This window comes from Aphelocoma coerulescens (assembly GCF_041296385.1).
Source record: "Aphelocoma coerulescens isolate FSJ_1873_10779 chromosome Z unlocalized genomic scaffold, UR_Acoe_1.0 ChrZ, whole genome shotgun sequence".
Lineage (NCBI taxonomy): Eukaryota > Metazoa > Chordata > Aves > Passeriformes > Corvidae > Aphelocoma > Aphelocoma coerulescens.
Window position 1 is genome coordinate 53371961 of NW_027184085.1, and position 144179 is coordinate 53516139.

The window sequence follows — 144179 nt, forward strand, 5'->3', positions numbered from 1 at the left end:
GGCCCCACAGAGATTTAGAAAATACCTCCTTCTAGTCTACAGGGAAGGTGCTGGGTTTGGCTGGGGTAGAGCAAATTTTCTTCACACTATGGGGCTGTGATTTGAATTTGTGCTGAAAACAGGGTTGATAATGTAGGGAATTTTTTTTCTGCTGAATCAAGGCCTTTATTGCTCCTCACCCACGCCACCAGTGAGAACACTGCAGGTGTACGAGGAATTGTGAAGGTACACAGTAGGGACAGCTAACCCCAAATGACCCAAGGGATATCCCATACCATACAGTGCCATGCTTAGCTTATAAATCTGTAGGAAGAGGAAGGACGGGCAGGAAGTTCAGAGTCATGGCATTTGTCTTCCCAAGTCATCCTTACACGTGATGGGGCCCCACTCTCCTGGAGATGGGTGAACACCTGCCTCCCTGTGGGAAGCAATGAATTAATTCCTTGTTCTTCTTTGCTTGTGTATGTGACTTTTACTTTCCCTATTAAACTGTCTTTATCTCGACCCATTAATTTTTTCACTTTTACTCTTCCACTTCTCTTCCCCATCCCACCATGGGGGAGTGAGTGAGTAGTTACAGGGTGCTTGGTTGCTGGCTGCGGTTAAACCACAACAGTCCTTCTTTGGACCCAATGTGGGCTCAATAAGACCAGATGATGACAGTCTAGATTGGAATGTACTAGATGAAATTGTCAGCTGTTATGGCTGTTTAATTATTAATCAGCAGGCTCCAGTGCTCACTTGCCTGACTGTGTATTATAATCCAATGCTCGTTGGTAGCTGTTTGCTGTAGTGCTGTGCTTCTTATCACCTCACACTACTGTGCCTGGGAGCATTTTGATAACAGCCACGATGCGCCTGGGCTGGCAGGTGGCCAGGGCATTGCTGCTGTCTGCTGCTGTGCTGGACAGGCTGGAATTCCAGTATGAATTTGAGCCAAAGGCACTGTGACCTGTGGATGAGGTGCACAGTGGATGATGGTTCCACAGTCCAGGGGAAGAGTGTGAGGAGTCCTTCCCCTGAAGAAGAAGGAGGGGCAGGAGGTGGTCCAGGTGCCAAAGCAGAGATTCCCCTGCAGCCCATGGTGGAGCCACAGTCAGGCAGGCTGTCCCTCTGCATCCCATGGAGGTCTGTGGTGGACCCTGTAATTGCTATAGCAGGAACCACTTGTTTCTAGCCGGCCTAGAAGCAAGGGAAGGAGTTCATTACACTATTAAACCCTTCAATCTGGCAGAAAATGCCCAGAGCTCGAGATTGTAATGGATGTGCCTTTAAATTGTTTGTAACCCATTATTTGAGTTTCGCTTACAAGAATTACTGTAATAGAAACCATATGAACCAATGGAAGACGTCTTATAATAAGCAATGCAAATGCAGCAGTGACTTGACCTGAGCTGGCTCTAGGCCACAGTACCACACCACCCCACCCCTCCTGTCCTGAGTGACCAGCAGAACAGACAAAGCCCCAGCTCATGGGCCCTGAAATTAATTCAGTTGACATTCTATGGAGATACGTTGACATTTGATGGGCTTTTGCAGGGGGTGTCTGTAGACTAAGGGAATGATGTCTGTGTGTTATATCAAAGGATGGAGAGGGGATGGGGAGTGTCAATGAGATTCTATTAAATCATGTAGGACTACAGCATGGCATAAATTGTATGAAGTAAGGAGTAGAGAATGTACTGAGTTTGGTTGGGGTAACTTTCTTCACAGTGGCTAGTATGGGGCCGTGTTTTGGATTTGCATTGAAAGCAGTGATGATAAGCACTTCCTGTCACTGCTGAGCAGGGCTTCCACAGAGCCAAGGCCTTTGTTGCTCCTCACCCACACCAGCAGGGAGGAGGCTGGGGGTACACAAGGAGTTGGGAGAAGATGAGACACTGCCAGGACAGCTGGCCTCAGTGGACTCAAGGGCTATCCCCACCCTGTGGCATCATATCAATATATAAAGCTCGGTGAAGAAGCAGGAAGCAAGGGGGATGGTATCTATCTTTGAAGTCAGTGTTATACATGATGGAGCTCTGCTTTCTTGGAGATGGCTGAACACCTGCCTGCCCATGGGAAGTGGTGAAGGAATTTTTTGTTTCGTTTTGCTTGTGTACGTGTCTTTTGCTTTACCTATTAAGCTGTTACTATATCAGCCCATAAGGTTTTTCACTTCTACTCTTCTGATTTTCTCCCTGATCCTGCTGGAGGGGGGAGTGAGCAAGCAGCTGCATAGTACTTAGTTGCCTGCTAGGCTTAAACCATACCTGTGAAGTTTTAAAGCCAGTTGTCTCATTTTTTAATACACTTATCCACCCCTCTCTGAGGAAGCTGTCTATGAAGCTGCTCACTGACAGTGTTATATATTCCATTTCCCCTTCTTTTTCAAACTCTCTGGTCAGCTTCTGCTTATGTACTTGTTCATAGAAGTCAAGAAGCACATAGAAACCCCCTCAACCTGCTTTTGGGATTTAATGAGAAGGGCTTTGACTCAGTGTTCAGCTGTCCACTGTCTTCTCCTCACCCATGAAGATGCAGTTCAGAGCAGAAAGCCTGTGTTTCCTGTCACATTCAAAGTGATACAGCAAATAACTGTTTAGACAGCATTAACCATTCAGATTATATCACCAGAGATGGCAAAAGGAATATATGTATAATGCTGATGAAATCTCCCTCAGATCTTTTTATTTCTTTTTAATCCTTTTTAATAAAGCATAGCTTATATATCAGAGCAAGACTGGTTTATTAGTCTTGAAGAGGTTTGTTTGTTTAGGTTTCAGGGGGTTTGTTTGGAAAAACTGTGATCAGCATGCTTTTGATTAGCATAGCTAAGAGGACTTTTGTTTAATGAAATGATTAGTTGATTCATCCAGGTATGCAGCCCCACTAACAGCTGCTTCAATGGACACAAAAGACTCTCCTTCAAATACAACCTTGTCTCATTAACATGAAGCAGTAGCCATGGATACATTTTAATTACAAGGTTGATAAGAATATGTAAGGATAGCTAGCCCTGGTGCCAGTGAAAGTTATGGAACAGATTATCTTGAGTGTGCTCCCATGGCATGTACAGGACAAGCAGGGGATCAGGCCCAGCCAGCATGGGTTTAGGAAAGGTAGGTCTTGCTCGATCAGCCTAATCTCCTTCTATGACAAGGTGAACCACCTGGAGGATGAGGGGAAAGGCTGTGGATGTTGTCTACCTGGACTTCAGCAAAGCCTTTGACACTGTCTCCCATAGCATCCTCCTGGAAAATCTGGCAGCCCACATCTTGGACAGGGGCATCTTTGCTGGAACTGGCTGGAGGGCCAGGCCCAGAGAGCAGAGGTGAATGGTGCTGCACCCAGGTGGTGGCTGCTCACCAGCGGTGTTCCCCAGGGATCAGTGCTGGGCCCAGCCCTGTTTAACATCTTTATCAATGATCTGGATGAGGGGATCAAGTGCATCCTCAGTCAGTTTGCAAATGACACCAAGTTGATCTGCTGGAGGGCAGGAAGGCTCTGCAGAGGGATCTGGACAGCCTGGATCCAGGGGCCAAGGCCACTTGTGTGAGGTTAAACAAGGCCAAGTGCCAGGTCCTGCACTTGGGTCACAACAACCCCGTGCAGAGCTGCAGACTGGGGAAGGAATTGCTGGAAATCAGCCCAGAGTTAATGGGGAGTGCTAGGTATGCTGGTTGATAGTGCCTGAACATGAGCCAGTGATGTGTCCAAGGTGGCCAAGAAGACCAATGGCATCCTGGCCTGTACCAGCAATAGCGTGGCCAGCAGGACCAGGACAGTGACCATCCCCCTGTACTTGGTGAGTCCACACCTCAAGTCCTGTGTCCAGTTCTGGGCCCCTCACTACAAGAAATACACCGAGGTGCTGGAGTGTGTCCAGAGAAGGGCAAGAGAGCTGGTGGAGGGTGTATAGAGTAAGTTCTATAGGACAGGCTGAGGGAGCTGGGATTTTTAGTTTGGAGAAAAGGAGGCTCAGGGGTGACCTTATTACTCTTTACAACTACCTGAAAGTGGGGGTTAGCCTGTTTTCCTAGTCAGCTACTGACAGGAGGAGAGGACATAGCCTCAAGTTGTGCCAGGGAGGTCCATGCTGGACATCGGGGTGGATTTCTTCACTGAAAGGATGGTCAGGCATTGGAACAGGCAGCCCAGGGAAGTGGTGGAGTCACTACCCCTGGAAGTGTTTAAGAAATTCCTGGATGTGGCAATTACAGTAATGGTCTAAATGCCAGGGTGGTGATTGACCAAAGATTGCACTTGATGATCTTGAAGGTCTTTTCCAACCTTAATGATTCTATGGTTAACATTGTAGCTGAATTATTTAACGAAGGCTATTGAAAACAAGCAAAAACAAGAAACAAAATCATTAGCCAGGCCACTCTGGGCTAAATACAGCTTTAAATCACTTTAATATATGATGATAATCAATTTCTCACAAGTTACACCACCAAAAAAGCTCGAACATAATTGCTTCATTCCTGCATTAAATTCTGTTTGAAAATGGAGGAATTGTACAATTTCAAACTAGAGTCCTAACAGAGGCTTCTGTCTCCTTAAAAATAATTATATGCTTTCATTATCCTTTCTATTATTTATGCAATACCAGCTGTAACCTAAAGGCTGTATAAATACAGATTTTGGTAAACAAATGCAAGTTCATAGTAAATGGAAACCATACAATCTTTTAAAATCCCAAGATGACCAGACATAAAATGCATATAAAACCTAAACACAGTACTTCAGACTGGAAGAAGCTCCCAGGTCACCACAGACCAAGAAGCAAAAGCTTTAACTTCTGTGGTGAAAGATTAAAAAACATGCATTCGTGGTATGAGACAGAGAAGGATAAGGGAGAGAGAGAGACAGGAAAGCAGGATTCAACTCTGAGCCCAAAGGACATATTGGGGGTGATATGTCAGGAGGCCCTGTTCAATGACATTGCAAATGCTTTGTCATTAGAAACACCGAACAGACTTGGAATTGGTTCTTCTGCCTTGCTCTGCTGCAAGATATCTTTTAAGAGTTTGGACAGATGAGTTTTATTTCCCTACCTGCAAACACAGACAGTGAGTTTTCTTGATGCATTGCCATTTCAGATCTCCCCTACTGCAGTTTGCTGCTGCCGTCTTCGATCCCTCGTCTAGTGCTGTGACCACTTCAAACGATTCTGTGTTTCCGAACAGAAGTCAATACTACAGGACCTTGACTTGCCGACAGAGGCTCGACAAAGCTGTGTTAACACATGAACGCAAGCAACCAAGAAGGAAAAGTGCACAAAGCCTTTGCAGAAGCTAGACGGCAGTGTTGGCACATGGTCTAAGGCACAGGCAAGCTGCTGCTCAGGTTTTGCACAGTGGGCTTGAACTGTGGAAACTCCATTTACAAGGAAGCAGGTTTCCTCCTCCCTTTTTTGTCATCTGAAGAAAAAATGGTTTAGCATCTCTGAAACTTCCGCCGCAGAAACAACAACCACAAAAGGGGCGCTCAGGGCATAGGTCAAAGCAACAGCCAAAAAAACTCAAGTGAAGTTCCCAAAGCAGAAAGAACGCACCATTTTCGTTAATAGTAAAAGGTGCTTTTTCTCTTTAATTCAAATTTCTGCATGTCAGTAGATGGTCCAGTGACACACCACTAAATGAGCTTGTCACTAAGAGGAAGTTACAGTTTTTGAAATGGCTCTTTACATTCAAATATAAAGAGGTGGAGGGTTCTGCCACAGACGACACTGGAAGAGACAAATGGTTAAAAAGATAGAGACCTTCAAAGACCGTATGTTGCCCCAAGCAGCCGTTAATCAATTTTACTGTGGTTCAGTGAGTTTTAATGGTTCATTTGGCAAGTTGTTGCTGCAGCAATTTCTAATAATAATAATGTCATAATAATCTTTTAACTGGGTACAGCTGTGTGGCTATTCAGGATTGCTCTAAAAGTGATTTCTGGACTTGGTGAGATGGAAAAACATAGCCAGTAAGTTCCTTTAGTTTCTTCCTCTGTGGCACACATCACACTTAAGAGCAGAAGGACAACAGTCACTCTAAGGCAAAAGAGAAGGCATTTTCTTCCACGCATCTTGAAATAATTGCAGCAGCTAAGAACATAACATGGCCAACAAATAAAGACAGCATTTACTTCATTCATATTTTGTGTGGTACTGATTATAGTCAATAAGACAACGTATTTTTACTCAACAAACCATTTTTTGGTAGAGTTGTCTTCATAGTCTTCCACTGCAAATTATACAAATGATTTTGTGATTCTATCCTTGTGCTGATTGAAGTAGCAAAGTAATCAAAATTACTAAAATTATGAACTCTAATTAATTGCTTTTAATTGTGAACCAAAAGCTCAGTGCCAGCATAAGAGCACAAAAGAAAAAAAAATTTAAACCCTAACAAGTTAAATAATTTGCTGGTTATGCAGCTTGATAATCATATATTATCTTTTTTCATCAGCTGCAGTCATCCTGCTGTCACTCCACATAGCTACAAAGGCTCTCAAACACAGGAAAACATACTCTGTGTTCTCTGTTGTCATTTTTCAGATGTAACTGTGGGTGGACAATACATTTTGCAGCAGGTAGAAGTGCCTATCACAAGAAGGAGAAATTCATAGCACAGACTCCTTTTCAATTCCTCCCCCTTTTCCTTTCTTTAGAAGTTTAAATCCCGAATCCATACAAATTACTCGCCTGACTTGGGGCAATTAAAAACATGCAATTTTAAAAATCATGCTCTGTGTAAACATCTGCGGTAGGCTTCAAATCCGTGGCAGACGTGAAGCTTTCTATGACTGTCATAGTTGTTCCCAGTAATTTCAAGATGACTATTCACATACAAATGCATGTGCTGAACTTCCTTCCATGTTCAGGATGTAAAGCAAATTAATTCAGTTTGAGCTACAAACAAGCACCAAATTAAAATCCTTTTAGTGTTGCTATTCATTCATCAGTATTTATGTACCACTACATGGTACCTTCTAAATCATAAATTCACGTACCTGAGAGGGACCAATCTAATTTTTTACTTATGCCTCAACGTATGTTACAGATGAGGTGAAGGCTTCCTATAGGGGCTGTACAGGTGATGAATGGGAAGCCCTGTCCCTGGGGAGGCTTCGCCTGACAGCCGATCAGGGCAGAGAAAGCTTCCACAATCGGCCTGCAAGCCACTGCCCACTTGCTGGTGGAGCAGATGGCCGGATGCCCAGGAGAAAATTCCCGGGAAATCGGGCTGTGAGAGGAGCCTTAACACAGAGAGGCAGTTAACTGCGACACAACCAGTGCCATTTTGCTTTGGGTTCCTTGGAGGGATCAGGGGCTTACGTGGAGGGTCAGCTTGGCCCTCCTCTCCCCCTCGCCTTTCCTTCCTTGTAGTCCTGCTTCCCTGTCTGCGCCTGTCCTGCCGTGCTCTGCCGCTTCCCCGAGGCAGCTCGTCACCGCGACAACCTGGTGCTCCGCTCTTTTCCTGACGGAGCAGACATTGCTCGCACTCAGCGTGGAGCAGCCGCCGTGTTTCCCGCATTGCCCGCAGCAGCCCCAGCCCCGGCCCGCCGCAGCCCCGGCCGCAGCCGTCGTTCGCCGTCGCCGGAGACACGCTGCCGCTGCCGCTCGGAAATCGCGCCCGGCCGCTCGCAAGCGCCGCGCAGGTTCGCCGCAGCTCGCAGCTGCCGAGCTCTCTCTGCCGAGTTGATGCTAACCGGGCGCCCGGGGTGCAGCGGTAACAATCTTATCCCTGTCTTCTTTTTCTTTCTCCGTCTCTCTTTCTCCGTCTCTGTTCCCTTTTCCATCCCCCGTCGGTAGGAACACTTACCCTTCTTTATCTATAAACAGTTCTCAGATGGAATATTGCTGTGTCTGTGCTTTATTTTCCTCTGAGAAATCTATCAAAAAGAATCCTCCCCGTCTTTCCTTTTTACAGCAGGATGGGACATCACCATACTCTCTTTGCAGGATCAGACTACAGGGATGATATTTACCCAAGTACTGTAACTCTCCAAGAAGAACTTACATTCTAATGTACAATATGGCACACAAAAGTGGATGCCAAGCTCTTGACAGCATGCAGGGTTCAGCTGATCTCTCTGTGGAGCTAACCTGTTTCCAACTGGATTTTTATACTATTTGCATTCCAAAGGCTTGTGGACTACATTTTATGTGAATTTTGCAGCTGAATGTATTTGCTTATTTACCAGCTCATCACCTATTAGAAGAAGAAAGTCCATGACTTCAACAACCCCTGCCTTTGTAAAGCTAGGCTCTCTTCTCCACAGAGATGAGCTGTTCAGGTATTTCACCTCAAGAGAACTAGACAAAGCAATGTTAACATTTCAGTCCTTGTTTCCATTCCTGGGCTGATACATGGCACCTATTAGGAGTTACCTATTCAAAATACACCAATTCAAAAGGTAGTCAATTAAGCTAATGTGCCTTGCTTAAGGCAATGCAACATCGGGCCACAGCCTACAGATTTTATTTACTGCAACCAGAAGGGTTTTGCCTCAGAAAAAATGGAGTGATTTAGCCTAGTGACAAAGGTGTCAGCAATAGACCCCTCCTCAAATAACTGCAGTTCATTAGGCTTGATCTCAAGCTTCAAGGAGGTCTGTCAGAACTGTTGTTAGAGCCGTGTGATTGCCAAATTTTTGTGAAGGTGCAAAAGAGACCATACACCCCATGGAGTTTTCAGTCTTATGTAGAACTGCTGCAAAAAGAACAAGTGAAGGGAAATACAGTCGTGCCTGAGCAGAAGCTGAGGAGATGAGCTAGTAAGAAAGCTGTCTGTGCTCACAGGCAAGGTGAGCGCCAGTGATTGACCACAGTCCTCCCGTGATGACACAGCATCTCCCAAGCCAGACAAGGTTTTAAAGAGCCTTTGAAAAAAACACAGCTAACATATAATTTTTATTAAAGACTTTTGAAACTGTACTGAAACACAGCCACAGCTGTGATGGGAAGTGTGGGCTACAAATGGATGACAGTGGAGGACTGTAGAGATTAACAGAAAACAAAACCTGTGGTGTTACAGTGCACTGTCCCAGACTGAAAGACAATGAGTCTGATATTTAAAAATCTGAGCAAGATGGAATGGACAGTTGACAAACATGGTCTGAGGGGTAGGATAGGAAGGGAAACAGCTCCACTGGGCAGGCAATGGCAAACTGCCCTCCTCAAGATGAAGCAAGTCAGCAGAGAGGGGTATTTTTCCATCCCCCTTAGCCTATCCAGTACAAATGACTACATGGGGACATCAGCCACTCATAGATGATTGACTTGTATTTTTCCTGACAGATTGTTTCTTTCTGAATGGTCCATTAATTTTGACTTCCAGCAAAAAAAAATCCAGTGCAAAACCAAACAACAACAAACCAAACTTGCATAGGGAATTTTGATTTTGGGTAAAAAGAAATGTTTTACAATAAGTAGTAGGACAGACCCACAAATTCAGAAACAACTTTTATTACTATTCCAGGTATAATGAAATATATTTATATGTATTAGGAAAAAGTACAAATATGTAATTTAATATGCTTTATAAAGTGGTTGTATCTCAAATCACTAACTTTACATTTGAATGGATAATAAAGATAATTTGCAATTTCTTGAAATAGTAAAAGTTTAGAAAACCACTGTTTCTTACAACAGATCTTGATAGACTAGAATAAACTGTCTGTGTTTTCTGTGCAAGATTCACCCACAGATAGTCTATGAGTAAGTAAATACCACTGTCAGTTTTTCTTAATTAGGAGCCTTTTACTCATGAGGAAGAAAGAAGCATAACTACATCTCAAAACTACCTTGCTCATGCTTCAGCCTGTTGTTGGCCAATTTATCTTTTTCAGCCACAGTTCCAAATGGCTTCTGGGAAAAGAGCTCATTTGAAGAGTACATACTTCTAGTTTTGAAAGCAGTTGTAAAAATAGCTCAGTAAGATTATTATTAATAAGCATATGTTCTTTTATTGCTTCGTTAGGGTCAAGCATAACTCACCTTTGTTTTTTGCTATTTAAGTCAAGTAATGAAACTGTAAGTGGTGCTTTAGAAACCTGTATAAAACTTCTGTGCTGAATTAAATGGGCAATGTCAGTTGCTATATAGAACTGAGTTACTATTAGTTTTAGAAGACAGCAAGCTGTGCCTGCAGCCCACTGATAATTTACGTTTTCACAGTTATTTTTTTCACTAAAATAAATGTTTCTTTCCCTGCTATGTTCTGTGAAAAACCCAAATGAAAAAAAAAAAAAGATTGATGGTATGCATGTGAATGTAGAGAACTGTCAAAATTAAATCAGGCACACACCCCCATCCCTCCCAGGGGACAAAATGCGAAATAGAGACTTCTGAAACCACTTGCCCTTTAGAAAATGAGGCCATATCCACCAAACTAAAGTTTGACTCGCCTTCCTGACACAATCAGCTCAGCAGACACAAAGTCATGCCTTTGAAAAAAAAAGTAGAAAAAAGCCTGTGTCTTCCTTTGCTACATTTATAATAAGTTTAAGCACAACTTGCCACAAGTTTAAAATTAAAAACTGAAATTGAAGTTAGGTTTTTGCTAAGTTCACACAATTTCCTTTGAAAATAGTAAAGTAAAAGTTTTGAAATGCAAGTAAGAAAAACAGAGGCAACAGACTCTTATTCTACAGTCTAAAATTGTACTTTAATGCTATTAAAAGCCTTGAATGAGGCTTGCAAGCAGCATAAAGAACTAACACACAATTAAAAGCCAGGAGATAACGCCTATTTCATATTCCATATTTACAAATCTATAATTAAGGACTTCATTGTCCTCTCATCTCTGCATGGATAAGTTGAATTACTCTAGTATGAAACTGATTAGGCCAACATGGGAGAACCTAGACAGACATTGTGTCTTAACAGCCATCCAAGAACTAGAGATCTAGCTTAAACTGGCCAGCAAGGTTTTCTAGGCCATCTAGTTTTTGCTGAAAGATCGGTGTCTTGGTTTTCATCCATGGGCCAGCTGAGTCTGGCCCAATGAATTATTACTCAATGCTTTGTTCTCAAATTTCTTTTGAGTGCCTTAAAATGTGAATCAGGCATAAGTCACCAGTGCACTTATTGCCTGCATGAGAGTACAAACATCTAAGGGTAAGAGATGCAAGGGGTTTTGCTACACCAGAGCACCACTAACTCCAAAATACATCAGTGACTTCAGCTTAACCAGTTTAAGGTGGGAAAATACATGTACCACTGCCTGAATTTGCGACATTATCTGTACTTTTTCTCCCTGAAACTGCCCAGCCTTGGACATACAAAAGTTGTTTGTGACAGACAAAGATCACAGACTTCTCCCTGCATAGACTCAGTGTGGATGTTTTGTCTTCTGAAGCAAAAGCTTTAACAAAAGTTACCTGAGTTAATGGATTTTTCATAAGGGACATATGGCAGAGAGATGCCACAGGGATGATGCATCCTCAAAGCCAGTGAGGTTCTCCTGAGCACCTCATCCATTTGCTGTTCTTCATCTTTCCATGGCTTCCAAAATGTGCAAAACTAACCTAATTAACCTTAAACCATGGCTTTTGTTGAACAGAATGAAGAGGAAGAGAACAACGTGGAATTAACCTGTGCATGGAGTGAGAGTAGAGACATTTTTCCATTCGTGTATAATGCCTTTTGATTTACAGAAAACCATGTGGCATATGAAGTATAACCAGGAAGTTATCTCTACAGCTGGCGTTCTTGACTTGTTCCTGGTGCCTCACCCTAAGAATTATGCATCAGTCACATACTTTATGGCCTCCTACTGTCCTTGAAAGTAGCAAATTGCAGCAAAGCTGTCTAAATGCTTCAAAAATATCAGGTGAGCTTCAGTGAAAAATTTCCCAATTACTTACAGTGAGAACAAGGTAACAAAGAATCAAGAAGGTACTTTTTACCACTAACAAAGCCCAACGTAATCCAACACACTTCAACTACCTACACAGGTACATACTATAAAATATGTTCCATTTCCTGGACAGAGTCTCAACAGACAGTGCAAAAATCAACACCCTTGCTTTTTTTCCCCCTTTCATCAGGGTCTGCTGATGCTAGTAGGACTGTAAGCTGAACAGAAAAGCATATTGTTAGCTTTCTCTTTCCCAGCACTGACCCTGGATCCCTCTGCTCCCAAATCCTCCAGTGCACACAGGAGCTGCCATGTTGGTTTTTCCTGTGTCAAAACAAAGCTAGCATAAGAAGGAAATGTCAGGAATACTTATCTGGGGATGAACTGCATCTGTCACTAACCATTCATAAGGAAAGCTGACATGTGAAGTATGTATCTAAATAAAATGTATGAGGACACAGGAGTGAGGAAATGGGCAAACTTTGTGTGAGGTAGGGTTTTCGGCTCTGTTTTTTCACCCAGAGAAGATCAATAACTATAGCGAAGTTTGATTTTGTTTGTCCTGAATACTAGGCAGCATCCCCTAACATCCTCATGAACTAAAGAATAAAATAATATTTTATTTAGCAAGCAGCAGGTAGAACCACACCTCTGCCTTTAGAAAAGATGCTTTCCAGTGGCTTAGCCTTGCTTGCTGAGCTGATGTTCCAGGCTGTACTGTCTGCCAGACTAGGCAATTTGATTTCAAACAATGAGGTCCAGTCAGGGAGTGAGAAGATTAACTCACATCCGTTATAACACCTTTTGAGGCAACTCATTAAATCAGTCTGGCTGTGAAGTCCAGCACACCTGATGGCATTAATCTAATGTCTCATCCTGGTCCTGAGGTTATCAGTGGACAGCTGTAATTACAATTGATTGAAAAGACATTTTCACAGAGGAGTTTCTGTTTCCTGGAATTCAGGCATTTCTGAATATTTTTCCTGTGCTGCCCAGTCCAGTAATTTCAATCTTATTATCTCCTAGCAGGTATATGCACCTTTTTAGTAACTTGAAATCAAGGCATGAAATTGGCAATATTCTGATGTCAGGCAAGCTCTAAAGTTAAGCTTTAAAGACAAGCTCATATGGTCTTTTAATGGCACTGTATCTATCTTATACAACCTCCTACATCCTCCCTATATGTTGGGGAATGTGGTGAGAAGCTCCTGCTTGGTTCACTGTCACTCCAGCTGTGACACTGGACTGGTCGCTGTTTCTTCACATCTTCCCTTTTCTCTTCCCTGATGGACTCTTCAGAGTCAGAGGACAGCTCAACCACTTCTGGTGTCCTCTCAGCTAACGGCTTAACATACCCAACAATGACACAATTGTCTGAGGAAGAGCCACTGTCGTTTGAGTCAACATTAGCCTGTAACTCAGTCTGCAATTTGGTTCTTCGACTCCCTGTAGCAGAGTCCTCATCAGAACTTTCTGATGACTCCAGAGGAGAAGCTATGGTTGCACGAACCTCTTCTGAAATGGAATAGGAAGGGCCTGGAGTTTCATCATCCCAGGGGGCCTGGCCAAGACCAGGTACAGACAAACTATTATCTGGCCCTTGTGAGTATGCCACATCTGGAGATATTGTAATAATTGATGAGTCCGAGTGGCTTCCTTCCTCATATGATGGTGCAGGACAGTCATAACTGGCATGTTGATCATATGCTTCTAAGTTAAAAGGACAACAAGGGTTGCAGCAGAAGAACTCTGCCGAAATGTCTCGGTATCGGCCACCATCCTGAATGCTGCGGATGCGCACACCAGTGCGGTACAGAGCCCTGCGGAAGTTGATCATGTCCTCCTCCTGAATCTGCCTCAGAGATCTGCCCTCTGTGCTAGCCTTTCTCCTTGAGGCCAGCCTCCTGATCATCTGCTGAATCTCTCTGTGCCTGTGTTGCACTGGTTCACTTGACAAGCCTTCAAACAACATCCCATTATCTGGAGGGGACAGCATCCTTCGGGAAGGGGAACTGCACGTGTGTGGAGGCCGGTGGGCCTACGGACCAAAGAACAAAGGGAGTCCATTGGTGGAACTGTCCCTAAGTCCAGAGATCCTCCCCAGGTCAGGGTGACCAAAGAGGCTTCCGCCAGGATGCTTTCTTCTATTATGTTGATGTACTCCAGTTCTGCTTCCCTGGTTGGCCCGTTGGCCTCCCTGCCCCTTTCTACCTTATATGCCTCTAATCTAGAAAGTTCTCCCTTCCCCGCTCTCCCATTGGCCCTTGTCCCTTCGCCACTCCCCCAGACTTTCCCCATTGGTTCCCATGCCCTAGCCCCACCTTTGTACTGTCCCTGCACCCTCAGATCATTGGTCCCTGATGCTCTCCCCACCCTGCATATAAACCTGGACTCTCCATTATTCTTGGTCTTCGTCCCTGGACCCCTTTGTGTGGCTGGAATAAACTTCCCCTGTGGAACCCCATATGGAGACCCTTCCTGCTTCTTATATCATCAGTATGTTTGGAGCTATCCAGTGTGGTGTGCGCGTGTGTTTGCCTTGCCGAGCGGCTTCCCTTGGAGACGCTTTCAGAATGTTGCAGCACTCACCATTAGCACCCCACTGTGACAAGTGTTGCCTGAACAGGGACCTCTTCCAAGTATCCCTGAAAGCATCTCCAGTAGCCCGCACTGCAGGAAGTTAACATTCGGTGCTGCCACTTCCCCAAAGAGTGCTCTGCATTATAACAGAGTGGTCCAAGGGGCGGCCGGCAACCCTCTGGGAGATTGGAGGATTGGTTGAAGCCAGCAAGCCACCCCAAGACTTTTTTGTTGACCCCAGAGAGTTGGTGAGTGTGCTTCGGGTCACTTTTCTATCTCTTTTTCATTACTTCTTGTATCTGAGGTGTTGGGAAGAGCGGAGATAGGAGTTAAACATACACATCCCCAGCAGGAAGTTTATATCCAAGTTACGGGAGCCCTTGTTAGGGGAAATTTTCATTTTTTGAGGGGGGAATTAAAACGTTTTGTTCATTGGTTATTTGAGTATTTTCCCAGTGTTTCTCGGGAATTAGTTCTTACAAAAGATTTTTGTAAGGCGAGGTTAGGATCAAGTTGGGTGTTTTACAATGCAGAGGGGATTTTTCAGTGGGGAAGTTTTATCCTTTATTTGCAACAATTATTAAATGTGTTAAGGGTATTGGGGAAAGTTAGGGGAATGTTAACCCCAGTTTAAAAACCCCTTCACCGTGTTCTTCTCCCTGCGTCCCTGGACCCTCTTCCCCATTTCAGGAGAGATCGGGAGATGGATCCCACCCAAGGGCGCAGGATTGCTACCATCTTCCTGACATCTCCCAAGTCTCCTCTGTCCCCTTCCCAGGACAGCACTGGCCATGCTGTCCTGGGCTCTTCCCTAACCCTCTTGCCAATGCCCACATACCCAGTTGCTTCACCCTCATTTATCCCCCAAGATGGTGCTGGCAACGTGGCCAGCCCTGCCATCTTGTCCTCTCCTTCTCCATGTTTTCCCGCCCTTACCCCAGCCACACGAAATGGCACCGATCACACAGCAGCGGCCATTTCCAAGATTCACGACCCGCCTCTGCCCTTTCTCGCACATGTCATCGTGCCCAGCCCCTCCTCTGTTGTTAGCTCCTCCTGAGCATCGATGGGTGTGTCTGCGTTGGGCCCCTCTCCTTCCATTGGGAATCCTCTTCTGGCTGCAGAGCCTGCCTCTCCCTCCTATGTTCCCACCCCTTCCACGGGTGGAACCCGCTTTCAGTTCCCATGCTACTAGGATTGGAAGTGGGTGTGGTGGCAAGCGGAAGGATGCCATCTTGGTGTCCACTGCTGCTCAACACCAGGCAGCTCTGCTATGCCAAAAGTCCCGCACCCCTGCCAGGCACTCTCCCCCCTCTTCGGAGGAAGAGAGCAGTGATTCCTCTGATTCCGATGCTGGGTCAGAGGATCACTGGGCCTTGGTGAGAAGGCAGGTGGTCAGGGACGGTAACTGGGAGCTGGCAGATAAAATATTGCTGTACACAGCCCCAGTTATTTATAACGGGGGGGGGGCATGGGGAGGAATTCCCATTGGTAACCCATCCCCTATCAGCAGTTGAAGGAGCTATGCAAGGCCAGAAAAGACTATGGGCAGGGGTCACCTTATTTTAAAAATTTATTTCGAGTCACTTGCTCCACTCACACCCTGGTACCCCATGACATCAAGAATGTTATGTTGTGTCTCCTCTCTTCTGCGGAGTATATGCTGTGGGAGAGAACCTGGAAGAAACATCTAAGGGGGCTCCTACAGACGTACCAGGGGGATGGTACCAGGGCTCATTTAGCATCTGAGCAGTTGAGTGGAGAAGGTGATTTTGAAAGATCCCAAGACCAGGCAAAGGACCTCCCCAAAGCTGTTCTCAAGGACATCAAAAGGGTCTCCAGACACCTGATGATGCCACCCCCACCCTGAACTTTGCCGACATTCTTTGTCAGGGTATAGAGGAGTCATTTATTAAGTTTGTAGACCACCTAAAAAATGCTATTGAGAGGCAGATCGAGAATGCAGAACTTGGCAAAGGCGAATTATAATGCAGACTGCAAGAAGATACTGAGGGCTCTGCCTCTCGACCCAGAGGCTACCATCGACCAGATGAAAGAAGCCTGTGCCAAACTAACAACTACAGAGCACATGATAGCCATGGCGGTCTCTAAGGGGGTGGCGGAATTCCTCATGGCCTCGTCTGGGGACAAGCAACATTGCTTCCATTGTGGTGAGCCTGCTCACTTTATCAAGGACTGCCCAGAACACCGGGCTTTAAAGGACTTACAATTACCTGGGGAATGCCCTTGGCCTCACCAGTACCGCCCAGACCATCGGTGGCGGCAGGGAAACTACTTGGGATGGCCCCGCACAATGACATCAAATGCGCTGCAGTTCCGTCCTACCCTGCCCATCATCACAGAGACTCAGGTACCAGAAGGTATGTTCAGGAGTACACCAACCAGGAGCTCCAAGTCTCCAAGGCTTACCCGCACCTAACGGTATGTTCCTGGCACCAACTGGTGAGTGCCCTATCAATCCAGCTTGATGATGAGAGCATATACGGAATCCCCACAGGACAGTTTGGGCTCCCAGATGGCCTATGTGACATTCTGATCACAGGCAATGGACTTTATGGGCCTGACGAACTTTACATTACTCCAGAAGTTCAGACTGGCAGCCCCAATGATGAAATTTACGTGACTGTCTCATGCAATGTTCCCCCTTGTTATGTGTATCAAGGGATGGCCATTGCACAGTTTTTTCTTCTGCCACAACACAGAGACTGGGTCCTGGAGAACCTGACAGTGTGCTGGGCTGAGGCTGTGGGCTGTGACAGACCTTTGATAGAGTGTGGCCTGTCCAATAAAGGTGTTAAATATTATCTTCCAGGGAGATAATGTCACCATTCCAGGGATGGCGGACACTGGAGTGGATGTTACCATCATTGCCCATTCCGAGTGGCCGCGGGACTGGGAGCTGAGACCGGCAGCTGGGACCATCTCAGGCATTGGAGGTGCTGTCGTCTCCATGTGCAGCAAGAATAACATCACCATGGAGGGACCCGAGGGTTGGATTGCTACCATCTGACCCTACGTGATAAGAGCAGGTACCATATTATGGGGCAGGGACCTCTTGTTCCAATGGGGGACTTGGCTAGAAATCCCAACACTACCCTGGGATTTCTATTTGGGGCCACTGTGGAGTGTGACACCCCACTGTTGACCTGGAAAACCGATGATCCGGTGTGGGTGGACGGACCAGTGGCTTCTCTCTACTGAGAAATTATGTGCTCTAGAGTCCCTCATGGAGGAGAAGCTTTCCAAGGGCCACATAGTCCCCACCAACAGCCCCTGGAACTCCCCTGTCTTTGTCCTTAAAAAACCTGGCAAGAACAGGTGGAGGCCCTTCCACAACCTCAGAAAAATCAATGAGGTCATTGAGGACATGGGTCCTTTGCAGCCTGGTCTGCCCTCCCCCTCCATGCTACCGCAATAATGGAGACTGGCAGCCATAGACATCAAAGACTGCTTTTTTAATATCCCCCTCCATCCTTGAGATGCACCCCGGTTTGCCTTCTCAGTCCCATCCCTGAACAGGCAGGCCCCTCTTAAACGGTACCACTGGTGAGTTCTCCCCCAGGGGATTAAGAACTCATCGCCCATCTGCCAATGGTATGTGGCCCACATCCTCTCACCCATAAGAAAGACCTTCCCAGATGCCATCATTCTCCATTGTATCTTAATCTGGGAAATCTTAATTTGTTCCAAGCAGTCCTGCTTGGACATTGTGTGAAATAAGACAATAAAAACCATTGAGGAAGCCAGATTTGAGATCCGTGAAGACAAAATCCAATGGGCCTGCCCCTGGACTTACCTGGGTCTCCAGATTGGTGAGCAGACCATCGTACCCCAGCAGTTCTCCATCAGGGACAACTTGAGAACCCTCCACAACCTACACCAGTTCTGTGGGACCATCAACTGGGCGCGTCCCCTGCTGGGGATTAAAACGGAGGACCTCGCGCCACTCTTCAATCTCCTCCGAGGCAGCAAGGACCTCGACTTGCCCCATACCATCACCCCAGAGGCCCAGGAATCCATCTGCAATGTCCAGGAGGCACTAACTTCATGGCAGGCGCACTGGACTGACCCGACCTTCCCATTCCACCTAGTGATCCTGGGTAAGTCACCCCAGCTCCACTCCTTAATATTCCAATGGGACTCAACACTGAAGGACCCACTCCTTATCATCAAGTGGGTCTTTTTCCACAATCAGCCAGTTAAAACCATCACCATCCCACAAGATCTTATGGCTCAGCTGATCAAGGCCGGGGCATGCCTCCACATCCTTGCAGGGTGTGACTTCTCATGCATTTATTTACCGTTAACCACATGGGTTCTGGAGCATTTGCTCCAAACCAACGAGCATCTCCTGTTCACTCTAGAAGCTACACGGGCCAAATTTCCGTACATAAACCTAGTCACAAACTTTTTAATTCGGTCTTCCATTTGGCCCCAAAATCGCTACAAAGTCGGACACCCCTAAGAGCCCTGACAGTTTTCACCGATGGCTCAGGGGGATCCCACAAGTCCATCATGACTTGGAGGGATCCAAGGACGCAGAAGTGCGAGTCTGACATCCAGATTGTTGAAGGATCCCCACAAACTGCCAAATTGGCGGCTGTCGTCAGGACCTTTGAGAGGTTCAAGGAACCCATCAATTTGGTAACCAATTCGGCATATGTAGCCAGTGTAGCTACCAGGGCTGAACTCCTTTGTTAAAGGAGGTGACCAACCCAAATTTACAAAACTTGCTCTCAAAATTGATCTACCTCCTCTTCTACCGAGAACAACCCTACCACATAATGCATGTGAGGTCACACACCAATCTTTCAGGGCCAATTGTGGAAGGCAATAGGAGAGCAGATGCCTTGTCAATGCCCGTCCAGAGTGCCAACATCCTGGACATCTTTTCCCAGGCCAAGCTGAGCCATGGCTTTTTTCATCAAAATGTGCCCGCCTTGGTCTGCATGTTCCATCTGCCACAGGACCAAGCAAGGGCAATAGTAGCCACCTGCCCTAACTGCCAGCACCACCAGCTACTGTTGCTGGGCTCTGGGATCAATCCCCAGGGTCTGAATAGCTGTCAGTTGTGGCAGACCAACATTACTCATTACCCTGCTTTTGGTGGGCAAAAATATATACATGTGTCAATAGACACATTTTCTGGAGCAGTGTTTGCATCGGCCCATGCGGGAGAGAAGGCCAAAGATGTCACCGGGCACTTCCTCCTCGCATTTGCCACCTTGGGTGTCCCACAAGAAACAAAAATGAACAATGGCCCTGCTTACACCTCCCACAAACTCCATGACTTCTTCAACCAGTAGGGGGTGAAGCACGGCACTGGCATACCCCATTCTCCCACCGGACAGTCAGTTGTGGAGAGGGCCCATGGCACCATCAAGTGGGTCCTCAATCAGCAGTGGGGAGGGACAGAGACTAGTCCTCCCATTGAGAGGCTCTGTAAGGCCCTTTTTACTATCTATTTCCTAAACAGTTTGTTTATGGAGTCAACCTCCCCCCCCATATTCCGGCACTTCTCAAATTCGGCCAGAGCTATGATCAATGAGAAGCCGCTGGTGCTGATTAAGGATCCGGAGACCCAGCAAATATCGGGCCCTTTCCCACTGATAACCTAGGGGAGGGAGTATGCCTGTGTTTCTACACCACTGGGCCCCAAGTAGCTGCCAGGCAAGAACACCAAGCCCTACACTAGGCTAGCAAACACTGCTCCCGAGCACACCACTGTGCTGGAAACCAACACTGAACAGCCAAAGGATTAAACGACCGCAGCATGGAGCGGAGGTGGCGCTGATCACCACCTCAGACACTGACCTGCCATCCAGCAACCAGTCTCTACCAGTCAAGCCACAAGCGGATAAGTCATAAGCCCCTTCTGCTGTTTCCCCACCAGTTACCCTTCCCTACCTCCACCCCTCCGCTTTACCCTCTCCCCAACCACAACTCACAATCTCCCTGCTGCTGAGAGGTGCTGCCCTCCTCAGCTCAACCCTTCCGCTGTCGCCAAGGGGCACTTCCTGCCTTGCCCTTGGCTTACCTACCTCAACCCATCCATTCTACTCTTCCCAAGTCCACACTCCCCAATACCCCTGAGCAATTTGTTATGGTGCACCCCCTCACCTCAGTGGATTTTTTTTATTTAATAAAGAAAGGGGAGTACAGGAATGTAGAGAGGGAAGGAAAGAAATATTCCCCCCTCCCCGAAATCACAAATTTTCTAATAGTTTCATTTGAAACCCTAGCAGAAGCGACCACCAGAGCCCCTGCCCATGACATCATGAGGCCCAGCACTTACCTCATCGTCTTCTGGATGCTCCTGATGTCATCAAGCGTGGATGCCTGGATTGTGCTGCAGCCTAAGGAGAACCTGTGGGTGACCCTGGCCAAGACCCTCTAACAAGATAACATCTGCTTGTCTGTGGGTGGCGTGGATAACCCTTTGGCCACATGCCTGGTTGCGATTCCCCTGAAGCCTAATGAATACCTTCATGGAGAAGAGGCCCAACCGGGTGGACATCTGGGATGAGTGGACAAGGATGCTCCCACATACACCAGAGGATCCCCAGGAATTGGACCTTCTGGCATCCTCCAGGGCCATATATTGTATTTGATTTGGGTACAAACTAAACCTCAAAGACCAACTAGGATCAGGCTGTCACAAGTCCATCTTTGTAAAAGATGTGACGCCCACCAAAAAAGCTTACAATTTGGCCAGTTGGTACAATTACACCAGTCCCACACTGTCCATGTGATGCTGTCGGCCCGTCGTGGCTAAAGGCCGCTGCGTCCTCCCGGAAAGTGTCCCAGATGAGGCTGCTTTGGCTGGCACCACACCACTCGGCACTCAGCCTCCACACAACAGAGCTGGGCTCCACCAACAGAAGCCACAGGCACGTACGCCACTGGATAGCTGTTGAGTGCGTCACCAAGAGTAGAGAGGCGGGAGGGGTCCTTCGCATAGACTTCCATGGCAGTTTATTGCTGAACGCGTGAAGGGTTCCAGGGGTGAAGGACCAAGAATACAAGAGTTTTGGGGCCGAGTGCTGGAGAGCTGGCCAGAGTAACGACATGTTCACCAATACGATTTGAGCATCGTTCTCCCTTTATTGTTTAACTATGCAAGCTTATCTCTACTTTTGCAAAGATTCACACCCAGTCCCTCTAGACAGCCTCTAAGCAGCAGGGGAGCTGACCAGTGTATAACTTTGCCAAGGACTTTCAGGGCTGCCTGCAGCCACATGCTTTCCAGGCTTGCCTGCAGCCAGGGGCCAGTTCAGGGGCTTTTCTCAGCAACCCTGGGTTGTCCAATCTTTCCAGGGGTATCATATGCCCCTGTTCCACCAGGAATCCCTCTACATATCCCCCATTTTCTTTTTGGGCAACCCAGGCCTGGTCGATAATCCTTCACAGCCCCGCTTTAATGCAAGAAAAAATGCATCCAAATACTATTAAGGCTTATATAACTACAAATAGCAATCGGCAGCCTTCTACTACCAAGGTACACGGCTATCTGGTGATACCTATACTCTTAAGCTAATCTCTAATAGGGTCGTCTGTCTCCCGAAGGTTATGCAGGCCTCTCTTCACTGCACCAGAAACAGGCTACTCTGCCCATCCGGGGACCAGGAGGTGGGCCAGCGGCCCTCATCCCCCTTTTACTCTGTGCCCCTCCTGTCAGTGCTGCGGCGATGACTTGTCCCTGCTTTTGCATGACATTCTGCAGCGTTGCAGTAAATGCAGCTGTTTGAGACGACTACTCCGCATGGCTAGCATGCATGAGCATCTTGTCTACTCCTGCTCCCTGGGGCAGCGTGGCAAGAATTGTCTTAGTTTGCCTATTAGCATTTTCAAAGGCAAGGGTCCGGAACATTTGCTCCTGGAGCTCTTCAGAGAGCTTAGTTGCGTCCTTCAAGGCTGCTGACAGATGGTCAATGAACTGACCGTATGGCTCCGACAGCCCCTGTCAGGCTGCTGCATCTGGAGGAGACTTCTTCTTTTTGGGTACTGACAAACAAGGCTTTGTGGGCAAGAGTCTGTGATTACTGATGAATGATTGTGGGCATGGTCAGCTGCGTCACCATTGCTCCAAAAGCCCCGCTCCCAGTTAGCATGTCGGCTTGGAGTGCATACAGTGGGTCTTGCGTATCACCTTGGTGTTTGTTAGCTTCTTCTTGTGCTAGCCACTTCCATGTTTGCTCCCAGAGCAGGAACTGTGAAGGGGTCAACAACAGCTGTGCAATGCTGATGCAATCATTAGGACACAGGACATCTGCTGTAAAGATAAACTGCAGGATGCTCCGTGTAGCTTTGGACATAAGCTGTGCATGGTGACCATTTGTTTTGCTTGCTGCAAGATCTTCCCAGTCATGGGGTTCCCACCTTGCGGTGTCCCCCTGTATCAGTACAGGGCAGGCCAGGGCATCTATGGCTTGCCAATCTCCTTCAATGATTGCATTTCGGACAACTCCATTCCATCTCCTTCGCAATGGGTCAGTCCTCACTGTCGGGGCTGATGGAGGCGATGGCTGCACCTCCTCTCGCGGGAAGGGAGAGGCCATAGGCCCTGTGCCCAGTTCTCCCAATGGGAACAGAGGAGTTCTGGTGGCTGTCTTGACTGGTGGGTCCACGGGATGCCACGGTGCTGATGGTGTGGTTTCGCAAGCCTTAGACTCCAGTGCATCCTGACACGTAGACAATTCAGCAAGCTTCTTGATTACTTCATGCACCATCTCTTGGTGCTTCTCCTCCTCTTAGGGCTGACCCCCAGCAGTCCTGGCTGGCTCTGGCTCTGCAGGCGACAAAGTCGTGGAGGCTGCTTCACAGTCAGACAATGATCTGCTGTCCAGCAGAGGGGAGTGACGCACTGCCGTTTTCGGTCGGCAGCTAGGCCCACTTGCTTCTCCTCTGCTCGCCTGCGCCCCTCCCCCAGAGTCGGGAGGCTGTACTTCTGCCTTTGCTACCAGTTCTGCCTCAGGTGTCTGTGAGGTAACTTCCTTCCCCGTCGCGTCCAGCAGCTCCCGCAGCGAACATACGGGTGCTGTTGCTCCCTTCATTGGTCAACCCACAGTCAGCCTGAAGAATCGTGCAACCCTGGACTCCGCCCTGGCCTCCAGCTACCACTCTGTGAGACCCCCCTCTCTTTCTTTTCCGGGGCCACCACCCCCCAGCGCCTCCATGGCTGCTGCAGCCACCTTCCTCTCTGCTTTCATTTCTGTGAGGGTATTAGTCACAGCTCTCCATGATAATCCCAGAGCTTTTGCTTCTTTATCTTCCTTTCCACCCTCAATTGTGGACTGCCACAGTTTGTTTCCAATTTCCTACCACTCTTCGGTTGAGAACAAAAGTGAAGTGCATTTCAAAAACCCTGTTCCCAGGCCCACGTAATTAGAGCATAGAGAACTCAATCTTTTACAGTCCTGCCTCTCTTAGAGAGAATACTGGCTAGGAGACGAGTGGCAGCCTCGTATTCCATAGCTTCTTACCTGAGAGGGGCCCACTCAGCCATGCGAGCTCCAGTCTCCGGCTCCACTCAACGTTTTTGCCGGGACACTCCCGCTCCAGCTCTCCAGGCTCCTCACCATCTGTGCGATGATTTGGAGTCTTGTCGCATCTAAGCAAACTGCATTTAAGCGAAAACAAACTGCATCTAAATGAAAATCACTAGAGTCCCTGCTCAGGCGCCAGGTTTTGGGGCCGAGTGCTGGAGAGCTGGCCAGAGTAACGACACGTTCACCAATACGATTTGAGCTTCGTTCTCTGCTTTATTGCTTACCTATACAAGCTTATATCTACTTTTGCAAAGATTCACACCCAGTCCCTCTAGACAGCCTCTAAGCAGCAGGGGAGCTGACCAGTGTATAACTTTGCCAAGGACTTTCAGGGCTGCCTCAAGCCAGGTGCTTTCCAGGCTTGCCTGCAGCCAGGGGCCAGTTCAGGGGCTTTTCCTCAGCAACCCTGGGTTGTCCAATCTTTCCAGGGGTATCATATGCCCCTGTTCCACAAGGAATCCCTCTACACAGGAGGGTCCAGGGTGTAAGTATGAGTGTGACAAGGGGCAGGGAGAGCATCAGAGACCAATGGTTTGAGGGTACCACGGCAGGTGGTGGGCCTTAGGGGGGGCCAGGGAACAGGAGCCAATGGGGAAATGTGGAGGGAGGAGCCAAGGACCAAGGGCTAATGGGGAAGCAGGGAAGGGAGAATATTCTAGGACATGAACTTATCAGGAGTACAGGGGGTGGAGATTTAGCAAACCAATCGGGGTAACAGAACTGGGGTACATTAACATGAAGTGGCAGAGAACCTTGGGAGAAGCCCTTTCAGACACCCTGCCTTAAGGCTTACCCAAGGGGGTTGATTCAAACTTCGGGGCTGTCTCACCACCCCTGGGCCCCCCAGCCCACAGGCTGCCCCTGCCACGGGGGCAGCCACCTCAACATCCGCATCCACTTGGAACTCCAGACTGCTCCCCCGGGGTGTGTTTCTAATCTGTGAGGACAGGGTATGGGCCAGGATACCATCCCTTCTCTGAGGAGGCCCATGCACCCTTGGCCAGCTTACCATCCTCACGCCAAACCTAACTTTAATTCAGGATTGGTGTAAAACTGAATTGGCCTGCCAAAAAAGAGAGTTCACAGAATTGGATGAAAATTGTGACAGTGAAATTATTGATTAGCCTAGGACAAAGAGGGCTGCAGTATCCCTTTTCCTACCTTGGGTTGCCAATGCTAAGGCCCTTGGTGAGCTTTCTCACCTGGCGTGCTGACTTGGTAAGCAGGCCAACTTAACATCTTCAGCACTGAGCAACCTCCTCACGGACAAGGAAACCACCAGGCATGTCAACCTCCAAAATCAGGCCACCATTGAATATCTATTGCTTGCCCATGGACATGGCTGCCAGGATTTTGAGGGGCTGTGTTGTTTCAACCTCACCACCCACAGTGAGAGCATCCATGCGAGCATCCAGAAGATGAAGAACCTTATAAAAGAGCTAAGGACTGAGAAGACACCGGAATGGTTTGAGGACTTGCTGGGACATTGGGGGCCCGCAAAATGGTTGGCAACCAACCTGAGAATTGGACTATGGGTGCTTCTGATTATTTTTATTGTTTTGTGTGCATTTAGTTGTTTTAAACATTTAATTTTCAAATTGCGAGGGGAAGCCTTTTTACTTAATAAAGAAGGGGGAGTTGTGGAGGCCAGTGGGCCTACAGACCAAAGAACAAAGGGAGTCCATTGGTGGAACTGTCCCTAAGTCCAGAGATCCCCAGGTCAGGGTGACCAAAGAGGCTTCCCCTAGGATGCTTTGTTCTATTATGTTGATGTACCCCAGTTCCGCTCCCCTGGTTGGCCCGTTGGCCTCCCTGCCCCTTTCTCCCTTATATGCCCTTAATCTAGAAAGTTCTCCCTTCCCCGCTGTCCTATTGGCTGTTGCTCCTTCGCCACTCCCCCAGACTTTCCCCATTGGTTCCCATGCCCTAGCCCCACCTTTGTACCGCCCCTGCACCCTCAGATCATTGGTCCCTGATGCTCTCCCCACCCCGTATATAAACCTGGACTCTCCATTATTCTTGGTCTTCGTCCCTGGACCCCTTTGTGTGGCTGGAATAAACTTCCCCTGTGGAACCCCATATGGAGACCCTTCCTGCTTCTTACATCGTTGGTATGTTTGGAGCTATCCAGTGTGATGTGTGCACGTGTGGCAGCCTTGCCAAGCGGCTTCCCCTGGAGACGCTTTCAGAATGTTGCAGCACTTCCATCAGCACCCTGCTGCGACACACGTGCGGCGTTCCCTTGTTAAGGTAGTACGGTAACGAAACCTCCGGCCATCAGGGCTGGCAAAAGAGCTGGTCTCTAAGGGGCTGAGTATGTACTCCTTAAAGTCATCTTCAGCACGAATTGTATGGAAAATGGAAAAAAAGGGTTGCTTGCAGAGGGGACATTCTGCTTTGTTTTTTGACCATTCTTGGACACAGCGGAAGCAGAACCTATGCAAGCAGCGATCTAGATATGCGACATTGTCAAATCTATCCAGGCAGATGGGGCATTTGGAGTCGGGAGATGCATCTGTCGGCAGCTTACTGGTGCTGGCTTTTGGCGAAAAATTGCTGTCTTCTGCAAACTCTCAGCTAACAGAAAGCACCAAGTATCTCCTACATTTTAAGATTACCATTTGGCTAGTCAGGTCATCCCTGCTGCAGAGCACCTTGGAGCATGAGTCACATCCTGACCTGTGAAGGATGGGCTGAGTTTACTCACTGAGATAAGGAGTTTTTCCAAGCAGATGCTGTGCGTGCATCTCCCATCTCTGTTCTTGGCTCTTAGCCAAAGAGTGCCCACAGGGTCCCAACTTGCAGTAGATTAGAGGCTCTTTTTTTTCTTTCCTTTAGTTCCTTGTCGGTCTCAAGGACTGGTCCTAAGTAACTATCTCATCTTGATGTGAGCTTCAGGCAGCTGTTGGATGGCAGCATTGCTCGCTAATATGTGTAAGGGAATTGAGTCAGAAACTTGGAAAACAAAGGTTTAGCTTCCACAAATACACCCAGTTGTGAGCTATTTTACTTTTTAAAATAATCATGTTCTAAGGGAAAAAAAAAAAAAAAATGTTTCAAAAGAAACTTAATTATTATTGTCTAAGCAAAAACACAGATTCAGTCTCGCAGACATGAAAGGACATATACAATCTAAACCAGCATCATAATCAAAAGGACAAAGTATGTACACCATGCAGTCACTTACCAAAGGGTCTGAATATTTGCAAAATTGCATGCTGCTCTTGAGGAGTTCTCTGAGTAACAATTCCAAGGGAAGATACAAAGGATTTCAGCATGCTCTGCAGACTTTTATTTCTGGACATGGAACAGTATTTAATATTCCCTGGCACAGGCTCTCCTATGCAAAGCCTTCAAGCTCTGAAATGCACTGTCTTCTACCAGCAAGCTGTACATCCTCCTGTCATTCCTCACACTCCTGCAGGCATGCACATCCACTGGCCAAACAGTGCCCACATTAGCAACCTGACGCCTTAAACATATTCAGCGCCTGCCCTTTCGTTGGCTGATGGCAAAGAAGCAAGTTAAACTGGAAAGGTCAAGTGGAAATCACTGAACAGAGTGAGCCATATTGCAGACACCAAGTAAAGCAGGCAATGAGTTCTCAAGCTATGTGAAAACTGGGTCAAAAGGGCCTGAAACAGAAGCTGTTTAGCAAAGTGAGAAACCAAGATTTTATTTCAGCAATGGTCCATGCAGCAGTATTGCTCTGTGGCCAGGATGTGCTTTGCTTTTTGCTCTGCTCAAGACCAAAGGCAGTTTTGAACTGTAAGAGAGCAGAGGTTGTACAAAGCAGATGCAAGCTGCATTGGGAGCAGCAGCCATGTACAAAAGCAGGAAGGTGAGCAGGAAAAAGCAAAACCAGCAATCCTGAAAAAGGGAAGAAATTATGTCACATGCTTTCACCGATAGGCAAGACAGCATTGAAAATCTTCCATACTCACTAATAGGTAAAACCACACATACAGAACTTTTAACCTTCCAAGGACTTCATGCATACTGTCCTCTTAGGTCATAACATCTTAGCTTCCAGCCTGTTCACACAAAGACTAAACCTAATGCCTCAAAAGAAGAGCAGTAAAACCAGCAGTGACTCCATCCTCCTCAGAGAAGGATGCTAGCAGGACAGTACTTACAAGGATCCCTGTAATACCCTTTGGTAGGCATTTCAGAACTTAAAAAGGTGTTGCTTTGTGGTCCTGGGCAGCTGGTCCTTCATTGCAATGTATTCAGAGCACACAGCACTGAGTGTAGAAACAGGGAACGTTGGAAAAAGAGATGCATAGCAGGTGTGAACACTACTAAGACATCCCATACTTTTCCTGGTGGGATGAAGTCAGAAAAAGCATTCCAACCCAAGACTGCAGGAATTGGAGTAAGACAATACCAGAATCCTGCAGTGAAAAATTTACCTGGACATTTGTACAGAAATACAAAGGGCACAGTGGTTTTACTAGAAGCCTTATCCAGTTACCCCAAAATTATCTGTCCTTATGTCTTGGGAAAAACCAACCAACACTTGTGAACAGGGACTGAAGTGACATCCTACTGCAATAGCAGCTTCTTAAAAAGAGGATGAGCCAGGTCAAGCAGAGACCGTAAGGGAGAGGATAACAGAGGTAATTCACATCCTGTCTTGCTTCCATGACAGCTGAGCCCTACACACAGAAAGGCTTCTGGGGTTTCCTCCTCTGCTCCTTGTATGCAGTAGAAATGCTTCTTTTGTTGTATGCCACATCATTATGTTGCAGCTGGAGAAAGAAAAAAACAATAAGCCCTTTTTGTACTTGCCTATAAATGGTCAGGTCATGAAAGAAATGAATTGCAATAAATTATGAGGTCCCACTCAAACTGCAGCTCTCAGTAAGAACAGAGTATTCCCAGGTAAGCAGCCACTTGCCCATTTAATTAATTTCAGGGTTTTTTTAACTAGATATACTTTGGACATCTAAACAACCAATATGGAACAGCCTGGTTTTGGGAGCCAGCATGTTCTGTAACCGTGGCAAGTTCTCAGAGTCAGGCTGATGCTGCAAGGCATGAACTGCACGTTTAAGTTACATAAGCAACTTTCACTGGAGAATATATAAAATGTCCAAATCTGGTACTATGCCTTATGTTCCTCTGCTTCAGTGTTTGAAAGTTAAAAACTGCTGCAAAACCCCCAAAGGTTTTCAGTCACAAAGGTACAATCTACATGCTTTGAGCTTTGGATATTTGAGAAACCGTTTAAGATGAAACTTGGTGATTTGAAAAGGTTAAAAGATTTGATTTTTTATTTAATTTATTTGATTTTAGCATTCCTGGAGTTTCAAAAGTTAGGTGTCCAGCTGGATTCCACAGTTTTAAGACTTTTTTTTTTTTTAATTCTGAGGTAAAATAACTTATCTTGACATTCACAAAAAGGCAGTTTACAAATACAATCACATGTGCTTTCCTTTACCATCGACATGTGATTAAACTGGCTGCCAGCAAAACAGCTGCTAAATGCTGAGAAGGTTTGCAATCAGCCTGCACTGTAAAAATCTATACCCCCTCCATCCAAATTTACATGGCATAGTACTACATAAAGAGATAACATAATCATTGAGCACAAGGCAACCACATGAAATAAATGCAGCAAAGATTTGCTTATCCAGCCACTAAATAAGGAAAATACAATGTAGATTGAGTGAGACAAAAATGGAGAGTCCTTATTTTTCATATGATACAACTATTATCATACTCATGCTAAAAGAGTATGTTTAATGTTCACATGATAATGTGAACAAGTTGAAGTGACAGTGTGATGGAAGGAGAGCACAAGAACACTCGTGCTGTGCCACATCATAGTCGTTGTGTTGTAAAGGCAAGTTAGCTCATTTCTTGCAGCACTTGTGAAAGCAGGAGAAAAAATAGATGAGGGTGGGGCAAGAAGGGAATTTCAAATATAGCAAAACCCCATTCTCTTCTTCAAGTTTCAAAGGCATCCTCATTTGCATGAAAATGCAAGTGTACTTCTACTCTTTTAGATGTGATACTGTACAAATTCATAATGGGCCCATGGTCTGAAGAGACACAACCTGGAGTCCAAACCATCTCTGAAGCACCAGCAGAATAAAACTTCTGCAGGGATATGGAAGCCAAAATCAGTACACAGCAGCAGGTCAGCCCCTCAGCTTGGTCTGAGGTGCCTGTACTTCAACAGACTGTAAAAACAGAAAGTGGCAGGTTTTTAAGAAAGCTCTAGTATTCTGTAGTGCTGCAGGTTAATGATATTCTGTTAAAGCCATAAGGATCAGTGGTATGCATACACTAAGCAGGAAGAAGGGGACAGGGTGACGAAGAAAATGGAGAGAAGAGAGTGGGAAAGCTGAGGAAGAGAAGGAGGGTAGCTGTGTCTCCACTGGTCTCTGTGACTACCTCATAGTGGCAGGAGGTCATCCTGAAAATGGCAATTTAATATGCCCACACCCTAGGCCCAGGTGGAAACACTGGTTGCAGTGTCTGTTCCCCACAGGAATTCCCTGTCTGGCACAAGGTAAAGAGCAAATTAAGCTCTGGCTGGGCAGCCCATAATCCAAAACTAATCCCTCAGGTATTCCTCTGGGCACCAGCCACCTTTTGTGCCTGATGCCAGACCCTGGGTAATGCAGCATCAGCTCCTTATGGCCCTTCTCCTTGGCAGAGAAAGGTCCCGGCTGCTGCCTGTGGGGTGGGTGCTGTGCGGGGAGGAGGCTGGCAGGCATAGCTTTGCAGCCTGCCTTGAACCAGAGGCATATCCATACAAAGGCACCAGAGCGGGACAGCACCTCAGATCAGGTGAGGCCCCCCTCTAAAAAGGTTTCAGGTATGTGCAAAACTTTGTCATCATTTATGCAGGCATCTAAGAATGAGGAGAAGAGGCTGGTCTGCATGCTGCTTTTGTCTGGGGAAGAGTTCACTTTCTTCACAGTGCCATGCTTAGCATATAAATCTAGGGGAAGAAGAAGGAAGGGGAGGAAGTTCAAAATCATGTCATTTGTCTTCCCAAGTCATCCTTACTCATGATGGGGCCCTGCTCTCCTGGAGATTAGTGAACACCTGCCTGCCTATGGGAAGCAATGAATTAATTCCTTATTTTGTTTCTCGGACAAAAATAAAGTGCAAAACCAGCAATATTCTATCTGAGAACTGTTTATTGATAAAGAAAAGTAAGTGTTCCTGCGGACGGGGGATGGAAAAGGGAACAGAGAGAGAAAAAGAGACATGGAGAAAGAAACAGAAGACAGGGACAGATTGTTACCACTATGCCCCACTGTGTCGCAGTTAACTGCTTCTCTGTGTTAATTCTCCTCCCACAGCCCGATTTCCCAGGCATTTTCTCCTGGGCATTCAGCCATCTGCCCCACCAGTAAGTGGGGGTCATTTGCAGCCTGATTGTGGAAGCTTTCTCTGCCCTGATCAGCTGTCAGGTGAAGCCTCCCTGGGGAAAGGGCTTCCCATTCATCACGTGTGCAGCCCCTGGACTAATTTTTCACCTCATGTATAACACATGTTGAGGCATAAATAGAAATCAAACTGGTCCCTCTCACCATGGGTTTTTTCACTCTAACCCTCCCAATTCTCTTCCCCATCCCATTCTGGAGAATGTCAATTTGCCCAATTACATATGTGAAATGAAACCTGTTTTCCTAATGCTTTAACTTGCTCTCTACACTCCTTGCCACGTCTTGGAAGCCAATGGGCTTGGAGGAAGAAATGTTTCAGGGATGGCAGCCTTTCCCCAGGAAGGACGTGTACTGAATGTGTCCACCTCCAGACTGAGCTCCCATGAAATGTGAGCTGGCTGACTCTGGTAGTACATGCAGGAAAGGCAGGCACATGCCACCTCCCTGTTGCAGCCTTTATCCACTGCTTCATGTCATGGTCAGAGGATGCCAATGTCACAAGTGGAAGAGGGGTCTGGTATGATGACAGCTACCCCTGACAGCCATGCAGGAAGGAAGCTGTAAATTGGTACTGAGTGAAACCTTGATGGACATCAGAGACAGACCGATGTAGGACAGCCGTCACTGAACAGCCTCCTTCCCAGAGCTACTCCACCTGCCAAGGCCAGCTGGACCCAGAAGCTGCCAGCTGAAATTCTATCCCTCAAGCAATGCAAGCTGAACTGAGCCCCCTGTGGGCTGAAGGGCAAATGCATCCACAGGTGCAGATAAGACAGAAGCGAGGATTATCCCGTCTCACAACAGCACCACAAAAAATTTGTCCCCATTTTATCTTGCAGACCTGGATGCAGATGCTGGGAGTTAACACAACTGGAAATCCTACAGCATGTCCAAAAGGAGCCCTAAAGGTCAAACAGAAAAGCACATGGTAGAGAAATTGCCCCCTTCTGATCCTTGTCATATTCAGCTTTCTTTTTGTGAGACCCTCTCTCATTGTAGCTCTGCTACTGTTAGCTGCTGCTCCAGCAGTGCAGAGGTCCCTCCAAGAAGATGGTGTAGCAGGAGTTACCTTCGGGCCTCACACTGCTTTTGAGCTGAACGACAGAAGCAAGAGGCCATTAATTTCAACCCTGGTGTTGAAACATCCTCACTAACACAATGATTATGACAGGGGCAAGATTTCTGAAGCTGGATGATGTCTGGAAAACCCCCTATTCAGAAGCTCTGAGACTCTGATGTGACAGCTGGCTCCTGTTTGACAACAAAGGTCAGACATGAGCACTGCAGCTGATTTTACAAACCACAGGAGTCACACCAGATCATTAGAGTGAACAATACTAGGAAGTAGTGGGCATCAAAGCAACATGCTCTTGATGCAATGATTGGACTGAGACCTAGTCAAAAAACCAGATGTAAAAACATGTTCAAAAGAAAAAGCAGAAGAGGCACCACTGCAGCTATGGACTTTCCATCTCCATTTGCTCACTGAGATTTTAAACTTTACTTTCTCTACAGACAGGCATCAGGCAGCACAGGTGTCACAGGCCTGTTAAGCAATCAGGAAGTAACTAATTACCTCAGTGGGGGTGCCCTCTCAGGTATTCAAAACAACATGTGCCATGTGAGTACAGCCTGCCAGTGCACCTGGCACATCCCCTGCTCTGAGACCCTACCCACCTCTGGTAGTTCAAGATCCAGGAGTGAATTTAACCAGCAGGACAAAGAAGGATGATCAAGATTAGCAGGTCTAAGAAGACCATGATAAAAGTATCTGTAACCAGTGTGCTTTTTCCTGGAGGACTGTGAGCACTGGAATTGTTCAGGCACACCACATCAGAGTGTTGTGAGGGAATCAGCTCACACAGCACTGAGATGTATTTGTCATTGGGGGGAAGTACAACAGCTGTTTAGCCATGTACAGTAGCAGTGTGTAACAGTTTTATGCTAAGAATGCCTGAATTAATTGGACCTTTAGGGGAATTGAGGAAGGCAAAGTGTAATTACTTGAGCTGGAATTTATCCAACCTGAAAAAAACCCCAGGTTATTCCTGGAAAAAATTACTCTGTGAACTTCCATAGCAAAATCCATTGTTCCAAAGGACCCAAAATGCTGGGTTGATATGTCCTATTAAAAGCTATTCAGTGCCGTAAACACACTTTTCAAATAGAAGATAATTGCAAGGAGTTAATCTCATGCAGGCAGGTCTGATCAGTGAAAAATGCAAATCATTGTATACCAATTGACTTTATCAGAGCAACAGAGCTCCTTACACTGATTTATAAATGCTGCATGCCTGGCTAAGGTGTGCTTATTAGTTTGTTTACAACATGAGACAGTTACTTAAAATAAAATAAATAAGAATTAATTTTTTTCATTCCTCTGGCCACCCTGAAGGCAGATGTCATGTTGTGGATGCTCAGAAGCCTATTGAGAAGTGACTTCAAGTTAATGTCAGACTGTGAGCTACTAAGCAGCCACAATTCTCTATCATTCAGCAAATTTTGCACCAGATGTGATTGGTTTCTTATTTAAACTGAGTTAGTTAAAGAAATATTAAGGTAATGGATTAAGTTAACCTACTATTAGGCTAGTGAGTAATTTAACTAGTACAAACCAGGCAAGTGAAGCAAGCTGACCTGATCATGCTTTTGTGTTTAGACAAAGAGAAATATGTCCAAACTCAGTCCTGAGACTTACTTTTCAGTAGCAGGGCCTCTGCAGACAACTCACCTGGAGCACATGGTACTTCAGTTATGGAGCTGTCTATGCAAACCTGTGTAAACTACGAGCTGTCTGAGCTCCATTCATTGTTTGAGAGTCCATCAGCCGCCTGGCACGTGCTGACAGGACAGGCTGGTGCTGAACCTCCTGCCAGAAGCCACTTGGGATCTAATGCAGCTTGGGTGCTGCTGACCTACCAGCCCTGGGGTCTTGTCCTGTTCAGAAATGAATGCAAGGGCAGACAGCACGTTAGAGCATGCTCTCACTGGAGGAGGCTCTGCTGTTAGGTAGCAAGAGGACATCTTCCAGGACATGGTGTCCCACATCTAAGGCGAGTGGGACATTTTTATTACTGGAAAGCTATGATATCTATTTGCAGGCTTTCACTGGATCTTTTTTATACTTGCTCTGTGGAACTAAAACTCCGATACTACTCATACTGGCTTTTTTGTTGCATGCTTTTGACAAACACAAACATGACAATTAAAATCTTTATTTGACAACAACAACAAAAAAGCAAAATTTGAAAAAAGAATACTAAAATTTTTCTTGCTCATTACCACATATTCACATACAGACTCAGGTGAGCACACAGGACAATCTTAGATATCATGTGCCTATGGATAGCTGGAATTCATGGAATTCTTATATCAATGAATTACAATTTTGTTTGTTTAGTGAAAAGTTGGGTGTCCCATTTGACACTTCATGTCTTGGATATACATTTAAGAATTCGATCCAGTTAATACGCACTTAAGCTTTTATCCAGTAAAAATCTCCCTGGATCGTGTGGATTGACAAAGCTGATGACACTGTCCCAAAATTGGCTCTGAAGTGACAGTGGGCAGCTGTTACGCAACTCAGTGCTGAAAGCTGATCTGGTTTCATCTGCAGGCAGCCATGGAATTGCCTGCTCTCCAAACATTTCAGCAGAAAGAAAGAGGGATCCTAGCCAAAGGAAATGAGAAAGTGATAGGCATAAAAAGTAGAATCAGCTCAAATGCCACAGAAGGTGATGGAATAAGGCTAAACACAGGCACAGCTTTGCTCTCATAAGAGGCTTAGCGCTGTCTTCCCAGGGCTAGCTTTCACACAAGGGACCATTTTGGCTCACTCTAAAGAAGAAATGAAGTGTTTAAAGGCATTTCAGGAATACCAGAACAAATTCAGTGCTAACATGACAGGGGAAATAGCTACCACCAGCAAAACATTTGCTCTGCTAGCACAGTCATACTGCTGAATTTCATTCCTTTTCTCTAAGTACATTTGAGACACACTCCAGAAATAAAAATTTCAGGGGAAGACAGAGAAATTATCTCAACACCCCTCCAACAAGTCTCCTAGGAAAGAATAAGAAGTAGTGGAAGTTAAATGCTGGGTTCTGCAGCACCAATGGTAACAGGCACTAGAAATGCAGCTGCAACCATGGAGGTAAACTTAGCTCAGCTCCATCTAGCAATAGCCTATTTCCAAACTCAGGGCTAAATATATGATGATGAGAGAAATTGCTACAGCACACTCCTCTGACAGGACACCAGCTCCTGTCTCAGGTGATTACCAGTTGTGAGAATAGGCATCATCCAAAGAGGGAGCATAATACATGTCTTTTTCCCCCCACCCAAAGAGTAGGGAAGGGATTTAATTTCTCCTGAAGTTATAATGTTATAATGGTTTTATCCACTAATCAGGGAGAGTAATATCCTGGTCGTCTGAGGTTATTAGTAAAATTTCCATTAAATTTAACAGGATAAGGACAGAGCCTTTGATCACAGGGGATGAATCTGTCGAATAAACGTTGCTGAAGAATTTTTTATCCAGTCTTTGTCCCCCTGACTGATTATATGTTTTGCAGGTAGCACCTGAATAGGAAATGTGGAAAAGATCCTGACAGATCTTTTCTGTCAGGGTTGCAGATGCAGAGTCTCCATGAATGCTAAAACACCACTAGAAGCTTTATTTGCTGAAAACAGCAACCTTGCAAAAAGCCATGGGATAACATGGCAACTGGTGGTTCCCTTTGGCAGATTAGGGTGGGATTTAGGGCAGGAATTCACAATAGGAAAACCAATGCCCTTACTAGAGAGAGAGGATCATACTCTGTAGTTTAAGCCCAAGGACTCCATGCTTCGTGGGCTGTTCCCAGTGTGCTTAACAGAATACTGCGTTATCCCTGAGGACAGCCTTGCCTCTGAAGGGAGCTAGGAGTATAGAAGAAACCGATTGTAACACCTGGGACCCAGGGCTGGGACTACCTAGGAATCAATGACACATATTTGGTGAGAAAATCAAAACTGCACAGTCAGGTACAACATGCTGTTTGTTCCTGCTGGGTCTGAGCAAGCTTCTGCAAGGAAACATGTAGCATGGTGGGTTCTGGTCATTTGGTGCTCAGATGTAGCTCATCCACAAGACTTTGCCTTAGCCTCATGATTCCATAAAGAATTTCTGCTTTGGAAAATCATCAGCAGATACCAGGTCAGCTTCAGAAGCCAGAGAGACTTGCAGGTGGGCCCATGCCCAAGTACCCCATCTGTTAATACACCAAAGCACAAAGGACACTTGAGTTTACACCCTGGGGGCTCTTACACACAGTATCCTTAGAAACCACACAATATTCTTGGAAACAGATATTTAACAGTGAATAAGAGTACCAAAAAAATCACCACCTGATAGTTTCAAAAGGAATGACAACTGCAGCTCATCCAGTTGCATCCAGCAGTTGACATGAGCATCCTGGTAGACAAAATTATTTTCCTGGCAGGCTGAGCTCTGCCAAGGGAGCAGCACACCAGGTAGGAGTCAGCAGAGCAGTGCCAGTGACCTCAGGAAGCCACCATGAAATGTTCAGAGGACCAGCCAGAAAAGGACAGCAGTACAAATTTCATCGATGTGACACCGGCTACTCCTCAGAAAAAAATCTCTGGAAGCCCCCTGCTTAATAGGGTCCTTGGAGGCTTTTGGCAGTAATAAATACAAGCGGATAGCTCTGAGCCAGTATTCACCTTTGAGGAGTCCGGCCCTGTGAGTCAAGAGCACATTCTGTCACACAGCTCTGGCAGAAGCATCTGCTGGGGGAAGTGCACAGTGTGCATTCCAGAGGCAATTGCATTCAATCCTTGCTGCCTTCTGGCTGTCAGCACTCAGCTTCAACAGAGCTGCTGGGCACTGTAGCTACCCTATGTTCCATGGTGCCTTCACTCTCAGGAAGTGGGTCACCAGCATCCCAGCATTCAGCCATGGGGGAAATCATCAACAGCCTGAAGGATTAGGAGGCAGAGGGCAGATAGCTACAGCAAATTAAGTCAGACTTGATATTCAGTGTAGCTGCTTCCATCCAAAAAGGGTCAGACAGAACTGGGAAGGAAGTGTTTACACACCGCCAGCCTGCAACAAGGGATAAAAATCATAATGTGTGTAGCCTCTACAGCATAGCTCTGTTGCCAAGAAACAGGGGAAATATTCCAAATTCTGGTCACATACAATTTCTGGGAGTGGGGGAGAGTGAAGCAAGAATTACAAACAATTAGGTGCTGAGAAATGCAAAGTGATAATCCCACTAATGTTTTTAGTTTTCACTTCCTATATGTTAGCCTAGACAAGAATCTAGGGATTTTACTTTGGGACAGCAGTTTAGAAAGAAAAGTGTAGAAACACTCCTCTTCATCAACAATGATATCTGTGTGCCTCTGAGCAGGTGGCTCTGAGCAGATGATTTGTAGGGAGGCATTCCCAGTTAAAGCAATTTCTCCAATGAAATTATGTATCCAAATCCAAAAGACAATTGTAACCAAACTCAGAAGCAAAATTAATCCCCGAGGCTTAAAACCTAAGTTTCTGATGGTGTTTGAAAACAGGGAACTGATTAGTATCCCACTAGGGGAAAAGAAAGTGTATTAGATTTCAAATATTAATTTCAAAAAGAGCTTCCCAGTTAAGTGAAGTGATAACAAAAAACCTGATCTCAATCATGTGGAGAACTGTACCCTGCTGAAAATTATGCAGAGTATTTAGTTGCTGCTGTGGCACCACCCTATTCCCCTGGCAAGGCCTTTCAGCTCATGTTCTTTGCTCTCCTTCCCTGTCCAGCGCCCCAGTGTTCTTTCCAAGCTGTGCAATCATATGCCATGTAAGGTCCAACTTGCCATCTTTGCTGTCATCCACTCACTCTTAATTTGGAGTCAAATATTCACCCTCACAACTGTAATTTTTAAAGATGAGACACTGCAGAGACAGTAAGGGAAGGTAAAATCCTCCTGCACATTTTCCCATTAGGACAGACTGTGTGGAGAAAACCAAGTTGCTTCTGGGTTCATTTTCAGGCCATGTCTCTGCTTTGGTCCAGACTACATCTGGCACTCCTGCATGTTCCTAAAGACAAACCATGTTTTTGCAGTTGTTAGGTAGGGTCAAGCTTAATGTCTGAAAGTTAAGGCAGAAAGGAAAGACACTCCTTCCTGCCATTTGAGGGATGTAGGGCCCTTTTCTGATTCTCTTGGGCTTTGTGGGAGATCCTGTGAAAGCCTTGGAGTTGCACATGTATCAATGTTTTTCACAGTCATAGATGCAGGGATCCTTGGGCTAGCAGGAAGTTTGGTTCCTCAGTCTTCACTGAGATACTGAAACAGACAACACTGATAATGGGGTGCACTTAGCACTCTTGGTGCTCAGTCTGCAAGCACCTCAAATTACTCTGATGGGAAAATCACATACAGGGGCATTAATCAATCAGCTCCTAAGAACCAGCACTTCCAAGGTCACCTTCAGTTTTCAAAACTTTTGGACTTAGGTTAAGGTAAAATCTGAAAAAAATGACATGACAAAATATCAGAAGGAAGCATATGTTTTGCATTGATAAAATTAGTGCACTCTTTGGCAAAATTGTCCTGACTTTTGGTGGCTGGGTGTAGGGTATGCCCAGCCACTGCCCTGGAGGGACGTCTGCTGAGATAAGGAGGTTGCTCAATCTCCCAGCAGAATTTCCCTGGAAAGGCAGCCACTTTGCAGTTACAGCGAGAAGACAAACCCAGAATCCTCTGGGAGACCCTATGCAGATCCTTTGTAACCCATTGGCCTTTACCCTCTGACACCCACCCCCTGTATCCCTATAAGAGCTAGCCCCCTGCCCCTGCAAGGGCAGAGAGATGCTTGTCCCTGGCCTCCCTTTGCGAGGTACAGACCAATAAAGCTGCCTTCATGTGGAACAGCTACACGGGCCTCTCGTCTCTCTCCCTGGTCTGGCCTGGAGGTGCCCTGCAGAGCTGAGCTGGAATCAGGAGCTGACAATCACTAATGAGCTGACAGCTCCTGCATGGGCCCTCCTGGCCAGCAGCTGAGGGAAGACACCAGGCCTTGGGAAGACAATCTCTTTTGGGACCATCTCTCCAGACCGGTCACAGCTTCCTCAGTCAGAGCCACTGACCCCACACCAGCTGCCATAGCTGGGAACTCAAAATGTGTATTCAAGTTTCTGCTGTTTGCCACACAAATTAATCTAATGAGTTGCCTGTGAAATAAACCATTAGAAAAGCCCTTGTTAAATTGTATCAAAGTAAATGGTTATCTAAAATAGATGCCACAGGGAGGTTCTTAATTAGTCTGTTGTCAGCTGGGACTCGAAATGCTTGTGGCAGCATGAGGCTAATTAATTACTCATCCTGCCACATTGCAGCTTCCTGTCAAAGCACAAGGTACAATTCAAAACACACCAATGGCTGGTTGCTCCTTTTCAGAGACCGTGACAGCAGCAGAGGAGGATTCCGGGTTGGCCTGTGCTCACTTTCCATAGGGAGGTGGGTTGAGGGGGTGTCCAAGCTAGGTGACTGTGTCTGGGATAAGCTGTCTGTCTAGAGGAGGAGTCTCTGATGTCCATATTCTATTGCTTGAGCTGAACATTGCTTCCTGGATGGAAAATGAAAATGAGTCTTGGGAGGAGGGCATTTGGAATCAACTGGAAGCCCCAAGGATGTGCTTACCCAAAGGTCTTTATCCTGTGTCAGGGTGACACTGCACAGGTTGTGCCCATCTGCTTGTGATGCAGCAGTCAGGGAAGCAGGAAGCACACTGGCTTCTCCTTTAGCAGTGTCTTCACCTACAGGTCTTGGGGCTAGACCTCTGACAGTTGTCCTGCTGTAACAGGGCTTCCAGGAGTAAGCCAGCTAAAGAGACAATGCCCACACACCACGGTAACCCAAAATGCTGTCAGAGTCTGAGGAACCCCTTGCATTTTGCAGGAAGAAGCAAAAAGCAAAAAGTTACAAAATTTCTGCTACCACGTCTTCCCTACCGCAATGCCAATGGAAAATGTGTTCTTTGGTGGAGGTGATTTAAACCATTTTGTACACGCTTTGGACAGTATTTCACAGCAACCTGCAGAGCAATAAAGGAACCTGCCACATGGCATTCTTTGTAGGCTGGACATCCCTTGACAGAGGACATAGGGCACCTGATGCCTGATGCTGGATGTAGAGATGGAGCCTCAACCAGGGAATGATGGCTTGTGAAGGGCCAGGAACAGTAAACACATTGGGTAAGTATTCGCTGGGATCCTCTAAACCCAGTATCTCTGGGATGTGGAAAGGAACATCCCTGCTCTAATGAAGCTGCCTCAAGTGGCCTGGCTGTCTCTGCACCAGGTACACTGCAGGGGAAATAAGGGTGGTAGAGGAACAGGTCTGAGCCTGTGCTCAAAGCTTGGTTTGCACCAACCCCTCATTCCTGTGGGATGGCTGGAGACCTTCACGTGCTCTGCTCCTCCTCTGCAACATATGTAGCTATTTTTACAGCATCTTTCCCCCGTTTCTTTAGAGAGACAGGTCTGTTCTACAGAAAGGGAGTGAAAGGCAGTATTTACACCCACGCTTGCAATCAGAAGCCATTTGATATCCCCTGATATCAGCATGCAAGTTTTTTACCAACTCTAAGCATTGCAAGCACTCCAAGTGTACAGCAATAAAAACTTTATTACACCTCTGCATCAAATGCCTTTGAAACACAAGAACACCTTACTGCACTGAAAGGTGTGTAATGCTGGCAAAGTCCTCCCCCATCTCATCCTTTGCCTTTTGTGGTTACACACTTCCTCATGTAGGAAACACCAGGATCCGGTCTATACCTAAAGCATTCACAGAGCTGAGATCCTGGCACAGTGAACACACAACCCTTCCTTTAAGTACTGCTCCCTGACACAGTACAGTACCATGACTGACTCATGGTTGTTGTCATCTCACCGTCTGCGATGGCTTAGTTAGATAATGGATACTTATGGGTGCCGCTTATGGGAAAAGGGAACAAGTCATAGAAAGGAAATATTACCATCTGTGAAGCCATCCCCATAAGCTGCCCAATTAGTTGGTAGGGCACTAAGGTTAATCAAGTACACATTTAGCCACTCCCATGAGTGATGTCTGTACAAATCAGTTCTTAATTTTTAGACAGTGGTGGCATGCCAGGACCATGGTGGTGCACATGAATTTTTCTTTGGACAACAGAACATCTGATTTTTCCCCACTGCATCACAGAGGCCTTACCGCTACTACTGCTTCCTACCCATTCATTTCACTATCCATGGAGGAAAAGAGCAAGATATTCCTAACAACCCTGTCTGCATATTCTTCCCACAACCCCTCATGGAGGGTACCTGTGTGTACAAACTCAAACAGTGTTTCTTTCCTCTGAAGGCAGTCTTCAGCAGCATTTTCAATGTTAGAAGGAAGCCTGGACATGCTTCCATCACTCTGTGACCTCAGTCTCTGGTGCACCCAAAAGCCAAATAAAAAAAAGGAAATTTCACAGTGTGTACATGCTTTGGTCTGATCCCCAGCTGCTCTTATTGCTAGGTATCGATCACTGGGACAGCAGAGCTGACAAATACCTATCTCATAGCTCACCACTCTCCCCTGGATCTTTGGAGAGGCCCTGAAGATCTTCACAGCAGCCACCAGCAGCAACTAGCTGGGCTGAGGTGAGGTGTCCCCTGAGGAGTGTCTGTGGCCCCAGAGCTGCTGGAGGGCAGTGGTTGAGAAACCTCCTCTCAGATACTCGGCTTGTGAGGTGTCAGAGGGTGAAGTAGCAGGTATTTCCCACAGGCAGCAAGAAGGGGGGCTGCCGAGGAAATGTCCGAGAGTGAGGAGCTACCATGGGACTGCAGCAAGCCACTCCTGGTGCCTCCAGCCATGTGATGGCTGATGATCTGCTGGAGCAGATGGTGGAGGGAAGCCATCACCACTTGACAGGTATTGGACAGGCTGCCTCCCAAAAAAAAGCAGATTTCATGTTATTAAAAAACACAGATGCCCTGCGACTTGTGTGCACACTTTGTGCCCCATTGCACACTTTCCCCCAGGGAATTCCTGGTGTGCCATGCAGATTTCACCCCCTTCAAAGACAGCTGCTTGCATCCCCATCTCCAGTAAAAAATGCTTTGCCTACCTCTCTCCAGTGCCCTGCACACAGTGATGAGAGACTTCTCAGCCTGTGCATGCACACATGTTCACACTCATCCATCATTTTATCTGCCATAAAAGAATCACAGAATGGTGCATGTTGGAAGAAACCTGTAATCAAGCAGGGCCATCTACAGCAGGTTGCCCAGGACCGTGTCCAGATGACTTTTGAGTATTTCCAAGGATGGAGACTGCACTACCTCTCTGGGCAACCTGCCCTAATGTTTGGTCATCCTCACAACGAAAAAGTGTATCCTGAACTTCAGAGGGATCCTCCCATGTTTCAGTTTGTGCCCACTGCCTCTGGTCCTGTCACTGGGCACCACTGGAAGGAGCTCTGTTCTGCCCTCTTTGTGACCTGCCCGCACACACTCACAGACTTTGATGAGATCCCTCTGAGCCTTCTCCTCTTCAGGCTGAACAGGTCCAGCTCCCTCAGCCTTTCCTCATAGCAGAGGTGCTCCAGTCCCTGAATTGTCTTAATGACCCTTCCCTTGAAGGGTCCATTGAAGAATGGATTCTCTGCAATATGTTCATGGCTCTACTGTAACAAGGAGCACAGAACTGGACAAAGTACTCTAGGGATATCCTCATGAGCTCTGAGTAAAGGAGCAGGATCACCTCCCAGCTGGCAGGCAATACTCCTCCTAATGCAGCCCAGGACATCATTCACCTTCTTTGCCACAAAGGCCCACTTCTGGGTTATGTTCAGCTTGGTGCCCACCAGGTCCCTGAGTCCTATTCTATCTAGCTGCTTTCCAGGTGGGCAGTACCAAGCATTTTTTTTTTTTTTCTCCACATGTGCAGTATTTGGCATTTCCCCTTGCTGAATTTCATTAGGTTCCTGTCAGCCCATGTCTCAAGGCTGTTGACATCCCTGTGGATGGCAACATGACCCTCTGATATCAGCTGCTCCTCCTAGTTTTATGTTCCCTGAAAATTCCTGATTGTGCACTCTGCCTCATCATCCAGATCACTAATGAAGATTGTTGAAGGACACAGTATTGACCCCTGGGGTACACTGCTAGTCACTGGCATCCAACTAGATGTTGTGCCACTAATCATCAGCATTCGGGTCTGTCAATTTGAATAGTTTTCAGTCCAGCTCACTATCTGCTCACCCAAGCCATACAACAACTGCCTGTCTAGGAGGATCTTACAGGAGACAAAGGCCTTACTGAAGTCCAAGTAGACAGTACCAACTCTCCCCTCATCTACCAGGCCAGCCGTTTCACTGTAGGCTATCAGGCTGATCAAGCATGACTTCCTCCTTTGTGAATCCACGCTGCCTGCTCCTGAATATTTTCTTGTCATTTATATGCCTGGAAATGTTTCCCAGGATTAGCTGCCACATCTTCACAAAGGTGCAGATGTGGCATAATCATGGGCCAGGAAATCAGGACTGTTATGACAAAGATTTCTTTGCTTCTTTGCATAGGATGATTTTTTTTTAAGGACATATTTGCATTGTTTTAATGAGCTATAGACTTTGATGATATCCATTCCCATTTAAATTTGCTTCAAGTTTAATTGGCTTGGAAAGTTCCAATCTTCCAGAGCCTGCAAGGAACATGCATAGCCTTTTGATCAGTTCCCTTGGTTTTGTACTAAATTTTCCTAAACAGACAGGAAGGATGCCAGCAAGCTTCACAGAAAGAATTAGTCACTGCAAGTACACTAATACATGGTCATTTCTACATGATTATGCTTGAAACGGCTTTAAAAGTGTTTCAGCATATCAAAAATTATTAGCTTCTTCTGCAGAGGTAGGTCAAGATGACCTATTTTCCCTTCCTCTTTCTCCACAGACAAGCAACTCAATTAGAGACCCCCTTTAAGAAGTGTTTTCTATGTTCTCTGGGACAAAGCAAGCCACCCATTATTCACCACTGTGCATAACACACAGTACTTGTGGGTGACTCCCCTGAGTTTATTGCATCTTTTGTGAGCAATTTTCGATAGAAGAAATAAAGTATATTTAATCAGAAGCTTCCCAAAGGGAAAGAGCACATCAGGCAGAGCGATGCAGATAGACAAAGTTCCCAGTGAATTATATCGGCTAATTTATTGCCTGATGCCATGACTCATACAGCAGCCTGTACCTCTTCCACAGCAATTCTGCTAAGTCCCCGAGGTCACCTCAAGACGGATGCATGACTCACTACCAGGGTTTCTGAATCCCACTCCTGGTGTGATGGCTCAGTGAAAAAACACAAGCCCTTCAGGCATCTGTTATTTCCCTTTTGCCCCTTGTTTATTGATCAGATGCTCTCATCAGCAGAGTCCTTCCACATCTGGCCAATTGGCCAGCAAGCAGCAGTCAAGCACAAATGGTTGTCTACAAAGAGCAAGACCCAGGGGCTTGAGTGAACAGTCAGAGTACAAAAATCCTCCCTCAGGTGAACTTCTTGTGCTTGAGGACATGAAGACACAGAGAAATGCCTGGGGCTTTGAGAGCAGTCCAGAGGCATGGAAGAGGCATCAGAAGTGGCTACACAAACCCGCTAAGAAATATAAATAAGATAATTATGGTATGTGAAGCTAGGTAAACAATAAGCATTTTCAAATAGAGAAAAAAAAAAATCTCTTAACTGAGGTATATGAGGATCACAGCACATAGTTGCACATTACAAAGAAATTGTCAAGTATTTCCTTTTGTATGTGTTGCCAAGAAAACACAATGTACAAAAAGGCCTGGAGATGGATGTTGCGCATTCAGCATCCACTTTCAGTAAGCACTACTTGCTGCAGACAGGAAGGACTTTTGTGAAGCAGCTCTTGAGCAGGTTTGAAGTGTCTGCCAGTGACCTCAGCAGAATGACTGACTGTCTCCTCAAGCTAATAGGGTGGCTCAAATATGTGCACAAGTGCATTGGTGTAAAAGCTTGAAACTTGAGTATCCCAATCCACACAGAACTTGCTAGCAAAACAAGTCCCATGTTCCATATCCAAATTATAGATAGGACTTACATGATCCCATACACAGAAACAGTATCAAGTTTTAGCATTGCCACAGAGCTTGGAAGGTGAAAATTAGTCTAATTTTACCTGTGATGTTATTAAGGGCTTGTGGAGTCCTTGCATGGTATGGCTGAGATCTTATAGGTAAGCCAGATGTCCATTGTAATGTATTAATTCAAAACTCCTTCTGCCTGATCTTTCAACTTTAAGATATAAAAGATATGGCATACACACTTTTCCATGGATTTTGCAGCACTGCCTGCTCAGAGTAAGGCTTTGCTCTTGCAAAAAGCCATTGAAGCAGACAATCACATCTACAAAACAGCACATGTGTTTAAGAAAGGGTTTAAGAAAGAAGTACCAGGAAAAATTACCTGTCATCCAAGTGGTACTCTCTTCACCACATCCAGCTCGGTCCATCTTTTTCTGATCTGTGTCCTCAAACCTACATAAGAAAACCAAAAAGAATGTAGTACATCTAAAGCTGCTTATCCAAATAGCTGAAAACATACTCCTCTGATGACACGACTAGAAAACGGGTAACAATGGATGAGAGAAGGCTGATATACTCAGCAACTTTTTTCATTGTCAGTCTCTCTTCCCACACCTTTTGAGTGGATGGACAGCAAGGTGGGGGATGGGTGAGAAAAGTGCTTCCTTCCTTAAGAGATCATGTTCATGATCACCTGAGGATATATGTCTATGGGATCCATTGAGATGCATCCCAGAAAGTCCTGAGAGAACTGGCTGGTATAGTTGCCAAATCACGCTCCACCATATTTGCAAAGCCATGGCAGTCAGGAGAAATCCCCAGTGACTGGAAATAGAGAGTGAATAGAGTGACTACATCAGTGGACAAGGGAAGGGCTGTGAATGTCATTTATCTTCTGCAAAGCCTTTGACATGGTTCCTCACAGCATCCTGCTCTTTAAATTGGAGAGAGATGGATTTGATGAGCGGACTGTTAGATGGATAAGGAGTTGGTTGGACTGTCACATCCAGAGGGTAGTGGTCAACAGCTCAGAGTCCCAATGGACATCAGTATCCCATATATCCCATATCTCCCGTATATCCTGTAGGGGTCCGTATTGGCTCCAGCATTGTTTACTATCTCATTAATGACACAGATGAAGGGATCACGTGCACCCTCTGCAGATTTGCAGATGACACCAAGGTGAGTGGTGTGGTTGACACTCCTGAAGGACAGGATGTCATCCAGAGGGATGTGGACAAGATAGAGAAGTGGGCCCATGGGAATCTCATGAGGTTCAACAATTCTCTCAGCTTTTCCTTGTAGGAAAGATGCTCCATCTCTCTAATCATCTTGGTGGCCTCCTCTGGACTCACTCCAGCAGGTCCATGTCCTTCCTGTGCTGGGACCCCAGAGCTGGATGCAGTGTTCCAGGTGGGGTCTCACCAGGGCAGAGCAGAGGGGCAGAATCCCCTCCCTCCCCTGCTGCCCACGCTGCCTTGGATGCAGCCCAGGACACGTTTGGCTTTCTGGGCTGTGGGTGGGTGCTCATGGCTGGGTCATGTCCAGCCTCTCATCCACCAGCACTCCCAAATCCTTCTGGGCTGCTTTCCATCTGTTCATCCCCAGCCTGTGCTGATACTGGGAGTGTCCTGACCCAGGTGCAGCACCTTGTTCTTGGTCTCGTTAAACCTCATGAGATTCTCATGGGTTCACTTTTTGAGCTTGTCCAGGTCCCTCTGGATGGCATTCCATCCCTGAGGTACATCAACAGCAACACTCAAACCACTCAAAGCAGGTTGGTTGCAAATCTGCCAATGGTTCTCCATCACTGAGAAAGACATTAAACAGTATTTGTCCCAAGGCAGATCCCTAACGGACACCATCTATAACCAATCTACATGTGAAGATGGAGCCATTGACCACTACCCTCTGGATATGTTCAACCAATTCCTTATCCACTGAACAGTCCACCCATCACATCCTTCTCTAGACAATTTAGAGAGCACTGGATAGCTTTTGATAGGAAAGGTTAGTCCAGGGAGGCTGAGAGATCAGTAGCTCCCAGAGTTCTCTTTCCTACCTTTTTTAAACATGGGTCCAATATTTCTGCTCTTCCAGTCACCTGGGACTCCACCTGACTGTCAGGACTTTTCAAGTACCAGGAGAGTGGCTTGGCAACTATGTGAACTAATTCCCTTGGGACTCTGGGATGCATCTGTCACGGTTTAACTCCAGCCAGCAGCCAAGCCCCAGCTGCCGCTTGCTCACCACCCCCCCGCCCCCCCCCCACCACTGGAATTGGAGAGAGAATCAGAAGGGTAAAAGGTAGAAAAGTCACGGGTTGAGATAAAGACAGTTAAATAGGGACACTAAAATCCACACAAAGAAAGCAAAACAAGGAATGCATTCACTGCTTCCCATGGGCGGGCAGGTGTTCAGCCATCTCCAGTAGAGCAGGGCCCTATCAGCTATAACAGTGACTTGGGCAAGCAAACATCATCACCCCAAATTTCCCACCTTTCCTCCTTCTGGCCCCCATTTGGTTTACTGAGCAGGATGTCACATGGTCTGGAATATCCCTTTGGTCAGTTGGGATCACCTGTCCCAGCTGTGTCTCCTCCCAACCTCCCAGGCACTCCCAACTTCCTCACCAGTGTGGCAGCACAAAAAACAGAAAAGGCCTTGGCTCTGTGTAAGCACCTCTATATTGCCAACATAGCCCCATACCAGACACAGTGAAGAAAATGAACTCTATCCCAAACAAAACCAGCACAGCATCTCATCAGATCCCATGACACGTTCAGGTTCTTCAGGTGATCACAGACCTGACCTATTACAGTAGAGAGCACTTTTTTCCTTCAGTCCCCATCCTGCTGTCCATCCACTCAAGAAGGGGGAAGAGAGGCTGCCATTGAAGACTGAGGTAAAAAAGCTGTTGAGTACCTAATTTTTGTGTACAGCACCAGAACAGAAACATACTTCACCTCAAAGAAGTAATTTTTTTTTTCTCTAGTTACGAACAGGATAGAAATTTCAACCATTTGCATTGTTGCTTAGTTGTGTTAAGTAGCACTTGCTGATCTCTTGATTCCTATCTTGGAAAGACAATTTTAACAATTGTGGCATGCTTTCCTGGAACTGGGTGATTGTTTTCCCTTTCTATCCCCTCCTACTGGAAGCACACAATCTTGTCTTGAAATCACTCACAAAGGGACAAATTGAAGACATTTAGTTCCACCTTTGTCCTGACATTTTCTGTGTTTTTCTGTCCACTAACAGCTTTCTGTTCTGAAGTAGATGTTCCCTCTTCCATCTCAGTAAGCCTGTTGCTTAAATTTGAAGGGCCATTTTTACTCCTGTTAGATATTCTGACATGTACTTCAGCTGTTACAGCAATTTTCCCCTCCACTAATGCCACTAATATTTACATTTCTGTGTTCTTTTTCTATCTCTGAAGGACTGTTGATGAATACAGCTTCAGGTAATTGCTTTTCCCAGGCATCATAATTTGTTTTTCAACAAAAGAACAATTTCCAATTTTTTGAAAGACTATTCAAATGCACTAGGGTAGGTGAAGGAAGGTCAGGGAGCAGGAACAGTGACTTTCATGGCATTAGTTACCAACATACTCATAACTTCATAACTTACACTTTACAACATTTTAGTTATGTGGGACAGGCTTGCTGAAGGTTAATCACTTTCTTTCATCCAGAATCTAGCTGATGGATAAAAAAAGGCATTATTCATTCCATTGTGAGAACATAAAAGCTGTGTCTGAATAACAGCAGATGGAAAGAAACAGCAAATTCTCACTGTGGAAAATAGGGGCTGAGACACTACCATCATTTCTCATACTGCTAAATCCTGCAGTGGCAAAAGTAGAAGTTAACTTGTGCTAGCTGGAAGGTTTTGATTTTTAAGTCTTTCAGTCAAGATAGGTATTTCTAGCAGAGTCCAAAACATTCCTGTTTCAGCCCACTCTGCAACAGGTGAGAGGTTCAGTGTGAATTTTACTGGACAATTTTCTGGAGGACAAGTTGAAACAATGATCACGGTCCATTACAAACTTTTAATCTCAAACACAAGCCATTGCCACAGACTTAAAAACTCTCCCCAGTGTATACTTCTACTCCTGTTTACTCATCCTGCAAATTAAACAGTAAACACTATATCTTGACAGCCCGTTTATGAAGAAAGTATCCTGTAAGGCAAGAGTTGTTCCCACTTATGAAATTATATTCTTGGACTTGCTTTCTGCAAGGCAAGTTGGAAACCTCCAACACAGAGGTACTCTGTTGATGTTGTACTGTAGGGAGGGTAAATAAAACCCATGCTTTTCATGACTTGAGAAACATTTGAGTGCTTTCTAAATTGGCTTCTCTGAGCTCTCCAAGTTTGTAGTATGAGGAAAATGAATCATGTTAATGGGAGAACTTAGAGAAGCCATGGTTTCACGATTGTTAGTTCAGAGTGTCCTTTTCTGTTACCTGAATTTTCTTGGAAGCTGTCTGGTATCACTCTTTTTTTATCTCCCAGTATCTCTGCCCCAGGTGAAAGCATTCAGTCCTTTGTATCACTGGCAACCTGCCTGAACATGCTGCTGCCTTTCCACATTCCCACCTGTTTGAGATCCTTTTCTATACTCATTCTGCTGGTGGTGCTTACTTCAAATTACCATCACTGAAGTGCATCAAATCACAGGGACAGAACGTCACCATCACAGTCGGCAGGCCATGGATACCAAGGGAACCCCAACATCTATGTTCACTCTTGGGCAGGGAATAATATCAGGAGAGGCTTTATCCCTAAGGGCCACCTTCAGGATGAAATCCAGCTGCAGCACAGCATCTCCTGAAGCCTTGCTCTCCACTTGTGCCTAACTCGGGAGAAGACTCGAGGCAGGACTGCCGTCTGTCCGGGAGAGGATTTACTTCGCAAGCCCCGTCCTCACCGAAGAAGAGGCTTTAAGTGCGAGGGTCCTTGCGGAGGATGCACATCTCGGCTTCCCGAGGAAGGACGCCCGTCGGGGGTCCGCTCCCCTTCGCCCCAGAGGGAGAGGCTGCCCGGGGTGGCGGCAGCGGCCGGCCAAGCAGCGGTGGCCATCAGGTAGGGGCAACCCCGCTGAGCCCCCGCGCCGGCCCCGCAGCATCCCGCGCCGGGCGGTGCGCGTACTCACGGCTGTGCGGGGCTCCGGTGGGGCCGGGCGAGGACGAGGACGAGGAGGTGGAGGCCGGGCAGGTGAACCCTCGCGGCAGCTGCCTCCCCGGCCGCTGCTGCTGGAAGCCGCCCGGTCTCTCTACCCCCGGCCTCCGGCAGGGTTTGAACCCCCTGCGCCCGCTGCCAGCGTGGGAGGGCGCGGCGGGGCTGCAAGCGGGGAATCCGCTCCGACCGGCTCTCGGGAGCGAGGGAGCGAGCGAGGGAGGGAGGGAGCGAGGGAGGAGGCAGGAGGCAGGACAGCTCCCGGCCCCGGCCCGCCCTCCGTCTGCGGCTGCACCGAAGGAAAGCCGAGCCGTGCCGGCGGTCGGGGTCCTCCGCGCCTCACTGTCCGGGAAACTTCGGAAGCTTGCCGGGGAGCGTCTGTCCTCTGCCCCGAGGGGCGCTCCGGTGGAGGGAAGCGTCCCCGTGCGCACCAGCTGGATGGCGCGGACCCTGAGACCCGATGACATCAACCCCCGGACGGGGCTGGTGGTGGCTCTGGTCAGCGTCTTTCTGGTGTTCGGCTTCATGTTCACCGTGTCTGGCATCAAGGGAGAGACCCTGGGAGATATCCCGCTGCTGGCCATCGGGCCGGCCATCTGCCTGCCGGGTATCGCCGCCATTGCCCTCACCAGAAAGACCGACGGCTGCACCAAATGTCCCGAGAACATGCGTCCGTGCTGTAAGGAAGTCAAGGACCGGGATGTCATGGAGCTGCTAAGGACCCCCTCGGACCTGGAGTCTGGCAAGGGAAGTTGTGACGAGCTGGCCAGGAAAGCTTACCGCAAGGACAGGAGAGGGCTGAGGGGAGAGGACACCGTGTTCATCTGCACCACCAGCACCACCGCCGCTGCCACGGCAGAGTGCAAGAGCCTCACCAAAAAGGTGGAGCAGGAGGAGATGCTGAAATACCTGGAGAGCTGTTACCCAGAGATGCCAGAGAATGTGTTCGTGGGAGATGGCTCCACATACAGTGCCTTGGAGAAGAAGAGCTCTTCTCCCAGCAGGGACAGCACTCCTTGCCCTGACATTGAAGACAACATTTTTGTGGCTCCTAAAGACAGTATCATTGTCTGCTCTTACAAGGATAGCAGCCCTTATGACAGGTACTGTTGTTACATAAACCCCACTGGAGTCAACTCAGACCAGGAGACCATTGTGTGAAAGATGCATACTTTATATATATGTATGTATACAAAAACTGCCACTTCAACTTCTTGATAGGGGATAATATAGCTGACTGCATGGGACAATCCCGATACTATTTCAATTTAACATGTTATGTGACTGATACTCAAACCTCTTGTGCCTGAAGTACACTTTCTGTAAGTAAACAAGCATGTTTAAAGGTTAAAGAACTCAATTTTTCATTTTGGAAAAAAAGAAATTGCATTTTAATTTCATTTTCTCCCTTTCCCTCCCTTTTGTTTTCCTGCTGCCTATTGTACCCAAGCCTGTAGGCACACTGAGGGCAGCAGTGGCTGTCAGCTGAGATCAAGAGCTGAATGAAACTCTGGAGCTGTCTGTAGGAAAGAATGTGGTGCTCTATGGCTGAATAAGTATTTGAAGTACTGTCACTTCCTTTTGGGAGGGATTGAGAGATGTCAGCATAAACTCCAATAGCTGGCTGATGTTAGGGAATGTAGAAGTCATTTTTCTCCCTTGATCCTGGCAGGATTTTATTTTCCTTTGTGTCAAGGAATAGATATCCTAACCCCATGGGCTCTTCTGAAAGACTCCTTGGAACCAGATGGGCTCAAAGAACCAGATTAGGTTTTCAAAGACCAACCCATCATCAATAGCATGAACATAAAGGTGTTAACTTAATTTTCCACTGGTCTTGAGTTCACTGGAATGTTTCTAACACTTTTGGGCTTTAGAGGCATACTTGACAAGGAGAATGCAACATTAACATGACACAGTTCTTGCAGAGACTAGGAGCAGATGTCAGTGAACTCAGGTCTTTAAAATATGTTTCAGTACCTCAAAAATCGCTTCAGGAATAGACGTCTGTGAGTTATGTTCAGAGTGGGATCTGACTCTTCTGAAAATGCCATTTTCTTGTGCCTTTTCTAAAATGCCAGATGTTTCTGTATGGGGAATGCATGGTGACAGTCCACTCAGGGGTCTCAAAGCCATGCTTTGCTGGGGGAAGAGAACAGAGGACCTGACTGATAGATGTTTTTGTCACAGCTTATGGATACATATCAAGAGAATGTGAAGTGAGTAATGAGGATTAACCACTCAGATTCAGAGCCTGCAGTTTACATACTGAAATACAAATCCTGGCTATTCTGTCCAACACTATATTGCATGTTCCATGCTGTGCATAAACATCTTACCTGACCTCTACGGTGTAGGTAACAGAGATGTGGTGTAACACAACGGGCGTGCTAAGCAGCTACGCTAAGTGTTAAGGACTTAGGGTAATGGTTGCTAAAGCATAGAATAATTTGCTAGCATCTCACAAAGCCCCAGTTCCTATAAGTAAACTCCCAGAACTCCAAAAAGTTCTTGTGTGATGAAAGTCTTAATAATTGTTCCTACTTAGCTGGTTTTTGTCAACCATAAGTTGTACTGGAGATATGTACTGAGTTACCAGAGTAGGAAATAAGAAAAACAGCCTTTCATTTATAGCAACCTGAGATGTTGTGTAGAAAATTGAAAGGAATTTTGTACTCAAATGAGGCTTTCCATGCCCATTGAATTGTTTGGAAAGTGAATGTAAATTTTATACATATATTTGTGTGTGTGTATGTGTGTGTTTGTTTGTTTGCTGAGAAACTTGCATCAAATCGTAACAGACAACCAGTCTCTGAAGAGGTGTCCAGAAGGAGGAAACTATTTTTTTACGTTGCAGAACTTGGTGTCTTTCAGACCAAATAAAATGTTAACACGTTGTCCAGGCTTTGGTGGGGCATCTGGATACTATTAGGATAAGTTCTGAAAACACTAGCTAGTTTAAGTCAGGCAAAGACTCTGAATAGGTGGTTACAGGCAGCTCTGCTGCTCAGGCATGCAGCAACAGTACTGTGGTAATAAATTAACACCTGCACTCTGCACAGCACAGGTTTTATCCAATGAGCAAAGGAATTCTGCAGAAACAGACCCACTCCCTGACAGGTTCAATTTCCACACAAAAGTACTCAGTTGTCAGCAGCTTGCCTCCTGCTTAGGATTAGTCACTGCAGGACCTTATTCTGCAATGTACAGAGCAAGTGTTTACTGGCACTAGGAAGTTTGATTTCATGACCTCTGAAGCCAACAGCTAAAATATTGCTGATGAACATGATGAGGAGTAGGGTCTTTTGCTTTCTGTTTCCGAGAAAAGCAGGTGAGGGTCTCATTGGGGGTGCTCAGCATCCCTGAAAATCAGACCCACCATGCAAAAACAGGATACTGGGTCTTGCCTGCTGCCTTTGACAGGGTTGTGAGTAATCGCTTGCCTTGCATAAGAGAGCAAGGCACCAGCCTGCTGGGAACCTAGATTTGTACAGTTCTGCAAATATATATAGGAAGCAGTCAAGTTTTTCCATTTTGTCTAGGATTAGATGTTCTCTGTCAAAAGTTACATGGATTTTTTCAAGACGACAGCAAACTCTAGTGACAAATGGAATAGTAAATATGTAACTTGATATACAGACATGCAGATCTGAGCCATGTGCTTTATTCCATTCTCAGTGTAAAAACAAGAGAATGCTTGTATTAAAGCAAAGTTTAATGGGAGTGAAAACTTCCCATAATACAGAAAGAGGTATAAAAAAATGTATGTTTAAAATGTGATATTTACAGGCAATGTCATCCTTCCATGCATTCAGCTGAGGTAAGATTTCATAATAAAATACAACTTTAAGCAATATTTCCAGGCTAATATACCATAATCCACTAAATTTGTTTATTGAATATGCGAGAATTCGAAATTAGAGAAAAAAATTATACTGCCTCTGAAACTTCTTTATTTTTCCATTCTCTCCTGCTAGTTTAGCAGAGAATGAAATGGAAATGGATTAACTTGGCCATTTTAAAAGTATGAATTTGTTAATTTGAAAATGAAAGGGCTTTAAATTTTTTGGGGTTTAGGGAGGGTTAAGTGTTATGGGGGCTTGGTTTGGTCTTTGTTTGTTTGGTTTTGTTGTTGGGGGGTTTTGTGATTTTGGTTTTGTTTATTTTTAATAAAGTGAACTTTTTACAGTTTTGCCAGTAGAAATCTATTGCATATTTGATCACAGACATCGTGACAGCATTTTCAAATTTTTTATGCAGATAACATGCCCAGATCAGAGAGCACCTTGGACTTTATTTTCATTCAGCTCATGTGGATGCCAGAACTTGTGGTACCAGTGCTGATCAAGTACCTGAGCAAGCAGGAATAATCACTTTGCTTTTCAGAGGCAGCTTCTAGTCAGAATTTGGCTTCAGGATACCACATCTTGGGGAGTGATTCTAAACTGTGACCAGAGATGAGAGCTTCTTTCTGTTCTTGCTATAAAAAACTACCAGATCAAAGTCCCACTTCTCTCCTCAATGCTCTCTTTGAAATAACACATGAAGTTGTAGGGGAGCTCTGTTTGGGGGATAAAAGTCTTAGGGGATAAATGCCTTGTGAACCACATATTGCTTGGTCCTAAAGTATGGATGACAGGGTGTATAAAGCATTTAAAGGAAAACAGTAATTTGGACACTCAGAGAAGTTTCCTAAGATATATAAACTTTATTTTTGGAATAGCATTTATCATAGTGGTGCAGTGTAGTATAACTTCTTTTAAGAGACAATATGATATGCAGATCAACAAAAGGCAATTTTGTGTAGCTTTGTTTAAATTTCTGTTGTCACAAGTAGTATTTTTCCAGTCGTACAAGCTGATCACTGTAAAGTCTTTAACAGACAATTTGAAGTTTTAATCAGCATGCACTTTGTCCTCCTGAGCGCAGAATAATAGCTGGTCCTTTTGGCCTGGAACTGAACAAGCGAGAGGTGAGTGTGCTTAGAGTATGTGTCCCTCAGGACTGGTATTGTATTCTTGATCTGCGTTCTGCAGAAATGTCATACGCTTACAGAGGCAGTTCCCCCCCCTCTGATCCAAACTCTCTGCAGTTGTGCCTCCAGTAACTATTTATTATGCTGTAATTACTGGAGTAACAGCTATTATGACCCCCTCTCACAATTTCTGCTGCTATAGACCAGGGTTGGCAGACTGAGCTCCTGCTTTTGGCCAGGGTGGTAGAATTTGACACTTTATCATCCATCCAATCTAAGCTGTTATGTTGAGACATTCAATTATATTGTCAGTTCTTGCAGCAAAAGCTTGGAATTTTGCGATGGGTTAGAGGTGGGTGTCTGTCGGGCCACCAAGCACTTCCAACCTGATTTTTGTGTGCATGTAGAGACTAACCTATTTACTTGCAGAGCACAATCAGCATACAGGACCTTGACTCTCAGCATGTTGCCAGTAAAGCCATGGCATAGGAAACTTTTGAGTCCTGAAAGGTTTCTATCTATGCTTCTAATATCAATTGTATTAAAACTTGTGGAGGAGTTTCCTAATATGTAGGCTAGAGGTGTTCTCTTGACACACAGCATGGGGCATCAGCTGCAAAGCAGCTCATGCTGAGCCTGTTTCCATTCTGCAGCCAGTCTGAACATGCAATCCCTACTGGGAGAGCTGTCAGCGGGTGTGTTAATTCTCTGGTGGTAGGGGCTCTTTTATGTCTGGAAAACACAGAGAGTGGATTGAGAAGTCACTTTTCATGCACCCTGGCAAGCTTTCATTGGTAAGCATTACCTTTAATTTAGCAGTCCTATCAGTGGTAGAATTTCAGACCTTCTGTACTGTTACCAGATATGGAGATGCAGTTTTCATTAGTTTTTAAATCTTTATGTATTTTGTGTTCAGAACAGTTGCATGGATTAGCCTTGTGTCAGATACACAGAAGTGCTTATGCTTAATGTTTTTGCTTACAAAATGTACCCTGAATGGGTGTGTGTATATATGCTATACATTTGTCTGCAAGGGCAGGAAACAGAATGCACAATCATAGCAACATATTAATTTAAGATCTCCTCAGAGGTGTTTTTGCAACACCTTACCCAACTTTTCTGCCTCAAGCTTGTTGGTGCAATTTAAAATTTCTTCTGTTCTTTAGGAGAAAAAAACTTTTTCTAAGAACAACTCTGTTGTGGCTCTTTAAGAACACATAGTTCTTCCAACAGAGTTAAGACATGCCAGGTCTGTGTTTCAGTATGGCCACCGGGAAATCCTGGTAATTGAAATCAGAATTTTTCCAGTGCTTTGCATTCAGCATTTCCTCAAGCCATTCATAAAAGCCCTGAACCTTTAGTCAATTCTGAAAGATTCAGTTCTAGCATTTTTTTCAACCTGAAGTGTCCTTTTCACTCTTTAGGGAGTGAAAAAAGGGTTAACCACTTTGAAAATCTGGCTCTGTACTCTTACATATTCTAGTAAGAGTAGAACAGAAGAGGTCTTCATAAAAGCAAAAGGAACCGAAAAGGCATCACACACAGGATTTCATTACTTTGTCAGGTTAACTGTGTTAAATTCTAGTCACAAAGGCAGTATGTTTAGTGCTCTGTTCCATGTGTGCATTGTATCTTTGGTAGCTTACCCAGATGGCTCCTCAGGTGGGGACAGAGAATGTTTTCCTGCCCGAAGGCATGATACAAGAACTACAGGAAAGAAATTACCCTGTAGTAGGGAGCTGGTTTTAGATCTCATCAAAACACTTATTTTCCCACTATTGTATTTTAGTATGAAATGCAATAGTAATCAGCAATTGTGCACAGTCATGAACATAAGGATGCTCCCACATTAGCTTCGTATTTGGCACTCACTGGTAGGAAGTACTTGTTTTGTTGCTGTTGAAATCCAGGGCAGATTTCACGAAGGTGTAACACTAAGCATTTCATGTGGACCTTCAAGGTCAAACTTAGTGCTTTATGAAAACTGTTGAATCCAGTCTTTGGAATTCAGTTCCAAAAAGGATCGCATAAGTGTTTAAGACAAAGTGCAGTGGAAAGGTGACGTACAAAAAAGAAGGTGGGGTAGGTTGTTTTTCTGTGTGAACCAGAGGACTGTGGTTACTATGCTGTGGGACATTAAATAATGTCATGTAGACTCATTGGTGTTCTTAGGAAGGTTTCAGTCATTAGGATTGCCACTCAAACAAATTCTAAACACCCACTCTTTCACATTTCAAACTCTGGTCGTTTTATGTCTCTACATCAGAAAGTGCATTTAAATTTAAACCAAAATTTACACTGAGAGGAAAGGCAATTTTCCCATATTTTATTTGGAGAGAATATTTTATTGCAAAACATTTTATCTTTGAATTCCAATTTAGAATTTAAAAAAAAGAAAGTACAATGCAACGTTTTATACTGAAGTAGGGAAGAATTGGGAGAGGAATTAGGAAGACAAAGTGCTCATTAGCTGAAAAGCAGATGGTACTCAGCTGGAGTATAATCAGAACAATCTTGCATAGCCTTGTCTTTTTACAGGTTGGAAAGGACAGCCCCAGAAAGACACTCTTAAAAAAACCAAAGATTTCTACTTTTGAGGTCAATTCAGATGGAAGGGCTATTAGTAATTTTTAGGGGTCTAAGTGGGTGGGAGAGATGTTCTACAAGCTGGGGAAATATCATACTGATCAGACATAGATCTTAAAGAGCTGCTGCATCCTTTGACAGCACAGTCAGGCTTAACACTCATTTTATGCCCCTGCATTGTTTGCAAAGGACACCTGATTTCACTTCACTTTTATTTAAATAAATTAATTTATTTGATTTGATTAATTAGCTGTACAAGGAAGCAGATAACTTTTTGTTTACAAAAAAAAGAGCCTTGGAACCAGAGACCCCCCCACACACACCAATAACAAACTAATTAAAATATGTTTGCTACCTAATCTAGGGGATAAAGAATAACTTTTTGGTGGCAAAACAGTCTTTTTCCAATGCCCATGGTGTGAATAAAATCTGGGAAGTTTTACACTTGGAAATACATTAATGAATTTTTGGCTTTACTTGTTGTGATTTTTTAAAATATTGTGATTATTCAGTCTGTTCCTCAATATTCAAGTTTAAACAATATAGTGAAGGTTTATCAATCTAATAAAAGACTTTCATAAGTCAGTTTTTGTGTTGTGTGATTTTTTTAATGTTCCTGCCTGCATTCTCACTGCCAGGTAGATAGAGCTGCAATAAACAATAATCAGAATGCACAATCTTTCCATAAAATCACCACAACGTGAATAGAGTGTTACTATCCTCTGTATTATCTTGCATGACTGTAGAAAATGAATGGCCACTGAGTGAAGAAATGAAGTGATCTATAAAGTACATACCACCTTCACTTCTTCAGCTCTGTTATTGCAATTGCTTTCCCATTTTCTGGCAAGGGTATAATCATCAAGAAAAGGAAGAACACATCACATACTTCTAGTATAGAGTACCATTTTAGAAAAGAATGCTTGCTAGAATTAGCTGACTAGCTCCAAATCTGGGATGTGAATCTCTGTGGATTTAAAGCATCTCACAGATGAGCACTGTGCTGGTTATCATACTTCAGCTTTACCAGCTGGTAAATGCTTTCCTGCATCTGAAATATGGCTGTAGTCATTGACTACATCCGTCAAAATGTCTGAAATTAATCTTAAAATACTTGTAAGTTGACTGAGGACACTTCTGTTTTTATCTGTAATGTTCACTACTGTACTTCTATCTTCCAAATTTGGTCATATCATCACAGTCATCAGAAAAACAGACATTAATAAGGACTACTGCTTGAAGCTGCAGGACAGTTATGACAGATTCAACGGTCCTGAAAATAATCTAGTTCTCATTCTGGAGATGCTCTGTTTGAGGAGAGGATCAGGAAGTAACAATAAAACTGAGGTAGGCTGACACAAGCACTCTTCAAACTGTACCTCTTTTACAAAAAACCACCAGGCTCTAAGCCTCCTGAAGTCAGCAAGAATCTCTGCTGTCTTCAGCAGAACTTGAATACTACCCAAGAACTTGTCAGTGGTGAAAGCTGTCAATCCAGCAAGCTCTCTATTGGTCCCTCATCACTCATTTCTATTTAGAAGATTTTAAACTCATAAGACATGTGTTTTAAAGTTTTTATTCTATAGACAACATTAAAATAAAGCAAAGGAGTTAAAACTATACTATACAGACAAAGCATATGCTTTCACATCCACATTTGATAACGATATGCACCTTTTAAATAAAAATGTAATCAAATCCAAACTCATTAAAAGAATAATGTAAACTATTTAATACAACATGAAGCACTATAATACAGCAGAGAGTTTCACAATTTCTAGATAGCATTTGGATAACAGAAATAGTTGTATTAGAGGATATCTCTGGACTACTGATAACTGAAAAGTTTATTCTGCTAAGATTACAAAAACAGTAAATTTACTGTACCTTCTAATATGAAAATTAAAAACAGAGAAAGGAATTTGAAAGCCTATAAAAAATGTGAAACCAATTAAAAATTTTGATTTAAAAAAATTTGGCGGGACTCTTATGTTGGGATCGCATGTGCCAAAGTCAGCTGTGTCTGTTTCCTGTGCTGAGATTCTGGTTCCATTCAGAACCATTCTGTATCCATGGCAGATACAGAATGTCACACACTTCTTGAGACATAAATTCACTCAGAATTTTCTACATCTTTTCTATGTATTTCGAAAAATCTCCCATAATTTGGAAGGATTTAACTTTCTACCTCTGTTAGGCATCCCTGAAAAATCTATCATTACTGCTGCATTTAATTCTCACAGAAGCCAAAGAAAGACTGTAGTGTGATCCTCCTATCACTATCACACAGCACATACTTGCAATTAAAAGTTGTGGCTATGCTAGCTACATGGCAATATGAACAAGCAGTCAGTTGCTTGTTTAAACTGCACAAATCTATACCAGAAAAATTGCAACTTCATGCATGTTTTTGTACTTGTACCTAGGATCAGGGACAGACTGGAGGGTAAGAGAGCAGAATAAGCAGGAGTAAGTGGTGCTATGTCACTCAAAGTCCTTCCTTTTTATCTCCTCCCAGTTAGCTTTATCCAGTCTAGTTCACATTATGGTGGAACTGCTGTGACTTGATATCCTTTGTCTCTGTTTCACTTATGCTGTTGGATTGTTTGCTAATCAGTTGAACTGGAACTGGCTAAACTCTTCAAAATATATTAGCCCTGAAAGGTAAGTGTTTAAAGAAAGCCAACACCAGCAGTGCTCACAGAATCATGCTCATCTAGAGATTACTCCACTTGTAGGATAGTTCTCTCTTTACAGGAAATACTGGCTCAGGAATGACCTTTCCTAAACTGTGTCCTAAATTACACAGTGACTCAGAGGGCTGCCTGATTTCACTGACAGACAGCTATCCAGCAACAGTAGGTTCACTGCCACTTTAATCAAAGCAACTCCATAACATCAGCTAATGTTAAGAGCTGTTTTTCAGAGAAATCCCAGAGCAGCCAAAGACAAGAGCAGCTGTAGTGAACTTTATCCTGTTTAGTAACAGCATACGTCTTGCATTTCTCTCCCAAGATTTTTATGTCTCTGCAACAAGATGGCAGGTGTCACTAGGAATTGGCTGCATGGAAACAGCAGACTTCCTTCTTAATTCTTTTTTCTATGCCCCAGACAATGGAGATTAAATGAAAGTAGGAGTACAGATTCTTGTTTCAGTTTGTATCCACTATAATTTCTCTGCTTCATCCTCCTCTTTTGACGGATCTTACTTTGTCACACAATACACACCTCATTTTTCACAGCACAAAACCAACCACACCCATAAGGTTTCTGATACCACTAAACAGCAACACTACACTGTCTCCTTTCCTGTAGGAGCACCTCACAGGCTGGAATGTCCAGCCAGCTGATTTTGAAGTCATGGTGGCTGCTGGCAGAGGATTTCCCATCAAAACCAAATCAAGAAGTAACATTGGGAGCTACCTTCTGCCCTGGTAGCTGGTGGGGCAGTTCTATGTATTATTCCTTAAGATGAGTTTTTTGCTTTTCTGTATTTTCAGTGCCATTTCTGGGAGACACACCTGTTAATAAAGCCTGAGCTAATACATTCACAAGGCCAAAGGGGTGTATTATCTCTTTTCAAATTTTCTAATTTAGCAGGATGACCTAACAGACTGAAAGCAGAAGGGATACTGGAGTTAATGAGTGACTAGGAAGCAGGACTTCAGAGAGGATCACCGGTAAGGACAGCTGGTATCGGACTATATGAAGCTCTGTTGGCATCTTGAGGAGTCACAGAAGTGCTGGTGACTGCCTTCTGGGTAACAGAGGCTTTCTTACCTTCAAGCCAGTATGTAACCATATCTCCTTTCCCCTAAGAAAGAATATTAGTCATGAGGTTATAACACTATCCATCATTTATGAAATAATTTTCTTACTACAACTCAAAACAAATCCCAAAAGGAGAAACATGTGCCTGTCAGCCACTTTACATAGAGGAAAAATGAGGCATAAAACCTTTCCTTAAAAGATAATAGCAGTAGTATCAGTTAAAACAATTCTTTGAAGTCCCATCCAAAACAGGGTCCACAAGTATGTTAATTCTCTTGTGGAACTCACATGATGATTTGTGATGTCTCTGAAAGACCTTTTTTTGATTTCAGGCAGTTGTGACAGTGAATGTGCCATGCAGGACTTCCAAGCTTGACTAAGTCCTTCATCTCTGACTTACCAGGTTTGTCCTGTGAACATGGAACTGGCCCTGTCTTAGAACTTGAACATGCTCTCTTCAGGCACAGGAATTAGTCTAACCAAAGCACTTTGAGATGTAGAGGACTAGAAGATACAGGGGACTGCATGGGTTAAAATTCAGGGACACCAGAGTACTTTCACACTCTCCTCTCTGAAAAGCTGAGTATAAATGTTGCATACACACCTTGACTTGTAAATTCCCACGGCATACTAACACATACTCTCCAATCTGCTCCAACAGCTGGTACGCCCTTGAACTGCATTGTATTTTAAGAGCTGGAAAGAAAGATAAATATCATATTAGCAAACAATTTGTACATCTAAGACAGATCAATCTCCCAAAGTGTGTCAAAAATTTCAAGACTCATTAAGGAACTCCCCCTTGGGTTTTTTTTCAGGTCTTTGATTTAATTCCTTGTTATTTGTTATTTGAAATGTTTGCACACAAGCTCCAGTATCCTGGACTGTTTGTGAGAGCATCTCAGGACAAATATGGAGCTTTCAACAAACACTATTCTTCACATTCTGCATCTAATAATATTTGTGTAACTCTTCACAGTTGTCTCTCTGTGCTACTAATGAGCATCCTTTTCATCTGGTGAAGAAAACCATACACAGTTCTACCTCCTGATAAATAAAGAGCCAGTGCTTTCTTTGCATATATAGTTTTCAGCAAACTCTAAACATTAAAGATACAGCCATCCTTGCTCTGACTCCAAACCTGTAAATTAAGACAGTTGGAAGAGACAATACTAACATAATTCCACATTTTTTTTAAAAAGGTGATTTTTCCCCAGTTGAGATTTTATCTTCATGTAAACCATGTAAACCTCACCTGTCTTGCTTTTTGAAAATGATGGAGCAAGGACCAAGAAGCAGGACAGCTAGAAGAAATTCTACTTTTGCTGGAAAGCAAAATTTTGTCAAAATTTAAAAAAATTAAAAACCAGGTTTTTTCACCTGTAACATTCTGTGACACAGAGTCAATCATTATGCTTTTTTGTTTAAAAAACATCCCAGATGATAGTAGGACTGGCTAAGATTGTGTAATTGATTTTTCTTGTAGCAGAAAATGACAGTTTATATGCCCACTTTTATTTGTTTAAATGTTTTTTAGAGTCTCAGAACATTGCCTGTAGATCAGGAGATATGTCAACATACATAGATACATATCTCAGAAATATTCTTTGCAGTAAATACATTATATTTCAACTTGTCATCCTGCTTGACAACAAGACACTAGCACTCAGATTCCAGGTGATAGCATTTCTAATGCACATTGCTAGTAATTAATCGATTTTAAAGCAATCATCTTAGGTTTAAATCATGGTAATGTAATTTGAGGTCCTCAGATGTATGTAGTCAGAAAAAGAGGGAGAGAAAATAAAGGCTTGAAAGATAAAATGTTGTCTTCATTCCTAAGTCTATAGTATTGATGCACCATCTGAGAAAGAGACGGGCATACAGAACAAAAGATAACCTATGAATGATGGAAGCAGATTTTGAAGGTATTAGTTTTAAAGGAGTTCAGATAAGTTGACACAAGGAGTATAAAAGGAGTTATCTTGGAGACTGACAGAAAGAAAATGAAGTTATATTTGTTCCATCCAGGTTAGCATTTGCTTTGGAAAAATAAAAATGGTGAGAAGGAATGGATGCTGGTGATTCTCAAATCCTTTCAAAACTTTCAAATACATCATTTAGGACCATTCCTCTGCCTTTCTGCCTTGTTTTTAGTGGATCATGATAGATGTTGAAAGCAACAGTTTTTATCATGAAATTAAACTTGAAGAATCTTGTATGTGGCTAGTTCAAATCCATTTACAATGCATTGCAATGTGAGCCATAAAACTACTACAGCTTCATTTCATGAATGAAAGGATGCAAGACATCAGGGTTCTCTGATGTTGAATCACTCTATCTTTTTTTTCTCTCAGTTCTTGTAGGTCAGCTAAAATATTTCCGAATCTGAGGTTCAAATGTTCATATTGGATAAAGATGAAGCTTGCTAAGTAAACTTGGAGCTCTGTTATCTCCTGGGAAGAAGCAGTGAGAATACCTCCACAAAATTTCTGTTTAAACTCTTTTCTAGAGGACACATACATAATCTTCTATACTGGTTAAACACAGACACAGCTCCCATAGTGTTCTACTATTTCTTGTGTTCTCCATTAGAGAAAGTTATCAGCAGTAAAAGAGGAGTAATGAAAATATTTTTACCATAAATCCAGATGTGTGTGAGCAACAAATAGAAACAGTGAACATAACCACTTGCCTCTCATTTTATTTTATTCTTACCTTTTTTACTGTAGAGAACTTCAAAGCCGCAAAAATCCCTTTCGGAGAATTGAGAAATAATGGGATCTGATTACAAAAATGGTTGTAGAGAATATCACTCTCATAATTTGTCCCTAGGCAGACTGGACCCAGAAATCAAGGACCTCCTTATATCCTTAAAGGATTTGCAATCATTGGAATAGGTCAGGACTCAAAACTCAGCCTAACATTTTTTAAGAACTAATTCAGGGATGATTAAAACCCCACCTGCAGTTTTTTCCTTATTACCTTCACTGGTAGATTCCATCCTGGAAGCTGTGTTCACAGTATCTCCGAATAAACAGTACCGTGGCATTTTGGTTCCAACAACTCCAGCTACAACTGCCCCTGTTAAGAAATAGAAAACAAGATATTTTGTGTTTATAAATCACATGGTCATACAGCCTTATGGCTGCTTCCTACACTATCTTATATCTAATTTGTTAACCAGATAAAGACTGTCAGTATTGTCTTTACATGGGTTACACATCTGTCTTACAAGTGATTTAAAACATAAAAAATATGATTTCTTGGTAAGTCAGTGTAAGCTGTTTAATTGGGAGATGCTGGACTGCACAGGACATGTCCAACTGGCTGTCTATCAAGGAGTTGCAGTCATACATCAGATTAAATCAGGGAGCTGGGCATCTGAGAGTGAAGGCTAGAGCAGAGTGTCAAGAAAAAACTCACTATTTTGAGAGAACAGCTGATAAGGACAAGTAACAGATACAGAATGGCAGTTCTAACTCACATCAGCAAATGCACTGGAGCTGTGGGATCTTTCCAATGTTGTACTCCAAACTGAGGTACCAATATCCCAGTATCCAATAATTTACTCTGTTGGGATGATCTCTATGATGTGTTCCATCCCATATCAAAAAATTAACTTTATTTTAAATGGAGAGGAAATGACCACTACAGATGCATTTGTTAAGCCAGAGGAAGACTCATTTGCAGCTTTCTCAACATACCTGAATGTATTCCTGCTCTTATCTTTAGGAGGGTATTGGGCTTGTGTGGGATCTTAAAAGTCTTGCAGACATCCAGAAGGTCTAAAGCCATGCTTGCGATCTCACCAGCATGAAGGATCCCATTCTCCTTGGGTACTCCTGACACCACCATATCTTAACACAACAGTACAACTGTGTTAACCTTTGGCATTACACACAGATTTACTAAAGTATGCTGCCTACAATAAAAAAAAATTTAAAGGATAAAAAAAAGAAAGAAGCCCTATTTCTTCATGTCCCAAGGCACAGTTGTGCCTGCTGAGCAAAGAAAGCCAGAAACAAATGAAGGCTAGGGCAACAGCTCATGTGTGGAATTACCTTACGTCTGAAAAAGGTTGTATTTCCTTCTTACTTCTACATAAGATTTATTCCCTCCAACCCTTTCTTTCTCCATCCTCCCCTCCACTGAGAATTCTTAAAGTGGGACAGGCAGTGCAAATGTAGCTGTTCAGTACCTTTTGTCATTGGGCAGATATAATAAAAAAAGGCCATGACTCCAACTAGGCATTGTCCTATGCTTCCTGCACTATGCTTTAAACACTGATGATGAGTTCTGGGGGTCCCAGGGTGCTGACCTGGAGAACCATGACTGTGAGAATGATAAACCTTGCATTTACATGAGACCTGCTGCTGTAGTTCAATCCCTGTAAATCTACGGCACCTGAGGGGATTCATCCCATAGTACTCAAAGAACTGGTGAAGTCATTGCAAGACCTCTGAAAATGCTTTTTGAATGGTCATAGAAATCTGGAGAGGTTCCGGTCTATGGGAACCTGGCAAATATTGTCCAAATTTTCAAGAATGGCAAGAGGGACAACCCTGCACACTACAGGCCTGTCGGTCTCACTTCAGTGCCCAGTAGAATTATGGAAAAGATTTTTCTGGGAGGTAATGAAAAATACCTGAAGGACAATATGGTCAATGGTCACAGCCAGAATGGCTTCATGAATGAAAAGTCCTGATTGTCAAATCTGATTTCCTTTTATGACAGGATAACCCACCCAGCTAATCAAGGGAAGTCAGCTGATGTAATCTTTTTGGATTTCAGTAAAGCTTTCAATACTGGCCCACACAGGATTCTTCTGGACAAACTGTCCAGCACACGGCTGGATAAATGCATCACATGTGGGTGAACAACTGACTCACAGGTTGGGCACAAAGGGTTACAGTGAATGGGGTGACACCAGACTGGTGACCTGTCACTAGGGGGGTTCCACAGAGCTCCATCCTCAGCCCTGTGCTCTTCAGCATCTTCATAAATGGCTTGGACACAGGACTGGAAGGGATACTAAGCAAGTCTGCTAATGCTACTAAATTGCCTCACAAGCAGAGAGGCCCTGCTAAGAGACCTTGGTAAATTAGAGGGTTGGGCAATCACCAACTTCATGATGTTTAAGAAAAGGAAGTGTTAGATTCTGCTCCTGGGATGGGGCAACCCAGGATGTGCAGACAGACTGGGGAACAAGACACTGGAGAGCAGCCCTCTGGAAGGGGGTCTGGGGGTCCTGGTTGATGGCAAGTTGAACATGAGCCAGCAGTACCCTGGCAGCCAGGAGAGCCACCCATGTCCTGGGGTGCATCAGGCACAGCATCACCAGCCGGGCAAGGGAGGGGATTGTCCCGCTCTGCTCTGCACTGGGGCAGCCTCACCTCGAGTGCTGGGGGCAGGTCTGGGTGCCACAACACAGAAAAGCCATGGAGCTGTTAGAGAGTGTCCAAAGGAGGGCACGAGGATGGGGAAGGGCCTTGAGGGGAAGCCGTGTGAGGAGTGGCTGAGGTCACTTGGTCTGTTCAGCCAGGGGAAGAAGAGACTGAGGGGAGACCTCACTGCAGTTACAACTTCCTTGTGAGGGGAAGAGGAGGGGCAGGCACTGATCTCTCCTCTGTGGTGACAGTGACAGGACCCAAGGGAACAGCCTGAAGCTGTGTCAGGGGAGGTTTAGGTTGGATGTCAGGAAATGGTTCTTCACTCAGAGGGTGATTGGGCACTGGAACAGCTCCCCAGGGAAGTGGCCACAGCACCAGCCTGACAGTTCAAGAAGTGTTTGGACAATGCTCTCAGGCACATGGTGTGACTCTTGGGGATGGTCCTGTGCAGGGTCAGGAGTTGGACTCAATGATCCTTGTTGATCCCTTCCAACTCAGGATATTCTGTGATTCTTTGACTCTATTGCTGTGTAGAGCAAGAAACAGGTCTTTTAGGGGTGCATTTGTTCAGGACTTTTATGCTCAGGAATGTGTTCAACAGTTCCACAGAGAAAAAATAGTGGGGCTTTTCTTCCACATCTCTTATAGGACTTCTGTCTGTCTCATCCAAAAGCCCTGTTAGATTACCTTAGGTTTTATGGAACTCAATTTTAATGGTAAGCAATCCCCAGCAGATTCCCATGGTAGCAAATATAAAGCCATTTTCCTGTAAACTCAAAGAGAAGAGGCACTCAAGCCCCTACAGTGTATTAGGAGAAAGAAGATTGTTATGGCCTTTGCAAAAAAGACAGATTATAAAACTTAGGGTATGGCATCTATGATCCCATGTAAAGAGTAAATTTTTTAGTTGTGTTCGTGTGATACAGAAGTTGCCAACTGGGATTAATATGCTGCCAAGACTTAAAGTCAGACCTTACTAGTCATAGGAGCCAAACAAAAAGCAGTGGTATTTTACTCAATTAATTTGTTTCATTTACAACACTCATCAATCATACAAATGATTAAAGGTATGCAGGAAAATGTTCCTGGAGTTTGCTAGGGCTCTGGTAGGACTCATCTCCTAATTGTTTTATGTGGCCTTGCCAGTGGTAAGAAGCTTTCCAAACCTCCTTCAGCTGTTCTTCCTTATCATCAGAGAGTCACTATCCTGATGCCCCACGCCCCATCACTGCCCACAGCTTAAGGAACTTACAGGCATCTCCTATTGTCTCCACCTTATAGACATCATAGTTATCTATGATCTCATCAAAAGTGGTATAAAGCTTGTTCAAGAGATCTACCACTTGGTATGGTGTGCTGCTGCTGGACAGCTCAGTGAAGCCAACAATGTCACTGTTAAAACACAACAGAAAGAGCATATTCATCCACTGTCATAGTCATTGCTGATTAGTAATCTTAAACACACAGTAAAAACTTCTCAATGCAATTACATCAACCTTCTCTTTTCAATAATTCTTTCACTAAGATTCTTGTTGGATAGTTTTGTCTTCATTTATTTGAATTGAAAAAAGACTTCTTCCATTTAAAAGGACAGATTGACCTGAGTCTTTTTGCTTACCAGAGCAGTAAAGCATTTTTACAGGTAGAGTTTAATCTGTAACAGACTAAGCAGTCTTCTATTTTGGGTCATGTTTTGGTTTTTCAAATGAAAAAAAGGTAACTTGATATCTGTGCATTTATGACAAGTGAAGGCATGCCATTTATATGTTTCTTCCTGCACGCATAAAAAAATTAGGACTGTAAATCCATGTGGACTCTAAGGATAGAAAAATTTTCTTTACACAGGATAAATAGTGGATTTTTTACTTAGACCTATCTTATGAAACATACATTCATGCATGTGTAACACATGTAAAGGGATGTGCTGCTATTTGTTAGAGCTCCAGAGTAATGCCATTTTTTATTTAAGTAATTATAATGAAAAATAGGGAGGTGTGAGAATTTTGAAAGACACTCTTTTGCAGAGCCACCTGTTACAACAGGTGGCAGTTTAGATAGAAATTCTGTACTTGGTTAGGAGCTTCACCTCCATTAAAAGCCTAGAAGTTTCTTCTGTAGGAGACAGTTCTAGTCCTATCTTTCATTTTTATTTACCTGAAGAAGATGGTGGCACTTGAATAACTTTGAGCTTGTGCATGTTTTCCCTGCCTGAGATCATCTGCTACTTGTTTCGGCAACATACCTGTTGTAGAAAGTAGAGCATTATTAATCTTTTTACGTGGATTAAAGAACACATTAAATATAATATGTTTGTTTAAAGGCACAAAAATATGTTCATAAATGCAAAATATTATGAAGGTGAAAACACACTTTGGCATCAAAATCTGCTCTGCTGTAATGTGAGAATCACAATAAATCTCACTGATAACACATCCAGATTTTTCACATGGCCCATAACTTTTAGTTCAAACAAATCAATATCTATACATTCCAAGAAAGAGTAAGGTTAGATTCTAATAGCGTGAGCTGGGCTTTTACTAATTCTTTCTTTATCAGCTCGTTGCTAGTGCTTTCTACCTGTGTTAAGTTTGTTTACTATCTCCTCTCTGGTTTTTTTTAATCACCTTTTTTCCCCCTATCTTGCACATTCACATCCCTTTTTTTCCCTCTCTTATATGCTATTCTGATCCCTTTATGCCTTTTTTCTTACTGAATTTTGGAATGTACACTGCCTTTAAAAGTAACCAACTAAAATTCCATAACATTTATAATTATGCAAAAGGCCTGCCACATGGATTCAAAGTCAGAGCACTATGGATTTTGGGGTCATAGCTCTCAGATGAGTGTATGTACTAGTTTGAAAACAAACCAGTGGGAAGCACCAAGTCAGAATAACAATTTAATGGAAATTAAAGAAAAGGAAAAAAAAAGTATAAGAAAACACTGGTTCAAACTGACAGGGTCAAGATACAACCTGAGTCCCTGTTAGGCAGGGTGGTGGTAGCAGTCTGGTAGAATGGTGGCTGCAGTCCTCTGAAGCAGTGATCCTGCAGTAAAGGGGTCTGCTCTGCCTCAGAAAGTCCAGTGGTGACTGTGTAGCTCCTGTCCTCTGGAAATCCAGTGGAAAGGGTTGTCTCTGGTGTTCAGAGTCCCAGATTATATCCACGATGGGATGCTTGGTTCCTCCCTCTGGGTGGAGCATCTCACAATGGGGTAATGAGTCATGAGGCCAAGTGTTGATTAGGCTCGTTAACAGAAGATAGTCCGGAGGGAGTTATCTCTGAGTCATGCAGCAGGACAATGATGGGCCATTAACAGCAAGATAGTCTGGGGGGAGGAGGTAAGGAAACACTGCCCCACCTGATTTCAACAGCTCATGAGGATGGGAATAGAATACACTGCAACCCAGGACATTATCCACCCCTTATTCTATTAGTATCTACATCATCCCAAATCAATACCTTCTTAAACTCTAAACACACATACATATATATATATACAATGAAACCCTACGCACCGTTCTCACCTAAGATTAGGTCTCCTTGTGGTACACAACGGGTTTCCCCATCTTTCTGCATTACCCACCAAGTGCAACCAGGTCCTTGAGCAAAGACAATCCCATGGATGGGTTTGTCTTTGCCTGAGATGGGATTAATCCAAACAGTCTTTCCTAAAATACCTCTCAGGTGTACCACAGGGACTCTATCTCCATCCACTGTGTGCAAGGGTTCAGACTCGGCAGGACCAGCTTGATTGATGGACCCCCGGGTATTGACCATCCAGGTGGCCTTTGCTAAGTTCACTTCCCAAGTTTTGAAGGTCCCCCCACCAAGTGCCTTTAGGTTGTTTTAAGTAGTCCATTGCAGCGTTCAACTTTTCCGGCAGCTGGTGCATGATAAGGAATATGATATATCCATTCGATACCGTGTTCTCTGGCCCAGGTGTTGATGAGGCTGTTCTTACAATGAGTCCCGTTGTCTGACTCGATCCTGTCAGGAGTGCCATGTCTCCACAGGACTTGCTTTTCCAGGCCCAAGATGGTGTTCCGGGCTGTAGCATGAGGCACAGGGTAGGTCTCCAGCCATCCAGTGGTTGCTTCAACCATGGTCAACACGTAGCGCTTGCCTTGGCAGGTTTGGGGAAGGGTGATGTAATCAACTTGCCAGGCTTCCCCATACCTGTACTTTGACCATGGTCCACCGTACCACAGAGGCTTCACCCGCTTGGCCTGTTTGATTGCAGCACAGGTCTCACAGCTGTGGATGACCTGTGAAATGCTGTCCATGGTAAGGTCCACCCCTCGGTCATGGGCCCATCGGTATGTTGCAACTCTCCCCTGATGACCAGAGGCATCATGGGCCCAACGAGATAGGAATAATTCTCCCTTGTGCTGCCAGTCCAGATCCACCTGTGATACTTTCACCTTGGCAGCTCAGTCCACCTGCTCGTTGTTGCGATGTTTTTCATTAGCCCGACTCTTGGGTACGTGCGCATCCACGTGTCGAACCTTCACGGTCAGCTTCTCTACTCGGGCGGCGATGTCCTGCCAAATCTCAGTGGCCCAGATGGATTTCCCTCTGCGCTGCCAGTTGGCTTTTCTCCATCGAACCAGCCATCCCCACAGAGCATTAGCTACCATCCACGAGTCGGTGTAGAGATAGAGCCTCGGCCACTTCTCTCGTTCAGCAATATCCAAAGCCAGCTGGATGGCTTTAAGCTCTGCAACCTGACTCGATCCACCTTGTCCCTCGGTAGCTTGTGCAATTTGTCGTGTGGGGCTCCATACTGCAGCTTTCCACTTCCGGTTAGTGCCTACAATTCGGCAGGAACCATCAGTGAAGAGGGCATAACATCTTTCAGTCTCCGGTAGCTCATTATATGGTGGGGCTTCCTCAGCACGAGTCACTTGCTCTTCCTCTTCTTCAGAAGATAATCCAAAAATCTCACCTTCAGGCCAGTTTGTTATAATTTCCAGAATCCCAGGGCGATTCGGGTTTCCAATACGGGCACGCTGTGTGATGAGAGCAATCCATTTGCTCCATGTGGTGTCGGTGGCGTGATGCGTGGAAGGAACCTTTCCCTTGAACATCCAACCCAGCACCGGTAGTCAGGGTGCCAGAAGCAACTGTGCTTCAGTGCCAATTACTTCTGAGGCAGCTTGGACTCCTTCATAGGTGGCCAAGATTTCCTTCTCTGTGGGAGTGTAGTTGGCTTCAGATCCTCTGTAGCTTTGGCTCCAGAATCCCAGTCGTCGGCCCCGAGTCTCACCAGGCACCTTCTGCCAGAGGCTCCAGGACAGGCCATTGTTCCCGGCTGCAGAGTAGAGCACGTTCTTCACCTCTGGTCCTGTCCTGACTGGGCCAAGGGCTACCGCATGAGCGATTTCCTGCTTCATCTGGGCGAAGGCTTGCTGCTGTTCAGGGCCACAGTGGAAATCGTTCTTCTTGCGGGTAACCAGTTAAAGAGGGCTCACGATCTGGCTGTACTCAGGAATGTGCATCCTCCAAAAACCTATGGCACCTAGGAAAGCTTGTGTTTCTTTCTTACTGGTCGGTGGAGACATTGCAGGGATCTTATTGATGATCTCGGTGGGAATCTGACGTCGTCCATCTTGCCACTTTACTCCCAGGAACTGGATCTCTCGGGTAGGTCCCTTGACTTTGCTCCTTTTGATGGCAAAGCCAGCTTCCAGGAGAATCTGGATGATTTTCTCTCCTTTCTCAAACACTTCCTTTGCTGTGTTTCCCCACACGATGATGTCGTCGATGTATTGCAGATGTTCTGGAGCCTCACCCTTTTCCAGTGCAGTCTGGATCAGTCTGTGGCAAATGGTGGGACTGTACTTCCACCCCTGGGGCAATAATTTCCAGGTGTATTGCACACCCTTCCAGGTGAAAGCAAACTGGGGCCTGCATTCTGCTGCCAAAGGAGTGGAGAAGAAGGCATTGCAATGTCAATAGTGGAGTATCACTTTGCTGCTTTGGACTCCAGCTCATACTGAAGTTCCAACATGTCTGGCACAGCAGCGCTCAATGGTGGTGTGACCTCATTCAGGCCACGGTAATCCACTGTCAGTCTCCATTCTCTGCTGGACTTACGCACTGGCCATATAGGGCTGTTGAAAGGTGAATGGGCCTTGCTGACCACCCCTTGGCTCTCCAGTTTACGAATCACCTCATGGACAGGAACCACAGAGTCTCTGTCAGTGTTGTATTGCTGACGGTGCACTGTTGCTGTGGCGATTGGCACCTGTTGTTCTGCAACTCTTAGCAGTCCCGTGGCAGAGGGGTCATCTGAGAGGCCAGACAATGTACTCAGTTGTCTGATATCTTCTGTCTCCACAGCAGCTATCCCAAAATCCCAACAATGTCCTTTTGGGTCCTTGAAATATCCATTTCTGAGATAGTCTATGCCGAGAATGCACGGGGCCTCCGAGCCAGTCACGATGGGGTGTTTCTGCCACTCATTCCCAGTTAAACTCACTTCAGCTTCCAGTACAGGCAGCTGCTGGGATCCTCCTGTCACCCCAGAAATAAAAATGAGTTCTGCTCCCACATACCTTGATGGCATCAGAGTACATTGAGCGCCAATGTCAACCAAAGCCATGTATTTTTGTGGGTCAGATGTGCCACGCCATCAGACCCACACAGTCCAAAAGACCCGATTATCCCTTTCCTCTACCTGGCTAGAGGCAGGGCCTCTCTATTCCTGGTCATGTTGCATGTTGCTCCCTTCCGGTGAATACGTTCCTGAGGTCCCTTCAAGAGGATCGGTCATACTATCATTCCTATACCGTCTGGAGTTCTGTGTGCGAGAGACCGGAGTGGCGTTGACTCTAGATGCACTTCTTGTGGTAGTTGTCCCTCTTTTTAGTTCACGTACCCTGGTGAGATCTGGTAAATCTCTTCCTTAAGTTCCTTTTTCAATTTCTGATGGCCTTCTTCAATCAAGCTCCAGACTTGCTCATCCGAAAGACTTGTTTCCACGGATGAGACATGGGTGCGAAACGGGGCTGTGGCGGTGTCCTCGTAAATCCTCAGCTTGTTCACCAAGACGCCCACCCTGTCCTCCCCTTCCCTCTATTGCAGCGTTGCCAGGTAGTATATCTCTGGTCCAAGGTGTGCGAACCTCAACCACATCTGTGACGTGCACTGGACACCATCTGGGCTCTTAGGAAATCTCTCGTCTTCTGAGAAAATGATCTCCAGCACAGCCAATTCCCTCAGGCACCGGATACATTGTTCCATTGTGCTCCATTTCCCTTGGTGCACCTGGAGGGTCTTTACAAAGGTACCTGTCCCTTACACTTGTAAGCAGTCGCCGCCAGAGGCTGAGAGTTTCTTGGGTTCTCCCAATCCCCTGGTCAATGACCACATCCCGGGACAGAGATCCCAGCTGCCTGGCCTCACTTCCGTCCAGAATGGTGTCATTGGCGGCAGTGTCCCAAATGCGGAGCAGCCAGGTCAGGATGGACTCATTCGTCTGGCAGGTGAATTCCCTCCGCAGGTCACGCAGCTCACCCAGGGATAGTGACCGAGTGATGATCTCTGGCTCTGCCTCTTCTGCTGGGTGCGAAGGTCCTGCTGCATCCTCGTCAGTCACTATGCGGACTGATTTGCTTTTTGATTTCTTCTTCTGGACGGGGGCAACTGCAATCGGTTTGGGCTGTTCTGGTTCAGTGATGGCTTGCATGGGGACGCTGACAGTGCTTTTGGTTCCTTTCTCCTCTGAGTCAGTCTGCGTAGACATGGATGCTGTTGTTTTGTATTTGGTTCCTTTCTCCTCTGACAGTCTGTGTAGAGATGGACACTGTTGCTTTGTGTTTGGTTTCTTTCTTCTCTGTGTCAGTCTGTGTAGAGATGGACATGGTTGCTTTGTTTTTGGTTCCTTTCCTTTTGGTTCCTTTCTGTGTGGCAGTCTGTGTAGACATGGTATTTGCTGCTTTGCTCCTTTTTACCTCCTCCTCAAGCAGACGTTGCACCACACTAAGTAGTGTTCTGTTTCTAAGCATGGTGTACACAATGCAGGCCATAGAGAAAAAAGAGAATAGAACTGACAAGAAGATTATACCATCCTTAACATCCAGAGGGAACTCAATATTTTCAGAAACTGCTGTGCCTGGCCTGAAAGGCTGGAAGAAACCACTCTCTACTCCTCCCACCAGGGGCTGGGTGCGATTGTTGAAGAGATCCCAGACATAGGACAGCCAAACAAAATTGAGTATATATTCCAAATGGTATTCATTGCCTTGCAGGTTATTATGCTATAGACATAATAAACCAATAAAGCAATTCTCATACCATTCCCTGGTTTTAACAGGAGTAACACAAGAGGCAGGTAGTTCCCCATGTGAGGAAAAATATAGAGAGCAAGATACAGTACCCATGTAGACAAGCTGAGCACCATGGTGAATACATTTCTGTTCATACAAAATTGTAATTCTGACTTTTTCTCAGAGCCAGCCTCACCTTGGGCGCCAAAATATGTACTAGTTTGAAAACAAACCATTGGGAGGCACCAAGTCAGAATAACAATTTAATGGAAATTAAAGAAAAGGAAAAAAAGTGTAAGAAAACACTGGTTCAAACTGACAGAGTCAAGATACAACCTGAGTCCCTGTTAGGCAGGGTGGTGGTAGCAGTCTGGTAGAATGGTGGCTGCAGTCCTCTGAAGCAGTGATCCTGCAGTAAAGGGGTCTGCTCTGCCTCAGAAAGTCCAGTGGTGACTGTGTAGCTCCTGTCCTCTGGAAATCCAGTGGAAAGGGTTGTCTCTGGTGTTCAGAGTCCCAGATTATATCCACGATGGGATGCTTGGTTCCTCCCTCTGGGTGGAGCATCTCACAATGGGGTAATGAGTCATGAGGCCAAGTGTTGATGAGGCTCGTTAACAGAAGATAGTCCGGAGGGAGTTATCTCTGAGTCATGCAGCAGGACAATGATGGGCCATTAACAGCAAGATAGTCTGGGGGGAGGAGGTAAGGAAACACTGCCCCACCTGATCTCAACAGCTCATGAGGATGGGAATAGAATACACTGCAACCCAGGACAGTGTACTAATTTCTAAGGGGGAAATATAGAACATAGCTAACTATCTTTCCATCTTTGCACGAAAAAAGTGTACTCATTCTTTGCTAGCTACAGGTTACCTATCAAATAATCACTTATCAAAGGGTTCTTGTTTGTAGTTAGACAGCTGAAATAAAATTATTATTGAGAAGAATATCCACTATTTTTCTCTTTATAACTTACTATATAACAGACGATCAGTCTTCTGTTTTTCATGCATTAAATCCTGTGTCCTCTCAGAAACCAATATCTCCAGATGTTTGTTATATTTCTCCATCTAAATAACAGAGAATTTTCTAAAATCATCTTTTTACTGAAATAGATGCTTAGCTGGATAGGATTTAAGAATTTGAATGATTCTGTTTTGAAAACATTCAGAGATAAAAAAGGGCATAGGTCTAAAACATCTAACACTTTTTTACAGAATCCAAAGATCAGATTTCTCCTTAGGTAAATTTATAAATCTAGATTTGAGGTTGTTGCGTACATGTAAAATGGTAGAAGGCAATTTCAGGCTTTTCAAATTTCATGCAAACGTTAGGGGCCAAATACAATGCAGAGAGCAAGCTACAGACATGGATCAAAATCTTTCCATAACAAAAGGCATCTAAATCTCAATCTTTTAGCAAAAGCTCACAATGCTCTTTCATAAACTATCTTGCTGTGCTGGTCTATGCTTTACTTTTTGCATCCTTTCTCTGTGTGAGGCAATAGTGTGTGGAGGCAGGAATCTTGTTTCTCTGATGATAGGCTTGAGACACTCTGCTCAAAATTATTTGTAAACATGGTATATTTGTAAACATGGTATTTATAAACATGGTAGTATGCAGGGATTCTATATCCATGGTACTGTAAGACCACTGAGCCACAGGAAAGGGGAAAATAGTTTGCAAATGACATTTGATTGACAAAAAAAAAAAGTTCAACCCCAAAGAAGTTGAAACAGTTAAAAAATTGAATGAGAAGGAAAGCTGGGTTTCAAGCAGAGCTGCAGCTACAATCAGCCCCAACAAAGCAGAACAAATAACTGTGGATTTTCTCACCAAACAAGGGGCATAAGATCAAAAAAACCTCTGCAGGATAGAGGTGAAAGTTATTGAGAGTGAGCAGATTGAATTGGATTAAAAAGCTAAATTTACCAGAGTCATCATCATGTCAACAGGGCTAACAGGATTCATCTTGTACAACATTTTCTTGACTTGTTCAAATGTAGGCCTTTGGGATGGATTGTTTTTTCTGCACCTTTCAATTAACTGCAGAAGGGAAAGAGTGAGAAAAGCACACAGCCTTTTACTATTCCAAGCACAAGCAGTATTTTAAGTTAATACTACTGTTTTCTTGGTGCCAGCTGGCTATGTGAAGCTCTCTCTGCAGCTGTACTGAAGTCTCTGGAGTTATACAGGCTTTTGCTGAATGAAGGATATTAGCTCATGATAATGCTGCTGTGGGAAATCATAGTAAGATATATGTTCCTTCTGCTGAACACTGCTTAAGCTCTTGTCTTGGGCTGTAAAACAGTGTTACACTGCTGGAGTCACATACTCTTTTCAGAGGACTTGTCTTTACACAAATTCACAAAAGATTAAGAGCTGAAGTACCCCTTAGGAATGTTAATTTCTGATTAAAATCCAGTGCTACTAATGAGAAGTTTTTTACATTTATGTTGTTACAAACCAGCAAAGCTGAATTATATTGCACTGAAACTGAAATAAGGATGACCCAATCTTGTTCTGATTTAATTAAACTGGGAGGGGGTGTACTTTATTGAGGCTACTAAGACAAAGACTTGTTGCATAAGAATCAAACCAAACTCATAATTTGCCTGAGACAGACTTCGTTATTTGAAAGCCCTCTGTCAGTAAGCTAGATATTACTAACATAAAATATGTATGAAATTCAACACTCTATAATAAAATGAAATTGCACAAAAATCAATGATTGAATATTAAAAACATAATGTATTACACTGGCAACTTGAAGGGACAACTGAATCTTTCATTGTCACAATGACAGGTTTTTATTAAGGATATTAAATAATTTCATTTTGCGTTGTTTGAGGTACTTGTACTTCTTGATTTCTGGGTTATTTATATTTATCAAAGGTAACATTGCCATAAAACTGCTATGACATGTTGTAAATTCACTTCAATAAAGGACTTTTGTACACAATATTGTATTTTACTCACCTCTATATAATCTGTCGGACATGGGCAAGAATTCTCAGTCTTTCCTGAAATTAATTCTGCCAAAGGTGTGCACCAAGAATATTCAGCTGAATGCATGACATCTTTCTAGAGAAAAAGGGATTAAACAATGTTGAAACAAGTGTTATGGTTCTCATCCCAGTCACTGAAAATATACTACTATTATCATCATCACTTTTATAATATCTTCCCTATCACTTCTAAGTCAGCTTTTTTTACATAAGAGCACAAGGGGAAAAAAAGGATAAAAAACCATATAACCCAGTCAAAACTGGGTCACTTTGTCTAAAAGCTTTTTAATGGCTGACAGGCTTTAATCTCAGTGTTTATATGACATAAAAAACGTTTGAAACAAATGAATACCTGGCAAGATATTGGGAAACCTTTAAGAAACCAAAAGGACTACATTAGTCTATTATCACAAACTATCAGAACTGGAAAAATAGCAGTTTCAAGTCTTCATTGTTACAATTTTTCTTAAGCAAATTATTTCAGAGAGAACATGGTTACATATCCAGACCATCTGTTTTCAATTTCAAGGTGCATTCTTGTGTTTGCCATTTAGCACTGATCAAAAGACACATGCAAAATGGACATTTTCCTTATGGAGAGCAGTTAATTTGCTTTTCTAGGTAATTCTTATTACTGCAAGATTCCACTAAAAGGGCGTGTAAATGGCAGGAAAAGGAAGAAGCAGGAGCAAGAGGAAGATGCTATTACATACATTCTCCCTGCATCCACCTAGCCCTTAAACCTCACAAAACTAATCAAAAGGCAGGTTTAGAGCTACATTTTTTTATCATATGCTCTTCTTCAAAGCTCTGAAAGGGAAAACTGGTAGATTTATGAGGAAACCCTGATTGCATGTTCCATGGGAACTGAACTGGCATCCATAAAATCATGAGGAAAATGCATGCTCAAAAAGTAACTCAAAGGTGCAGTAACTCAAAGTTTGGTTTGTGTCTTCAACAGAAACAGAATCAAAGCTGTCATGCAAATTCCAAAGATAATTTGTCTTTACTTACTGCCATAGGGTCACTTCTTGTGGCAATTTCTAGTAAAATGATGGCATAACTGCAGAATAAAATTGAAGCAAAATCTTAATGCAATAACAGTTAATTGAGTCAGTGATTTCTTCTTTTTATGATTTCTTATTCTTCCCCATTCTATGTCTGAAATCCCAGTATCCCAACAGGAAGGATGGCAATGGTGCTGCTACTTATTACAACTTTGTGTTTTCAAAGATCTGTTACTGAAAGTTTCATAGCATCGCTCTCTCATGGTTATCAGTCCCAGAGATGTTTGAGGTTGATGCAAAGCAATTTCCTCTGTAAGAATTAATGGAATCCAGAGGTGATATGTACAGGTTTATATACATGATTCCTACCAGTTAAACATAGAGGTCTGATTTTTGCTCCAATCAAGGGGCAGGAGCAGGTTCATCAGAATCACCAGTTGGAGGAGTGGCTTCTTCTCAGCCACTGAAAAGATCACTGTTCTAGAAAATGCCCATGAAGTCTATGATGACACAGTGTGTCCAGAGGAAATATTTTATAGTAAGCATTTCTCCTTGTTCCTTCTGAATTATATTTTCATTATCATTATCTTCCTCAGTTGAACTAAGGTCAATTACATTCACCAAGGTTGAAGAATGGAAAAAGACAGTAAAAACAGAGTTTAGTATTTTTACTGAACTCACTGGAGATCTTTCAGAACAGTGATCTCTTAGAAGCAAGCACCTCCTCCAGCCAACAGGCTGGAAAAAGATGCTCTTACTTCTTTATATAGTGAAACAGTGTAATAATTACCCTGCATGCCTCTCAGCTTGGTAACATTTACTTTTTGGAGAATATTGCTTTCCAATCTGTTGTGTTGCTAATGGTTGCACTGTTCTGTAAGACATTCTATTGGTAGCAGGATATGTTCATTGGTCTTTCACCCCACTTGTGGACCACCATTAGAAAATAAAATAATGCATATAAAACATGATGAATAATTTAGAAATTAATCTGATGAGGTTTTTATAATAATTTTGTGGTGATTGGTGGAAGAAAGAAAAATCAATCCTCAGGAGGCAGCAAAGCTGAAACAGATTTTCAAGGACAATAATTAGATGATGGTAACTCTGACAAAGTCATATTGATTTAATTCATCTTCAGCAGCACTGCTCAATAAAATTCACTATCCATTGTGGATAGTGAAATTCATATGATGATTACAAATCAAGAAGAATCGAAGTAAGAGAAACTGTGACTGAAAACAGCCTGTTCAGCTAAAAACAGGAGCTACATTCATGCTCCCTCCTATTCTCATTTCCATTTTAGCTTTCCCATCTGACCAACAGTTTCCCTAGAGAACTTTAAAAGCAAGTGATTCATCTGTAAGAGCCCACTAAATTACAAGTCCCACTCCTGCAGTTTCTACTTATTTTTTATTTGGGCCTTACCTTCAGGAATATTAATGGAATTTTTGCGCAGATAAAAACTGAGGATTTCAAGACTGGATCAATGCTGCCTGGCCAGTGGGGCCAAATACAGGTATCAGGAAGGCTTATCTCCTCCTCATATCATCAAACACAAAATTTGTTAAAATGCAAATTCTAAAGAACAGCCCAGATAAGAAGACAACCATTTCAATGGTACAGGGCACTTCTCTATCTTCCCTGACTGCATGTTGCTCTTTTTTTGAAGACATGTGGATGAACAGCAAGATAAATCCAGGAAACATTCACTGCATCTGTCAAAAGTTCATTGTAAACATGCATGATATGAGCAAATCAGATCTTAGGACTATTTAAAGGGGAACCTTCGGCAAGAAATGCCTTCAGGAGGCCAAGTTGCCTGTGAAGTCAGATAATGATATCTATCCAGAACAGGAGCAGAGTAAGAACAGACAAGCCAAGGAAACATTTTTTGGGATGCATTTTGGCTGCAGGGCAATGGCAAACTGGAATGTATAAGACAATCATAAAATTATTGTTCAGTTGGAGCACAGTTCTTTCTAAGACTACTTAATGTTGAAAACACAATGATGCCTTTTCCTGGTCTTAAAATCAAGAGTCAAAACACAGTTAGAAGGGAAAAAGGGGTTTTACCTCGGTATTTATTTTAAGGATCCTTAGGTGCACTACATCCAAGTCGAATGCACCTCAATGCACACCACAATGCACACCCACAATAGATCTGGTATAACATTATAGGTTTTACTAATCAGTATATCTATCAAAGATTCCCCAATGAGAGGCTCGAATGAGCCCCCCCTCCCCAAGGAGCCTTCCCCTGGATGGTTCTATCTTAGTTTACAGAATGTGCTCTGGAGAGGACCTTGGGGTCTGGGGCACACTGATCCCTAGCTATGAAGCTTCTAAAATGTTTAGTCTCTCAGCTTGACAAACAAGTCCAAGAATGTAGGCAAAAAGCACTAAGAATACAGAAGTTGTAAAAAGGTATAAAAATGGTTTAAAGAAAAGCAAAAAAAAAATCTTCATGGCATCAACAGGACAAATGACAGTAGCCAGAAATACCAACAGAATCTCAAACTGCCTTAGCTGAACTATTTTGAAGCAGATTCTAAGAATATATTTAAGCCTATGAGCACAAATAGTAGAGACTTCAAATTCTTTCTCAGGTAATCTGATAGAATGGAAAAAAATTAATGACGTTCAAGCACATTGTATATGCAGACATTTGTTTACAATTGTAATCCTGGTTATCTGAAGAGTGGTTGGATAGAAAAATCCACCACTGGCAGGGAAAGCCACTGGAAGGCAATCTTCTATAAAGGCTTTCAAAAGGAAAGGAATGCAGCTATTCACTAGCGCATCCATTTTTTTCCCTTCATTTTATTTTTGCTCTGTAAACCAAATATTGACACTGTGTATATGCCCCAAAATAATGTATTGACATTTAATTACAGAATTACAGGGTGCATATGTGCTTTATGACATCCTAGAACATTGATGCTATTAACTTTTGAAGTATTGCCATTATTGAAAATAATCTACTTTTCATAAGAAACAGCAACAGAAAAAAAATGATAATTAGATAATAGCAGACTTTTATTCCTTTTTATTTTACCAGTCAAGTGACTCCTTACAGATCATTGGGCCAACTCTGCTTTTAAATAATGGCAGTGAATTCAGTATTTGGTTATCTACCTTGAAAGAGAAGATCCTGTGATATCTATGCTGTTCCATGTTCCAGGACCAATGCTTTTAAAAATACAATCAAACATATACCTGGAGTGACAACAGAAATACACCAAGCCTAATTGTTAAAGAGTACTTGAGATTAGTAAAAGTGAGATCAGGAAAACTTAGCTACCTGTAGACATCTGACATAGAATTGGGTTCAAAATCTGAAAGAGAATGTATTTCAGGAGCTGTGTAAATCTGTATTAAATGCTGCTGGGATGAACTTGATCCCTCAGGAGAATCTTCTTTTCTGTATGACTGCAAGCCATAATCTAAAATGGAAGAAAACAGGAAGCAAACTATTCAGTGGATACTTCCCTGAAACATGTGCAGTAGTAGATAGTAACACAGTTAGTCCAAAGAAATTAATTTTCCCTATTCTAAATACACATCTTAAGTCTAGAAATAGTGGGGTCTGGGTGGTCTTGCCCCCCTAAACTATTGCAAACATAGCATCTGGTAAACCAAATATCTGGGCAAGACTGCAGGACAGCAGGGAAATGGAACTATGTGACCCACTGCAATCAGAATTATTTTATGATTTTATCAAATTATATTCAGCAAATAGTCTCATCTAGTGCAAGAGTTATCATGTAAACACAGGTTTCTGTTCTACTTTGGCCCTTCATCCTTATCTCTGGTGGCAGGCTGCTCAAGCAATTACTAGTTAGACAGAATAACAACAGAAAATCAGATGGTGGGCATTACTTGAACACCAACAACATCAGAACAAAGGCAGCATAGATGTGAAACATCTTTCTGTCTATACTTCTAGCCTAACATAGAAGGAATTCTTAGCATATGACTCAGAATCAGGAAGAAGGAGAATAAACAACTGACTTCTGCTATCTTTCTTATGTAAATAGCACTCTTCTGAGTGTATGCAAAGGCTGGATGCAGATATCTGGTTTTACCTGGAGTGACCTCTAATTAAGATGTTCCTAGGGATTGAATCTTTATGTGGAGGTCATTTTTAAAATACCTCCCACATTTGTTATTTATGAGGTTTGTTTGACATTATTTCATCCCAATAAACCATGAAAATTTGAAAACACTACAGTTTGACACAGAACAGAATCAAAACAGAAGTTGCTGAATGATTTCACAGAGATCCTATTAAATTGAGAGGAGCTGTGCTAAGGTGATGCAGTTGATGTAATTGGACGAAGTCTAATTTTTATGTCTTTCTCCAGAACAGGCTTCAAGCAGAGTAGACAGTTCTGAAGGCAAAAGGATACTGAAGGAGTTGGAGAAGCAGGCCTGGCCCCGTGTAGGAGCCTTAGTCATAGGATGTGCCACTGAAAAACAAATCTTGCTGGTGCTTTTAGGATGGCTATGGGTTAGAGAGGATGATGACTACTCTGGGCAAATAGTAGAAGTGATGATCATTCCCTTAATTCCCTTTGGCAGCTGCAAACTAAACTAGACTCTCTAGTGGTTTTCTTTTTCCCACAGGCTGTCTTCCTGTACCAAGAGTAGACCTGACCTGTAGTTCCATCTCTGGGAGCACACAATTCAATGCTGTGAACAAGACTTTAAAGCTCTGAGTCTGCTTTTCTCCATTAAACTACCTTATGTTTACCAATCAGTCAGCATTGCTATAGTTCTTTACACCATTGTCCATACCTCAGGTTTCTCTGTGTATCAAAATTGAGAATGAGGCGGTTTCTGCTCAGATGTTGATAGACTGCATAATTTGTGGGATCTGAAATGTGCACCAGTGACATATACTAAATGACTTGACTTGATAATGTAACATGAAACTTGCTTCAGCAAAGGCACTGCTAGTGAGGTCTGGTACAGTCAGCAATTCCACATGAGATGTCAACATGAAAGCACTTGGGAGGAGTGTTGAGTGTGAAATCTGTAATTAGGGGGTTAGCTGGACAGTTTTGAAATTTTTTTCTAGTCTTCTCTTTACCTGTAATTTTACAAACCCACCGGTCATCTATCACACAGTTACTAGATTTCAACCGTCCATGATACATTTTGTGGTGGTGGAGATAGGCCATTCCTTGAGCAATATCAGTAGCAAAAGAAAACCTGGAAGTCAAAAATCAGTGAGCTAGTATATCCACTTTCACTCAAGAATAGCTCCAAAGCCTACTGAAGTTTACAGAAACTATAGCTTTCAATTTGTGTTCCCATGCTCATTTTTCCAAAACACTTAAGGTGACTGTTTGAAAACCCGTATCTCCCTGAGCTCACAGGCCAAGACAGTCGAGTTTATTCTAGAAATTGTCAGTACTTTTGTATCCTTGGAAGTACTTTCACATGTTTACAAGTGAAACAATTTTATTACCTTCCTCTCTTTATTTGGAAGGTTTCCTTCCGGAAAACATTTATTTTCTTTGCTGAAGGCAAGCATACAGCAAAAGCAGAATGGGCATATCAAGAAAACCAATCTCAAAAAACGATGTCACTGCCTTTGTGAAAGTTTCATTGACAATGTGAGCTCATTTCCAGTATTGGTAAGTATAATAAAGCATTTGTAGGTATGCTAACCATTTCACCAATATGTCTTCCCAAACAAAGATGCAGTGGGTTTTAGTTAAATAGGGATGCCTAAGATATTTGAGAACAAAATAAAGTTATATGGGAGAAAAGGGTTTTAAAATAGTTTTGCAGTATAACTAGAGAAAGAATTGAAAGGTCATTGGCTTAGCATTGCTAGCACTAAGCATATGATTTCTCAAAAAACCAGAAGAAAACTTGGACTAGACATTCAAGTTTTTTTTCTTTCTTTTCTTGCTTTCTTGCTTTCTTTCTTGCTTTCTTATATCACAGTACAGGCCTGTCTACACAAGAACTTTATCTAAAATTAACACTTTGTCCTAAATAGCATACAGCACTGTCTATGTCATTTAGCTTTTAAAAAGTTGGATTTTTTTACCTGAAACCCCAGTTCAAAGGAATATCTTCATTGAGAAGCACATCACTCAGGCTGCCTTTGGGGCAGTACTCTGTGACAATGGCAACATTTGGAACTTCTATACAACCTCCAATGAATTTGCAGAGATTGGGATGGTCAAGTTCCCTGTGAAAATCAACAAAAATCACAGCACAACAGAAATTTTCACAGATGTCCCTCCTGTTTTTTTAGTGTAACTGGAAAACCAAGTACCTTGTCTCACAATGTAAAGAAAAAAATAAAACAGACATAAGGAAATCTTGATCTTTTCTTTCTTTCAAGCAAAGTTTGAAAGAAAGAGGAATATGAATTTACAGTCACATTTGGAAAGATCTTAAGCCCTAAAAAACCAGTGTAAAAATGGAAGAACATACACTTCTTATATTTCACTTCTTACCTCACTTGCTTTACTTCTTTACGTATGGTTTTAGACAGCGTGAATGCCTTCTTCATTATTTTCTTTATGGCCACTGTTCTACCATCACTGAAACAGAATGAAATGCTGTTTACAGAGTTTTAGGACAACTTCACAAGCCAGCAATACTACACAAATGGGGAACAGCTTCATACCTAGAGATCAGGCAGAGAATTTAAGCATGTCCATATGTGGCTGTAAATCTGAATCCAAGACAAGGGACAAGATCCTGTTTCTTTTGATAAAGGAAGCATTAGTGATTACATTCACGCAATCTTATCTGTGGCCAACATTTGGAATGTGAGTGCTAGAGTCAGTTGAGGTAGTTTGATGACAGAGTAGCAGTAAAGGGAATGTCAGAGCTAGAGAAACACATACAGCCACATCCCTGCTATCCATTAATTCTGGCTACTGTTCTGTAGATCCTGCACTGACATTTAACATGCTTTTTTTCTCATAGGATTGAGCATTCTCAGCAAAGAAGCAGCTGAACTTGATTGAGAGCAAAGCAATTTTCCTTGTTAGAGTAAAGGAATACAGTGGAGATACCTGCAGGAATATTAGTGGTGCCCACCATATAAATACAGAGTATGAGGTGGCTAGTGTAGCAGTTGTAGGTGTTTCACCAATGACGCTGAATGTCCCATTCTTACATTTTTCACCCTTGATGAATGTTTTTGACCGTGAGTCATCTGAGGAAAATGATGATGATGATGATGATGATGAAGAAAATGTCACCATTCAGAAAGAAGAAGCAAAAAATATCAGTGCTGGACGCAGTATTTCATCAATGAAGTGGCTGTGATTTTCCACAATCTATGCTGAAAAGGCACTTGCTCCCCCAGCCAATGATCCTAAGTAAGCTACTTTATCCTGCAAAGCCCAGATACTTCCCTGTGTATTCAAATGGTAAGTACTGCTTTGCATGTGTTCTGCTCCTACCCCTTAATTTATCTCTTCTATGGGAAAAACTGCTTTCTGGATAGCAGGATATGGCTATGCCATTTGTCCTTATAGTTACATGATATGCACCTTTATAATTTGATTCAGACGTGAAATGCTCTGAATCTTGAGTCGTGTCATCTGGTTTAAGGAAAAGATTTATGTGTGCTACTGTAGAGGATGTCATTCTTTAGTGCAAAGAACCTAGCTTTCTCTGCCTGCATTTTACGAAAAAGGGTTGCATAAAAGCCTTAGTTTCAGATACATTTGAAACAGCAAGAGCCATTCATTAATGGATGCAGGACATCTTATGCACCAACATTTTAACAAGTTCCTAACAGAAAAAGAGGAACCACAACCAAACCAGAAGCCTGGTATGTCAAATATTCCACAGCCAATATGTGGTGCAGAAGTCAGATGGTGATCTTAACTTACCAGATTTGGCCTAACAAGATAAATTCAAGCTTTTTCACTGCTTATCAATGTAAAGTGGCAAGAATCAGAGATCAAGGTGAAACTATAATACAGTAGATACTGCAGTAAATGAGTAACATATTGACTTACTATCTCCCAGTCTGGGTGAAGTATTTCTTCCAGGACATGTTGGCAGCTGCTGCGCAGGAGCTCAGAGCAGTAACACAGCTGACATTGGAGTCACTGGGTGCTGGGGGAGCACTCATCATGCTTCCTGTTGCTGTCCATATAGTGCAATCTAGATGGGTTGTGGGATGAGAAAAGGTACATGAAGGTTCCTATTATTGCACAGGTGGAAACTCCAGAGGCAAACAAATAAAAGAATTCTCAAAATCTTTGCATCTTATCTGCTCTTGTTAATACTTAGGAGAGAAAGCCATTGCTTGGAATGTGACTGCTGCATAAAGAGTAAAAAAGTCTCAAAGATGATTTATTGCCAGAGATACTTCTCATTAATCCACAGGATTTGATGCAATTTTTATTTCTCTGCTCTTGAGATGATTAGCCCTTGCTGCTACATAGAAGCTGAGGACAGAACCCAGGGAAGGAGAGCAAACCCTGTGCCATACTTTAACAAGTCTATTTGGAGCTCCTAGAGACTGTAAAGTACAGGAATGTGGGAAGTGATTCTGACACCAGAGAGAAGGCAGAGAAGAGCAACAATACAGTAAGAGGAAAAAACTCCCAGTGATCTCAGTGTACATTTTTTAATGTCTGTTGACCAGGTCACAGTAAAAAAAATGGACTGCAAAACAAATTTAATAAACTACATATCATGTCAATTAAATACATATCAACTCCAATTAAAATCCAGATTTAGCCAGTTAGTCTCAGAATTGCTGAGACCTCTCAACTCTCTCTGGTAGAAATATCTTGCTAAGGAAGTTGCTGAGGAAGTTCAGCATCTCACCTTGAATCAGGACTGCCATGTTCCCACACCATAGTATTATCCATATGCAGTTCAGAATTGCATTGACATTTGAAGCTTTCTACAGCATTCCACCCAGAAATACATTACGGGTCCCTGAGATAGCTTTGAGAATAAGAGTGCATATGTATCTATATCTCTATATATGGTGCAATACACCAAAAAAAGAAGTTATCTTGAAGAAAATAAGGCTAATTTTTCACACTGAGTGCTACATACCCTGGTACAGCACTGCTGATGTGTTTTCATTCAGATAACTGTGCATTTCAGGCCACTGTGGGTAGCTCTGAACAACTCTATACAGAGAAGATATACTGTCTGTGACCTTATAATGTTATCAGTCCGCATTAAGTTGTTAATCATCACTCTTAGGTCTTAAACAGTATCGCTGATTTGCAGGTTTTTTTCCAAGAAAGTTACATCTTTCATCTTGAAGTTTCCAAATTAATTTTAATGTGTTATTTTTTGATCATGCTTCTAATTTCCCTCATTCTCTTTCTATTGCTTCCCCTCACATGTGATGCTTATGGCATTTTCTAATTTACTATCAGCTGAAAATTTTGCTCATGTTACATTTTGCTGTATTGAAGAACACTTTTCTCCATTTCTGTTTTCACAAATCTGGATTGAAATTCATTTTGGTTCCTGTAATCAAATTAATTTCTAAGCCAAAATCTCTTCTTCACAACAACAACAACAATATCTTATCAAAGGTATACAGAAATTAATGTTCAAGTCTAAGGCTGGAAGTATCTCTACTATATATTATCACAAGAACATCTTGACACTGGCAACACAACTGAACACAGATAAAGCAGACATCTGCTGAGCAATTTCTCCCAGAGACAGAAAATGAGAGAGTGTACAATCAGCACAGACCTACCAACTTCAGCAGATTTCTACAGATTTACCCTTTCTGAGGATCTAGGTATTGTTTTCCTTCTGCTAAATCAAGGAACAGCAAAGTAAATAATCTATATGTATTTTAAATGCCACATAGTAAAGCATATAATAACACCTGAATTTCTTCTTAACTTGTTTAATTAGAACAAATTAAATCATAGTTTATTGAGCAAATTAAATCATAGTTTATAGCCAGAAGATAGAATAGAAAAAAAACCCTCCAAACTTCTGGCCAAAATGAATTACTTTCTGTAGCAAGTCTGCCACAGACATCATACACTGAGAGAAATTAAGATAGCGCTATATCCCTCAATATATTTGTGCAATTCCAGGCCAACTTAGTGAGAACAATTATACAGAAAGATATATCCACTGAAGCCACTGTAATTTATTTTGTTCAACTCCACAGCTTATCTGTTTATTTTCGGGTAGGCTTGTCTTTTGCAACTGACAAATCAACATAATTAAAAAGAAGGAAACTGTTTAAAATAACTTTGTCATCTAAAGCTTTGATAAACAAAAATATGAGTGATCATCTCACAGAGGTTACAGGGATGAAACATTGGATATGTCTTTCTCAAACTGCTTCACTTTTTGCAAGACCCTTAAAATATGAACAATATAATTGAGATTATTTCTAAAAAATTAATAAGGACACTGATCACAGTATCAAAATTACAAGTTACTAACCTTGTTTGATGCAGTTGAAATCTATAATCCAGCTTTCATCCCAAAGCATCTTTTGTTTCTGATATTGAAACCACTACAAAAATAAAACAAAATCATTCCTAATGTAGCCCTCCTGTCTTTGAAGGAATTAAATCAGAGATTATTTTTATAAAATATGAAAACTTAAAAGTATCCAAATTAAATCTGAAGAGTAAACATCCAGCATATGTCTTACAAGTAACATTAGAACCAGAAGTATTAATAACAGGCTTAGAAGAAAACAGCATCTAATAAATACATTAAAAACTGTACAGGCTATATTCCAGAACTAATTACGCATCATATTTTGCATTGGATACAAACTCTCCATTAGTGTCAACATTTATGCATTTACATTTCAGCCTGGACATCAGATGAGGGGTTTACATCATCTCATCTCATGGAAGTGCCCTGTGCTATGTAAGTAAGAACAAGAACACATTTCATCCCAATCCCGAGATAAGGAGCAGTTATCTTATATCTTGGAATAGAATTAGCCCATGAACTACAAATTAGGCCATATTCCGTCAAACACTCTCTCCTAAAGAATATTAGGTAGGGTTTCTGTGGCTACTTTGTAAAGAAGGCATTGACCTAATAGCTGATTTTCTGTAGAGCTGACATACAAAGCTAACATTTACAGAGTGTAAATACATGCTTTCAAATGAGCACCAGATTAATTATACAGTTGTTATGACTACAATGTCAAAATGTCAAATCAAAGTATCATTTTACCATCATTATACCATTTTTTGTAGTGCAGAATTTAATACTAGGAATGATGCATTCATTGAAACAGGTAACAAAAGCCCAGATAATGGATAAGAAACAGGTTATGGAGATTTTGTTGATATACTGGTTGAAATTGTGATAAATATAGAGCTCACTGAATCAAAATCAAGTCATTTATTTCAAAAGGCTTCTGAGGAAAAAAACCTACATTTTATCTTGTAAAGGTATGACTGTACAAAGACATATTAGCAAGAAGTGAATACTAGGCTTGCTTCCTTTGATACTGATATCAAAGGAATCCTTTCTGCTACTCGAGGCTTTAAAGAAGGCACTAGTTTCCTAGACGGTTCTTTTTACATTATATCAATTCCTGAATTGGATAAAATAATCTTTCCTATCTTGTTATGATAAAACCAATAAAACTTTAAAAACCCATGATGCTGCTATTGAAGACGTTAGCAGGAATATGCATATAGAAATGAAAGAACAAGAAAACCCAAAGTACTCCAAATCTACGGAAAACCAGCAGAAATAATAGGTTAATTTTGCTACAAGACCGTTAAATAAACACATGCAAGGCCAAGAAACTCCATCGTTCTTTCTAAAAAGCTAGTTATCTAAAACTGCCTGAGCTTCTCATCTGTCCAATTGCATATTTCTATCAGATCATATGGTTTTACAGGAAAGTTGCTACAAACTCATTGGCACAACTTCTTTGTGGATTATGAGTGCTCAAATAGCTTTCAACAGTGCTTCTGTTCCTACCTCACAAAGCCACACAGTCAGGCACAGAAAGAAAAAAAATATAAGGTGATTCAGGCCTCCCTTAGTACCTCAATTTGTGGGCCATCACCTTTCTCCTACTCACTCCCTTTCAGTGAGCTGCCTACCACAGATGCTCACAGCAACTGCAGTACAAGATGGAAAGAGGGGAAAGAGGAGCCTATAGTTTTATAGGATACAGAGGCCAAGCTCTAAATAAATTACATATTACAAACATAGTCAATACAATGATTCTACAACTACCATATTCACCTGACAACCTCTGCTATGAAACTCATAAATGCATTTTTTTTAAGATGCAGATACATAAGGAATGTAGATCCTCTTTCCCAGAAGCACTATTAAATAATAAGTCATAATAGCATACTCTCTTCTCTTAATACAGACATTTTCTTTCAAAGACACCCAAAACTACTTCTCCAATATTGATACACTCCTCTATCCTCATTCCCTTTTTTTCATTCATGAGTCTGCTACAATAATTGATAATTACTATGCAGAATTAATCACTTTGAACTGAATCAAGCTGGTTGTTACACTAAGAAAACAAACCTATTAAAAAAATCAACCAACAAAAACAGGAAAAAAATTATCTTCTCCCCATGATTCTTTTGAGAATATCCTAAGTTGAATGTTTTGCTTTTAAAGTTGTATTTGGACTCTGAGATTAGCCTCTTGTGGAGTTAGTCCCTTAATGAATTTACCTAATTTTTTTTTGAATTATTTTATAATTCTGACCTCCATAGGGTTTGAAGCAGTCAATTTCATAACAGAGTTTTGAGTGAAAAGTACTCTTACTTTGCTGGCATCCCCTACTTCCCATGTTGTGGAAAATCTTTCTTTCCTTTACCATAATCTACCCATCCGTCTGTTAAATTCCACCTCAGTCTTCTCTCAAGTACAATGTGACTTCCCTCATAAGGAAGCTTTAAAAGTTGTTTCCCTTCTTTCTCCTTTTTTCCATAGCACACAGGTGCTGAATGCAGAAGAAAATCTCTCCCTCTACTAGGAGAGAGCTCCACTATAACAAAATCATGGATCTAAGAGAAAGGAAATAGGAGTGAATGGGTACTTACCATGACTGTCAAAATGAAGCCAGTGCAGACTAAACATATTGGTAAGACAATTGCTATCCTAACATCAACAGAAAGAGGGCATTCCCCACAGTCTGCTGGACAGATAGAGCAGCCTTCTTCTTCCTCACAAAAGCCATCTCCACAGACTGATTAGAAAAGGAAACATACATCAGAAAATTTTAAGGCAGTTTCATCCATCCACGAGATTGTATTCAGATTTAAACACATGGTTCTTGAGCTGGGAAACCTCAGAGCCCCAGAAAGAACAAATTTTGAAGAATTCAGAGATACCATCCCAGCGACTTAAAGAACAATCTGAATTTCTGAAGTAATACAGGTTCTCTCTGATCAGGTTAAATGTTAATTACATCTGAGCCTTTGACACATCTTGTGTATAAATCACTTCATCACTACTGTGTCTCTCATTATGTTGTTTTTCTGAAAGTCGAAGTTCTTCAAGGCTGGCATTTTCTTTTGTATTCTTTGTATTTAATCCAGTCCTTGTGATCCCCAGAAGCCAGTGACCCTTCCTCAGGAGCAGCAGAAGACACTGGGGACTACAGAAAGAAATCTTGCAAGCCACACTTCAAGTATTTCCTTTACTTTACTCCAAGGTCTTATACAAATTATCAGCAGTATCAGATGTAATTTAAAACAAAAAAGTTTTAAATAACAAAACTCCTTCTGCCATGTCTTGAATGGTCTTTCAATTTTACCTCTGTGACTAAACTAGTATCGTGCTATACTTCAGCCTTGAGAGATGAGCTGAAGGTATTAGTCTGTCATTATGTAATTTTTTTAAAACAAAAAAGCCTCAAAAAAAATCCACTGCTCAGAAATAATTCTGTTTCAGCCTCATTAATTCCAGTATAATACCAAGATAATAACAGATGTCACTTTCTGCCTCAGGGGTAGAGATGCATTTTAAAAAATTTCTTCTCAGATATATTCTAAGTTTCCTGGAACAGTCAGCTGCAGTTGTTTTGAAATGAGAAGAAAATTCTACAGGTAAATACTTCTAGTCACACTGTTTTACTTTGTGTTTTTTTTCTTTTTTTTCCACAACATTGGGAAATATATTCTCACACATCCAGAAGAGTAGCTAACAAGAGTATTGTGATGACACTCTTGTTTTAGCCAATAACCTTCTTCAAGTTGTGTGTTTAATTTACTAAATAAGTCCATTTTTTAAATTTTACATCACTAACAGAATTGCTAGTTATTTCTGCTTCCCTCCACCCAGGTACACTAAAGTGAATGAAAGACTGATGCCCTTGGCAGCAATTTTTAATGTGAACAATGGAACCAATATGGATTTCTACCTTTCCAATATGTTTAAGACTAGTCTGCTCCCTTTCAGAGGAAGAGTGTCCAGATCCTCAGAACACTAGCTGGAGGAATATTCGCACATTCCCACAAACTGCAGACAAGCCTTGTAGTGCCTGAAGCCATTTGTCATGGTATTTGACTTTACTCATTTGATAAGAGTGGTTTTCTACTGTTCTAGATTAATACTCATGTTAGAAGCTCAAACTCTTTTTCAGATTTCAGTGTTATGTGAAGAAGAATTTCAGGAAGACATTTGTGTATTTTCAAAGGTAGGTTGGGGTAGGAGTTGCTTTTCCTCTTGGTAGCCATGCATGAATGATAAAAGCACTGAGATTGGCAGTCAATAAGCAATTATCTCACATTTTAATTTTATACCATACCTACTGCAGGAAGGACTGTGGTTTTTGCTTCCAGAGCAGCTTGCATTCTCCCAACTCTGATGTGTGCAATGAGAGAAGTCACACCCACATGAACTAAAACAACCTGTGAAACAAGTAAACAAACCAGCAAGCATCAAAACTTCACTTGCATACAGTAGGCTTTTATAACGAGGACTAACTGACTGTGGTGTCCTTCAGAAGAATTTGTGCATTTTTTTCAGAATCAGGAGAGACAGCTCATGTGAGAAAGACTGGTCTGATTCCCTTCCTGGTGTGTCTTCTTTTCACTAGGCAGGGCTGTCAGCCCTACGCATCTTGCCATGTATGCTTTCCTGTTATTTCTTTCAGGTAGAAGCTCCCTAATGATCATATGAGTGAAATGTATTGTTAGTGTGGACCTCAAATGGGCAGATTATGCTATTTGTTTTCCTCCCATCCCCACTCCTTCCATTAACTACCTAAGGAGTAAAGCTGGTACTTCCCAGTCAAGTCAGTTGGGAATTGATAGTACTTAGCTATATGCATAACTTGTACAATAACACATACATATAAATGAAATGGGGAACATGTACATTAACTGCATTAAATTGCTAGCAAGTAAGCTCCAGAAAGATCAAATCGGGTAAAATCCTATGTGCAATAAATATACTTTACCTTGGCAGTCCAGTTTCTTTGGCTCATTTTGCCAGCAGTAGACAAAGTGTGAGTAAATATCTGACCATCGTCTGGGATCCATGGACCACATATTCCTCCTTTAGCCTTTAGTAAACATATTCAATATGTCAATAAACCACAACACAATGGAAGTCCTAGCTCGTCCTGGTTTACTTTCTCAAAATTACTTATGTTCTCTAACAGCAAATAAAGTGCTGTTTTATAACCAAAGCTATTAAAATGCCAAAACACAAGCAACACTGTTCTGTGACAAAATAAAAGATAAAATAACAGAGAAGCAATTGATCCTATACTCAGTTAAGATCTTACATATACTGTTATTTCTTAAAGCATGAGTCTCAGTAGTGTGCTCATAGAATGAGTGATCTTATAAAGCTGGTTCCCTTTTTCTGGATTTGCTATGTTAGAACCAGAATCATACTCCACTTTTAATATTTCTCTCAAAGGGGTTTATTTATGTGTCACTTTTGATTTATGTGTCCCTCACAGCAGCTTACTTTCTTTTTTCTTTAATAAAGAAGGGAGGCACATCTTCAGGGCCTGTTTGCAGAGCATTTCTCAATAAAGCTATTAAGATGTAAACCTCCTACATCTGCAAACACAGAGGATTATTTTGGCTGTACAAAGATCTTGTCGTTTTTTGTTTACTTGAAAGGATTAAGCCTGTCTCCTAACTCCAGATAATTCTTCAGACACTACTTTCAAAGGACTGTAAGAAATAAACCAAGTCAAAAGAAATGGTGAACGTTAACCAAAATAAAATGTTTTAGAACTCATGACACTGAAAAAAATAAAACAATGAAAACCCAAACTCCTCTCAAAGAATGGAAAAATCTTACTTTGAAGTGAATGTTTAATCTTATGCAGTGATATTCAACTGTATGACAGTGAAATGGCATAGAATTTTTTTAAGCAGAAACTCTAACATTTACACTATTATGAAGAAACCAAATGATGCATGTTGATGAACATGCTTTTGTTATTTCCACACCTTAATTCCAAGCAGAACTAAAAGTGAAAATAGAAATAATGGAGAGGTCACCACCGTGGTGGGATGTTGATGGTTCTAGACAAAAATTTTGATGTGATGATTCCAGCAGGGATTCCTCTTTTAAACCAAAGTCCTGGTGCCAGCTAAGGCTCTCAGGGAATCATTAATAAAACAGGTCCTTAAGAATAGGCTGCCAAGAAGCAAAATAGAGCTGTTGTGGAGTCATTAGACCTTCACACAGAAGGGTACATGAAACAGCTGCAAGATGTGTAGACTAGGCTTCCAATTACACCACCTTTGATCACAAAGAATGTGTCACATTGCTAGACGGGAGATTAACTAGAAAAACTGGGCAACTGCATGGAAGTTTTCATGCAGGGTAAGGCTTACCTCATAGATTAAAAAAACTAAAGGTGTTCCAAACTCTATTTTTAGAATCAGAACTTTAAGTATTCATTCAAAGAAGGACAAGCCAAGCAGACAGGCTAAGAATGGATCTTGCTTACACTGCATAAACAAATTTTGTTATCCTATATTTGGATTCCTTTTTTTGCTCTGATACAATAGAGAAAAACCATTCCATCTAAGGACATGGTATATAGGCTTCTTCAAAGGTTCTACAAATCACTGCTGGTGATACTCATCGCCTTAAACTCCAGTAATCCAAGCAAATTATTCACAGTCTATAAAACAGAGAGACTGGAATACCTCCAATTGAAAATTTACCCTGCTTGTTTTAGAATGCAGTGACCTGTCTTTCTCTGTTGGCTGCACAGTGATCTAAGTCAGGTCCCACTAATGAGAGATTCTTTGGACTGCCTTGTCCAAAGATCCAGACACTTGCTTTGCACCCTCAGCATCCAGTGCAAAAAAAAAATTCTAAAACTGACAGACATTGCCACAACGGTTTTAGTGAACTATAATTTGTGAATATATAGTGAACTATGTAAATTTGGTTTAATTGTAATCACATAAATACTTCATGAACTTAAACCTGGTTATTACAATGATGTCTCATCCAGTAGCAAGAACAGAGCACATGATGCTGCACCATCACACTAACCATGAAGGCTAAAGGACAGGAATGAATGTTGGCATGGTAGACACAGCAGTTGTCCCCATTTGCATCTTTCCATCTGGCAGGACATTCATGCTCCTCACAGAATTCCTTTGCAGCAGTAGCATTGCTAACCAAACAGGAGAGAGAGAAAAACTTTTACATCCATTCCTTGCTCTTTATCCTGTACAGAGAAATTAGCAGCAAAAACATATGCAGTGAAATAAACACGGTTGAATCATTTCCTTCTCTTTTGTTTTACTTCTGGTTGAAATGCTCCCAGAGCACTGGAGATTGTTGTCAACTGGACCTCTGCCTACTGCCATGTACTATGAACATCTAGCAGATACTGTGCTGCAAGCAGGGACCAACCTCCACTTCTCTTTCCAGCCTGACTTAATGACCAGGCGGGATTACTTGGCACTACTTTATCTGACAGAGACAAAAACACCATTATTCTTCTTCTACTCTCAGACATATGTGTCCCTGGCTACTTCTAGTCTCAATGTTTTCAGTTATATACCTTCATCCATGCATGTGATTCATACAGAACATTTAGATCCAGTCTTTGCTCCACAATCTAAATTGCCAAGGAAAATAAGTATAATGGACGATATCAGATACCATTCCCCAAACCACAAATTTAGCGTAGACTTTATGAACAGACTGTTCTGTAAAACGACTTTTGAAAACTTATTCCTGAAAGATGAATATATTCACCTGGAAATGTGTGATGCAACACTGTTTCCTCAGTTATACTTTCAGTGGTTATCACCCTAATAAATTTGGCTGTAAGATAAAATTGTTTCCTGTAAACATCATTTACTCAGATACAGCCAGAATTAATTGCAGTTCAGCTGAAATGTAATGCACTTGTGTTGGATCTTTATAAAACAATTCCAGAACACAGGATTTATTTTTTGGCTTGTTCTTAATGAAAGTATTAGCTAGTAATGAGTAGATCTAAGACAGAAGGCTTTGCTTATTATGAGAAGACTGTTTATGATGACAAATAAACAAAAACACAGGATTAGGTTAACATAGATTGTACTCATGGCCAGATTTAAAAGGGCATAGACATATTTGAAACATGATATGAAAATATGTCAATCTCCAAAACATCTAAACAGATAAAATACTAAAATTTATTAGCCTTTGAGATCATATGTGAAGTTAAGAAAAATACTTAATTAAGTTGGTGCCTAATTCTATAATGTATTTTTCTTTAGGGCTCCTTTTTAAAATTTATCCAGTATTCTGCATTTTTTATTCAGTAACTTCATCACAACTTCACCCAATTATGCTGATGCCCATACACAATGGGTATTTGGGTCAGCCACTGTAACCTTTAGTGTAAACCAGATAATCTTCTAGTTAAATTGAGATGCAAATTTGATCCCTTTGAAAAACTGCAGCATAGATTTATCTCTCTTTAAAAATATTTGCCATCTCTCTATTTTCAAGATATGTATAAGTACACAAAAAGCAGACTTTTCCAAATTTCTTACGGATTTGAGTGTGTGGGTCTCCCTGGGAAGGCTAGAAAAATCAGATTCATGCCAAGCAGTGAAAAAACCTGCCTCATGGTTAAGTTCTCAGAACTATTACTAGCCATACATTTCAGAAAATGTGATAAACAAATGTTAAGTAAGTTTCTAAACATAGTACATAGATGATAAAAAAAAATATATATCTACTTTTTCCTGTTGCAAATAGATTGTGGATCATCTTTCAATACGAAATAAAATAACTCTGGATAACAGCTTTTATAAATTGAACTTTGAAATGTGAACACTTAGGCAGAGAAAAATGTTCCATAAACATCTCTTACACAATAGCACAGAAAGTGGGGCTGCACCCTCTGTCCCAGGTGTTCCTGTACAGGGATGGAGAATTGCTACGTACACACAGAAGTGTGAAATCAGAGTGTATTATCCCCGGATTTATAGATCCAGATCTGTAGATCTGTAGTTGCACCCCTACATACTCTCTATTTAACCACTGTGATGTCCACAGTCACCAACACAGTGTGTGAGTTGACAAATAAACTTTCAGAGGGGTTTTAATCCCATAGAAATCAAGCAAGGTTTACCACTGAATTAAATGGATTCAGGGATGGACTATCTCTTTTTCATATCCATGTTGTGCACTTCAATCACACTTATGATTGAAATGAGTATATAATACAGAGAGTCTGTGACTCATGCTTAAACTTCAGCTGTAAATTCCATGTGTAGAGAAGGCAAGAAGTGATGTTCAGAGTTGCACTGTGACAGTAGTTATGTGCCCTGTCTCTAGCAGGCAACCATGCCATGATGGCTGGTTTGAGAGCAAAGGGAAAAATAGCAGGGCAAACACAGCTACAAGAGACCTCAAAAGATGGAAGGAATTAATGAAGAGCCCCTGAGTGTGCATTCCAATTATATTACTGAATATGTACACACAAAATCCTCATATGCTCATGACAGCATTTTTATAAGAAGTAATACCTTTGGGAAAGGATTCCATTTTGCACAGCATATTGATAAAAACTGTCTGAAGCAAAGACTGCATAAGTAACGTTGAAGGATTCCCCACTCACAGACTTTTCTGGAGGCCTTTGCACCCATGTCATCTCCAGTCCTAGAAACAATGCAATCATGGGTCAGAATATTTGCTATACTTTTTTACTTAACAGATACATACAAATGTAAAACTTCCTCTGTAGTGATTTTCATCTATTCATAGGATCATAGAGTGGTTTGGGTTGGAAGGCACCCTAAAGATGCTCCTCCTCCCCTGCCATGGGTTGGGACACCTTTCAATAGACCAGGTTGCTCAAACCTGGCCTTGAACATTTTCAGGGATGGGACATCCTCAGTTTCTCTGGGAAACCTGTTCCAGTGCTTCACTACCCTCTGAATAACCCTCTGAGTACTCCTCCATTACTTTTTATGAGCCAAAAAGAGTCATGCATTTTAGTGGCTGTATAGATAAACACCAAAGCACATTATTGAAGAATTCTGACACTCAGAAAAGATCAAGCAGTTGGAGAAATGTAACAAAATATCTCTTCATCTTATGCAAATTAACTTTGTTTCCAGTACATGGCATCCTGGTATATTTGCTTGCCTCTTTTGATCAGGCAACATTACTCTTAATTCTTGGCTGCTTTTACTGAGACACACCTTATTATGGAAGAGGAACAGACAACTCTACCACACACAAAATTCAGCCAAAACCCTTAAACTCATGAGACATAAATTATATATACTACATATTTAATGTAATATATATATATATATATATATATACTACATATTTAATGTAATAGAACCATATGGCATCTAGAACAGAGGACAGTAGAAGGAGTGCTAATCAGACATCTGTCGTTTCCCATTTTCACAATTTTGACTGGGAAGGATGGTTTATCCCCATCATGTCTCTTGTCCCTGGGACTCCCTACTACCTCCTCTGGGTCTGAGAATGAAGTGAGACAAGAGCTGGGAAAAGTTTTAAATCCATAAACTTAAACAACACTACCAAAATCTTCCCACTCCATCCACCTACCTTTTTCTCCATTGTTGGATGAAGGTTTTAATTTGCACCACATCAAATTACCTACATAATGCAACTATGTAACTCAGTTTGTCAGGAAGTATTAAATTTCTTCCACAGAGGACCGGTAAACCTGCCTTACAAGAGATCTCTTTTTGTTGTTGTTGTTTGGTTATGACCTCTTCTGTTACTCATACTTGTTCTAACAAGTATGTTCTTCACTTTCACTGTACTGAAACCACTATTTTCCCCCTCATTTCCTATCAGATTAAACTAGGCAAATTGTAAAATAACCTCTTTATTACCCATCTCCCTTGAAAAGTAAAAACTCATTTTAATTGCTAACACTAAGTGAAAAACTATAATACAAAGATTTTTTAAAAAATGCTATGTGATTTCTACTAAAAGGTAAGAGAGTTGAGCTTCAAAGAATATGTGAGAATGAAGACAAAAGGTCAGAACAAATTTTAGTTAAATTACTTTCTACTTCCTTTTAAAGGTCTTAAAAACATAAACCTAACTCTTCTTTCAACGGTAAATACTCCCACATATAAAAGCTTTGAAGATCTTTCGTTAATTCCACAGCAATGAGGCTACAGTATATGTGTTTTGCTTTGCTTCTAGCAATGCCCAGCAAATGGCAAAGAAAACCTACAAAGAAAGGCAGGATAGAGCTTGAAGTTCATTCTAAAACTGACTGTAATGGGTATACATTAATTAAGCAACCTACTCATGTTAGTTTCCCTTGTACTTAGTAAAAATAGATTTAAACAAGGCATCTGTACTGATAAGTAGCTGTTTCAATGTTAAACCAAGACTAATTCATACAGGGATATAAGTATTAGTTGAAATTATCTAGATAGTCTTTGAACTTCATTGTTCCAAAATAATTAATTGGAGAATGTTTAACTGTAACATTCAGCTCAGAGTGTGACACAGCAGTATATTTCCCGCAGTGTTTTATTAGAATCGCCTTCTGAGGTGTTCTTGGTTTTTTCTAAAAACCCTATTAAATGTTTGTCTCCAGTCCCACCTTTTACAACATAAACAAAGTGTTCCTTTACATCAGTTATTTATTTGTGACAGAGTCACAAGATGACAGAAGAGTTGACCTTGGAAGGCACCTACAGAAATCATTTGGTCCAAGCCTGTGTTGCTCAAGGCAGGGTCATCTCAGGGATGTTCCTCTAGCCTTTGTCTACTCAGGTTTTGAAAATATCCAAGAATGGAGAAGCCACAAACTTTCTGAGAAACCTGTTCTACTGTTTTATAACCCCTGGAGTATAATAAATTTTTTTCTACTTAAATTGAATTTTCCACATTTCAGTTGCTCCTTAATTACTTTTTCATCTCTATAAATTACCAACACAAAAAAATTATTCTGGTTTTTTGTTATCTCATCATGTAAATTAATTTTTGGAACTGGCAGAAGTAAGTGGTTAAAGGTCTGAGGGTTTTTTTAGGTACTCATGGAACAGTTTTGAGCAAGGTGGAAAAGTATGACATGTAGAATTTTGCATTCTGGCTTACTGATTAAGCACAGTACACTTTTGAACTGGCACTACAAAGTTTCAGCAAGTACATTTGCTACAATGCAGCGCTGCCTCCATGCTTTATTTGGATTAAATTGCATTTGGTTTTCTAATGAGAAAGAAAATGTTTTCAGTTTCTCTCTGGGCAAAGGGATACAGCTGTTGCTATTATTTTTTCTATTGGAACAAAGTTATATTGGACAAATAATTACTCTGAAGAATCTTCTAGCTGTTTTCTTTCACTTATTTCTCTAGGAAGAGAGGTTGTCACTGATTTAGATGCTTTCTACCACAGATAACATCCATCATGAGTAAACTATTATTATGAATACTTCACTTTTGTGGTTTCAGCCATTCCCCAAGTAAGATATCATCTTTCTTTATGACTCACTCACCTCCGCAGTCCAGCATGTTATACTCATCTGGCTTTTCCAGGGGCCAACAGTCATAGTCTTTGTTATCTAAATCATGCCACCCCTCCACTAGTATCACCTGACAGAAAAAAACAAAAAAAAACCCAAAAAACAAAACAAAACAAAAAAAACCACAAAAACAAAACAAAAAAAATAGAGTCAAAATGACAGTATGAGAACAGGGAAAGGATGGGTTCCATCTCCTAAGTTTGTAATCCTTCTACAGAAATCAAACAAAATGCAGAAACATAGCATGGCATATTTTGCTGTCTTCAACTTCTGGAGAAAAAAATAAAAAATATAAATAAAAATAATAATTAAAAAAAGATAGCTCCTTGGGGGTATATAAACACAACCAGTATGTTATTTTGATCTGTCCAGAAATTGGCTTGAAACAGTGAGCGGACTTAACTAACCTTTCTCTTCCAGAATGGTTCTTTACAAAGAGCAGGTGCTTCTAGGACCATATGCAGAGACACAATTTATTTAAAGAGGTTTTTTTGTTTGCTTCTAGAATGGCACTCTTCCCACTCCAAACTGTTCAGTTTCTTTTAATCTTTTATACCTAAAATCTTTGAATGAGTAATTTTCTATTATACCTTTAATAACACACTACAGATTTTAACCATATAAATGTTAATATAGACAATGACACATAAAATAAGGACAGCATAAGCCTGGTATCGGTAGAATACAGCATCATAGTAGCGTACAGATTGAATTGCAACAGTAACAAAATATACGTTTTATATATATATATATAACAGATTATATCAGTCATGTATTAAAAAATACTCCACGGTGTATATGAACAGATCAGAATACTCTATGATAATGTACTCTGGGCTTATTCTACTTCTAGTAAAAGATAATCGTTTCTACTCATAGAATCTGCTATTGTTTTTCTACATATTATTAAAGCATAATCATCTACTGTATTATACAATTTCTTAACACAACATGAATGGAATAAGATAGAATGATAAAACTAGTTATTTGTAATATATCTTCCATTACTTTTGGTTTCTACATTACTAAAATAAAAATCAACAACTGCCTGGTACAAATAGCTGTTTCACTGTAATAAGCCATATACAGTTCTTTCTGTATGCACAGATCAGAGGAATAAGTTCTGGTAAGCAGATCTAGGTAGACCTACCAATAAACTGAGGAGGCTTCGGAGCTCTACAGCTGGTGTTTTGACAGCTCCCATGCTCCCTAACGTGCACCCAGCTCACCAAGTGTCAGGGCTGCTTCTGATGTTGCTGTTGCTTCTGAATTAGATGCCCTTCCCTAAGAAGAGGGTTGCTAGGCAAGCTGATCCTGGCAACTCCAGCTGCTGCAGCTGTTCTGCTTCCTCCTTCCCTCTTCTTCCCTAGCCCACTTCATCGTGCAGGATGGAAATACCCCTCTGCACCTCTGCTGAAATCCTTTGAAAAGTCCCCACTTATTGTAGGGCCAGCCCCACCCCCAGACCACTGAAATTTGTGCCCCTTACTGCTCAAAATCAGAAAACCAATTGGGGGGATTTTCTTGCAGTGCCTTGTCAAATGTGAACAGCGTCTGACCCTTAGGCAGATGAATTGATGCTGTGGAAATAAATACAGAGACATAGCTGAGCCCAGAGGAGGAGAGATGTATAAACACCAAGGCAAGCAAAGGCTACCTACATAAGATAAATGGTAAGGCTAGAGGCTGACTAGCTTCCTGAGCTTCCTTCCAACCTGAATTTTATGAGACCCTGTATCTTCAACTTCGCAGTCCTTGAAGGTGTAGGACAACTTCTGTCCAAGTGTCCTGCTACATACACAGGTGAAACGGACTTCTGTGTGGCCATGCTGGTACACTAAAGACATAGATGTGTCCATGAATATCTATGTTTGCTGAAGCCCTGCCAATACAAATCTTCAGTTTTGATTCAGCTCTCCTGAATATTTCTCTGTTTTCTCTTGAATTCTGTCTCTCAGCCAAATCCAGTATTAAGAACCTTACTCAAAATGCTTGAACTTCACTATGTCTTGCATCAAAACGGCATAAAAAAATGCAATGTGTGCCAAATTAATCTTGAAAGGGCTGTAGATTAATTAAAAAATCTGTTTGGATTCACTCATTAAAGAGCTATTTGTATAAGCTAATATGTTTTAGGTTGAAATCTTATGTTATGAGATCCTAAACCTCATTCGTGTTTTGTTTTCCTGTGCTTCACTATGATGAGATCACCCAAATGATAGGTCTCACCACGTCTTTTAGCAGTCTTTTAGAGAATTTCAGAATGCCACCTTTTTTTTTTTTTTTTTTTTTTTGGTACAATTATCTGCTTAAAAGAGCCCACTTAAATTAACATACTGGAGAGGTTTTATTGGCACTGTCTTTTAGGATATCTTTGCTTATTAAGGAATTTGCTGGCAGCAAAGCTAAGGATTACAACTTGTTACATGCTACAGAAGCCTAACGATTACCAGACTGATCCTACTTTCTTTAATAGGACTGACAAATATTCAGGTGACATTGATATCAATATTCAAGGACTGTAAGTATCATACATTACCTTTACAGCTGCTTGTCTATCCCCTCATTCAGAATTCCTGGAGAACGGGCACATGTACATGGGAATCTTGGATTAAAGATGGACAGACAGAAGTGGCTGTCAATTATCTGATTTAACAACCTATCCCAGCTATTTGAGATGCACATTACCATCTCTGCATTTAAGCAGATAAGCACCAGAAATTTTAAAAAGGAAACAAGTACAATATAAATATGTACACCTTGGTAAAAAGAAAGGATTGATAGCTCAGTGAGTAATATATTCTTCAACTCTATCCACAACTCTCTGTATATAAAAGAAATCAGAAATACATTTGAATAAAGTGCTCATCTCAAACTTAGTAATAATTGCTTTACATTTGTTCCTTTTACTGGTTGTAAGTTATATGCAGTTACAAAATTTGCAGTAGTATCTTAACATCACATCATACCAAGGATGAGTTTATTATCATAGCCAGACCCAGTCTAGCATAGATTTAGTGAATTCTATGTACTGCTGCTTGGCTTGCTTAGTGCAGTAACACCGAGTTCTTTGGTTTCTTCTCTTCAAAGGATCTCTTAATCTGAAAAAAACCCAGGTCATTTCTACTGATTGAAATTAAATTATCAAATCACTTTATGTTTACATATTACATGTTTCTGTTATGTTGGCTGTACTCAAGACAGTCCCTTAAGCTACATTATTTCCATTTCATTAATTGACACAATTATAACTTCTGCTACAAAAGAAAGGGAAAATAAAGATATTTCAAAAATCTATGAGTAATACAACTTTAGATACTGTTAAAAAATGCATTCTTATTAGTGTTTCAATAACCATATAACTTAAATATAATTTTGTAACATTTGTAGCAAATAACAATGGATACAATATTGCTGAACAAAAGTTGCCACCTATGTGCTTTCAAGTATTTTAGGATAGCAAATTCCAGCAGTAAGTGAGAACAAAATTAGTGTGATTAATGCTTCAGATATCCTTGAAAATATTTATTTATTTATTCTGACATTCAAATTTTCCAGATGGTTCTTGTCTTGAAGGCAAGATGAGGACACTGAGTAAAAAAAAAATACCCAAAAACCAATAAAAAGCCCCCCCCCCAAAAAAAAACCAAAAAAAACACCAAACAGCACCCTCCTAAAACCCCAAACAAACAAACAACAAAACCAAACAGTCCCCAAAAAGCAACAAACCCAAAAAACCCCAAACCCAAAAAACAAAAACAAACCACCAAAAAACCCCAGACAAAAACTCAAAAAATCACTACCAGGGCTTATTTGATGTTTAAAAATTATGGCGTTCCGAAGACAAAATTTATCAGATTCATGACGACTGTGCTGCAATTTGTGAAATCAGTAACTAAAGCTTAAGTTCTTAGCATATAAAACTCCACCATGCAGACTATGTTCATCCTGCGCATCGGTTGGCACCCTGCTCAATGCTACACCGCTCCAGGCTCCTATCAGCGACAGGGATGTAAGATTATCCATACTATTCTCATCTTATAGTGATAGCTCCAAAATCATTTTCAACGACACAGAGTCCAAGTGCCTCTCTTACTGGGACCAGCACGGCTTCCCCTACCCGCGGCATTTGCTGGGCATGGACAGAGCACTCTGGCACTGCTCTCTAGTGGTTTCCCTGCAGCACAACGGCAGGCAGGTTCCCATCGTGTCCGGTCTGGTTCAAGGACAGCTTCCTCTGCATGCACCCACTATGTCCAGTCTGGTTTAAGGAAAGCCCCCTCTTGATGCACAACCTATCACAAATGGAGTACAGAGCAGCAATGTAGCAGAGAACCTGCCTGATTTCAGGTTCTTACCTGGGAGTTCAGAGGCAGAAGATAGTGGCCTTCTACCCCTGACCAAGAGCAGAGTGATACACTGGCCAGCCACAAGAAACTCCCAGGGCTCTGGCAAGTGGTGACAGTACCATAGCACAAGTTATCACACCTTCACTGGGTCACCCTAATCATTTTTTTATGCATTTTTAGCCTGCAGGAAGGGTTTTGCTGACCTATGTAATGCAGCCCTACAGACAAAGAGCATTGACTTTTGTCTTATAAATCCACATTGACACAAACAATTACATGTGCCAAAAGAGGCCTTTCAGCATGAGCTTCTTGTTCTCTCCTTATGGTGCTGGTCCTCCAGGCTTTCTTCTGCTTTTGAAATAAACTGGACAACTGGGTCAAAAGTCTGATCTGGTTACAACTGCCATGATGATGATGATGATGATTGTTATTATTATGCATTAGCTTAAAAAGATTCAGTGTTTTTTCCTCCCACCCTTTGTTTTTTCTCATCATTCTTGTTGCAAACACTTATTCAAGTAACACACATGTGAGCTCATATGGTTCAGTGAGGCTCACACCTAATCCGAGCCTGGATTAGCAGGTTTAAAAAATAACACCTGATTTTCTTCAGAACTATTGATAATTTAACTAAAAGACTAAACATTGTAAAAAGTTTTGTAGTAGATTAGTAGCTTCAGAGGTACTGAGTGCCCTCAATCTGCTGGAAGTGCTGAACAGGTAATAAAGTGTGGGTCTGAAGAAATGCTGGAAAGCAGTAAGCAAGATCCTGAGTCTTGCATGCACACCATCACTTAACTTTGTAGTATCTCTTCATTTCCCTAATACACTTTTCCAAATACTGAAAGTTTGAGAGAATTTCAAAGAAAGAGGTCTCAAGCTAAAGAAATGGTAATCATAAATTAGAAAAGGAAACGGTCACATATTGGTTTTCAAGGATCTGAAAGGTTAATGTTAGATGATTAATCTTTGATGGCAGTTTACTCGCAGCAGAAGGAGCAGTTACATACTTACACAAAGGAACAGAGCAGGGAGGCAGTATGAAAGCAAAACAGACAAAAAAGGCAACTACAGACATTGAAAACTACAGCAAAGAAACAGCTTATTCTGACGAACACCCACAATGTTGTACATACCTCAGAAACTCAGAGAAACCTCAAAAAAGCAAGTGGTATTAATTGGTGAAGGTGGCAGATAGTCTTCCCTGCACTCTCAGATTACTGGGAATACTGAACAAATGCATGCTTTTACAGACACATTCCTCAGGTTCACTCTAGTTCATCAGGCATCATAGGAAGGCTTGTTCTGTTGCTGCGCTTTAGGTTTGATCTGTGGCACTAAATAAGCCTAAATATTTATTTCAAACATCTTAGAAAATACTCCAAAACTTGAAATGAAAAGTATCTTGCATACTTCCTGCAGGTTGTATGAAGACTGTCACCTAGGATATGTCACAGACTTGAAGAAGAAACATTTTTCCTTAAGAATAAGACTATTCTCTGTTTAGAGGATTGACCAGTACATGAGGTATTGTGGTACAAAAGCAACATGCTAGAATTTTCATCATGTAAAACAACATGTAGTTTTTTTCCTTCTAAAGAGAAGATAGAATGATGATATCGAGAATTCTGCAAGGAAAATACTCATGGGTAGAAAACTAACAGGTAACAGTGATTATCTCACTAACTGAAAATACTGATGTTAGTTATTTGATGTAACATACAACTGAAAGCTTCTAAAGAGACTGGATAAGAAAAAATGAACTCTCAGTTCTCAGAGAAGCCAACAAGCATTTTATTTTCAAAGCTTTAACTTTCTAAACTTTAGAAAATCCTACCCTATGCACATAACTTAAAATAGATTTCTTCATAAGAGATTTTCCTGAACAAATCTTTCTGTTTCTGTTACTGTAACATAGCATGTCAATGCTATAGTTGTTCAAAGGGCATTCAGCAAGTCTGAGAATGTGAGAATGAATTTCAATTTGTTAGGATGGCTGCCTAGGAAGCTTAAGAAGTGTGGGTCCCAGTTCAGAACAGTATAATTTGAGTTTTTCAGCTGAGCAGAACATCACTGATGTTCTCAAATGCTTCCCATCTTTCAGTCCTCCCACACAGGCAGAAATGTTACAGATGTCTGCAGTGCTTAAGAACAGAAACCCTGGCTGCTCTTAAGATCTACTGGATGACCTGGGTAATAGTGACAGACAGTAGCTGAAGGACAATTCTGTTCTTAACCTGCATTATGGTCCTAAGATACACTGGTCATTCCACTGACAGTAGTGGCATTCAATTGAAATCTTCACTTTCACTTAATGAGTTTTTCCTGTCCTCCTCACTTCTCACTGTATTACTCATTCCTGATTCCAGAACTCTTCAATGATTTTCCAAAGCTCATATTTTTATGTACAATTAGGACTGCACATCTCTTGACATTGCACACAGGCCTTCCCTCCCCCAGAAAGACGCCCTCATAAACCATAATTGCTTCCATGTTTCCAAGATGTCATGCAATCAGGAATTCCTAAGAGACACTGAGAGATCGCTGAGACAGGGTGTCTTTTAACCAAAGGAACATTTAGCCTTTTTGATCATCTCTTTGGACCAACCCAAAAAAGAAGAAGAGATCCAGACTATTTCCTTTGCTCAAGCCACGATCATTTCTGCATATGCCAGGCTAGAGATGTTTGCCTAACCTGTTTTTAATGACCTTTGGAAATGGAGCCTCTATCCCTTCCTTTCTGGTGTAATCCAAGGCTTCACTACCCTTCTTTACTAGAAGGTTTCCTCTATAGCCCCACCAGCTTCTATCTTGCTATAATTTCAGTTCAATACTTATCCCAGCTACACAAAGAACAGTCATATTGTTCTGTATCCTTTTTTACATGCTCAAAGTCTCCACCATTCTGGTTTCTGCCAGTTACTAAGTATCAAGATGCCTTACATAAATGTGTTCTACATTTCTTCACAGGGGAAAAAGGATCATCCTAGGTTCTGTAATACAATACAGGAATAAAGGGAGATTAAAAAAAAAAAAAAAAGCAGAACAGATATTTCAACTGTAGGAATGTTGGTTTTTGTATGCAAACAACTGATTACAAATGCAGCCTGGGATCACTACCATGCAACCACTCTCATTCTGTAATTAAAATAAATGTCACAGTTATAGAGAGAAGTAAAAATCAGTCTTTCTTTAACATCACAGTCTTTCTGCTGATGAAGGCTTTGTCTTAATGAGCTTTCTTTAATCTGTTCCTCAAGTGGAGTGAACTTGGTAAATGTCCGGTTTGGTATAACGCCATTTTGTAGAATGTTTTGTGACTGACTAGTCGTCAGAAGTAGTCTAGTTGGAGAAGAAGAGAATTTTTGCACACTACTGAACCTGAAAAGATTTATTTTCTATTCAGGATTCTCTGGTTCTTTGGGTACATTACTTTCACTGCTGAAGTCAGACATATCTTCCTTCTGTCAGAAAACACTGGGCAGCCAGCAACTTCTTTTACTTCACCCAGAGATCAATCTACCATTTGCACTGTAGCTTTGACACAAGAAGTAGTGGCTCAAATGGTGAGAGAAAGGAAGAGACAGAAAAGAAAACTGGTTTGATTTGAAACCCAAATACCTGATCTGATGTACCTGTTGGGAATAAAATAAGGTATCCTTTGTAGCCACATGCAACTACCATCTGATTTAGGGCTCAGCCTCACTTTGACTGAAATCCCTGGCATGTCTTTGCTTTTCCCAATGATGTGCTAGTTCCAGAATGGAAAACTTGCAAACCTACTGCAAGGAGAAACACAGGCATATTAAGTTGTATTTATAAAGAGGATTTTTATTTTCCATTATTTCAATTTTATATTGTCTAGGTCTACTGCTAATTGCTTGTTCTCCTGTTTTTGATATCTCTCTCCCTTCAGAGAGTACACTGCAAAGTGGAATCCTTAATGATTTCTAGTGCAGTCTGGCTGGCAAGAAGCAGTGTGTCAGATGATTCTACCATAAAGTATTTCAGTGCTCTGCTCTGTCAAATATTAGTTAGGAGCTGAGCTGAGTATCTTCTCATCTCACACATTTCTTCCAGATCCCTCACTTCCTTTATAATTTAGTTCTTATAAAATAATTTCCTGGTTTTTAAAATTTCAAAAGGAGATTTTCAAAGACATAAATAGCAACCAGAGGCCTGATGCCCACTGAATCCGCACATGGCTTTCGGACACTTAGTTCTTGAAAAAATACCTCATTTTTATGTATTATGTGTAAAGCAAGTAATAAAAAAGAAACCCAATCCTGACATGGGTTATAAGCAGCTATGCTCCCTGAGCATCCCCTTCTCTTCTGGAAGCTACCTGCCTGGTCTCAGGGCCAACACTGACAGTGCAGCTCCCCAGCCTCAAAGCCATGCACAGGAGTGTTGCCTGGGAAGCCCTTGCAGCGACTCCTCACCTCTCTCCAGGATCTGCTTTTAGGCTGGGCTCTCACACTTGTTTTCTGCCAGAGCTATATTGCACCTATGCCCACACCTGGCCAGGAACACTCTTTATCTGAATCCTGACCCTGACTACATGGATTTGACTTCCTGGCTTGACCTTGGATTTGTCTCATCACCATGTTTTCATCTGTTAACCTCCAATTTTGGCCGGACTCTATCTACAGACCCGTCATGATTGCCCTCCTCTGGTACTGTAGAACTGGCTCTCTTTGGGCTGACACTACTCTGCCTGCCTTGCTGCCTGGATCTCCCTCCCTTGTCAAGCACTCTGTTCTTGCTCAATGACAAGGATACCTCAGCTGTAATGGTGGTGGGGAAAAAAAATTAAAAGCATTAAAAATAAATAAATAAAAATGGTGGTGGGGAAAAAAATTAAAAGCATTAAAAATAAATAAATAAAAATAATGTTCAGGAGTAAGTATGCAATAAAATAAAATTCTGGCCAGAAAGGAACATGTAAATGCTTTGCTCAAAACCTAACAGAGATGTCCCTCTACAGTATCTTTTGCTAAACTATTTCTAATTGCAAACATGGATTTTTGTAAAGGACTTACTCTTTACAAACAAGAAAATATTTTCATTTCTTTCTGTTCCAGTAGAAAATTATCAAGACAGGACAGAATTCTATCCATCACTAACTTGAAACACAGATGTTATCACTGTCTTTGGATTATGTCTCGTTTCAACAGTATTTTAAAATTAATGGTATTATAACTGATTTAGTTTCATATCCAGTTTCATATCACACTCCTGCTTCAGACTGGCTCTGGTTTTAGATATTTTTATAACATATGTATTGGTACTTTAGTTTTTTACCACTGATAGGTTTCTGTTAATGCTTGACCATAACCAAGTGTTGTATTGGATCATAATATCACTCTTTCACTAGTCATTAAAATTATGAGGCATATCTTCTCCTCATGCCCCCGGTGTTTATTCCATTAAGAGGAGATGACCTTTAACTGATATAAATTTTGTTCTCAGTACTTCTGTGGGAAGGAAAAGCCTATCTTGTTAGTTTTTATATCCCATGAAAGCTGCATAAACTGCTCCATACTTTGTGGAAAAGTTGAGAGATGCAAGTTACACATTTGGAAGAGCAATACACAAAAGTCTCAGCCCTCCAAGTGCGAAGTAGGATAAATCTCCTACCAATGTCAAACAGGAGATTAAAGAATCAGGCTACCTGCAGACAGAGTAGGTGAACTAGGTATGTTATGTAGGGAAAACCAGGAAAGAAACTGCTTTTCTCTCAACTCCTGAAGTGTTGCTTCCCAGGGATCATGAGAGTTTCTCATTAAGGACTGATTTCTATGGACCCTGAAATACAATAGATGCTAATGTATTCTCCATTTAAGGGGAGAAAGGGCGCATGAGAACCTGAATGTCCAGGGTATTCCTGTACTTCTGTACTAGTGAGAAAAGGATGCCATTTTAAACAGTGACTTGTGAGGAACTCATTAGGAGGACTGTCATAGATGATCTTAGGGTCTTCTTCTCCCTTTTCATTTGAGCACAAGGATGTTTTTCATCTCTGGCTTGGCTACTTCTGATACTAGCTAGGACATGTTTCATGGCAATCTCCGTGCTTCACGGAGGGCTAATGAAAAGACTGTTTTTTATCACATGATTATTAGCAAGTCTCTCCAGTTCTCCTGCCTCCCTCAGGGTCAAATTCTCCCCTGAAAGTGCTCTGATTATGTAAGAGATTTAAATTGGAATTCCACTGGGAAGCTGTGGCTAGCATAAAGCTGAAGAGAAAATTACTTGCGTGGCTCTGGGTAAATACAAGAAAATCATTCTCTTAAATAAATAAGTGTTTATTTTTTGTTTCCTCTGAGGTATCAGTGGTTTAATAAATACCCAACTCTAAGTTTCATTCTTAAACTGACTCACATCTTGTGCTGCTTCAATGCACTCCCCCTGCCAAATCTGAGATAGTAAGCTTTTATGAAATAGCTACATCTCTGTGTATTATGACTAGGATCATAATGACTAGGATCAAAATCTGATCTTTCTAGTTCCACAAAGAGTATTCTCTTATTCTTAATGAAGTCTGAGATTACCTTCAGTTCCAACCATGAAATTAACATGACTTAGCAGCAGCAGCACCATTTTACTCCATTACTCTATGTACACTGCATGTAGTCACTGGGCCAGACTTTAACCTTCCCAAGAAGCAACACCTCTCACCTAATCCTGTCTGTCTGGGAGGCACGTTTGTTAAAAGAAGCAGTCATGATATATGAGAGAATCATATAATACACAATATATGGACTATTGTAATATATGTTTTGTTATTATATTAATATATGTTTTATTTTGTGCGCAGAAACCTGGGTTAGCCAGCTTTAGTAAGTCTGCCCAGCAAAAGTTTTGAGGTATAAATGTTATAGCTTATAAATGTTATAGAAGAAAGAGGGAAAAAAAAATTATTTTAGAGTTGTCTAGACTTGGATGACCAGCAGTTCCACAGGTTATATGCATTCTAGAAGAATTTAAGTAGCAGAAATGTTAGTCATTAAGAAGTAATATTAACATTAAGGAGTAATGTTAACATTAAGGAGTTACTCCAGGATAGTAAGCGAAGTAAGGAGTAGCAGCAGGATCACAGAGCAGGGCCATCAGAAGAAAGGTTTACATGGCATATCACAATGAGAAAGTCCTTGTACCTCTTTGTTGAACAAATGTGTTTCACTGGATTTTTGGGCTGCAAATGACCTTGATGGGATGCAGACATACTCCAAGTGCTCTGCTGTCTCTTTTCTGATTGGAAGCCCTGATTATGAAATGAAACCAGCTGAGAGACGATAGATTTGCTGAATGGTGCTGGCACAATAGAGAATGCAAAATGGCTGTGTGATTTCTTAAGTAGTGGAAGTGGCAAAGAGAATTTATGCAGAATGGCACTTGATAAGCAAGCAATGAAGTAGGTGGAAGGGCAGAGTTCACTGGACCCCCAATAAAAGGTGTCAATCAACAGTTTGGTCTGCTTTAGCTGAGAGGGACAAAAGGACCTTAAAGGACAAATGAATCTTCATTGCTAGGAATGAATGGGGGAGTGCTACTCATAATTGTGAGATATATATATATACACACACACATATTTACTCTGCATCAGATGTATGAAATTAAAAATGACAGGAGCCAAGCATGTCTGAACTTACCCGGTGATATCACTAAGCACATCATCTCTGTCTTATATGAGAATGGTCACCAGTATTTGTTACTGTTGCCTTCTGTAGTGAATGCAGTCTCCTGTTTTCTTTAGGGTGTGCTGAAAGAATTGTCTTGTCTGAGATCTTCAAGAAATAGCGAAAAAGACATGTGTTGATACAACAAAAGTCTCAGCTGTCACACGAACTGCCAGAATTCAGGCTAGCTGTATAATTTGTGTTTTAAGCAATGCCATGCAAGTTATGTTTTCTTATGAGTAAAAGAAATTCCAGTCACATATTTAATCTTGATTTTTCATGTGTGTTTACAAATCCATGACTCTGCCTGTGCCCTGTACTTTTACTAAGGTATTAGTTTCTAGAGTGGAAGACAGAGATGCAGATTCACATCAGGGATATTTAGCCACAATAGCAAAAGAGCAATGCAAGTTTCTACCTGACAGGTAGAGAAAAATCAAAGCTGTAACAGTGATCATGCACTACTAATCACAGTGGGAAACTCTGGTAATGCAACATTTTTACAGACATAATTTTATCACTTTTCTGTGATAACTTTTTGAGAGTCCAAAAACTTTGGTTTAGCCAGTATCGGTTTTACTATTCTTAACATACTCTGTTTTGTTGTGTTTTCATTGGCCAAGATGTTGTTCTTCTATTAATACTTTTAGATCACTCAAGAATACATTTATTTAACTTCTTCAGTCCTAGCATGGCAGGAATCACAAGCATAATTCTGTACATGGGACAATCATTTACTGTTGTTGTAGAACCTCAGTTCTGACCCAGTGGCAAATCATGTCCCACTTGTTAAAGGTAACAATACTGATGGTTAGAGCCATACAAAAGAAACATCACCAAGAAGATGACTTCTTTAGAAACAATTTTTTCATTCTGGTTTCATCACAGTATTGAATGAAAGAAAATTGATATAAAGAACAAATTATAAGGAACAAATTTGTATTATAATAGATTTATAGGATTCATACAAATCAGAATGATTAAATATCTCAGTTTGTGTATCTTTCTATTGGGCTCACAAGCCTTGAGCTAGTGCTGGCTGCAGAACTGTTACCTGAATTTCTCCTTCCCTAGACTACATCAGGCATTCAGCACAAAAAATATTTCAAGCATCTACCTTCAGAACCGTTTCCTACTCCATGAACTAATCAGTTTTGTCAGACTTGTCCCAGATACATCACTATACCACTATAAATACTTAATGACTTTCTAAATTCTGTTTTTATTAGTAGTTGGACTTTATTACTCTGCTAAATTATGGGGGAAATATAGTGATTAAACATACTTCTAAAATACACTTGCCAGTACTTCTCTAACTCTAACTTAAAAGCCTTTTCTTTGAAAAAAGTAGTATCTTTTCAAAATGCCTAAATTTTCGGCTCAGGTCTCATGAATTTCATTCACATCTTCTTAAACTGGGAAAAAGAGCAAGAAAGACAGAGACTTAACCTGCTGAATAGATTGTCACCTACTCTAAGTGCTATTTTCTGCAGAAATTAGTAAAATGAGTTCTAGGAGATGGGGACTAGTGGAAGGGATATATGTGTCTGATTTTCTCTTTAATGGAAAGTGAATTTACAGAGGATCGAGGAAGTGCTGGGGTACATCAAAAAATGCGGGCCACTTCAGTAACTAGATGAGGCAGGAAGGTGGTAACCCTGTATCATTTGCTTTGAAGTTCCTAGGGCATCAGAGTGAAAACAAACAGATTAAACCCTTTGTCCCAGAGGAAAAAAAAAACAGAACAAACAGCCCAGACTCATCACATTTAACTACAGAATATAACAGTACTTGGAAAAGGCAGTAATTTGGCTGCTACTGAAACTGTGTTACGGCATGTTACACCTCTCTGTAAGCCCAGTTCAGTGATAGTAGTACAGTTCTACAGAATCCCTCCTGAAACAATGCCAAGGAGGTGGTTTACCGCACTCATGCAGACATTTAACATAAACTTACAACGATTGCTTAAAATAGGACTTTTAAATGCCACAAGTAGACATCACTGCTCTTGCAAAGGAAGCTACATTTTATCTGCATATACAGGTTTGACTTTTTTTTGTAACTAAATGATCCTGGTATTTCAATCCCTAGGGCTGCCATTTCAAAAACTCAAGTTTAAAAATTTCATATTCTAGTCTCAGCTGAGGGGTCTGCCACAGTTTATAACTAAGGGAAGTCTTTAAACATGGAAATAAGGAAACTGGTATCCTTATTTGTACAGATTTTGAATGGTCTGGTAGGCTACATCCAAGACTTTCTGCAACTTGACAATGCAGATGGCATAGTACTAATAGAGTATTACAGGCCAGCCCACCAGTTCCAACTCCACCCTAGACCTGCTCTGTATTAGTGTAATCTGCTGGACTTTTCTCTTCAGTTTTCCTGTTTTTGAAGAAAGGCTGCAGGGTAATGACTAAATCACAAACTAGAGATTAGAAAAAAATACGTTACAAAGGTTTGATTGCTGCTGAGCTGTATTAACTGCTCAGTTCCAAGGTAAGATATATCATATAATGTATCTGCACACCGAAGTTTTTAAAATTCATATGAAAACCTTAGTATTCTAAATAAGTCTTGCAAGAAAATGTTCAGGTTAGAAATCCTCATGAATTGTAAAAAAGTACTATGTATTTGACTCTTGATTTTACTCTCTAGAAACTAGGTGCAAAAATACATTAAGAATTAGTCATGCCATAGAGCAAGAATAAAAATAAGAATAAATAGGACTCCTTATAGGTGCCTGCATGTGTGTTTATAGACAGCTGCTGCTGCAAGTTGGCACTAAATGTAATTCAGCATGCAGTATAATACCTTTGTTCCTTTTCTATAAAATTAGTTCAAATGCCAGAGATTCTTAACACAAGTTTCCACTTCTGGGATCCGAAGATCAGTTTTAAATCAGGTGTTCCTGCTTCCAACTAGGGTATTAATAGCACAGATATTGTTTGTTCTTATCTATTTTTACTCCTTCTTAGAAGCCAGTTTTTAGTGTCCATGAAACACACCTTTTTTTTCCTACAAGGACTCAAGCTGCAGCCCTAGACATTTTCCAAGAGTCCTTTTTGCTCCAGATGTTGCACTACTTAGTAATTTCATAACAGTTCTGAGTCTTGCTTTTTAAGAATAAATGGTAGATTGTGAGCAGTGCCAAATTAAGAACAAACACTTTTCCTTGCTTTACCAGATCACAAGGAGACCTGGTGAGAACAGTAATTCAGTCCTTGGGCAGCAAGACACTTGTGTCGAAACAGACTGGAATTCTGCATAGCTTGAGCACCTGAAAATTACGTGGAAGTTTTCTCTTTTGGTCTCATTAACAGAAGTCCACTGACTTTCTCAGTATTCTGAATCATCAGCACTTCCAGCTCTCACCAATATGCTTAGAATTGGAATGCTTTATTCTAGTCCCTTGTTACTTGTGTTTACTCATTGGGAAGAATGGAAGGAACTAAAATTTCTCCAAGGAGGATTGTAATAGTAACAGTCAATAAAGCCACTGCAGACACTGAGATAAAAATTATTTCATTTAAATATGTAAACAAGGAGCTATGAAATAAATTTTATGTAGTTCTATTGGGCATGTGTAAAAGTGGATCCACAATCACATCCATTGGGGGTTGTTTACACACAACCAGACCAGCCAACTAAGAAACAGACCCCATCTTCTGCAGGGACTGAGAAACACAGAATATTAGAGAAGCAAGAGTAAGCATAAGCAACATATTTTGGTGACACCAAACATCGCAGGATTAAAACAGAAAAAAAACACCACTCTACAGAAGCACAAACACAAATGCAGTTCTTTCCAGTAAATGCAGCTCTTGTGAACTTTTATGAGTGAAATCTAATAAAAAAAACCACACACTAGCTCTGTAGCATATAAAAAATGAAATTCTTATAATTCATTGATACTTTAATCAATGTGATGCCTACGAGACTGGCAGTAGGAGTACCTTTAAGTACCTGTGATGCAAACATTAACTATTCACATAATTCTTAGGAGCCCATAGATTCTCAAGAGCACTGGGCTGCTTATTGATGCAGTAACAGGTTGGATTAAATGACTGGGAATGATGTGCAGGTCACAAAGCCTTTTTTCTTTCAGTGACAACACCAGCTTGAAGAACACATCACAAGCCAACAAAATTAGGAGATGTGTCAGCACCAAAAATTTGACAATAAAGAATTAAGAAGGTAAATTATTTGTCCAAACAAAACAAAGTCAGACAAATCAAACCAATTTCCTTACTTTTCAGAGGGCACATAACAACAAAGGAAAATATTCAGAAATATGTAAAATGTTGAACTTGCTACTTGGTACATCAGACTTTCCAGGGAATGACTAAGGACCACATTTGAAAAATCTAGAAATGTCTGTCAAGAATTTACCAGTCATCCAACAATCACCTGATTTCCACCTGGTTTCTTGGTTTCCTCAGAAGCCTTTTTATTTCTGACAGAATGACGGCTAAAATACTCCAATCCAAGCAACTGAAGCTACGTCTGATATGGAAGCCAGAACTTGGGAGTTACTGCTCACTTCCCAGGAGCAAACGGGGCTGACAGAAATTTGCAAGGGCCGTCTGCTAAATACAAACTAAAGCCCATTGTTTGTCATAAAATTCTTCATTTAAAATCATCTATAATCGTGGGTGATGTTTCTTTCCTCTTCCTTAAGATACTGAATTCAGTTCAGAAAAATTAATATGCAGCTACTTCAAATAAATTTATTACTGATTAAGTCAGTTTTACTTTTAGTACAGAAATGTCAGCATCGCCAACAACCTGCAGGCCTGCAGCTACAACCTGCCAGGGGAGATCAGCGGAAAGGCCGAGGCAGGATCAGCACGGCTCCCTTCCTTCCCGAAGCCGCTGCATTTCTCCAGGTTAAAAGCGGGAAAAGCTGGTGGAAAAGGCCCGCGCCGGGCAGGAGGAGCGGGGCTCCCGCCGCAGGGAGCGCTCTCTCCTCAGGGCGGCACCGCGCTCCCGCCGCCGCCCGCGCCGCTCCCCCCGCACGCTGTGCCGCGCACCGCCAGGTGGCGCCCCGCGCCCGCGCACCGGCTGCCGCGCCCCGGGGCAAGATGGCGACCTGAGGGTGCGCGGGAAGATGGCGGCGGGCGGGGTCGGGTTCTCCAGAACAGGCACTGCGCCCTCGTCCTCCTGATGGCCTCCCCGCCCTTCCAGGAAGTTCCAGCTGTCAGGCTGCCTTGTCTGCAGCTGTCCCCCGTGTAGCTCTCCCATTCCACTTTCATCAGCTTGTCTTGACAGCTGCTGAGGCCTCTTCCCTACCTACTTTGTAAAGCAGGGAAGTGCTAATTGCCTCAGTTTGTAAAGGGCTAGGTTAGCTACAGAGAAGAAAAAGGAATTACAAAGCTCAGTTCGTGCCAGGTTTGGCTGGTAGATGTGCTCAGTAACATGCCTGAGGTGGCCAGTTCCGCACTCCATGTGGAAACCACCAGACCATCCCCACTGGCCAAAGCTGTTCACAGTCTGAGGAGGGGATCAAGGCTAACTGCAAAACCCCTGGACCTCTGACCTGATTTCCTCAGTTTCTTTGGTGCTTTGCAACATAATTCACAACACGAGAATCTGTACTCAAATTAGGTAGCTCCTGTGTAGGCCATGTCTGATAAAGTGTAAAACTCACCTTCATTGTCCTTGTTTGCTCACGCTGTTGAAAGACAAGCTGAGGAAGCTAACATGACCCAAATGCAACCTGATTATTGTGCAGTAAAAGTTCCTCAGACCCAAAACCAACCAACCAACCAACCAAAAACCTCTAAACCCCAGAAAACAGAGGCCATAGGGTTAGAAGTTCTCTTTTTTTCATGTAATTTTTGTAGAGTTAACTGCAGCACCTTCAGTAGACTAAACTAAATAGGAAAAAATACTAAATAAGGAACATGCACTTCATCGGAGACAAGTATAGGTCGAGTACCAAACATAGAGTAACTTATTCCAGATGGTGTTGCTGAATGGAGTAACGTGACGTGACAATAACATCAGTGTCTTCTATCCAGTTCCTTTATAAACATATATTTTTTTTTACTAAAACAAAAGGACTAAAAGTCCTTTTGGTCTCTTTTTTCCTGGGCTTCTTCCAGAGAAATGTCCCAAAGAAGAGGACAAATTGCTCAGTAAAGCAAGTATCTCAAAGACAATTCCTTAACCTCCTTGACTGTACTGTGCTTTGGTGTTCCATTGCTGTCCTACTGGTGAGCCAGACTGTTCTGGGAACATGGTTTGCTTAGACTGGGGCTGGGGTTTTTTCCTGTGTTGCTGCTATGAGGACAAATTGCTAAGCAGGGGTTCACATGTAAAAAGCCATGCCACTCCTAAGTGTTGTAGATATATTTTTCTGTAAATGAAGGTCAGAATAACGTTATTAAAATGAAAGGTCTTTAATTTAATGAATGGTTTTCAAATATAATAATAACAAAAAGAAAACAAAGGAAGATGGCAGACGTTACTAAACAAGAGGAAGCAGAGAAGGCAGAGTACTGAACACCATCTTTGCTTCGGTCCTCACTGATAAGAGCAGCCCATACAAATCTCTGACCCAGGAGGCCAGGGTACAGGAAGGAAGGAAGGAATATTTTCCCTTGGTCAAGGAGAATTGGGTTGAGAACATCTAGGTAAACTTGACATGTGTAAGTCCGTGGCTTCTGATGGGATACATCAATGAGTGCTGAGAGAGCTGGTGGAAACCTAGCAGTGGCTGCTCACAATCACCTTTGGAAAGTCTTGGCAGCCAGGAGAGCTCATTGGAAGTCTGTAAATCACGGCTGGATATCTCCTGATGTTGTGTGATACAAGTAAAACCTGTGCAAAGCACCTACATGAAGGGGGGGTCAACATGGAACTGCAGAGTTTTTCCAGCAGCTGGAGAAAACTAGAACTGAGTTTAGTGCTCTGTTCTCAGTGCACAATCTTCACATTCATGTATTCTGTTTTCAGTAATAGACAGATATTATGCTTAAACTCCTAGGAATTTCTAAGTTACAGGCTAATTATCTGTGCACTGAGAAATATGGAATTATGGTCAGAGAAGTACCAAGAAAACAGTCTTTTCCTTTTGTACTGGTAAGTGGTATAAAGCCCCTGTACATCTTTTGGAGAAGCAGATGATTATCAAAGCAGGGGAGAGATCTAAGCAGCTATGGAAATGCAGCTGCCATTTTTCTATTAGCCATCCACACAACAAATGGTTTCTGACTTTATAGTCCTTCAGCATTGCTTGAATTTTATTACAACACAGTCTCAGTTGTTAAATAACTTCAGAGGTGTGACCTGCAAGAGTAGTTTTAGGCACAGAAGCTTGTAGTGCTCCTTGTATTGTACTTTAAAGATAAACAATATTAATCCCAGGAAAACAAAATTAAGAAATTTGCCATGCCAGGTTGAAGCAAAGATTTCATTGTCTGTCTTAATAATGTTCATTCTCTTTTGCTTAATTCCGGTCACTGGAGATGTAAAAAGAATGTAAAATATAAAGAACTATATACATTACTAGGCTTCTCCTTGGAAATCAGCTAATATGCCTGAAATATAGAGAGTCTGCTGTCTGCCTGACTAGAGAAAAGAGAAAGAAACTATTGAGAAATATATAATTTCTGTATTTTAGTAGATGCTGTTGGAATAAAGTGCAACAGTTCTAAGTGTGACTAAACTTCATACAAAAGAGTTCATTATATAATTTGTTAGAATTGAGTATGTGACAGTAGTTTCTGAGAATGTCATTCATGAACGTGAATTTCAGCTAAATTTCCTTTAGCTGAAGTGATTTTTCACTTTCAAAAATGTGAAAACCGATAGTGGACAGCATACTTCACAAATTGTTCAGCAGAACACTAAAATACCTTTTTTAATTAGATATTGACCCACAACTGCACTCCAGAACAGAATTACAGCATTTGCTGGTCACCTGTGCTGTATTTAAGGGTAAAAAGTATTCCAATTTTCTTGACTGTAGGTCTTTGTAGGTCAAGTTAACCATGTCAGTTCATTTTGTATGGGCTGGTAAATAGCTGTTAGATAATGTCAGATTTCAGTTCCTGCTGTGCTAGGCAGGATGCAGCCTGTTGCCCTAGGAGTCACAGGGCAAAAGTACTTCTAATTAAGATGCTGCTTTGAATCTGTTCAAAAATCCTTTTCAGAAAGGTAAGGTTTCATGTTCACTTGGTCTGTTAATAATGTCTCTACATGCATTAGGCACGCATGTGTCCATGGAGATTTATATTTCAACAGTTGCTTGATTCATACATCCCCACAGCTAGACTTGTTAAATACAGTGAGTTTCTCATGTGTGAGCAGCTTGACAGCTGTCACTAAGCAGTGGGTTAGGGTTAATAGTACGAGCTTCAGCAAGTAGAACTTTTGTGGACATCACAGGGTTGTGATACATGGTCATGTGTTTTATATGTGTTTATATGTCCATCCTGTTTTCTTCTGCAGTAGGTCCATTGCTTGCTCTTCCTTTTTATACCATTTATATACTAGGAAGGTGGGGAGAAAACAGATGTCTTGAACTGATAGACCTGTGTGGGACATGGCCTTTTCCTGAGGCAACAGTGGACTCATGGAATAGTCTGAGTTGGAAGGGACCCACAAGGATCATCAAGTCCAACTCTTAAGTGAATGGCCTATACAAGGATCAAACCCACAATCTCAGCTTTGTTAGCAACATGCTTAACCAATCTCAAATGAAGATGTGTTCCCTTGAAAACACTGCTTTCTTGAACCCTTCTTCTAACCCAAATCTTTCTAACAAAAGATCCCTTTCTGAGCTTTTGTAGTAAATATACGGGAGTATAAGACAAAACTGTACTTAAGTGTTTGAATCTAAGAAACAAACTCCAACATTCATAATTATCAGATCTACTTAAGCCACTAAGCCCATCATGTTAAAATCTAGTTTTCCCAGCCCCATTCATCTTTCTTTTCTCTCTAAGCTCAGAGATTTTTCTTTGCCTATCAGTGTTAATGTCATTTTGAATTCACTGCAAAACTAATTTGGAGGAAGTAAGGAAGGATAATGAAGCTGCGCATAACTGTATAAGAAGGTGTGAAAACTGCATAGATGCCTGCTCAATCTGGCAATGAGGTAATGGTCCTCAAGGTTTCTCTCCAGGATTCCAGGACACTAGAAGCCTTATTAAAGCCCTTGCTGAGCATGAGCTGAGACTCCTTCTCACCTCTGAAGGACTGAAATGTAGAATTTAGTGAGGGTCATGCTGTGATGTCATATTCACTTGTAGTCCAGAATTGCACACAGCCTGACTTTGGGAAGTTTTTAGCAGTGTTTTTTCTTTACCCAAGTGAAGATATTGTTCTTCCTATGCTACTGTCAGCCATGTCTCCCTGGAAAAGCAAAAGCAACATAGCAGTTAAACCATTTTATTAAGGACCTGCTTAAACAAACACAATTAGGTTTTCTATTGGAGCTGGCACAAGAGTTCACCAAGCCTCTTTCAATCATTTGCCAGCAGTCCTGGCTAACCAGGGAGGTCCCAGACAACCAGCAATGCCCATCTCCAAGAAGGGTGGGAAGGAAGATCTTGAAAACTACAGGCCTGTCAGCCTGACCTTGGTGCTGGGGAAGGTCTTGAAGCAGATCAACCTGAGTGCCATCACATGGCACATGCAGGACTACCAACGCATCAGGAACAGCCAGCATGGGTTTAGGAAAGGCAGGTCCTGCTCAACCAACCTGATGTCCTTCTATGACAGAGTGACCTGTTTAGTGGATGAGAGAAAGACTGTGGATGTTTTTTGTTTAGTAAAGCCTTTGACACTGTCTCGCACAGCATTCTTTTTGAGAAACGGGCTGGTCATGGTTAGGACAGGTGCACTCTGGTTAAAAAACTGGCTGGGTGGCTCAGCCCACCACAACTCCATTGTGGTGAATGGAGTTAAACCCAGTTGGAGAACAGTCACTAGCAGTGTTCTCCAGGGTTCAGTTTTGGGCTCAGTTCTGTTTAATATCTTTATCAATGGTCAGGATGAGGGGATCGAGCGCACACTTTGAGTTTTCTGTCCTGTTCTGGGCCCCTCACTACAAGAAAGTCATTGAGCGAGTCCAGAGAAGAGAAACAGAGATGGTGAAGGGTCTGGAGCACAGTCTGATGAGGAGCAGCTGAGGGAGTTTATCCCAGAGAAAAGGAGACTCCAGGGAAACCTTACAGCTCTCTACAACTGCCTGAAAGGAGACTGTAACAAGGTGGACTCAGCCTCTTCTCCCAGGTAACAAGTGACATGGCAACAGGAAATTACCTCAGGCTGTATCAGGGGAGGTGTAGATTTGATATTAGGGAAAGTTTCATCTCTGAAAGGGTAGTCAAGCATTGGAACAGGCTTGGAACAGGGAATTGGCTGAGTCACCATCCTTGGAAGTATGTAGTAGACACGTAATGTGGCACTTGGGGATTTAGTGAAGATGGCAGTGTTAGATTAAGAGCTGAACTCAATGATTTTAGAGATCTTTTCTTGATCGATTCTGTAATCCTATAAAAGGAGTGAGAGATAGAAGCTAATTTAGCATCTGAGATAGACAGTCTATTAGGACATAGCGTGCAGAACAAGGTGAGAACTACAAGGTTTCAAATGGCCTGAGCTAACAAAGACACTAAGGTACATCAAAGCATGAAAACATTCCTTATCAGATTTTCCAAGATTGACTGAGTATTGACAAGCTGTGCCAAAAAAATGTATTGTAAACATGAAGATATCTGGTATTGACTATAGTGGAATTTATAATCCTGAAAACTGGTGAAATGTGGAAAAAATTACTTTATTATATTATTCATCCAGGTAAATAAAAACTCATCTCTATCTGCAGAAGGAGTGACTCCTGTAGCTATGGAAAAGGAAGAGATAAAACACTCTTTGATGAAGTGAGTGTTATGATCTGCCCATTATCTTCTGTAACAGCAGTCTGAGTGTAAGCTTTTTTTCCTGCAACATACCAGGGGTTATTTTATTAATTCTTATGGAAATAAGTTGGAACACTGTATGTGACTGAGCTGACTCAAATGTGAGCCAGTGTGCAAATGCTTCTAATACATAGAAACATAGAAAAGATAGAGTAGATAGAGGGGGATGTTTCAAGCTCTAACAAACCTCATCTTGTAAACTGTGCTCTCCCATCATTCTCTAACCCAACAGGACTGTCCAGTTTTACACTGTTTTTCCAGGCAGAATAAAGTGATAATTGCTTCTGTTTTTACTTTGGTTTGCTAGAAGACACAGGTATTTTAGAACTCGACAACTGTTCTTAAGACAGGAATGTCAGTGAAATATACAGTGTTTCTTTTTTGTGAGTTTTACAAATTTAATTGCATTTCTGCTTCAGCTAACATTCCAGTTGAGTGAAGTATGTGTTTACATCTGTGAATAAGCTTAAATATCTTGAGATATTGGAATTTCAAACCACTACATAGGTGGGAGGTTTACTTTGAGGTAGTTATCTAAAAAGCCAAAATTTGGGGGCAAAATTGTTAAAAATAAACCAAAAGAAATTTACAACAGAAACCCATTATGCTGGTAATGGTCTGCAGAATCTTGTACAATCACACTGTTGATTGGTGAAACCTGGCTTAGGTCTGTAGCAACCAAAAGATGATGCTGTGGTTGGATGGAGAAGTCCATGTCACGAAACCCGCAGATCCACCACTTCAGCTGCCCTTGAATGAGCTGCTTTCCTGCAGTCCTAGGGCAGAGTGGTCTCTGCAGAGACAGCAGAGGAAGTTCAGTCTTCTGTGGAGTGTGTGTGTGTTTGTGTGTGTATGCCCAAGACTGCTCAACCTACATTTGATGTGAACCAAAGCAAAGCTCTTCTTCAGAGTTAGTGTTGCTAGCAAGTTTCTCCAAGAGTGTTTTCCTGTGCCCAATCCATAAACTATTCTCTTGACTCCTGGAGTTTCTGTGAAAAGCCATGCAGTTTGCCCAGCTGTGTTCCCTGCCTAACATGGCAACTCTTTGCTATTGTTAAGCCCTTCATAAACAAGGTTATGCTTGTTCCTTTCTCTTTCCCCCACACTCCTCTTAGTTCCCTCATAAGATTTAATTTTCTTACTCTTTTGTCTGCTCCTTTATCTGAGCAGAGGTAAGCTTTGGACTGCTTCTTGTAACATGAAGGAATTTCCTGCAGAAACCCTGCTATTCTCATATGGGAACCTGGACAGAACCAGCAGGATTTGAAGACCTCTGTTGCCTAGCTCTTGATAGAGCATACTCTCTGGACTGAAATGCTCCTACATCTTCTTATTTCTTGCTGCAACAAATTACCTTATTGAGTGTCAGAACTGAATTAGGAAGAGCTGAAACAAAAATTTCTCCATTTTTCTTTAGGAATAAATCACAGTACTTAGTGTGGTCTTAAGTTGACAAAATGTGGGAGATGCACCAAAAATATGTTTTAAAAGGAAACATTTCTTTACAGAAAAAAAAGCACCAAACCAATCAAACAAACAAAAAAAATCACAAAAATAACTCCCAAGCATGGCATCTTTTAAAATCCACTGGCTGCCAGTATTGTCCTGTTATATCAGTGTAGTTTCTCTGCATTTCTCTCATATTTGAATTGTTGCTAGTTGCCTTTAGCAATTACACAAGTTCTTCCAAATAGTGGTTTGTCCCTTGCATCTGAAAAAGATGTGTAAGTCTGAGCAGGGAGACTCCTTATGTTCACTTTACTTGCACATCTGGAGTTATCAGGAGGTCACCTGTTAAATCCCACTGTTTCTATGGTGTCTTCTTACTAACTAGCATCCCAAAGGACTGCTGATGTCTCAGGCTCTGCTTTCCCTTGCTGTACACCCCCAAGAGTGATGCTCCTAGCAGTGGGGATTCCTGCAGCCCAGTAGAGCAGGATGGCTGTGCTGGTCTCCTGCCACCTAGCAGTCAGTTTCCAAAGTGCCTGGTTGCCTGAACTCAGACTGCTATGAGATACTTGAGAGACAGATCTATATTGCTTGCTGTTGCCTATTGCTTGTTTTTTCTTCATCTACCACAGCTTGTACTGATTCAATGTTTGTACTACATAATGTTACAAAGTCTTACAGTTTTTAAATAAGTGACAGAGTGAATGTAAAAATGGTACCACAAATGAAGTTCGTTATGACATGAAGTTTGTAGCATCTCTTTGGCTTGAGAATGATATTTAAAGGTTGCAAAGTCTGTATTCAGTGTTAATTTTTTCCAAAGGCTATCAGTCTTTCCAGGAAAGAGATCTACTACTTTATTAACCAGGGGAGTGGATTCAATGAGAGAGCTCTGTGTCTCACAGCTGGTCTGTGTCATTCTTCTGGATGCTATTTCACTGAATTCTTGCCTAACTATGTTGAGCACACTGAAGTTTTGATGAAAACAGTTACTCTAGGTAATCAAAGAAGTCTTACAGGAACTGTATACATGCATTTGCAGTTAGTAATTAATTTGATTAGTGACAGCAAATTTAAGGGGTCAGTGGCAGAGTTTTTTGTTTATAGACAGTAAGCTGTAACTAATGTACTCAGTGATTCCAAGAATGTGAGAAGCTTATTTATTAATATTCAAAAGCTCAAAAGAATCAAGACCTAACTAAATTTCTCCTTGTTGCCAAAACCCCAGGTTGCCAGATCTTTTCTGCAGGGCAGTTTAGTATCTATGCTGTAAATATATCTAGAACACCATAAAACATGGTGTTAATAATAAAGATTGGTTTGCTTTTGGGGTATCATGCAGTATAATTAAACAGTATGGAGCTTAAATTTTCAAGAGAATTTTGGGTTAGAACCACAGCTTCTCTAAGTGCAAATCATTAATTCATTCTTCTCTTCTGCTTAATTCCTCTATTCTCTATTTCACAAATATTTGCAATTTCATTCCTATGTAGAAATTTTAGCTCATTACACTGTGGTTGTTTGCTAATTAGAATGCAGTTATTATCTTATTTCTGGATAAAATTTAAGAAGTCAGTTCCCATTGTGGACGAAGTAATGCCATTATGGAAGAAAGTTCCTTTATTTAGAAGGAAATCAGTGTGCAGTACAGCAGGCCACAGAGACAAATGCATAGTGTAACTCAAGCACATCTAAGAATACTACTCCTTTACAGTTACTGTAAAGGTGTTCATGAAGAAATCGATTGCATTTTCTTTTTTAATTTATGGTCAAATTATTTATTATTTACTATATTTTATAATTTCCACCTCTCCTAAAATCCATTTTTCAAATGTGTCTGCTATCATGGCTGCGTCACAAACATTTCCCCTCTAGTCCCCACTGGTGGCCTCTCGCACACAGCTGAAAGGACAGAAACTGTTCATGTGGATTCCTGCAGGGATGGTGAAACACAGACTTTTGAGTGTGTGAACTGAATCATTTTACTCTCCCTTAGCCACCTCTCAACTGTAATGTTCTGTCAGACTCATATTCATGATAATTCGGTTTCTGGTGTTGTAGCAGTCTTTTGCAGCCCTTATCCTGGAAATCAGATTTGATTCTCAAGACTAGCCTGCAATCTGCTGCTACTGGCCTATCACAGAATCACAGACTCACAGAATGGGTCATGTAGGAAGGCACCACATCAGGTCATCTTGTCCAACCTCTGTGCTCAAGCAAGGTCTCCCTAGAACACATTGCACAAAATTACATCCAGACAGTTCTTGAGTATCACCAGTGAACAAGACTCCATGTGGGTGTTTCATCTTCCTCGCCTCTCATAGCAGAATGCTTTAATGTCTTCCCCAAGAGCAGGCCTGCGTGCCAAACGTATCTTCAGCGGTGGCTCACTGCCCAGGGCCCCATATGGCAGAACACTTGCTTTCCAAGCTGTTGCCCAGGAGCACCTGCAGGAATACCACAGCCTCTTTAAGTGATGGTCAGAGGGCCTGGAATTGTGGCCACATGCTTGGGATGATCAGACGTGCTGTCTGCAATGCACTTGCCAAGGCACCAGTGCTTCCTGCAGAAATGTGCCACCTGCTTCCTGCTCTGGCATGCCACTGCCATGGCACGGGCTGGGATGTTACGTCAAAGGCATGACAGATAACTCACCCAGCAGCTGCTGCCCCATGCAGTGTAGGACAAGGATGGGACTATCCGGGTTCATTTTCAGCTTCTATCACAGGACTGCCAGGCAAGAGGCAGCAGTGTCAAGTTGTTACAGGATAGTGATACCTAATTCCCCAGTCATGGGCTCATGCTGGAATGTATCCAGAAAACATTTAAAATTGAACTTATGGGTGACATTGAGAACCAAAGAATAACACTGGCTCAGCAAAGACCAAAAGACCAGCTTTAAGAGCCTAATCTCCTGTCCACAGAAACTAATGGAACTCTTTAATCTAGCTGCAGAGATTGTTGCCCAAATGCAAAAGTATGGTTTCAAAACTGGGTCAGTGAGACAGGAAATGAAGATTAAAACTTTTTTTCCCCTCCTGCATAAGTGGAATGATAGCAGACCAAAAGTATATTTGCACAAGTCATAACCATGCTAAAATTCCTTTGGAGATTATGCAAATGTTAGTCTTTGCACTATGACCGAAGAACAACCCAAGATTTGATATGGCAAACCTGTGACCATTAGGCAAGAAGATAGCAGCAACATCAGTGGCAAACGGAGGCTGTTCTAGTTCTTACAGAAATTCAGTGTTCTGTTTCCATGCTGGTAAGCGTGGCAGTGGGAACAAATTAGGTAATTATTCTGATCTGGTGAAAAGTAAGCAAATGTTGACTGTTTAAATATTGTTGTTACTGATGACCCAAACTTTTCTTTTCCTCTGGAACACACATTCATTCTAGTTAGTGCAGAGACCAGACAATTCAGTTTTTAGTAGCATTTTATTAGTTAATTTTTTTTACAAAAGTAAAGAAAGTGTGTCAACTGAAACAAAAAACAGGCTGTTGTTTTTATTATCACATATGTCAAGTGTGCTCTACCTTTATGTTAGACTTTTCTGTTGGATAAGGTCCTTAATGGACAGTCTCTCTTCCACTTCTCCAACCTCTGTCCCTGGTATTTGTTGTAAATAGGAATCTGTGTTAAATAGCAGCTTTGATCCTTTGGGTCTCTGATTATTCAGCAGGACAACTATTTTGTATGGAGCTGTGTGTATGATTTATTGGTCCCAATATTACTCAAAACTGATCTGCTTGCTCTTTCAGATGTGAAAATAATGTTTTAAAAGGATTTTTCTTTTGTCTCATAAAACTCACAAGATGTTGTGATTGTAAAATCAAAGTTGTCCTATTTGTGCTTTAGGCTGCTTCATTTTTTGAAAATGTCTATTTCCATTGTCAGAGCCAATATAGCCAGTATGGGTTATTCTGTTGGTAATCCATGGGCTTTGGAAGTGTCCCATACTTGTAATAATTTTCATTTCTTTTCATCTCTTCTCTGCAATTTATGCTGTACAATTTCCTGTTTTCCTAGTATTTCAAGAATATACCCTTGAAGTTTGCCTTCAAATGATAGAAAGTAAGAAATTCAGACTTCAAGAGAAACTTGCAGGTAATTTGCTTTCTGGCGCCTAAAGGCCAAAGTGCAGGAGGACTTCATTGGGAGACTATATGGGAAAGCTCTTGGCTTGCCTCATTACCTCTTTCTCTGTAATTTCTGCATTTGCAGAGAATCAAGACACTGAAAAGTATTCATAGCCTACAGCATATTGGGGCCAATATATTATGAAAGAAGATTGTTCCTTGTACCCATGGCGTAATTCATGTGACTCAAGCACTGATGAAGTTTCCTTTGTGTTCTTTCCTGGTGGACCACTGTTTTGGAAACCTGCTTTGATTGACAGCTTGGTCCAATGCTCTGAGATAAACTCCAAGGTTAAACCTTGCTTGGGAGCAAGGAGGTGTTAGGAAGCCCAGTTCAGGGTACTGGAGAAGAGACAACTGGACCTGTTCCCAGAGGGAAGTTTCTTTGGCCTTAGCCTTAGCACAGGCCATAGCCTGAAAAAAGGATGAAAGGAGAAATTGCAAAAGAAATTTTAAGTCCTATCCATGTTAAAACCCAGAAATTTGTCTTGTTATAACACTGCTGTGACCTTGAGAAGGAAGTTAACTTTTATAGAATGAAAGCTTTAGAATTAGGGGAAGCCTTGTCACAGGAAGTCTAGTGGGCTTGTCCAGGCCCTAACACTATTCCTTTAGCCAAAACTAATCCTTTTGTCCTCAACAGGCTCCAACAGGCTCCAACAACTGCAACTGCAGCTGGAGCTGTGGAAGACATGTGTAGGAGATTTCTCCTGTCTCCGACCCTGCTATTGAGACCAGGTTGTTAAGAGAAGAAAGAAAGATGCTTTGAGTACCAAGGCTATAGCAGCTAAACGTCTGGAGGTATGTCACGAGTGAGAGAGACTGTTGGAAAATAGTATCAGGAGAGTGGCAAAATTATTTTTCTGAGTGTTGGAGTGGAATATTAGGGTCAGAGATTCAGCTTTACATACAAAAATACCTTTGCAACTTGACAAGGAGTAAAGAGATTTGAAGGGTGAAGGACTTTGACTTGGCAGGAGAAAAAACTGGAACTGTTCAAAGCAGATAAATCTGTATAGGTGAAAGTGAAATTGAAGACTCAGCTAGAGAAAGTACAACATGTTGTACAAATTGCATTTAAGAGGGGTAGGCGTGATAAGGTATCTAACACTTTTCATTTCCTAAACTATTGGAGGACAGGATCTTGTGAGAAAAAACAATTTGTAAGAGTTCCAGTCCTGCTCTCTCTCTCCTGCCTTTCTCCACATATGTTCTTCTCCCAAGGTTCCTCTAGATTACCTGGGTTTGGGTAGATGACATTTCCAGGATATCTTTACTAGATGAGAAATTGCTTCTTTGAGCTCCTCTTTCCTTAAGACACTTATAAGCACGTGGATAAAGTCTTGGATGGATGAAATAGTATATTACATTTGCAACCCACAGACCTGTCATCAATTTATCTCAGCGTCACAAAGACATTCCCTTGCCTTACAGTATGGGCCATATGCATCATATTTTGCATAAACTGCTAGCACTTTATGTCTTAGGAAATCATAAGATTTTAGGGAAAATAAAGTATAGAGAAAAAGGAGTAAAGAATTTTCATACCTCTGATAGCCTACGAGTAGCATGTGTTCCAGAAACCATAGACTCAAACATAGACTTATTAAACACAAATCATTCTGCATTATAGGTTTTATGTCAATTGAGAGTCAAATACCATGCAGTGGTGCTTGACACCTGTGCTTATGACTACTGGGAGAAATACTTCCGACAAACGCCATGCAAGATAACTTTGAAAGAATATACAATTAAGGCTTGTGAGGTGATACCTGGAGAATTACCCTGTTTGACTTTATTAAAACTTAACTGTCTGAATACTTACTCTGTTGCCACACTGCCTGTCAGTTGATTTTCCTTTATCCTATGCATTATGTCCATGACTAAATGTATGATGGAGTCCCCTGTGGATGACTCTCCCCATAGTACGTTATTTTTAGATCTAATTTCTTGACCTTTGTGATTTTCTCACCTGCTTCTAGCCCTCCTGCTTCCTTAATATTAGAGGCAAAGCCATATCATTTAACTCACATCCATATGGCAATGCTGGGTTTCTCCTGTCTCAGCTGGGGAGTGACAGAATACAAGGTGACAAAGGCATTTTTCCACTGTTCTGTTGTCTGTATAGTTTTTCTTTCTTGCACTGATGTGCAGTGAGGCTGGGATGAAATACTCTTTGTGAGACAAAGGGATATTGCAAGTGAGGAAAAAGTAGTCAGACATGTAAATGGACGTAAAACGGCATGCAATTTTGAGTTTAAGGATCAGAGGTAGCAAGAAACTCACAATAGCTTGGACTGAGTTAGTTTGTTCACCAGTCCTTGAAGCCATGGTTCTGCCAAAGCATTGCTTGATTTTAAGTTTTTGAAGATTCTCTCAGATTCTTTTGCTTAACATTATTTTTTTTTCTCCCTTAGAGCATCATAAGTTGGAAGTATCACTAGAAACATTAAGTTATATTTCTCATTTTCCTAAAAGTACACATTTTTGGCTGACAGCTGAAGAACAGCCTTGTCTTTCCTTCCCCCGTTATTCCATGTTTGGGAACTAGGCTGAAGAGTTGCACATGAAGAGTAACCCATGTAAGTAGTGTTGGAGATTAGCAGGGGAGGGATCTATATATGAATACTTCTTCAGTGAATAAAACTGCAATAATCTGATACTCTTTTAGCAGCTATCTGTGAAACAGTGTAGTAGTAGTGGTCAGTCCCTGTCCTCTTGAGGATATGTAGCACCATAGCTGTTTCTCTGCTTAAGGCAGAGAGATCTGTGCCATCCTACCTTTAAAGATAACAATGGAGAGGAAGACTTCACACTGTGGCCTGTTGGTGCTATCAGAGAAGGGATGAAATCATTGGCTCTTCAAACTCTTTATCAAATGTACTGATGGCTCATATATACCCTGTTGTAGTCTCCAGTCACATGTGACCTAAAAAGACCTGTGTATGTTTCTGTAGATAGTGGTGGTTAGAATGATCCTGTGCTGCCAAAAAGTTATGTGGTAAAACTTTAATCTGCAGGATATGGGTTTGTAGCAGGCACAGCCGTTATGCAGTTGGGTGCTGTTAGGCTGCAGAAAATTCTGTTGTCATCTCTCTTGTATTAGTGTTCTTGAAGAGGATGAAGCAGGAGAAATGCTATTTCAAGAGTGTAGGAGAAAATAGAGCACTTCCTTTTGAATGTGCAGGACGAAGTGTTCCAGCTTTTCTCCTGTCTGTCTGTAGACCTGTCTGTGTTGATACTGGTGTCAACTGAGTGCCAAATGAGTGGGGCTGCTGGAGCCAAAAGCACAGTATGTGAATGCTTGCATTCTGTCTGGCCAGCAGAGGACTCTTCACCTTACAGATGTGGTGTGTTTTCCATGCTGTAGGTATTATATACATTAACAGTCCAGAGGAATTTTATAGAAAAGACAAGTCTTTGTAATTTGTATCAGCTCATTCTAAAATTAAAAGCTCACTTGTCATAGCAAGATATTTCTCATGAAATTTGGAATGTGACTCACTGGTGACTTTCTGACTGAGGATGAAGTCAAATTAGTTGAAAAAATTTCTTCATCATAAAAGGCTTCAATGGAAACGCATGGCTTACAGAAGTGAGGAGTTTGTATCAAGTAACTAATCTGAACTAATAATTAATTTTACTCTATAAAATGTGTATATGCTTTCCTATAAAAAGAATTTGGTTGTAAGCTAACTACTCTAAATGTGAATTAATATTGTGTGGCCTATAATGAGCAGCTAAAGGCTCTGGCTTTGCCTAGTTTGGAAAAAAATGGGCTGATGGGTGACCTCATTGCTCTCTTCAGCTTCCTGAGGAGAGGAAGGAGAGAGGGAGGTGCTGAGCTCTTTTCCCTGATACCCAGCGACAGAATGCATAGAAATGGTTCAAAGCTGAGGTTTAGACTTGATATTAGGAAGCTTTTCTTTACTGAAAGGGGGCTGAAATACTGGAACAGGCTTCCTGGAGAGGTGATAAGATGCCCCAAGTATGCCAGTGTTTCAGACATTGGGACGACAGCTTCCTAAGCTTTTTGTCACCCCAGAAAGGGTCAGGCAATTGGACTGGATGATTGTTGTTATGTCTCTTCCAAGTGTAATTTTTCTATCCTACTGTATTGTATTCCATTTCATTCCATTCTATTAGAATATTTTGCTAAAAGTAATTTAATTGCTTTTTTTAGTATCTCTCACCTTTTTTTTTTTTATGGCTCTGAATGACAGTGTTTCTCATTCCTTGAGGCCAATGGCAAATTTTCTACTGATTCACTGTAGAATAGTAGCAGTTATGCTGTGTTTAATGTAAGGCAGTAAATAATTTTCAAAACTGCTCAGTATGAAAATAAATATCAAATATAATTTTTTAATTGGAATTATCACCTCTGCAGTTCTTCCTGACTGTTTTAGTTACAGATTGTGCTGTTTCCAGAAGCTGTGAAGCTGTAAAGTTCTCTGCAATTTACTTCATCTTTACATATCTACTGTTAGAATTCAGAATATCCTCCCTGGTGTAAATATTTTATTACTTTTGGAAAAATCTGTCTTACAAAGCTTTGAACAGGTCCTTTTAGAGTTCTCAGAGGCTGCTAGTTTAATATTGTTCTGACTGTTGAGGAAGTATAACCCAGTTATGAAGACAGTTTTCCAAATCTGCTCTGGCAAATGGAATACCATGATTTTTGTACTGAACTTTTCAATACACTCAGACAAGGATCCTCTTTGAACACAAATGCTTGAAAATACCAGCAAACACTGCTGTCCTTGTCCAAACAAGAAGATATTATGCAATTTTAAATAGGATGGATTATTTCTCTTCTGTTGAAAGAAACATCAATTTTGCTGCTTACAGAAAATTAGTTTTCAATTATGGGATAAATATGGAGAACAGATACTTCTACTGCATCTTCGCCCTAATAAAACTGATAAAACTCTCTTAGGGTGATACGGGTTTCTTACTCAGCAAGCTTATTCTGAGAGTTTATACAAGTGGGAAAGCCTGTCTTATACCTGATAGAGTCATTCTTAATCTGAGCCAGATGACGGCTTTTCAGCCTTGGGAACAAACCTTTGCTAGCTGTAGATGAGAAACAGGATTATTTTTTGCCTCAGGGAGAAAATAAAAGGATAAGAAAAGTCAGGACATAAACAGGAAGCAGGGCAGATGTCTGAAGGGTAAGGCTTACCACTTTTTCAGGTTTTAGGGGCTGCAAGAGATGCCAGAATGCAAAATTCACCCCTTGTCTCAGGCCTCTGATAAATCAACATATCATAGAGTAGAGCCACAGTCCCTTTGAATTTTTCATCAGTTTTAACCTGAACGTTAATGTGCCTATGTTTAAAAATACCACTGTTGGACCAGTTCAGAAGATCATGAAACACTCTATTGAAGATATTACTGCTACCATGGCTTATGCTAGATGGATATTTGACTTTCTGTGTATGTGTTTGGTCCCAACATGTATCATGTTTTTACATTATATATAAAGTTATCCTTGAAATTTAAGATTACCTTTACAGATGACAGCTCTGTCTCCCCTCCAGTAGAACTGACTGTGTTAAAGTCCAAGTAAAAAAAACTATTGTTTGGCTTTGTTGCAGAGTTTCTAGTCATGAGACTGCTTGTAAAAAGTAGGCATTTATCCTGTGGCATGAAGAGTAATTGTTTGTTGGTACCTGCAGTACATGGTTATAGACTGATGCTTGATCCTTGATATACAAAGTAAAATAACTTTTGTCAACAACAGAAATAGACTTAAGGCAGTACTGTGGTTGCAAAAGAGAAACATAGGTGGCTAGTATGATCTAATCCCTACTGATAAAGGTGTTTTCCTATTAAAGCAGTTAGGTGTTGTAGGTTAGACACTCACAGAGATGCACAGAAATGAACAGAATTTTCCAAATAAACCACAATTGTTAAAGGAAGCACACGTGTCTGGGCACTTCTGGAAATGTGTCTGAACATCCCACCACAACAAAGAACCAGGATGGTTTAAGCAGTGCTTCAATCCACTGAAGTAAAATATTTCAAGTGTGGCTCAAAATGTGCCGCATGACTTAAGTGATAATGCACTTAGGATCTAGACTGGGGATCATATCACATGCCTTTACTCAAGGTACATAATTTATTCAACCTGTTATTGTTAGTACTGAGGGAGATTGAAAAGGCTTTCACTTTACCTCATAATCAATTTTCTGCTAACTCATCCAGAAACCAGCCTGAGGTGGTGTTATAAAAAAAAATTATTTATTACGAATTTTGGTTTTCCAGCAATCACATCCTTCTTCATGATTCTCATTATGGATGTAGCTAGTGAATATTCACAGATGAATCTAGAGAAACATCCAACATGTTTGCTCACAAATTAGTTGTTTATGAACCAAAGAAGAATTTTTCGGAAGGATTGAATCTAAATTTATTTGAGAGGAGTCTGGATCTAGTCAAAGAAGAGGGAAGAGAGAACTGAAGTTTGGGAAGAAAGGGAACAATGAAGAGACAAATGTGTACTGTCTTTACCTCTTTGTTTGAGGTGGGATCAATCCCAACATTTATTTGCTTTCCTGGTGGTGTTTTTTCACCATGCTACTGAGGAGAAGGCCATGTAATTACAGAAGAAAATTAATGCTAGAAACTCTGGAGTTCTTTATGCTTATATTAATGACAGTGTAAAGCTAGATGCTGAATAGCATTCAACAGCAACCTTTTCCAAGAGGAAAGGGAAAATGCAAATATTTTTTTCTCCTTTAGGAGTGTTTTATCAGTGCAGATGTTTTTAGTGCCATTCAGTGGTGGCAAACATTATTCATTATGATGAGTGCTTGTTTTACTTCAGTGTAGAAAATACTGATCTGACCTTAAGAATACCTAATTTAGTGTAGTCAAGGACAAACAATTTGATAAAATGGGGGAATATTTATATGTCTTTGTTCCTTGATATTAAAATATTACTTCAAATTGAGAGGAATACTTACTTTTTTTTCTGAAAATATGTCCTGCTTATTCAGAAAAATAGGTTTGTAACCATATCTTTCAGGTCTCTGTACAATAAGATGTTTTTAGAAAGTCATGTAGCAACTTCTGAAGTGAATCAGAGTTACTTTGAAGGTTCAAAGAGAAATTAATTTCTGGTGGCATTGCATAGGAATATACTGATTAGCAGTTCTGTGCACACTGAGGCCCCCCTTCTGCTTTAATGGAACACCATTTTTTTTCTCCTTTCAAAGGGTCCCTTTTGTCTTAATTTAAAATGGCTATTTGATGAATGATGTCACAGTAAATATCCCTCAGACATTTAGCTAGTTTCTCATCCACCTTTGAATAAAGCTGACTAGGATGTGGAGAATAGTCTTCAGTACTTCTACAGCTGTGGCTGCAGTCCTTCAATGGAAGAGAGTAATTTGAATAAATCAGTATCGATGAAAAGTATGGGTACCTGATTGAGTGCTGAAGATAATATTCTCTTGCTAATCAGATTAATTTCCACTTCCTTTAATTGCAGACTCAAAGAATGCTTTGGGTTGGTAAGGACCTTAAGGATCATTTAGTTCCAACCATCTGGCCATGGGCAGGGATGCCACCCACTAAATCAGGTCCAACCTGGCCTTTAAAACTATTCAATTCTGTATAAGAGTGCCATCAAGAAAAGCTCTTTGACTTACTGAATGCTGACTCCAAACTACAAAAACAGAATTAAAACACCACCCTAAAATCCTGGTATTCAGAGGACAATGTAACCACTAACCTGTGTGACTGAAAGTACTCAGGTGAAACTTCTGTTCAGCATTTCCTTTTCTTCCGTTTCATGTTCAAGGATTTACATCCATGCAGCTTTAGTTGAATATTCTGTTGCTGTTGAGTTTTTTAGATGAATTATGAGGATCCAAGATTACACTTTCTGGTGTATCAGACAAAGTATGTCACCTGGGACACGGAAACATCAGCACTGTATAGAATGTCATGGAAGTCTGATCCTCTAAGTAATTTGATCACAAAAGAATGTCTATTAAAGACATTAAACTCTGTTTTGCTTTGTTATTTAATCTTACTGCTTTCTTAATGTGCTCTTGATTAACCAGTGCTTGCCATTCAGGAGTATATTTGCCCCTAGAAATATCTCTTTAATATTGAGGAGACAGTAATTTTGTTGTTGTCATGCTGCAGAATTTGGGAGACACAGTTTACTCTTAAGAATCCAGTTTTTCTTTCAGAACTCAGTTTTCATGTTCCACATGCATGTTCTTTGTTTCATCCAAGGGCTGTGGCTCTTTAACTATTTCCCTAGACCTCAGTAAAGAGGCCTGATATCAAGTGATGTAAATGAAAGTCACTTTTTCATATTATTCAGAGAGGGAAGTCACAGAGTTTCAAGTACTTTTTCCTTCCCTCATTTAAGGGAAGAGTCACAACAACATAGACTTTCTTTGCTCTGTGCTGGTGTTCTTCCTACTGGATTTGGGAATTTTACTTACCCCACTCTCAGTTGCATAGGTGTCCAGTATATAGTACATGTGCAGAGCAACATCTTGAAAAACTGTTAGGTCTGAAGAGTTTTATAGCCATTTATTTCCTGAAATCAGATTTGAGACAAACTTCCCAGAACAGGATGATACTAAGGAGCAAATATATCCATTTTTTAAGAAGACAGAGACTACTCCCAAACTCCGATTCACAAAGAATATAAACCAGGATCCTTATTTCTCTATTTTCTTTGTTTTAAAGACTGATCGGCAAGATAATTTTCTTCTGATGTTTGTAGCTTTTTAACCTTTCTAGAAAAAATAGGACACAGTGTTTGCATGGCACTTCTGACTTTGAAACACCTGTTTTTCATTTGCAAATTACATGAGAAGCTCTGATCCTGTGTTTAATTTCAAATGAAATCTGTGTGGCAGTAATGCAGAGCAGTACTGTTCTGGGTCCTGGTTACAAGGAGCATCTTAATTGAATTGACAAAAACACTCTTCTTTCTTCTCTTCCCCGCCAACCCCCCCAAGTTCAAAGTTATATTAGGAATAAAGAGTTGGAATGAAATAAAATGAAGTGAAATAAAGACAAGGACCCCTTTCAAACAGCATGTTCCAAAGTGTCTGGATAAAAAAAACCCTGTAGCTTGAGCTGATGCTATGATACAGGTCAATCGGCTATGAACTCCACTGTGGAGAAAAAGAATTAGGAAAAATGTGGGGAGAGTGCACTAGAAAGTTCACAAAAGGAAATTTTGGTAAGTGTAATAGTAATGGATCTTCAGCTGCTTGGATAAACCCTGTAAATTGGTAAAGTGGGTTTCCCAAGAGGGAACTGCAAAGGAAGAAAGGAAGCAATCCTTTTACTTTGTCTTCATTTTTGAAGATAGTGCAGGTTTTGAATGTTCTCTTTGAGACTAATTTCAACCACATGGAATGCTGCCTTTTCTCTAGTTGCTGCCTTCAGACTGAGTTAGCCACCTTCTTGGGGATTTAACTGTCTCTGATGGCAACCTGCCCATCTAGATGTAGATAAAATCATCTAAATTCTGACCTCTACTGCCTTCCCACAAAATTTACTTTTTGCAGGTGAGGATTTGCAGTGTAAACTCCCAGAAAAAACTAAAATACAGACAAGGAAGTGTAAAGACAACAGGAACATCTTGTAGCTGTTGAATAATTTCTAGTCCACGTGGTCTTGTTGAAGTTGCAGTTGTTTCTGCTGACAGAACCAATATTCCCATTGTCCTCCCCTTAAACAGACAGAAAGACAAACTGAAAGAGAATTTTTGCTCTGTCCAAACATGCTGAACAAAATCTGGAACATGTCATTTCCTGAAACTTCTGACCAATGAGTTGTTAATGTCTCAGAAACAAAAGGATTAGCTGTGTCTTGACCCACCCAGCACTGTTACACACCCCACAAGGTAACCTCCAAGTGAGCTTCACTTCCAGTTCTTTTTTTCAGCTTGAGGTTTGTGTCCTAAGGTCAGCCACAGCCCTTGTAGTGCAGGTTGGCCAAGCTGTGCACTGTGCAGATAATATAAAAATTCTGGTGATGAAAAATCAGGAAGTGAAATATTCTGTTGGATGTGAGTCCTCTTGGTTTCTAATCACTCTCATCGCTATCTGCATTAATGAAGTAGAAATTTGGTGAAAATGTTTCTTTCCATACTGTACAGAGGCCAAAGCAGTAGCTCTTTCCTACGGCTCACCCAGGTCCTGAGAAGGGCCCCAACCTCTCTCTAATGATGCCACTTTTTTGGTAATAGTTTTCTTCCAATTTGTCTGAATGCTCAGTATTGTGCTGCCACAGCATCTATGTGGCTGTTGGTGTTATATCTGAGTATTCTGAAGTGACTTGTAGAATAGACATAATCACATTGTCTGGTCATTTATAACTGTATTGGACACAGTTCTGAAAATTTACTGGCAGGGTGAGCTCTGGGCTTCTGAGATAGCCTAATGGATCTCTTCCATCTTTCAACTTTAATCATTAATGTCTCATTTTGTTTAATTTGTCCCATTAGTGGCTCTTAGACAGCCAATAAAAATATCCAATACTTTTCATGTGAAAGCTAACTGAAGCAATCAGCAAACAACTGTGCATTCATCCAGACTTCAAGGATGGTGAAGTGTGTGGAGCGGAAGCCGCATGAGGAGTAGCTGAGGTCACTTGGTCTGTTCAGCATGGAGAAGAGGAGACTGAGGGGAGACCTCACTGCAGTTACAACTTCCTTGTGAGGGGAAGAGGAGGGGCAGGCACTGATCTCTCCTCTGTGGTGACAGTGACCAGACCCGAGGCAATGGTCTGAAGCTGTGTCAGGGGAAGTTTAAGTTGGATATCAGGTAAAAGTTCTTCACCTAGAGGGGGGTTGGGCACTGGAACAGGCTCCCCAGGGAAGTGGTCACAGCACCACCCTGGGAGAGTTCAAGTGCATGACTCTTGGGGTGTCCTGCAAATAGCCAAGAGTTGGACTCAATGATCCTGATGGGTGCGTTCCAACTCAGCATATTCTGTCATTCTATGATTCTGCATTTGCAATTTTGATCACTGAGAAATGTAAGTTGTACCTTTTGAGATTTTCTCTTACTTTCTGGTTCCCTTCATCCATCCATCTACATGGAAATACACTGACCACTACTGTTTAGCACATAAAATAACTTCAGGCTGCTTTCTTATAACCTTCTCGAGGTTACAGGATGTGTTCAAAAGGCAAGTCAGTCAGGGTGTGAGCTGAAGCCTTGTCTATGCTGCTTTTCTCTGTTGTCATTACCTCTTTACCTTCTTGTATTGGAGAGCAGACTGTTTTCCTTCAACCACTCATTTTGGCTTCGAACAGCACATGAAATTGGAAGACCTTTGACCTGCACACTAAAAATAAATAAATTTGTACTTGAAAAAAATTAATTATAGGCTTTAGATGATCTGCTTTTGGGGTCAGAAAAGAAAATTACAGTATTTAAGAAAACACTTTAGTAGGTGAGCATAGAAATTCCCCTCTATCCTGTCAGAGCAAAATATCTTCACTGTTTTAAATGTGATTTGTTTCTGTAATGTGACCAAGCTATTAAACTTGTTAGAGATCATGGCAGATGGCAGGTGTCTTATGAATTTGAGCACATGTTATCGTCTCAGAAGTCATAAAAAAATAATTGAAAACTCTAGCTCTTAGCTGCATAGGCAAGCAAGAATTTTAATATAAAGAAATACTATAAAGCTTTCTGTGCACAAGTAAACCCTCCCTTTAAGCACTAGGGCTTGGTGTCAGAGGCCTTCTGAGGAAAAACGGATTTCTGAAAGGCAAGAGGGGCTACTCCTCAGCAAAACTGTGGTTTTATAGACATTCCCAAAATCACATAAAGAGAAGGGTTTGTTTTTCTGTAACTCAGTTATTTTCCTTTCATGCTAAGAAGTTCCAGATACCTGCAATGAGATGATATTCTCACATGGCATATGAAATGTTCTCTAAACTCTTTTAAGATTTGTTCTTAATTTTAAGCCCTTTACTCCTACACCAGACACCGTGATCTGCCCTCCAGCCTAAGTCTGAATAACGCAGTAGTGGTTGCGTGGGTGGAGCCACGAAATACCCAGCAGTCTCCCTGTGTGTGTGTGTGCTAGACCACCCACGAGGAGATTAATGCATGAGCAATCCTTCGGACTGCAAGAAACAGCTCCTTGTGGGACTTTCAGAGCTGCAACACACAGACATGCTAACATAGTCAAGGGCAAAATATGTGACTTGTACCCTGTCAAAGACACACAGATGCAGGTCCTGAAACACTTGCATGTGAAACATCTTCCTCCAAGAGCTTCAGCTACTGAGGCAAGTAAATGCTGACATCCACTTAACAAAGGGTGGTCTACTGGATATGCCTGCAGAATGGTCATGGACAAGGATACCCCTGCAGAATGGCCACAAACAGCATGCATGCAAATGCCCACATGCAATGGCTGTCCCTTGGGCAGGGATGAGCTGTCAGATTGGAGGCCCCATCCATGCGTACAAGGTGATAATTGCCCTTTTTTTAAAATAGTCCTGGTTTTGGGGATGTCATTGTTTAACCCCAGCCGGCAACTAAGCGCTACACAGCCCCTTGCTCACTCCAGCACCAGCAGGATGGTGGTATCAAAAAAGTGAGACAAGTTTTACGTTTAGATAAAGCACAGTTTAATAGGGAAAGTAGAAGCTGTGCACACAAGCAAAGCAAAACAAAGAATTAATTCACTGATTCCCATGAAGTAGATGGGTGTTTATCCATCTCCAGGAATGCCGGACCTCATCACACAAACAGTGACTTGGGCAGACAAACACCATCACTCCAAACGTCCTCCCAGTCCTTCTTCTGCCCCTGGCTTTATATGCTGACACCACAGGGTATGGGATATCCCTTGGGTCTGTTGGGGTCAGCAGTCCCAGCTGGTTGCCTCCCAACTTCTTGTGTGCCCCCAGCCTACTTGCTTGGAGGGTGATAAAAGAAGACGCAAA

General features: G+C 41.8%; 2 protein-coding genes across 2 annotated transcripts; one reads left to right on the forward strand and one right to left on the reverse strand.

Moving 5' to 3' along the window:
* The first annotated feature begins 51130 nt into the window (after positions 1–51130).
* TMEM215 (transmembrane protein 215) lies at positions 51131–51889 on the forward strand. Its single transcript, XM_069002222.1, has one exon. It carries the CDS (start codon positions 51131–51133, stop codon positions 51851–51853), a length of 723 nt encoding a protein of 240 aa, XP_068858323.1. The 3' UTR covers positions 51854–51889.
* Positions 51890–61917: 10028 nt separating this feature from the next.
* LOC138103877 (atrial natriuretic peptide receptor 2-like) lies at positions 61918–103877 on the reverse strand. The gene is made up of 23 exons (XM_069002487.1): positions 103824–103877; positions 102647–102743; positions 99672–99804; positions 97189–97312; positions 95114–95218; positions 94460–94562; positions 92751–92896; positions 90142–90214; positions 87711–87858; positions 86187–86273; positions 85772–85915; positions 84800–84921; positions 83009–83150; positions 79708–79760; positions 78669–78754; positions 77622–77735; positions 76666–76759; positions 69572–69659; positions 68670–68809; positions 65732–65884; positions 65010–65108; positions 62629–62720; positions 61918–62067 (listed from the first exon to the last, which is right to left on the reverse strand). Exons 1-23 carry the CDS (start codon positions 103875–103877, stop codon positions 61918–61920), a joined length of 2547 nt encoding a protein of 848 aa, XP_068858588.1.
* Positions 103878–144179: the final 40302 nt, after the last annotated feature.

Bases quoted from the DNA above. Each gene is read 5' to 3' on its own strand.
- TMEM215 (XM_069002222.1), top strand. From the start codon at position 51,131: ATGGCGCGGACCCTGAGACCCGATGACATCAACCCCCGGACGGGGCTG.
- LOC138103877 (XM_069002487.1), bottom strand. From the start codon at position 103,877: ATGGGAGCTGTCAAAACACCAGCTGTAGAGCTCCGAAGCCTCCTCAGT. The intron at 90,215-92,750 runs GTAAGTACCCAT...TTATTTTTGTAG, and splicing joins GCTTCATTTTGACAGTCATG to TGGTTTCAATATCAGAAACA. The intron at 69,660-76,665 runs GTAAGTTATAAA...TTTCTACAACAG, and splicing joins GACTGATCGTCTGTTATATA to GTATGTTGCCGAAACAAGTA.